Source organism: Oreochromis niloticus, linkage group LG7, assembly GCF_001858045.2.
Source record: "Oreochromis niloticus isolate F11D_XX linkage group LG7, O_niloticus_UMD_NMBU, whole genome shotgun sequence".
In the NCBI taxonomy this organism is placed as follows: domain Eukaryota; kingdom Metazoa; phylum Chordata; class Actinopteri; order Cichliformes; family Cichlidae; genus Oreochromis; species Oreochromis niloticus.
Window position 1 is genome coordinate 54,702,202 of NC_031972.2, and position 142,176 is coordinate 54,844,377.

At 41.0% G+C, this 142,176-nt stretch overlaps 9 protein-coding genes and 1 long non-coding RNA gene across 27 annotated transcripts in view; 4 read left to right on the forward strand and 6 right to left on the reverse strand.

Annotated features, from left to right (window-relative positions):
• The first annotated feature begins 1,440 nt into the window (after positions 1-1,440).
• On the forward strand, positions 1,441-10,669 carry LOC102078439 (cadherin-related family member 5). 5 transcript variants are annotated; one of them, XM_019361546.2, is made up of 17 exons: positions 1,441-2,315; positions 3,034-3,140; positions 3,247-3,461; positions 5,265-5,321; positions 5,416-5,508; positions 5,625-5,711; positions 5,801-5,911; positions 6,123-6,293; positions 6,668-6,758; positions 6,838-6,944; positions 7,048-7,248; positions 7,339-7,470; positions 7,867-7,945; positions 8,042-8,232; positions 8,332-8,352; positions 8,953-9,865; positions 9,977-10,669. In XM_019361546.2, exons 2-17 carry the CDS (start codon positions 3,065-3,067, stop codon positions 10,018-10,020), a joined length of 2,589 nt encoding a protein of 862 aa, XP_019217091.1. In that variant the 5' UTR covers positions 1,441-2,315; positions 3,034-3,064; the 3' UTR covers positions 10,021-10,669. The 5 variants fall into 5 exon arrangements, with proteins under 5 accessions (XP_019217091.1, XP_019217090.1, XP_025764276.1 ...); XM_019361545.2 differs by having other exon boundaries at positions 1,441-2,036; positions 2,195-2,315; positions 8,953-10,669; XM_005470825.4 differs by having other exon boundaries at positions 1,442-2,315; positions 8,953-9,877.
• A 2,193-nt stretch (positions 10,670-12,862) lies between these two features.
• Positions 12,863-17,071, reverse strand: calub (calumenin b). Its single transcript, XM_003440391.4, has 7 exons — positions 16,915-17,071; positions 15,581-15,823; positions 15,175-15,368; positions 14,898-15,064; positions 14,750-14,810; positions 14,381-14,580; positions 12,863-13,993 (listed from the first exon to the last, which is right to left on the reverse strand). Exons 2-7 carry the CDS (start codon positions 15,808-15,810, stop codon positions 13,889-13,891), a joined length of 957 nt encoding a protein of 318 aa, XP_003440439.1. The 5' UTR covers positions 15,811-15,823; positions 16,915-17,071; the 3' UTR covers positions 12,863-13,888.
• Positions 17,072-19,685: 2,614 nt separating this feature from the next.
• Positions 19,686-27,786, reverse strand: gtf3c6 (general transcription factor IIIC, polypeptide 6, alpha). Of its 4 annotated transcripts, none has more exons than XM_005470828.4 (10): positions 27,617-27,786; positions 23,256-23,297; positions 21,686-21,835; positions 21,436-21,582; positions 21,326-21,359; positions 20,969-21,049; positions 20,808-20,871; positions 20,489-20,533; positions 20,284-20,391; positions 19,686-20,094 (listed from the first exon to the last, which is right to left on the reverse strand). In XM_005470828.4, the coding sequence occupies exons 3-10, from the start codon at positions 21,715-21,717 to the stop codon at positions 19,967-19,969; spliced, it is 639 nt and encodes a 212-aa protein (XP_005470885.1). In that variant the 5' UTR covers positions 21,718-21,835; positions 23,256-23,297; positions 27,617-27,786; the 3' UTR covers positions 19,686-19,966. The 4 variants fall into 4 exon arrangements, with proteins under 4 accessions (XP_005470885.1, XP_005470884.1, XP_025764277.1 ...); XM_005470827.3 differs by having other exon boundaries at positions 19,686-20,097; positions 27,617-27,784; XM_025908492.1 differs by lacking the exon at positions 21,686-21,835 and having other exon boundaries at positions 19,686-20,097; positions 27,617-27,781.
• Positions 26,830-44,265, forward strand: LOC106097879 (zinc finger homeobox protein 4). The gene is made up of 11 exons (XM_013268709.3): positions 26,830-27,274; positions 29,698-31,405; positions 31,494-32,032; positions 32,202-32,415; positions 33,068-33,175; positions 33,295-33,431; positions 33,607-33,717; positions 35,270-35,432; positions 35,547-40,327; positions 40,416-41,081; positions 41,181-44,265. The coding sequence occupies exons 2-11, from the start codon at positions 29,734-29,736 to the stop codon at positions 41,295-41,297; spliced, it is 8,508 nt and encodes a 2,835-aa protein (XP_013124163.2). The 5' UTR covers positions 26,830-27,274; positions 29,698-29,733; the 3' UTR covers positions 41,298-44,265.
• Positions 44,266-51,384: 7,119 nt separating this feature from the next.
• Positions 51,385-53,829, reverse strand: LOC112847263 (uncharacterized). The gene is made up of 3 exons (XR_003220693.1): positions 53,711-53,829; positions 53,128-53,340; positions 51,385-52,536 (listed from the first exon to the last, which is right to left on the reverse strand). It is a non-coding gene; the product is annotated as an uncharacterized LOC112847263 (long non-coding RNA).
• si:ch1073-390k14.1 (deoxyribodipyrimidine photo-lyase) lies at positions 52,702-58,911 on the forward strand. The gene is made up of 9 exons (XM_005470829.4): positions 52,702-53,362; positions 55,051-55,618; positions 55,750-56,061; positions 56,168-56,340; positions 56,438-56,522; positions 56,617-56,849; positions 56,980-57,174; positions 57,293-57,518; positions 57,642-58,911. The coding sequence occupies exons 1-9, from the start codon at positions 53,141-53,143 to the stop codon at positions 58,184-58,186; spliced, it is 2,559 nt and encodes an 852-aa protein (XP_005470886.1). The 5' UTR covers positions 52,702-53,140; the 3' UTR covers positions 58,187-58,911.
• LOC100702337 (glycine cleavage system H protein, mitochondrial) lies at positions 58,633-61,933 on the reverse strand. The gene is made up of 5 exons (XM_003440389.5): positions 61,744-61,933; positions 61,520-61,599; positions 60,095-60,158; positions 59,810-59,941; positions 58,633-59,044 (listed from the first exon to the last, which is right to left on the reverse strand). The coding sequence occupies exons 1-5, from the start codon at positions 61,892-61,894 to the stop codon at positions 58,947-58,949; spliced, it is 525 nt and encodes a 174-aa protein (XP_003440437.1). The 5' UTR covers positions 61,895-61,933; the 3' UTR covers positions 58,633-58,946.
• A 1,233-nt stretch (positions 61,934-63,166) lies between these two features.
• Positions 63,167-79,093, reverse strand: fam107b (family with sequence similarity 107 member B). 2 transcript variants are annotated; one of them, XM_005470830.3, is made up of 4 exons: positions 78,882-79,093; positions 67,214-67,385; positions 64,378-64,534; positions 63,167-64,212 (listed from the first exon to the last, which is right to left on the reverse strand). In XM_005470830.3, the coding sequence occupies exons 2-4, from the start codon at positions 67,339-67,341 to the stop codon at positions 64,093-64,095; spliced, it is 405 nt and encodes a 134-aa protein (XP_005470887.1). In that variant the 5' UTR covers positions 67,342-67,385; positions 78,882-79,093; the 3' UTR covers positions 63,167-64,092. The 2 variants fall into 2 exon arrangements, with proteins under 2 accessions (XP_005470887.1, XP_003440436.1); XM_003440388.5 differs by lacking the exon at positions 78,882-79,093 and adding an exon at positions 68,422-68,633.
• A 12,341-nt stretch (positions 79,094-91,434) lies between these two features.
• On the forward strand, positions 91,435-103,761 carry elapor2a (endosome-lysosome associated apoptosis and autophagy regulator family member 2a). Its single transcript, XM_005470831.4, has 22 exons — positions 91,435-91,731; positions 93,226-93,346; positions 94,682-94,871; positions 94,952-95,099; positions 95,434-95,523; positions 96,174-96,279; positions 96,382-96,534; positions 97,925-98,013; positions 98,121-98,301; positions 98,400-98,528; positions 98,954-99,044; positions 99,164-99,266; positions 99,353-99,490; positions 100,079-100,342; positions 100,430-100,603; positions 100,697-100,880; positions 101,150-101,246; positions 101,333-101,434; positions 101,543-101,669; positions 102,069-102,247; positions 102,564-102,732; positions 102,821-103,761. Exons 1-22 carry the CDS (start codon positions 91,636-91,638, stop codon positions 102,887-102,889), a joined length of 3,000 nt encoding a protein of 999 aa, XP_005470888.1. The 5' UTR covers positions 91,435-91,635; the 3' UTR covers positions 102,890-103,761.
• Positions 103,762-107,083: 3,322 nt separating this feature from the next.
• Positions 107,084-142,176, reverse strand: part of grm3 (glutamate receptor, metabotropic 3) — a 40,552-nt gene continuing 5,459 nt past the window's right edge. For 3 of the 10 annotated variants that reach the window (XM_005470832.4, XM_005470834.4, XM_025909163.1), the window contains 12 exons: positions 137,747-137,806; positions 128,984-129,521; positions 127,843-127,986; positions 124,112-124,381; positions 123,018-123,621; positions 114,485-114,727; positions 114,191-114,380; positions 113,564-113,873; positions 113,259-113,452; positions 112,968-113,100; positions 110,939-111,116; positions 107,084-110,035 (listed from right to left, as the gene is read on the reverse strand). In XM_005470832.4, the coding sequence (XP_005470889.1) occupies positions 109,959-110,035; positions 110,939-111,116; positions 112,968-113,100; positions 113,259-113,452; positions 113,564-113,873; positions 114,191-114,380; positions 114,485-114,727; positions 123,018-123,621; positions 124,112-124,381; positions 127,843-127,986; positions 128,984-129,295 (2,655 nt within the window). In that variant the 5' untranslated portion in view covers positions 129,296-129,521; positions 137,747-137,806 and the 3' untranslated portion in view covers positions 107,084-109,958. Of the gene's footprint in view, positions 110,036-110,938; positions 111,117-112,967; positions 113,101-113,258; positions 113,453-113,563; positions 113,874-114,190; positions 114,381-114,484; positions 114,728-123,017; positions 123,622-124,111; positions 124,382-127,842; positions 127,987-128,983; positions 129,525-132,500; positions 132,553-137,746; positions 137,807-142,176 lie in introns of all 10 variants that reach the window. The other 7 variants (XM_003440577.5, XM_025909167.1, XM_025909168.1 and 4 more) reach the window with 4 other exon arrangements.

Sequence of the window (142,176 nt, forward strand, 5' to 3'; positions counted from 1 at the left end):
CAAAAAATATTTTAGATGTCCTATTTTATTGATTGATTGATTTTTACTTTTTATTTATTTATTTACTTCTTTATTTTATTGTGGACACATTGTAAACAACTGAAATTTCTGTTACAGATAGTGGAAAACACAGGAACCTTTCTGTCATTTAATTGTTCATCTATTACTTGGTGTAGTATGTTTGCTCCACAGTACTGAGGCATTACCTACCTGTGTATGATGATGACATTAACTAGAGAACAAAAGAGCATATCCAATATTTTGTCAGAGACATGTCAGCCTAACATTAGATAAACTTATTTTAATATTACAAACACTAAGACTACTATCCAGAATTTGTCTCTTACACCTCACATGTGCAGATCTGACTGGGGTCATCAGCTGGATGGAAACTGTCCCCTGGGCCATACACCGCCTTTAAATACATAATTACAATAGAAAAAAGAGTATGAACACATATACTTTATATTAAACATATGGCTTTCACTACTGGGAGAGACAGCAGAGAAACAGCATCTGAAACAAATGTTATGTGAATTCACTTACCAGCACACACTGGGCAGCAGGTGGGCACTCCATCCACACACACACATCATACACCCAGTGGAGTCTGCAAACTGGCTTCAACCCCCCATCAACACAAAAAGAGGGAAAACTGACTTATTGTCAAGCTTTTCCTTCTGTGATTATATATTTCATTATTCTATTTACCTGTACATTGAGGACGTACTGTCCTCATTGTACAGGTACAATATTAAAAGCCCTAAATCAGGGGTAGGGAACTTCAGGCCTCGAGAGTCGATGTCCTGCAGGTTTTAGATCTCACCCTGGGTCAACAGACCTAAATCAAATGATTAGTTCATTACCAGGCCTCTGAAGAAGGCCTGGTAATGAACCGGGGGGGTTCTGTTTTTTGGGGGGTTCTTTTTGGTTTTTTGCATGGGTGTGCTGAGACAAGTGTGTAAAGATATGAGGTTTAATCTTCAGAAGTTGTCTTTTTATTTATTTACCTCTATAAAGCTGTTTTGAGTCAAAAACACAATAGAATAAACTTACTTACTTACAATTTTACTATTGAGAGAATCTACAGCAACACAATTGCACAATTATAAATGGTTTATTCTTCCCTTAATCACAGCAAGTATTTAAGTCTATTACAAAAAAAATACACTCATTCTGAAAAGAAGCAAATGTTAGGGTACTTCAGCTTTGAAAGTCAACTCTCTGACTTGCCTCTTGTATTTTAACCACTTCTCTGCTGACATCCAGTGGCCATATTCAGTCATGGCTGAAGAGATAAACGCAATATAACCTTTTTTGATCTGGTTTAAGTGTTTTGTTGATATTAAATGAATATTCTAAGTTATTAAAACACACTAATACGATTGAAAGCTTCTAGGAACATTTATATGATATGAAAAATTATTGTTATATAGTGATATATAGTGCACATAAGATACAGATTAAACAGCCTTAAGCCGTTTTTTCCCCTTCTGAGGCTGTCACCAAAAACATTTCACATCAAATGATCCCAAAAGGTGTGTGTACACACTCCTTAATTTTATTGTTTAGGGGGTTCTGTTTTTTTGTTTGTTTATTTGCATGGGTGTGCTGAGACAAGTGTTAAAGACGTGGGTTAATCTTCAGAAGACGAACAGCTAATCCCTTGTCAGGGTCTATTAGTTGTCACACATTAATTGCTAATTGAACAAATCCCGCAGGGACGAGCTGTGTTGCCAAAGAAAATGTTCAGAATCTTTTAAAAAATTCTAAACTATCTCACAGCTTGAAATTGACACACCTACATATGACCATCCTGGACCTAATGTACTAAACAAAATGATGTTCTTGTTATGCTCTGTAATACAGGAACAAACTGACAGTTGAGTTTACCAGACACAATGTCTATAGAGGTGAAGAGTCTCAGCCTCAGAGTATCATACAAATCTCTTGAATTCACTTGTGACCCCAGTCGCTGACCTCATTGTCAGGTTCCTGTCATCTCTGATCTCTTTGGAGTTTTCCTCTTTGGCCAGGTAAGCCACGCCCTCAGCCTTTAGCCTCTGAGCTGGCATTTATCCCCGGACACACATAAGCTGCTGTCTGCTTTTTAATGTATGTGGGGAGGGCGGTGTCAATGTGTGTGTATGTGTGTGTTTTACCTGTTGCTGTCACTTTTTTTTATTTCTGAAAGCCTCAGTTTGTCTTTCTGAATCATGTTTGGTGGATTTTGAGACTCAGACATGCCACGTCCATCAGAAGTCAGGAGGATATGCAGACTGACCCACTAGCTGCAGAGGATTTGACAACAACAGGTCAGTCAGCCGAAGTTTAGCAAACAGTGTTGATGGCTGATCAGTCTTGATCTATAAGACAAACTCTGTTCAGATGAGTGTGTAAAGGCAGGCTTCTGTGTGTTTATTTTACTTCATATAAGCGGTAAAGTTGTTATTTCAGTGGGATGTGCTCACAGATCCAAACAGTTACTCAAGAGCATCGCAGACCCACAGTCAAAATATTTGGTGGTATAGTAAACAAGGTCAAACATCTAAACTTACATTTGTAAGGCAGAGATGCTGCTAAAGAATCAAGCTATTCCTTAAGTCTGATAGAAAATTGGGAGTTGTTAGTATTTCTGATATAAGACAATGTAATGAGAACACTGAAGAATAGTAAAAATGCATTCTTTAGAAAACCCCTGATACAAGAGGCATGTGAGTATTACCAGCACTGACAGAGTAGAGTTAAGATTACACGTCTGCAGATGAACTGGGAATAAAAGTAAGGAAAGCATGTTAGAGAATCATGGAGCTAAGAGGAATAGTAGGTTATTATTACATACAGTCTTTCTGATTGAAGAAACCACAACTGAAAACCAATTTAATTAACTTAAATGGGATTTATAGTAGAGTGTATTTGTGTTTGGGTATCATGTCACACTCTTAACTTAAAGAGAATAACTGAATGTGAAACACTAATAACAATGACTATGTTTAGTTAATTGTTTTTTGCTCGTTCTCTGCCTTGACTCAGGCAGAACTGGCTCCTAAGACCTAACCCAGGAATGGCCCTCACTGCACCAACTGCCAGGGCTCCAGTCTGCTTGCTGCTGGTTCTCTTGTATCTTCGTACAGTCACAGGTGCAACCACCTCACAGTCAAGCCAAAAGCTTAAATTACAGGTCACACTTAATGAAGCTTTAACCCCCCGTCTATGTGTTTAAGTGTGTGTTTGCGTTTGGTACAGGAATGTCAGGCTGGGGTGGATGTTTGGACGGCCAGAATGTATCTGCAGCAATCAAAGAAAACACAGTTTGGGGAGAGATTGTTGCTGAGTTAATGGCTGACACCACAATGGAGGGAGTGCAGTGGAGTCTGAAAGGAAAGGATGCTCATTGGTTTTTCTTGGATGGAAGCAACATCCGGCTCAACACGTCAGCTGACCGGGTGCTTGACAGAGAGGTAATGGCACTGATAACTGAGCTGTCTACAAGGCAGAAATATGTAGATGTGTAAATTACTTTTTGTAGTAGCCTTGAGCGACGCTAAGGAGACTGTATTTGGAACAAACACATGTTGAACCTCACTATCTCCTTCTGGCCCAAACCCAACCTCTCTTACTGTCATCCTCTTACATCATGGCAATTGTTAATGGGTCAACTAGATTATCTCCCTCTCTCTCAACCCAAGAAAGTCTTTCAATGCGCTGATCACTCATTTAAAAAGAAAAAATGAGATAAATTACTTCAGAAGAAAGAAGCTATAATATTTATAATACATATAACACCAACAATTCTGAATTTAATAAACATAAGGAAATGGGTTGATGTGTGAACAAATGACATGATAGCATCACACAGTTGCTGCAGATTTGTTGATTGTACATGTATGATATGAATCTCCTGTTACACTAAATCCTAAAGGTTCTCTGTTGGATAGAGATCTGTTCGCTGTGGAGGCCATTTGAGTGCAGTGAATGCACTTTCATATTCAGAAAACTAGTTCGAGATGATTTTAGCTTTGTGACATGGTGCATTATCCCGCTGGAATCAGCCAACAAAAATGGGTATGCTGTCGTCATAAAGGGATGGACATGGTCAGCAACAATACTCAGGTAGACTGTGACATTTAAACAATGATCTGTTGATACCGAGAAGCCGATTTTATGCCAAGAAAATATCACCCACACCATCACATCACCATCATTAGCATAAATTAATGGATCCATGGTTTCATGTTGTTTTATATCAAATTCTGAATGTCACAGCAGAAATTGATACTCATCAGATCAGACAACATTTTTCCAATCTTCTGTTGTCCAATTTGTTAAAACTGTGCAAACTGTAGTCTCCGCTGACAGATATAGGACTCAGTGTCTTCTGCTGCTGTAACCATCTGCTTCAAAATCCAGCGTGGTATGCTCGTCTACCTTGGTTACAAAGAGTACTTGTTTGAGTTACTATTGCTTTCCTATAGCTCGATGCAGTCTGCCCATCCTCCTGTGACCTCTGGCATTAATAAGGTATTTTATTTTCTTCTTTTTTATTGTTGATGCCAGACCAGCCCATCTGGCATGGACAACCATGCTGTGTTCAAAATGAATTAAATCACCTTTCTTCCCCATTCTGATGTGGTTGGCTGAGTAGTTTGTATTTACAGGCAGTACCTAACAAAGTGGTCAATGCATAAATCTCCACATATCTATGTGTTTATTTTAAATATGTAACTGCTGCAGTGAAAGAAATGTTATAATTTCATATTTTTTATAGCATTAAGTTAACCAAATGCAAGTCAAATCTAAGTTTCAGCAGGCACAACAAATAAAAATTATATAAATCATTATAGAATGGAAAGACTCTTTACATATTTATTAATCAACTCAAAAACTCAACACAAATCAGCTCAAAAAACTATGATTACAAAAAGTCTGTTCTTTTAAATTAATTTAAAATACCTTTATAAAAAATTAATGTTTCATGTTAGTAGACAGGTATCGAGTGCTCACATGACTCCTATGTCCCGTTTACTAAATAGAAATGGCCTAAATTAAGATTTGAAAAATAACCCTGAATATCAACTACTACTAACCAGGCCCAACCCTGCTTAGCTTCTCTATGAGTGCCTTTGATGGACTCTGGTTACAAAGTTTCTGATTTGGGAAGGGACTCCATTTGAAATGTGTGATTTTGACAGCTGTGTTTAACAATGTTATCAAATAAATGAATGAAAAGCTCTGCCTGTCGCCTCTTGTTTTGCATCTTTTAGGCACTGGGACCTATCCTAATAGCTGAATTGACATGTCATGAGGACGGCATCCTTCTGGTACACTTTCTCTCATCATTTCACTCATAATTCCTCTTTGTATCATTCCAGATTCCAAGCTGAATATATGTGTGTCTTTTTGCTGTTATTGTAGAGTGTTTACAGCGTCCTGGTGAAGATTCTTAATGAGAATGATAATTCACCTGTGTTTGCAGAAAACACAGTCCAGACTCTTATTATCAGTGAGGTATAGCGCTTTCAAAAATACACGCACACAAATCTCTGCATGTGTATATTACAATAAAAAATTCCACTGCTGCTGCCTCAAGTGCTTCTCTGCCTGTCTGTCTGTGTGTTTTCAAGCTGACTGCAGTGAATACTGTGGTATTTACTGTCCAGGCCACAGATGCCGATAATGACAACATCATTTACTCAATTGACCAGGCATCGGTAAGTTGTATTTTTCTACCTTTTAAATAAAAATTGGAAACATAAACAAACAATTTATCATTGTTTATGTATTTGCGTGTATTCCACAGCCTGATGCAGAATATTTCAAAATTGATCGACCGAACAGTGGAGAGGTGGTTCTGTCCAAGCCTCTAGACTATGAAACCAAAACTGTGCTTACTGTCACCATCTATGCCTCGGTATGTACATTTATTTAATTTATATTTCTTTAATTCTAATCACATGAGTAATTGTGCAAATATATACATATGTTACTAGATTGTTTTTAATATAAAAAATACGATCAAGATTTGATTCACTGGTTCTCCTGATTGTAAGACTGTAAGAAAAGCTTCACTGTATTTCATGCTTCATGACCAGTGTAATATATTTGGCTTGTCTTTATTTCAGGAAATGAACACTGCTGAGCACTACAATATCAGCACCAGTATCACCATCACTGTCCAAGATGGAGATGACCAATACCCACAGTTCCTGCCCTGCACGTGGCTTTTCCAGGAGGAGACTAATCAAATCTGCACCAGCCCTGTGTACACGGTCAACGTCACTGAGGGGGAAGAGGTCAGGTGCTAAACCCTCCCTCACAGATGGCACACACATGTCATCAGAGCAGTGCGTGGCTATCAGTCGCTCAGAGCTTGGTAAACTTAAAGCTGACAAAGTCCAAAATGTTTGTTTTAGCAGATCAATACACCCAAGATAATACTCTGAGCTTTATTTTCTTTAAAAAAAAAACAAAACAAAGGAAATTAAATCAAAAAAACGCTTCTATGTAATGCTGAATTTCCTTTATTTTTTATTTAGATTCTATCAAAATTTTTAATGTAATCTGGCATTTTTGTAATTCCCTGTTCCAGTTCAAATAACATTCAGATCCAGTGGCTGGGTTAGTATTTTATTGAAGCTGATTTGAACAAATATGTATAATATTGCAGGACATTTTGTTGGACTTTTCTCCTGGTCCCATTCATGCAGTGGATGGAGACAGCGGACTCAACTCTTCACTGAGTTACGCCATCCTGTCAGGTAAGATAACCAGCAACACAAATCAGGATTTAAAAATGTTCTGTGTTTGTATCTGTAACTGGGTTTTTCTTGGTTGCAGGAGATGATGATGAACATTTCACGATGGACAGGCTGACAGGTGAGATGAGGCTCACTCAAGGGGTGAGAGACAGGCTCATAACTCCACTGCTGCGTCTTCAGGTCATGGTAAGGCTCAAACACACTGTAAGTGGCAGCTTTAAAATATATGATGTCTCCTTTAGTACCAATCTCATTACTGTGGCTTTTTGTCTCTATGTCATTCACCCAGGCATATCAGGATAACGACCCCAGGAAGTATTCTGTTGCTACAGTGTTGGTCCGAGTTCTGGCAGCGAACCAGTTTTCTCCAGAGTTTGACAAGGCTGAATATCGTGGCTTTGTAGTGGCAGGAAGAAGTCCAGCCTCTCTGGTCGATACTTACGGCAGCAAAGCACTAGTGCTACATGTACACGACCAAGATTTTAACCAAGTATGCACTGTGACATGCACAGATACAACCATGCTGCTGATGGTCAGTGCAGTCTGTAATAGGTCACCTTTTTTCTTCAAAAACTGACAGGGTTTCAATCCCATGATCTACTTCACCTTCAATCCCACATCCAATCACACAGACACCTATCAAGTCACACAGGAGGGGCTCCTGATAGCCAAGACCAGCGAACTCAAACCAGAACAGGAATATGTTCTGGAGGTGAGCCTCGAAACTGTACAAGCTACAAACCTTACATTGTGTTACATTTAGCACTTTTTAAACAACTGTTTGAATTGAATCACACATTACAGACAATTTAAATAAAGTAGCATAAAATAGTTCATATATTTTCAATAACATTGTCTTTGTATACTAAAATTGTAGAAACACAGTAAGAACCAGTGGGGGGAAACGTAACCAATATGTAACAATGTAAAATTGATTGGCTAAAATATTACAACCAGTGTCTCCCTGTAGTTACTAATAACATAGGCGAGTTTATATTAGGTCTATGTGAATCATGTTTTCTGTGTTCCACTTGCCCTCTGTCTTCCACGAAAATCTCATAAAAGATGCATGTAAATAAGATGATGATGTCATTAAAATACTTTGCAGGTTATGGCTGTAGATCAGGAATCAGGTGATGCCACATTTGCTACCGTAGTTGTGGAGGTGTTACCTGAAGGGCAACCAAGTAAGGTGACCCATCTGCACACTTGTATACACTGCTGATTGCTAATAATCCTGCAGACTAAAACAGGCTCTTTATGTTTTACTTTGTTTGCCTCAGTCCCCTATGGTCCACTGCGAGGTGATCACGTGATCGGCTGCACAGTGGGTAAAGCGTTGTTTCTGTGCATGGTGTTTATGACTGCACTCGGATGTGTCATGTCTGTACTGATGTGGCTGAAGAAGAAACAGAAGGGAAAGAGAGGCCCATTGGAGAGAGGCTGTGTAGCACAAGGCAAACACCCCAATGTCGTAAGATAATTTATGACTAAAATATTTACTAAAATTAAAATTAACATTGTTTTATTTGTCTGAATGTGATCCAAAATATTCTTGCATTTACTCCCACAGAGCTTACGGTGGTTCCAGCTGGTGAGTGGCTTGTTTGTTTTGTTTTGTTTTGTTTTGTTTTGTTTTGTTTTGTTTTAGAGTTATCAGTATCCTCACCATAATTTTTTTCCTTTAGTAAAAACTGCTTGTCCTTTTAATGTTATTTTTATAGCATATTTATCTTCTATTCAAAACCAACTAAGAGATTTAATTACAGTTTTACATCTGAACTCTTCTAATTCTGCTAAAAGTAAATGATCAGGTTTTACAAAACTGAATAAATAATAAAATTCATGTAAATACAAGATACAACTTCCTCACTAGTTCCAAAATTTCCGACCCCATCTCATGGCCTTCATCTGCAGATTTAACTCAAACTTCCTATTACAGAATAACACACACAAAGGATGTGGTCAAGAAATGTCACATGGACCCTGTTTGTCGAATCTACTATTTCTAATGTCAAAGTTTATACAGTATTTAAATATTCAGAGTACTTTATAAGTCTGTGAGACTCGAGGGCAATCTGCATATTCAAATAATCTTGCTCAGGATGATTTGCTTGCACCGTCTTTGTGTCTCTGTGCAAAAAGTAGCTTTATTCCTCTGTGTGTTGATCTGATGAATGTAATCACTCCTCAGATGAGTCATCATAATACTATGTCACAAATGGAGGAAGTACCCTACAGCAGTGAAGAATATGGAACTTACAATCCTTCCTTCAGCTTTACTGAAAACCCAGGAATCTACACCCAACAAGGATGTACCGCCTGCCAAGAACCCACCCCACCCACAGATACAGCTGTACCTGACACCAGCTCCATCCCTATTGAAACTGTAACCTTCAACAATAATGTTTCTACACCAACCAACATATCTTGCATTTCACCCACTTTTACAGCTCCTGCAAATGTGAGCCCAACAGATAAAACTCAGGGTGCTGCTCCACCCAACGAAACCCCTGGTATCCCACCGGAATTAAACCCGGAGTCTATCGAGGAACAATCTAACATCAGCCCAAGCCCTGAAACCCATGATGCTGATACAACTCCACCTGTAACATGCCCGGATATGCAAACAGGCTCCAATGATGATCTTGTTGACCCAACAACTAGCCCCTCCTCTCAATCCAGTATTCCATTCAGTCGTACCCGAATCGCTTCAGCAGAAATTGACAAACCCTTTCGTAAATCTCGTGTGAAGACGCCCTCATATTCGCCTTTATTGTCCACATCCATCCCCAGGCAGACAAGCACACCCCCACCCACCCCAGAGGATGTCCCTTTAAAAGCCACATTGATACATATAGAGACCTCTCCCACTGAGACGCCACCAGAAACACCAGAGCGAACGGCGGTAGCTCTGAGCACAGAGGTGTACCAACCCTCTACGTCACTGGATGAACTAGAATCAGAGCGTGGCGACGGGACAGCAGACGGCAACAGTCATCCTGAGCAAAGAAGGGCATCGACAAACTCGGGAAACACCCAAGATGACCGCGGGGTGGGGGAGGATGATGATGGTTTTCTGGGAGATGAAGATGCAGACAAGAACAGTGAGTGTGAGGGTGAGTTAGAGTCAGACGAAGAAGAGCTGCTGAGAGTGATGGCTCGTTGTAATCCCATTTTTATCACATTTAGTAAGTGATGTCACTATGATATCGCAGGCGCTGAGAGTGACTGGGCGGGCGACAGAAGATGGAGCAGGTAAGACGAAGATGGAGAAACCATGGAGAAAGAAAGAAGCACTAAAGGCTGGCTCTGCTGTTCTGAAGGCATAAATGAAGACTGGGTGTATACACAGTGCACTTGAAGGGCCACGTCAAAAAAGGCCTGCATGCGTTTGCTCTAATAAGCTACAACATTAAAACCAAAGTGCAATGTTCTCCTTGGAAATCCTGAGTCCTGTTGCTTTGACGGTGCCACTCACCCAAATAGTTGCATAGCTGCAGATTAAGGAAACCTATCCAGTGAGATGGCGCTCCCCAGCAGCAGTGGGCTCCCTAAGCAGAATGATGCTCACAGAGGCTCCCACAAACATGACAAAGAGGCTAAGTTAATGACTTGGACTCTTCACATACTAATCTTACTGAACATCTTTGACGTACCGAAGACCTAGAGTCACTTTTTCTGAATAATGTTTTAGTAACACAAGAGGAGCTTCCATGATATTTTGACACATGGTTTTAAAGTTGTGGCTTATTAGTCTATATGTAAAACAACATGTAACGTGTCACATGTAGCATGAAATACACCATGCTGATTCATTCATAACACATACATTAGTCATAGTCTAAATAAGATAATAAGGATACCATGAAAATGCAATACAAATAAAGAACACAATGTTTTAAAACAAATATTTGCATAAATTGAGATTTTGTTTTCCAAATATTTCACACTAACAACAGAACCAAATATACAAGCTTATCCTGAATAACTTTGATTGTTTGTGAAATATATTTCAAAAAGGAAAATGTACACAAATCTCAGTGAAACGTGCTGCTAAAATTCCATCCAGACTGAATATGGGGGGTCGGTGGTGTTGCTGTGGGTGTACTATTAACCAGCAAAACACTTGCTTTAATATCAGAGGACTATATAAGGCTTTAACATTTAAATCCACAGGGATAAATGCAGCTGCAGTTTATGAACATGTTGTGGCAAAGAGCACAACACACACTTGATGATGATCGTTTATCAGTAATCAGAATGTTCAAAGGGATAATCACAGCAAATGTCTGATTTTCTGACCACATTCCAGTCAGTGACGTCTTTTTGCAGCTGTTAAAACCCGAGCAGCTGCCATCACATGACACGAGTACAAAATCTACATTTAAAGTCACAGTACAAAGCACAGCCACATTTGAATGGCCACTTACCCGTGCATTTAAGGTTCCACGGCATTATTATTTATGATGAGAAGAGATTTACACTTATGAATGTAACTTACAACATAAAATTAGTATAAAATATGTGTACATTCATCACGGAACATCAGCTTGAAATCAAGGAGAACAGGGGAGTACATGTTACAACAGGCATGGACACATCTGAAGGTTTAATCTCTCAGTATTTCAAACACGCAGCGCCATCAGTACCCAATCTGTTCATCTACTCTTAAAGGCTCCATTCTGATGGACCTTTTCAGATCTATGTCAACATACACTGCATGTCAGTGGGAAAAAAGCCAAGGAACTTCTGTAGATCCTTATCAAGCCACAGAACAGGAGAAACTATTTCCTGGTAGGAAAATGGCTTCATAAACTGTGATATGGGAAAAAAAGAAAAAAAATTCTACAACCACAGGGACTCTTCCTACAGTTAGCTATACTGAATGCTCTTTTAATTTAATTACAGAAGCTACTCTAGCACAGGAAGCAAGCTTTGAATTTGCCAAACAGTATTTTAAGGACTTGCTTGCTTTTTCTGATTTGACAGGACAAAACTGAACTCATTAGAAAGAACTGCAAACACAGCATCGGCCAAACACTCAAACTGGTTGATGCAATCTCTACAGTGAAAAATGCTGATGGCAGCCTCGTGCTATTGGGCTACTTCAGAAATAAAGACAGGTCAGAAGTGGCCATAGTTTAACTTTCAGCATGGTGTGGCTAAAGATATGGTTTCAGTTTTTGTCGTTATGGGCCACTGACAGATGGTTATAGACACTAGAAATCTCAAGATACAAAAGGTGAAAGGCTGTGCATACTGATTCTTCCGTTAGTAAGTTTGTCAGTGTAGCAGGCCAGCACTCAGTCTTGAGTATTCTGCAGATAAATCCTGTTCTTCTCACATTTTTATACATCAATGCAGGATAAAAAAAAATCATTTTTCTGTAAAAACTTCAAGGTTGAGGCTCCTAATGAATAGCATCAGGTAAGTGAATGTGAATCTAAAGATCACAAAGACCTCAAAAGAAAAGAGCTGCTGAATAAATTGTTAATATTCATCACACCCCATTCTGAATAGTTTGTGACTTTGCCACATTCATTAAATACTGTGTGCATTCAGCTCAGTTCTGACACTTGCATATAAAAACACCAACATTAGTATTACAGTGAGCTCAGAAGGGAAAATAGATTTGTCTGAAAAAGGTGGAAGGAAGACAACAGCCAACAACAAGCAGGTCAACATTCTAAACCGTGTTTTCCCTTCACTGTTAATACAAGTGCTGATATTTTTCAGCTTCCACTTAATATGATGAAATGTTTTATAAGATTATTTATTAGGAATGTGAAGTTTGTTGAAGACAGTAACTGAGCAATTGGTATGTTTAGCTTTCCAGAGAATAGCTGTTATACAGTGGAAAGCTTCTGACAGCTACATCAACACAAAAGAATAAAGAAGCCAAAACACTCCTTTTTTTATTTTAATTTTTATTGAGACTTTGTTCTCAATCACAAAAACTGGACCTGATTGTTAGAGTGCTCACTTTGCTGAACAACGTATTTACAGTAAAGTCACTAGTGAAAGGCTGTTGCTGCAGTGAGCTTGTAAAAAAACAAAAAGTCATATATAATACCATAAAAATTATTAACAGTGGTTATAAATGCTAGTAGTGATAGTACAAACATGACAAACATATCTGGGAAAGAAATGCTGAAACATCATTTTTTTCTAAACTAAATTGCTTACAAAACAGGACAAAGATTTTGGTTGGCACACAAATTAGTTCAGCTGAATCAAATAAAACTGTAACAATAAAAGAAAAAAAAAACAAGTCATCAAGAATACAAGTAAATATGTACACACGGATTCACATGCACGCACACGCACTCACACTAATGAGGTGATGAGATAGAAGAAAGGAGGCAGCATTGAGGACGAAGCATCCATCAGTCCCTAAATTCATCTGTATTCCTTCAGCTAACACGAAGCACCTCGGTTGGGATGTGCAGATTTTGTTAACGTGGAAGGTTTAGGCCCAGCTTAGCAAACAAAGCCTGGTCCAACTGATGATACTGTATTGCACTCGACCAAATGGTCTTCATTGCCACTGGAATTCAACATATACCTCCTTGTTACAAACAGCTGTTACTCCAGCATCACAATAATATGAATAATTGAAAAACAAAGTACAAGTAAAGTTTAGTTTGAGCCCAATTACAGAGCAACGGTACAAATTCTGCTTTATGTTTCAGTCTAATGCACTACAGAATGACATGCTGTGACAAGCTGCTCTGTAGGCTACAAACTAAAACTCTGTTCCATGAAGCATTTTGCAACAAATCAAGGCTATGCAATGAAAATGTCCTCTCAATGAAAATAATAACTGATTGACAATATTTGTCCTTTACCTGACATGGGCAAAAAAAAGGGTAGTGTATGGAAGCAGAGCAAAGGCTGGCATTATATATCCCAATCTGAGGCATTGCTTAACATGAGCTCACACTGGCCGATGGTGTGCAAGTTACTTAGAATGTTAGTGTGTGTGTGCGCAATGGGACACATTCAAGAAATCAAATAAATTATTGTCTGTGGCATTCGATTAGGCAAGCTCATCTTGTTTAAAAAACACTCCACGGCTAAAAGGTGGCACACAAGAAGAGCACACAGTCTTTGGAGGCAGGCGGATTTTAGAACTCATCGTGTCGAGTCAGCGCCTCCCCGAAGTCGGTCGCCTGGCTGCCCACAAACAGATCATACTTATCCACAATTTCAGCTTTGGTGAGACGGCCGTCCTGACAAAAGAAACACAAGAAACCATCTGCTTTAGGCATTTAGGCATGCTTTAGGCCTATATGTCTGAACTAACACAATTGTCTGCCTTTCAAGCTATTTTAAAGGCCTACAATTGAGTTTCGATTACAGATACAGCTAGTATTTTCTGAACACTGGTATGAGCTGATCATGATCTTGCTGAATGGTCTGGTCTGGACTAGTGTTTGGGATCACATTTAACAATTTACTAGGTAAAGTCAAATTTGCTACAACTTGAAAATTTCACAACCAGTGTGGGCATGAGTCCACTTTCACTTTCTCTACCTATACTCATGGTGCAGATAAAAGTAACGTCACAAGGAACAAAATGAAAGAAAGAAGTAATTCTGACATTTTACAGTACTCACTTTGTCTGCATCAGACTCATAGACCAGATGCTTGGCCTCAGCCTCAGCATGGTCATAGTCACTGGGCAGGATCCAGTCTCTTGTCTCCTCCTTGTCCATCTTCCCGTCCTTGTTTTTGTCTCTGAATTCAGTAAATTGCTCCCTCTCAGTCTTCACCCACTCAGGTTCTGAGGTGTCTCCCTCCTGGTTGTACATGTCACCTATACCACAAACAGACAGGAAGACATTGAGTGATGGAGCAAGTGCTAAAAGTGCAACGTGGCCTATAAAATATAATAAAACTTAATATGTGTGTTGGTTTGCCTCCTCAATCACCAAAAATCTTTTGGTACAAACTAATAATGGTGCTGTCAGGCTGTCAGAACTCACCTATGTACTCATCCAGATCAATTAAGCCATCGCCATTCTTGTCAATGTCTTCCATGGTTTCCTAAAAAAAAAAGAGTACATAGTGAAAGGATAAGGAAGATATCCAGTTGGTCTCAGTATGTAGCACCTTTGTGAGTGTGTCTCTCACCAGCACTACGATGTCTTTCATGTGGTCATACTCCTCAGGGTGAAGGAAAGCTGTAAACTCCTCTTTGTTAGCTTTCATGTCATTGTCCTGGTCAGCCATTTTGAATCTCCTCTCATCACGAGCCATCATCTGCCTGTAGCTGAAGCCATCTTCAGGGTCGGGATCATCTGCGAGTTAGAAGACACAGCATTTTTCAGTGTGAGTCCAAGAGTGGCAAAGTACTTTTGTCTATAAAAATAAAGGTAACATATGAAATGAAAACTATCTGCCTGTGTACCCAGAATGTATCCATAAGTGGCATTCTTGTATTCCTCCCAGGACACCACGTTATCCCCGTTGAGGTCATGACTCTTCCACTGTCGATCCACATCATCATAGATCCACCTCTTCTGTGCGTGCTTGATCCACTTCTTCATTTCCTCAACAGTCACGTAACCATCTTTATCCTCATCTATACGCTCAACCAACATACTGGAAAGAAAGAGCAGAAAAATTAGAAAAGGTTCATTTTTTTCCCCCCTAACGTTTTGTCATCTCAGATAAGCATGATCAAAATTTACCACAAGAATTACTTTTTCAACCAATTTTGGGAATCATTTGTATCAGCATAATTCCCCAAAGTATTCAGGTAATTACAAACATCCCCAATGACTTTAAAAAAAAGCAGAAGACAGTGTTGTTACCCGAGCCTCTCCTTGCTCTCTTCTGGTGTGAGCTGGTCAAAGGTCTTAGCCTCTTCCTGTCCCAGAAAGGCTTCATGGTCATAGTCAAAGTTCTCCGTATCATCGTGCTCTCGGTTGCTGAGAGGTTCATCGTGGTGCACACGGTCCTTCTTGTCTGTGGGTTTGCTGGTGGCGTAAACCACACAGAGAGCAAAACACATGATGAGTGGCCGCAGCTCCATCCTGTGCATGTACAAGCCCCGTCTAGATCAGGAGTTTGGAGGGGAGAAAAAAAGTCACCAAAAAGCCATTGCCATCCTCCTAAACCCATTTCTTTATCATTGCATGAAAGCATACAGTCATTACTAATCCTGCCTTTTGATTTCATTCATTCATTGCTGGTTGCCACTGTATGACTCAAAGGGCAGCCAAATACCACAAGTACTGCTAATCTTTCACAGGTTATGCAACCTCTTATTTGTTCTACTGCTGCCCCACTCATTGTTATTACCATCATCTACTCGACAGTTCCCAGCATATTAACACAGTCATTCCACACAATAAAGTATTAAACTAAAACATGTCAGTGGAGAATATGAAAAAAAATCTCACTGCATTTTAATGGAGGTATATGATGACCACATCATGTTAAACCGACTCATGTGAGTAAATCACCAGTAACGCTACAAACTAAAACATTATTCTCTTGAAAAATGTAATACTTACACGGTTATTGTCTTTTACTGTGCGGCGTAAAGCTTGGTATACTTAATAAACTGGCAATTGAGTACAGATTTCCCCTCAAAACATGCTGCATGATCTTTTGCTCCAAACATCCACAAATTTTAGCTTTTAAGCAAACTTATGAGGTTAACTTTTTAAAAGCTACCTGTTCACATATCTAAAAGACCTTTGCAAGTTTACCTGGCAAAAACAAACCTAATAACGGTTTTACAAAGTTGCCGGATTGCTATCTCATATATTCTAATTTTTGGTAATTTTATCATCCTGTGATCAAAAGAAGCTCACCATTATACTGGCTTTAGCGTGGCAGGTGACATAATCATTTTTGTATCTCGACAATGTAAACCTTGCCTATTTTGTATTAAAGTTAGAAGCAACAGTTTGTGACCGTTATTTCTAAGACCGTTACCATCCATACCAAGGTGAGGCATTAATAGCAGACTGGCTAACCCAGGATACCGCTAGTTTTTCCCCCTATTAGTCTTGCGATTTAAAGCGCTCGATGCAGATAAGTGAGCACCATCATAACGGACCACTTTATGTCACTGTAGGAGAAATACACTTTGCCATGTTCTTTTAGAGATTTTATCCAATTTATTTTGTGTACTCACCGGTTTCTTCTGCAAAGTTCGTCGCTGTAGCCTTACGTCCGCCCCTCGGAAACACACCCATGCACTTCCTGTGCTGGAACAAAAATCAACCAATCAGGTTACGAGAAGTCGAATGCGATGTCGCTTGTTCATTGGTCCACTTCAAGAGAGCATCGTTGATTGGATTGGCCGAGAACCGCCACGTCCTCAAAGGCGACAAAACACACTTCATTCATAAATGCCACTGTCAAAAAAACTACAAAACCATCACATTTTGCCTAAACATGTCGCTTATTATTTAAATAAATAAATACATTAATTATATATTTTTGTATAGTATTAATGTTGTTACATTTTATTGATTCCCAAAGGGAATTTCATCTGTCAAAGACAGAGGCTACAAAAATGAAGAGAAGCTTGGTTATTACATATTCAGACGCATAAAAGAAGCAGTCACATAAACAAGCACAAGTAAATAGAAGTCGTTTTTTTCTTTCTTTTTTTTTCTTTTTCTTTTCTTTTTTTTTTTTTTTTACAAAATAAACAATTTTCTAACCATGATTATAAACCTTCAATTTGTAGCCAAAAAGAAATGAAAAAGAACAAAATGCAATAAGGCCTGCAATAAAAAAAAATCTGCACTTGAAAATAAAACCCAGTGAGAGCAACTATTTTATTAAAAATATGAAACTACCGGTACTAATTTTTACCACTATATATTGTCATCAGAGTATCCAACTATCCATTTTTTCTCTACTCTTTGAAAACAGGGTTGTGGGATGCTTGAGAATATCCCAGTTTATAACGGAGGCCAGAGACTCCGTGGAGAGGTCACGAGTGCATCACAAGGTCAACACAGACAACCATTCAAACTTGCATTCAAACCTACAGTCAATTAGGATCACCTAACATACACTTTGGATGTTGGGAGAAAACCAGAGTATCTGGTTACAACCCAGGCAGAAAGATTCAAACATAGGACCTTCTTGCTGTGAAGCAACAGTGCTCTTCCAACCCCTAGTGCCATCCAAATAGTAGGTTTGATCAGAAATATGAAAGCCATTATATTTTAAGCCATATTCCCTTCTTAATTCTTTATATGTTTATGTAGCTCATTGGAGAAATAGCCATTTATACTGCTTGTTTTGTCTTCCTTTGCTCAGGAATTTTCATTATTCTAAATTCTAAGCTGAATGGGTCTGACCCAGTATCTGTATATATATGTATATATGTCCATCCTATAAAGATGTGATGAGAATTAATATACAGGTGCTGCTCATATAATTAGAATATCATGAAAAAGTTGACTTATTTCACTAATTCCATTCAAAAAGTGAAAGTTGTATAATGCATACATTCATTCCACACGGACTAATATATTTCAGGTGTTTATTTCTTTTAATTTTAATGATTATAACAGACAACTAATGAAACCCCCAAATTCAGTAACTCAGAAAATTAGAATATTACTTAAGACCAATACAAAGAAAGGATTTTCAGAAATCTTGGCCAACTGAAAAGTATAAACATGAAAAGTACATGTACAGCTCCTTTTGCTTGAATAACTGCTGCAATGTGGCGTGGCATGGATTCAATCAGTCTGTGGCACTGCTCAGGTGTTATGAGAGCCCAGGATGCTCTGATAATGGCCTTCAGCTCTTCTGCATTGTTGGGTCTGGTATCTTCCTCATCACAATATCCCTTATTTTTTATGGGGTTAAAGGTCAGGTCCATGGTCCTTAAAACAGGTACTGGTAGCTTTGGCACTGTGTGCAGGTGCCAAGTCCTGTTGCAAAATTAAATCTGCATCTCCATAAAGTTGGTTAGCAGCAGGAAGCATGACATGCCCTAAAATTTCCTGGTATATGGCTATGTTGACCATGGACCTCAGAAAACACATTGGAGCAACACTGGCAGATGACATGACACCCCAAACCATCACTGACTGTGGATACTTCATACTGGACCTCAAGCAACATGGATTCTGTGCCTCTCCTCTATTCCTCCAGACTCTGGGTCCCTGATTGCATTTGGAAATGCAAAATTTACTTTGAACAGAGAACATAACTTTGGACCACTCAGCAGCAGTCCAGTCCTTTTTGTCTTTAGCTCAGGCTAGACGCTTCTGACACTGTTGTTTAAGAGCGGCTTGACACAAGGAATGTGACAGCTGAAACCCATGTCTTCCATACGTCTGTGCATAGTGGTTCTAGAAGCACTGACCCCAGCTATAGTCCACTCTTTCTGAATCCAACCCACATTTTTGAATGTTTTTTTTTTTTCAATCCTCTCCAGGGTCCGGTTATCCCTATTGCTTGCACATTTTTTTCGACTACATCTTTTCCTTCATTTCACCTCTTTATTAATGTGCTTGGACACAGACCTCTATGAACAGCCAGCCTCTTTTGCAATGACCTTTTGTGTCTTGCCCTCCCTGTGCAAGGTATCAATGGTCGTCTTTTGGACAACTGTCAAGTCAGCAATCTTCCCCATGATTGTGTAGCCTTCAGAACTAGTCTGAGAGACCATTTAAAGGTGCTTTGAGTTAATTAGTTGATTCAGTTTTGAACCTTTTCACAATATTCTAATTTTCTGAGATACTGAATTTGAGATTTTCATTAGTTCTCAGTTCTAATCATCAAAATGAAAATAAATAAACACCTGAAATATGTCAGAGTGGAATAAATGTATACATTATACAACTTTCCCTTTTTGAATGGAATTAGTGAAATAAGTCAACTTTTTTTCATGATATTCTAATTATATGAACAGCACCTGTACATGACAACTTATGAAAAAATCAGTTTTTTATTTGGGTGTAATTTAACTACATTCATGTTGTGCATAAAATATTTAACAACTTATGCTTGATGTTTGCCGACATAGAGGCTCAGTATAAACAAGGCAACATACACATTGTGTAAAAATAACAGTAATTCAAACACGTCTCCTCGTTAGCTCTGAAGTGTAGTCTAACTGGCATGAGTTTGTTTTTCTTACAGAGTCTCTTAGAGCCATAAAAATGTAAGTGTTTTCACAATGGGAGCTTATAACACAACAAAGTCTCTATATCTCAGCCAACTGCTGAGTTATCCAAATCTGCATTGTCCCCATCTTCTTCTGTCTTGTCGCGTTGGTTAACATTTTCTCCTTGACTGGACTCACAGGTTGTGTCCATCTGTTCCCCACCATCACAGCTTCCTGCTGGGAAAACACAAACAGCCATATTTGGGTTTTTAGCATTTTATTGTCCAAAGTTGATTCTTTATCAAGCTGCAGAGAAAACCTCAGGTTGTATTGATTAACCCCTGAAAGTATACGGAGTTGTATCAACAATGTTAGAAGTGATCATCTATGTTGCACTGCACTGAATTTGGCAATCAGGCTGACCTGTGCTTGTTTCACCCTCTTTCTTCTCTGTGAGAAAGATTCGTTGCATTTTCAGTTTCTTCGCTGTGTGGCATAAGTACTTGAGATCTTGACCACTAACTCCTTTTCCTGCAGACAAAAACAAACAAATTAAAAAAACAAAAACAACCCCTCCCCACTTAAGTACTTAAGTACACCCACTGAAAAAGTTGTAGTTAAATGGTACCTTTTCCTGGTGTCTCCTCAAACAGCACACAAGTTCCCAAAGCATCTTTAAAGAGGCAAATATAACAAGAAAACAACCATTAAAAAAAAAAAAAAAAACCATTACCGAGACTCAGCCAGCGGCACCCACATGCTCATCTATTAATGGCTTATATTTCCAGACCAAACAATCTATAATAGTTCATCGCTGACAGAATATCAGGTTAGAAATGACTCTTTGGAACTAAGAAAGGACGTCAACATGAATATGTATCCTCACAGGATGCAAAGACAGCAGGTACAAGCAGTTTGAATCTTTTTCACTTTGCACGATTTCTCACCTTCATATTCTCCTGCAAAGACATACGGTCCAACTTGCATCATGGGTCTGTCGCTGTCAATGTCCTTAAACACAAAAGAGAAAAGTAGATTTCTGAAGCTACACTGGAAAGAAATAGGTTTTTCTTTTCTCAATACAACACAGAATATGCTTCAAACTCACCAGTATCTTGCATGTGCCCCCACTCTTGGTCAGAAAGTCATTGTTGATTATACCAGAGAGCTCCACCACAACAATCTGCTCCTAAACAGAGCAAAATTATTGATGCTTTAGTAAACATAAAAGTGCATTAGGAAGACAGACTCCCCAGAGAGTTATTTTTCTTTACGTGTTCGTGCTAATTATCAAATACAAAAACACAAGTCAAATTATCTGGTGTGATGATTGTCCCTTAAACCCGCACTTAGAAATGTTACGCTATCAAACGGCTCTGTATCCTCATGTGCAGTTGAGCTAATGCGTTAGCTTCAGGGGGCTATATTGAATGCGAACTACTAGTAAATTGATGGCATTTCATACCTCCTCTTCCCATTCGTCTTCCATGCTCAAATTCCTGTAATGACAAAACTTATTATAGGTTATAATTTATATTTCATTAAGAAAATATATCAAGCTAAACCGCTACTCACTGGCTTAGTAATGTTTTGACACGTTCCGCGAATGTACGGTGGCCGAGAAGAGCCTTTCCAGTGTGTTTTGCCGGGTAGTGCTCAGTTACAAGTCCGTCCATCGAGGGGCGGTGTTGCTCAGTTTTGCAGGTACATTTTAGAGCGGAGCTATTTAATGAGAATTGGAAATTTAATGATCAGGACTTAAATCTGTCTGTTTGTCTGTTTCTTCTGCCGACAGCTGAGAACTCTGAATCTAAATATTGGCTACCTGTAGGCATACTCATGACCTCCATCTGCCATTAGTGTTATTAATATCCTCCTGTTTTGAGGCCATGGTCGACATGGTGATGAGATGAGATCAGGTGAGATGAGATGGAATAAGATGATACATTTTATTGATCCCCAAGGGGAAATCCATCTGTCAAAGACAGGGGCATAAAAAAATGAAAAGAAGCTCAGATCTCACACATATTCAAAAGCATAAAAGAAACAGTCACGCAAACAAACACAGTTAAATTAAGAATAAAAGTGGAGCGATATTAAGAACTAAATGAAACTGTGTAGGTTTGTGACATCAACAAATGTTGCAACACCTCAGGAAGAACATGAGCATCTCAGGGTTTTTAGGTTACTGTGCAGAAGTGAATGGAGACAGACTAATACAAACGCTTCAGAGGCAAACATCGACCTGAAAGTGTGCTTTCCAAAATCATTTATATGATTAAGGTAAGAAATATAAAAATGCTCTGAAACTGCACATAATGGCCATATTAATTTGCAGGCTGTGCTCAGTTGGAAAAGGACAGATACTCACCAGTGGAACCACGAAGCCTGAAAGCTGAAATGTTGTTGTTTTTTTAACACATCTGCCATTCAGTTGACTCTGAATCTTTTGTATATTTTTGTCCTTAAAATGCTTAACTGGATTTAATTTTGTTGTAACATAATCATAACGGATATTATATGTATTTGATAACTACAATACATTTGACATGTCTGAAATATATAACAATATTTAATAGCCAAAAAGGGGAAAAAATGATACTCATTGATCTCTATGGGAAAATCTCTTTTTCCTGGCTACCCTCTGCTCTGGGGTCAGAGATCAGGGTCAGCTGAGGGTCAGCATTATCGATGCTGGTTGGGTTTCATTATTCCACTTAGGGCGTCTAAAGAGGACTTTTTTTTTCTCACGGAGTCCTCCGTTTTAACTGCTTATGCTGATATACTATCAAAACAGCTGAAAATAGAAAAATGTGAAATAAATTTGTGCAAATCTACTCAACTAACTATAAGTGACCAATAGCTCCTTACACACTAGCAATATTAGGTAATTATTTGGGTAAATATATTTTTGAATTTTGTTTTTCACAAATCCTCTTCCACTGAAAGCCAGGTTAACACCGACTAAGTGAAGTGTAGTAATTCTTAACTTATTTTAAGTCGGCACATCAGCTGGTGTTGGGGCATTAATAGTAGATTTAGGGAATCTTAGGAAGTCTGGGGATTAGATACTAAATTTAATCGCACAGAAACTTCACCCCAGCAAAATCCTTATTTTTAATTTTTGTTTGCATTTATCATCTATACTGATTTATTCTGGAAGAAAATGACTAAGTTTGTTCAGGTCTGCTGTAGTGATAAAAAACTAACAATTTATTGCAAGGCCTATTTTATTACTGTAACATTTTGTAGCAAAAATCTCAATCTTTGTTTTTTAAAAAATGTTGAGAAATACTGTTTTTCTCAACAATATCCATCCAAGTTTGATGAATCCGATCAAGTAACTGTTTTTAGCGAAGTTATTCACGTACCAAGTGTTTTCCGTCTATAAATACCTGTGCAACTGGAAAGGAGGCTGAAGCTGGCTGCACCTCACCCTTAGAGAGAAAAAGAAAGAAAAAGAGAGAAAAAAACAACAACATTTTGAATCAAAATCAGGCAAAGCAAATTAAAGCGGGGTGGGGGGTGCAAATCTCCCATATGCCTTCTCCCTCCCCGTTTCTGGCCTATCATCTATCTCTGGACCATGGTAGGGGTTGTCATGTCGACCGGCCTACTAGTTACTATGACAACGGCTCAAGGGGAAGCTCTTGCTAGGGAGGTTATTGCCTCCTTGGGGATGTAAGAAGGACAGGGGGAATGTGAGCGCAGACAAAGAGACACCAAAAAAGGCAGGAGTGAAAGGTGAGGTCAAGTCGGAGTGTGTTGACTGGAAGTGTGTCTGCATATGAGGCAGTTTACATTTATAATCCCACAGTACGGGACATAGTACATGAAGGACTAAATCAGTGTTGTCCCACTGAGCCTTTGGATGCAGTACAAAGTTTCCTCTCTCTTGGAAGAGGCCCGAGCCTGTCCATACATGATGCATTACACTTCCTTCTCAGTGCCATACCCTGGGGCAGAAAGGGGCGGAGGTAAGTGAGGGAGTGACATTAAGGACCCTCCAAGGTGTCAGATGGGTCCCCAGCTTCCCCCCATATTTTGTCATATAAATGTCATAAAGACAAGTTTGGAGTTGGAGAGCTTTTGCTGTTCCTTCTGCCTGGGGGGTATCACAATGGTTAATTGCCCCATTAGTACTGACAGGGTAAATTGGTGGAAGGGCTAACTATATATTACAGTGAAAACAACAAACCCCTGGCATACACCTGAGGGCATGGAAAGCTTGGTGCATTTAACATTACAGCCTGTGCATACTTGAGTGTTTAGGCAAAAGATGGGATGAGTGTGAATTTTGAATGTACAATCACACCAGCTTTAATATTGGTAAAATATTACAACTCTACGCTTATATCTATGGAAATGAACTCAGTGGCAGTCACAGAGAGCGGCTCTGCTTTCGTCTGTGCTGAATCGACGTACGTTCAAACCGATGAGGAAAAATATTCTATTCTATTTTTTTCTGTTTAAAAAACCTTTTAGATGCGGATTGCTGTTGAGGTGGATTGTGCCCAAAAGCATACAGACATGTTCTCCTCACACCGAGACAGACATCAAATGTGTTCGCCCGCCTTTCTGTTTTAATGAAAAACACTTGCAAATTCAATGCAAATGAAAATCTATATTGATAAGCAATACCAGTAATAACAAAGATCATTTGAAGGCCTTGGAGTCATTACACAAGTCTAAGGTTTGGGTAATTTGATTACATTCAAATGGGCTATATCTGAAAATACCAGGGAAACATATTTCCCTTGTATGTTTTGTTCTTACAGGTTACTCTGTTACATTTTATAAGAAACAAACATCTGACAAACTAAAATCAGTAAAAACATGAATGTGTATGAGCACACAGAAACATTTCCAAACAGCATATAGCCACATTGCAAAAGCTTCAATTAACATTTTATATTTGCTGTTATTTAAACCTTTTACACATATTCGTCTCTCTCTCTCTCTCTCTCTCTCCCTCTCTCTCTCTCTCACACACACACACACAGAGCAGACAATGTCTGGCCTAACGTTATGAAATGATAACATGGTATATTGTCACGAACAAACTGCAGAAAATCCATGTTGGCACTAAAACAACTGATCTTCCATCCATGTTCTTCCGCTTTTCCGATTTTGCTGGTGCTCATTCCAGCTGTGATAGGGTGAGAGGCGGACCTCACGCTGGACAGGTCGCCAGTCTATTCAGGGCCAACAGATAAAGACACAACAATTCACACCTGAGATCAATTTAGAATCAGTAGTTAACCTAACACGCATGTTATTAACCACGGAGACACGAGGAGAACATGCAAACCACACATAAAAAGGCCCCAGCAGGTCGGTGGATTCAAACCCAGGACCTTCACGCTGTGATGCCACGATGCACACCACCGTCCCATCCACACACAACAGATCAGTCACTGTTTTTTTTATTTCTATTTTTTATATATATTACTTTAGTCTTTCATGTGCGGCCTCTGCCACACTATCACATCTTTTGTCAGGTTTTCGAGATTTTCATAAACAATTACCAGATGTACCAAACGAAGGCCATTTTTTTTTTTTAGCAACGTCTTAATTGACCAATTAAGGTATCGTATTTATGTACTTATAGTTACATAAATACGATACAATAATCGAGGACAACCAAGAGAATCAAAAATAAAATGTCAGTGCATTTAAATCTAACACAGGTAGAAAAAATAATAATAAAAAATTAATATTCATGACTTTCTTATTCCGATATGACCTAATAGTGCGGTTGTTTCACGCAACAGTGAGCTGACAGAAACCTATATACATTTAAGCTTCTGTGGAAATTCAATCAAATATGAGAATCTACAGATTGTTTTATATATGGACTTTTTTTGCAGGAAGACTAACGTTTGTGGAAAAAAATATGTACAATTGTAAAATAAGGACGAGGTCAGCTCTGACAAACAAAGCTCAGAAAAGAAATAAAAGGGAAGAAAATAGATGCTATGGATCTTAAATTTAAATGCGGTGTTCACCTTTTAAAATATGGACGATCGACAGATTGCACATCCAGCGTGAAATTCACAATAGTATTATCATAACAATAGATTTCGGTGGCGAGGATGGACGGCCGGAGAGGAAACAAAACCCTGCTTGGCTAAAGGTCTTCTGTGATTCTGTGACAGGAATGGACACAATAATTTAGCTTTAGCCTAAATATATATATTTTTGACTTTTTTTCAGAGACTTTTTTTTCCAGTAACATCAAGCCAGTGTGCCAAACTCGAGTCCACTGCTTCGACTAACCTGATAAATCCAAAAAGAGAAAAGGATGAAATACCTTATTTCTCAGCCTATATCCAACCATATAATAGTTTTTTTTTCTTTTTTGACCTACGTATACATTTTTAGATCTCTTCAAGGCCTTCAGTTTTTCACAGTTTTTAACTTTTACGAGCCAAATGATCGCAAACAGATTTAGTAAAATAGTGCAATTTAGGTGCATGGCATTATGCATACGTTTGGGCGTCTAACCTGTGCTTTATCAGGCACAAAATGCCAACAAGATATCTCTAAAACAATCCTCGAGGGCCTTTTGGTGTGTTTGTACCAGTCTTCACAGTGAAGCATAGTGACAGCGTCGCGTTTTGCGGCAGGTTTTCCATTTTTGCACATTCGTAAAAAACGTCTGGAATAAATATTTTTTGTCGATGTGGATTTTACTTCGCCGTTTTTATACTTTACAGCATTCCGATGTGTGTTTTGGTAGAATCACAAATGTAAAAAAAATTCTGCAAAACTGTTTCCTTTCTAGATATTTAAATGGGCGGATTTGTTTCTTAGAATCCATCTAAATGGATTAGCCTATTGGAATTTCCAGCAGCGATACACTAGTATAGAATAAAATGTAATGTTTCGGCTGTAATCTCATACTTTTAAAAAAATATTTTCCTCTCCTCGTCTTCCCCTTGCGTCCCCGGCAGCCTCTCCCCCCTCCCTCCGTCCTTCCTCCCTCTCGCTTCTCTCTCGCGGAATCCTATTGATCCAAACGGGCTAATTAGCGGTGTCTGCGCAATTACGCACATGCGCACTGGGCGTAATCTCAGCCATTTTTTGAAGGAAACTAATTAGCAGGAATAAAGAGCCAAGTGTTTTTCCTCCCACAGTGATCAGAACTCATTCTACCTCTGGAGCTCGCACAAACCCCTCCGTCCCCCCATCTTCTGTTTACTACAGCCTATATGTAGCTTTAATTACACTGTTGTTTGGTAACAACTTGGACCCCGCTGCTCTCTCTCCCTCTCCCCATTTTTTTCTCCTCCTGGCTCCGTAAAAACGCAGAGGATCATTCATAAGGAATGAGTGGACTCTCTGCGCGATTGTTTTCTGGACTACTACACATTCAGCGTGCGGAGCTTTGTACCAGAGTCGCTGCAGAAATGTAAGTGTGTCATTTGTTTACGATGTTAAAGGGAGCTGGAGGGACGCGACTCGGCGGTGGGGAGGAGGGGATGTTTGGTCAGTGTAGCCTCTAATTCTCACAAATCGAGCTTTTGTGCGTTAGGTCACCTGTTACTGGTTACTGATCACTCTCGGTTTTTGATGAATCGGGCTAGGATACACTGTAAACAAAGGCTGAAGTAGTGTGGGAGCTGATGGTTGGTCAGTGGCTTGACAACACAGAGACGGGGAGTGAACTATTCAAGCCACTGCCCCTCCGGTATTCTCCCAACAGCCCGGCTACTGTGGTCCCAGATTAATGCTAAAATACCAGTGCTTTTACCTTGAGACTGCGCGGAGGTCGTTGGCTTATGGTCCACCGAGTCTTCACGTATAAAAATCAGTATTTGTCCATATCCAACTGTGTTTATCCAGGTCCCACAATGGCAAACAAAAGGCATTTTCCTAAAGTATTGCTCCACAACTCTTCTCTCTGCCTGTTTCTCTCTCCTTCTCACACCCCTGTTCTCTCTTCTCCCTTGTAACACACACAAGCACACACTCGTGCACACACCCACACCCACACACCAGTCTAGGGAATCCGGGAATACACTTTTTGTTGTATATTTGCACATGAATTTTATGTTGCAACTTCTGTTGTATCTGACAGATAATAACAAATGCGCCACTGGTATCTCAATATTTAAAAACAACTACAGCAATAGGCCTGTGCATGTTGGATTTCAGGTGTTTCATGTGTGCTTAATTGACATCACCACAATTAACAGCACAAAAAGAGGTACAGGCGTATTAACAGACAGAGATGCACACACACACACACACACACACACACTGTTAAATGATGGCTTCCCGCACTTGATCGATGAAGAGCCAGGAATGCTTGTATAAATAGTTACATTGCCGATAGACCCAGGTTATTGATTGCAGTGTAAATGAAAATCTTTATCAGATTAGAGACTGTTCTCAGCTGCTGGCAGGCCTGCTTGGCCCCTCAGCATTCTCTGGCAGGACAGTGGACAGCAGCAGTGGGCAAGGGTCTGTGGCCTGTGACATAAACACAGTACATTAAAGCACTATCAGGGTGCCGATATGAGCCATATATCTTAAAGCTGCAGAGAGGGGGAGGGGGTGGCTACAGGAGCGAGAGAGAGAAAAGGGGTGTTTAAGGAGGAGGAAGAGGGGGTTGGTTGGTTGAAGGAGAAGGTGAAAGGGTAGATTAAGGTCTCTCCTTGATTAAAAAAGGTCAGTAATGAGATTGTGGGACACACACAGGCTAACAGAGATGTATCTGTCTTAGATGGCATTCATCTGTCATTCAGAAACTGACGAGGGGAGAGAACCTATCCATTTTTAAGGAAGTATCTATAGTGATACATTGTTATATAAAGTGAATTAGATTCATTGTGAAATTTTATTGCTCTTTTTTATTTTATTAACTTATCTTAAAGTATGATAGAACGTTATAGGCCAGTGCTAGCTTTATTTCAAAGTAATAATTACAAAAGTAAAGTCTTAAATATGTAGATTTAATAAGCTGTAATAAACTGTTTGAAGTATTCATTTTTCAGACATGCCTCTGCTGTAGATTACAAATGAATAATAAAGCTTCAGTTTAATAAAAGCAGGGATTTATTATTTATTACCCTCTAGTATTTATGTGCCTGGGTATTTCTGTAGCAACAGAGCTTACAGGGGGTGGAAGCAATATAACAGACCCAGACTGTGGATAAGTCCAAATAAAATCCATGCCAATGCAACACCACAAGTAAAAACTGCTTTGAAAGTGACCACAGATTAGAATTAATACCCATGTAAAATCAGAAAAAAGAAAGAGATTCAAGTAGATATTTAGCTGTGTTCACATCTTGTTTTTGTGCTTAATGTGCAAAGTGTGTTCTCAGTGTAAAATTTGCTTGTGCGCTAAACGATGATCCCGTATCCTCATATTATTTGTGTCCTAGCGTGTGCAGCAGAAGATGCAGAGACTGATACACAGGCTTTTAAATGTGTTCTTTTATCTGCTTTTATCTAAGTGTGGCAATTTAGACGAAGCCCTTTAGCTCAGAAGCATTCAGTTCTTTATTTAATCCTATCCCCTGAGGAATATTATAGACCTCCTGCGTAGCCTTTACCCGCATTCCTCTACCTAGTTTAGCGCTTGTGCTATTGATTTTCCCATTAAGGGCTAACGCTAACCCCTGGGTAACCAGCCTCTGGATTGCGCACTGTGAAGGCTCTATCGAACAGATGCTATCCTGGGACCCTAATCAATGCGTCCACTGTTATGCAATAATATTTACATGACATATGTTGTTCATTTTCTCCTCTCTTTTTTTTATTTCACTCTTCTCTCTCTGCCTGTCCCACTCTCTTCTTCTCTTCATCTGTAACTGAAACACACAGGTGGGGTAATGATGTGTGGCAGCTGTAGCCTCTGGTATGGACAGCGGTGAGGGAGGAGGAGGGGATGGAGGGGGAGGAGAGGAGAGAGATGCTGACCTCAGTCCCCAGGCTTTATCTCTTCCTCTCCTGACCCTGGCAGTCATTCCTGAGCAGGGGTCATCCTCTCATACCTCAGCCATGGCCCCTACCAAAGAGCCCCTGACCCTGCCTCAGCAGGAGGAGGAGGGCACAGAGCGGTCCCAGGCTAGAGAAGAGACCCAGGGAGGAGAGCAGAAAGAAGGAGGCCGACATTCACGGGAAAATGGAGTGCGTCAAAGGCAGGGGATGAAGGAAGACTTCGGGGAGGGATATTTGTCAGGGCAAAACAAGGAAGAAGGGGAGGTGCTTGTAGGTATAGGAGAGGCATCAGTTACAGGGGGCCTCCCAGCAGCCCTCAACAGAAGAGGCAGAAAGGAGGAGAAGGAAGAGGAGGAGGCCATCTCAAACCAAAGCCAAACCAAATCCAAATGTTCTTTATTACCTCAACAGAGCCAGCACAGCTCTTCTTCCAGCACTGCAAAGGCCAGTGGCACACTCGACAGCAAAATAGCCGCCTCTCCAAAGCCCTCCCCCACTCCTTCCCCCTCTCCAAAGCCCTCCCCCTTTTTTCCCATTTCTCCAAAGCACTTCAGTTGTCCGTCCTCCTTTTCTGCCGTGCTGAGCGAGACAGAGGTAAAAGACATTAAGGGAAATCAGGGCTGGATTTCTGGGTTTCCTCAGAGCTTTAGATCCCAGCAGTCTTCTCTGGATTTTCCACTGGCAGGTACAGAGCCTGCCAGTACACCTGCTGAGGATGATGGTCTGGCAGGGGTTCCTCATTCTTCCATTTCCAATGGAGATGGTGCCAAAGCTCCAGAACCAAATGACAGCCAGCTAGACACCGAGGTGGACGATGAGAGAGACAAAGAAAGAGAACAGAAAGAAGCTGTCCTTAAAAACCACAACCAAGACCTCTCTCCTACTTCACTGACTGGTCACATGACTATAATGCACTCACGTAATTCCTGCAAAACCCTGAAATGCCCCAAATGTAACTGGCACTACAAGTCTCAGCATACGCTGCAAGTCCACATGAAGGAAAAACATCCAGAGACGGGAGGCCAGTGTGTGTGTGGCACATCTGAGGGAAAGTGTGTGTGTGGTGGTTCAACACGAGGTGTGTGTGTATACTGCAGGTCGGGGAAACCCCATCCGCGTTTAGCCCGGGGTGAAACCTACGCCTGCGGCTACAAACCCTACCGCTGTGAGGTGTGTGACTATGCTACCTCATCGAAAGGCAACCTCAGCATACACATGCAGTCAGACAAACACCTTAATAATGTTCAAAATGGGGGAAACTTGAACGGCCACATGCACACTTCTCATATTACTAACAGCAGCAGCTCCTCCAATGGTCCCGAAGCGGATGAGCAGCCATACAGCAAGCTGACACTCTCTATCCCCGCACCTACTACCCAGCCTGCCAAGCTCACTCCACCTGCACACTCCCACTCTCATGGTAAGCGGTGGCGATGCGACGTGTGCGACTATGAGACCAGCATTGCCCGCAACCTGCGTATACACACCACCAGCGAGAAACACACACATAACATGCTACGGCTCCAGAGAGGTTACTATCTGTCTCACTGCAGGAGCCTTGCCCCACAGCTTAAACACCTGCAAAACACAGGTGAGTGATGCGTCACAACTATCACTGTTATCCAGCATTGAAGTTTCAAAATGTGTAAATTGTAATTCGTGCTTTCTCTCTGCCGCAGGTGCCGAGCTTTCACTGAACATGCGGCTGACCAGTCAACAAGTCGCAGAGCAGCCAGTTACCCTTGGGTCTACACTGACTCCATCTCCCTCCCCTTCCCCGTCTCCCCCTCCAGCTCCATCTCTGTCCCCCACTGGACCCCTTTCCCAGGGCGTCTTCCAATGCCTTGTCTGCTCCTGCTTTTCGTCCGACAGCTTAGAGTCTGTGGAGCAGCACCTGAATGCTCCCCGTTCCTTGCCCCAGTCTGAGTGGTGCTCCCTAGTTGCCGGTGGCTGCCACTGCAGGCTGTGCGGTTACACCACCCCGCTGAGGGCTAACTTCTCCTTGCACTGTCAGACCGACAGACACCGCACCCGCTACCAGCTTGCTGCTCACCTCCAGGAGGGGGGAGACAGAGGTCAGGAGGGGGCTGCCCTCATTGCTAAGGGCAACCCCATCCAGCTGAGGTGCAACCTGTGTGACTACGTGACCAGCAGCTTGGAGAAGCTCAGAGGGCATTCCCTCAGTTCACACCACGAGGCGAGCGTCCGGGTTTACAGAGTAAGTACACAAAGCCACACCTTGTCATACTCCAAAACAAAAACCCTTGTGTCTTAGGAATGGCAAGGTACACTTTAAGTATAAAGTGTAATGTTATTAAAAAAGATTGAGGAACCTTTGCCAGATCACAATATTGTTTTGCTTTGTCTCCTTTTCACTATATTATTAGTTCCTGCAGCAGTATGATGGTGAGGTCGATGGAGGTTCGTGGCTGTTCCATTGTCTTCTATGCAACCACTCCTCCTCTTCTAAACTCCAAGTACTGAAACACAGTCAAACCCCAACCCATCAACAGCGGGAAGGGCTACTGCAGCTGCAGCCAATGGGTGGAGAGGAGCTGGCAGCCATTTTTACCATTAGGAAGAGCCCTGATGGTGTCACGGGTGAGAATATGAACTGTGTGTGGGTGTATTCTAATTCATGTTTCATGTGGTTGCTGACAATGGAGAGCGGACTCGGGATTAAGATGAAAAGAGCGAGAAAATGAGTAATGGCTTTTGCTGAGATATTGATCAAGCAAAGTGATTAGTCGATACACATCCTTGTTATATCCCCAATCACCCCTGACAACAGCTAACTAGCACCTGCTAATCAATGGACCAATACAAATCCCCAGGACGAGAACTGTGGGAGGCAGAGGCTAGCTCCTACTCTGCAGCCACATGCAAGACAAAACAATAATATGCTGTCTGGAGTGTGCACCTAAAATGACTAGTCCAACACTTTATTTGTAAATGTAATCTATCCGATGATTTGCCTCTGTGTAGATTAAGACTTATTGAGATGAACCGATGTGTTGTAAGTCCATATTACCCTTACTCCACCTCTGAGGAGAATCTAATGTAGAATCAATACTTGATCAATAGTGTATGGAGGCAAGCAAGAAGAATGAAGTGTGCCCCACTGAAATTGCTCTTTTTGAATGATGTTACCTAGCGAATAATATAAACTACAATTAGCTTGATAGTTTGCAGGAACATAAAGTATGAAGCACTGTGTTTGTAGGACATAATTACTTGTCTTGTTGTCTCCCAGGAGAGCTCAGTGAAGATATGGAAACTTCCAGCGAGTCCTGCTCTGGTCCTTTGGACACAACCAAAGACCCATGTAACTTGGGGGCAAAGAAGATTTCTGCCGAGACAGGTATCGCTGCTCGTATCAGTTCTACAACATATTAATTGTTAAACATGATGCTAGTATGACAATGTATTTTGTAGTAATTATAAATCTGGGTATATCTTCATATTCATTTTTACTTTTAGAGAAAAATAGAGTGGAGGAAGGAGAAAAGAAGGAGTCAGTGCCCTCAGTTAAGCGTCCGTCATCTGGATGCAGGGAAATGGAAAACACCATCTTAACCAAACGCCCTAGAACACACCAGCAAAATGAGAACCAGCAGGTGAGCAGTTGACACACTTTTAAATTATTCAAATATGAATAAGTGAATACAGAATGTACCGCTGGACATAACAAATTAGAAGCCCGCGCATTTCCTTGCGTGATCTGTGCCACCTTCAGATTCACACTTCTCTCGCTTCTGTATTTTTTTCTCCCTTCCCTTTCCTCTCTTTCAGACTGTCCAGTGCCCTTTGTGCCAGGTTAAACTCCCATACACCCAACTTCGACAGCATCTCACACATGTGCACAGTGTGGCGCAGGACTGTGTAGACAAGCTCATCAGCACAGTAAGTGCATGCAACTGTGTATTTGCTGTATTTGCGTTTGTCGGGAAGCAAAAAGAAAATGTGAGGGCAAGCGATGGGGGATGGGGAAGAGTGAAATGTAGGGAGACAATTCCATTAAGAAGGCACCAGAGAGAAAGGCAACGCTTTTTTTTAATGCATGTTTAAGTAGCTCCCCGCTATCATCTTTGATGCAGCCGTGCATTCTGTGTGTATGTGTATGCGCGTCTCTTAGAGTGGAAGAGAGAGGGTTTGACTGAGTGAGTGAGGGAAAAGCCAGTCTTTCTATAATGCATGTTTAAGTAGCCCTCTATTACCAGAAGTGCAGTCAAGCTAAAAAGGGGCCCCCATGCTTTTTACTGTGTCTCTCCAACTAACAATGACCGGTCATCTATCCACATCACCATCCGCCATCTCCCTGGCCTGTATGCTAAGTGGCCTTTGTCTCTTGCTCTCTTCCCTCCACTTCACTGACTGCTTTTCACCCTTTTTCCCCTCTGCTACCCTCCCTCCCTCCCCCCTCCAGCTACTCCTATCATTCCTATTCTGCAATTTCTGCCACTGCCCCTCCCTTTCTGTCTCTCCCAAGCTCTCTCTCAATTTCTTATGCGTTACCCCTCCCTCACTCACTGTCTTTCTCCAAAGCAGTTTTTTTTTTTGTTCATTGCCCCATACTTCCTCACTCCCTCTCCCTGCTCGCTCTTTTTCATATCCTACACCCCTTAGTCCCCCCCTAGTCCTCCCTCCTTCCTTCCCCTCCTACCCCTCCCTCACTCTCTCTGATAGTAATTGAGGTTCATTAATTCAGACTGAGGTGATGATGGCCATTATGTACCTTGCTTTCCAATTACGCTCTCTAGATTAAGCCTGACCTTCAGTTTTCTCTGCAGTGTGTGTGTGTGTGTGTGTGTGTGTGTGTGCGTGCGTGCGTGTGTGTGTGTGCAGTTGTTCTTCCCTTTTGCTCTTATGAAGCTGTTATGCAGAGAAAACTCTTGTCATGTAAATCTCATCTTTAGCTGTCTGTCCTTTCCTTTGGGTGGCTAGCTGTTCGGGTAGATATAGTATTTGCTCTTATTGCTTGAAGCTGTGGGGACGGAGGTTTTCTATATGAAGAATGATTTTAAATAAATTCATTATTCAGCTCAGTAAAGTTTTATTAAACCCTTGGGGCATGTTGGAGGGCGTCGCGTGAACTGAAGGGCAGACCCACATATCTCAACCATGTATACTTATTAAGAAATTGATGTGCCTTGCTGCTTAGACTGCTGTGCAGGCAGGTGCAAGATGTAACGATACACTTTAATGTTTTATGATATCAGTAAGGGGAGTGCAGGCACTCTGTGTTTATACATCTTGAGATTTGCTTGCTATTATCCTCTACAATTAAGCATGTTTTATTCATAATGTAGGATTAGGAAAACATTGGGAATACCCCAGCTTTCTTTTATTCCGAATTGGTGAAACAAACCTTAGTGAGAATACATAAAAAAAAAAGAAAAAAAGAAAAAAAAAGCAAGACCAAAACTGACAGCCCGTTACATTTTCTTTCTTCCAGGTCGCAACACCCATGGAACAACCGCAGCCTCAGCTGGAGACAGAACTACAGGCAGATTCTCTCACAGATGATATTCAGAAAAATAAAACCAGCAAGAATAGCAATGCAAATAGCTCCCATGCTGCAGATTCCTGCGCTTCAACCAATTTTCAGAAAAACAAAGGTTGGTGTAAAGTGCCAAACTGATACCAGTTTACTAATTAAAGAAGAAACAATAGCACACCATGCTACTTTTATTTGCCCTGCTCACAGCCTATTATATCTGTACATTTTATAGGCATTTCAGTGGAGAACACTGAGGGAGACGTAGCCGCACCCAAAGATGTCACAGCTCTTCTCACCCCACCCCTAGAAGACAACACCACTCACCCTTCCAGTGGCAGATTGGCTCCCCAATCCCCGACTCAGATCCCCCCCTCCTCGCCTCCCACCTCACCACCCGGTGACCCCCCTCCCCTTTCTGATCGTCATGGTTACCGGTTCCGTTGCAGCAGGTGCAGCTTGGCGTTCCCCACTCAGGAGAAGCTCCAGCTGCATTGGCAGTACCATGCCATGAGGGCGGCGACAGAGTGCCCCCTCTGTTCTAGACAATGCCGCAGTCAAGAGGCCCTGCAGAGACACATGCAGAACACACACTCACAGCTGGACAACACACAGGGACAGAATACACTCTTGCCACCTCATACTGTGCAATACATGGAGAATAACAAGAATTCAGCTCAACAAGATTTTAGTTTATCACCCCAAGTGGGTCAAGAAGCAGGAGAGGGAGAGGATGAAGACATAGATGAAGAAGCAATAAGCATGGAGAGAAAAGAGGAACAAAAAGGTGAAGTTAAAAATAAGGAGAAAGGCATGGTTTCTGAAGTGGATGGAGGTGAGGAGGATTTAACTGAGCCAGAGAAAGGGCCACATGAGGAGATCTTATTAGAACTTGGTTCTAGCTCTCTTGTCAAAAAGAGCTCTAACCCCACAATGGACCGTTATCTGGATCCATCCAGGCCCTATAAGTGCACCACATGTTCTGAATCTTTTACTCAGAAAACAATCCTTCTGGTCCATTATAACTCTGTGTCCCATCTCCACCGGGCCAGACGAGCCCTGCAGGAAACTGGAACTAGTGTTGCTGCTCCTGAGGCTCCCCGCGGCCCAGATCCTAGACCATACCGCTGCCGATTGTGTGGAGTGGGCTATAGCCAGAGTTCCACACTGGATATACATCTTCGATCAGTCCTTCATCAGACTAGAGCTCGTGCCGCTCAGAATCCCACATCGCAGACGCCTGCATCTACTGTAGCTGTTCCACAGTCTGTCTCCACTACAGCTACTCAGGCCACTACCACTAGAGAAGAAACATTGAAGAGTTTGCCTTTCACCAAGAGGCCAGATGGCGTGAGCTCGTCAAATTCTTCTCTAGCTGGTTCTGGCTTAGTAGCTGACGCTCAGCCGATCCTGTCCAACCCAACAGAGAGCCCGCAGGCTAAAAAGCGAGTGTCAGATCTTCTAGCTTCAAGAAACCAGCTAATGCTAATACAACAGCAGCAGATAGCCCAGGCACAGGTCCAAGCTCAGTTACAGCAGCACACAGCTTTGCTCCAGTCTCAAGTTATGCAGCACCTTCCCTTAGGGCCAGAGAATCTCCTTAAACAACACTTCTCCCTGACCCCAGACAATTTGCTTTCTCTTCAGCAGCAACTTCTTCTGCCCTTTTACATGTCTGGAGAAATGAAGCTCAACCCAGAGTTCATTGTTAGTAGCCCAGAATTTAGCCACTTGATATCTGCCAGCTCTATCCTGAAAGAGCAGGTTAAGACAGAGGCTAAAAGGGAGACTCAAACGGATGAGAAACAAACCCAGAAACAAAGTTCAAGTTCAGTTAATACCCAACCAAAGGATCTTTCACATAGTGAAGCAAAGGTTGATGCAGTCTGCAGTGACCCCCCTACTAACCAGACAGAAAAAGAAAACAGCAATTCTAGTTTTGAGGAAGAAAAACGAGAAATGCATGCTCCTGTTGTTAAAAATGAGAGTCGGGAGGAGGAAGCCGTTTCCTCCTCATTTCATCTTCTTGGATTGCAGTGTCCTCCTCCCAGAGTGCCCTATGCTGCTGTGAATGGGGAGCCTCTCAGAGCCCTGCTGCAGAGTTATGGCTATGAGTTAGCACTGCAGTATATACAGAGTAGACACAAGCACCAGCAGCAGACAGCCACTCAAAAAATACCAGATAAGCAAGAGTGTTCTGATATAAACAAGATGGAAGTATGCTCAGAAGAGGAAAGAGATCTATTTTGTAAACTACAGGCTGGAAGGATTGAGGGCTGTGACAAAGGAGTGGAAGGCAATGGAAACATAGAAAGGTTGACAGAAGAGAAAAGTGAGAACAGAGGCAAAGAATCGACTAATAAAGAGAAGAAGTGCTGTGAAAGAGGGAAGAAATGTAGAGACTGTGGCAAGTTCTTTTCAGATGCATTGATTTTGAAAAGCCACCAGGAGTATATTCACAGAATGCTGTTCCCCACTGCTGTCCTGGAGAGGTTTTCCAGAGAATACAGGCTTCAGTATGACCAGATGTACCCACTTACACAACCTAAATCTGAAGAGGATTCAGCTGTTTGTGCCCAAGTTCCACCTCCAGCTCCAGCTCCTGCTTCAGCTGCATGCTCAGAATCAGAACAAGCACCAGAACCAATGAAGGCTCAAGTTAAAACCCTTGAATCTTCACCAATTTCAGAACCCATGAATAAAGCGGATGCTACAGCTTCAGACCTAACAGTAACTGCCCCTTCAGCTTCTCCTGCTTCTCCTGGTCAACCTCAAGATTTTTCACAGCATGAGACACCCATCCATATCTCAACCACACCTGCTGCCACTACTTCCCAAAACACTTCCCCCTTACCTCTTCCCTTACCCAAAATACCTATGCTCCCTCTTTCCTTGCCTCAACTTCCTATACCACCACTACCCCTACCAAAGCTTTCTCTACCACCAATTCCTTTCCCCATGGAGCTACCGCTCCTCCCTCCTGTTGTGATGCAGTCTGTAGCTCTTCAGCCCCAGCCTTGGTTAGACTCGAGTGTAAACCCTGAGCTGGCAAAACTCTACCAGTCTCAACTTAACCCTGCACTGCTGGGGCAACAACCACAGCTTAGCCCAGCTTTGTTAGCTCAGCAGTCACAGCTTAGCCCAGCTTTGTTAGCTCAGCAGTCACAGCTAAGCCCAGCTTTGTTAGGTCAGCCTCCACAGCTCAATCCTGCATTGCTTGGCCAACCATCCCAACCCAGCCCCATCCAAGCAGGACAGCAAAGTCAAGCCAGCCCAACAATACCTGAACAGCAGCAGGGGAAGAGAACCCGAACACGCATCTCTGAAGAACAACTAGCTGTTCTAAAGAAACACTTCAATATTAACAGTCTCCCTAATGATGAAGAGATCAACAAGATGTCTGCTTCGTCCGGTCTGCCTCACAAAGTCATCAAACACTGGTTCCGCAACACCTTATTTAAAGAGCGCCAGCGAGACAAGGATTCTCCTTATAATTTTAATAACCCCCCAACCACAGCCCTGGAGGACTCCAGAGAGGACATAGCACAAAACCAGTCTCTGGCTCTTTCCCCATGTTCACTGTCCCCTGGGCTCCCACACAACGCTTCCCCACAGCCTCAGACAACAGACCTGCATAGAGGAGAACACCATAGGGGCCGACGCTCTTCACGAACCCGCTTTACGGAGCAGCAGCTGGAAACCCTGCAGGGGGTGTTTGAGGCCACTCCCTACCCCAGAGAGGAAGAATATGACAGGTTGTCTGCTCTGTTATCTCTCCCTAACAGGGTCATTGTTGTGTGGTTCCAAAATGCCAGGCAGAGAGCCCGCAAAAATCAAGACCGAGGCACTGATGATGGATTAGAGGTGAAGAGCCAGCTTGACAACATACACAAGCAGCAAAATGGCTGCTATCAGAATGATGATAATAATCAGGATAATAGCTGTGAGGATGAAGGACAAGGTGACTCTCAGAATGAAAACTCCATGGATCTGACATACGAGTATTACACCCAACCTGACTCACCTGCCCTTGATTCTTCCACTCACTGCACAGAAAGTGAGCATCCTGTAGCCAAAGGTGAACCGACACCTGCTCAAAAGAAACAAGAAGATAAAATAAGTTCACCTCGAACTAACATAGACACAGCTCCTGATAATACGGAAAAAAGAATTTCAGATGCAGAAATCCAGCATAAAGAAACTATTCCAGCCATGAAAACAGGGTTTTCTCTACAACCTGAGACCAAATTGCCAACAGAAGGTACTCTAGAAAGATCCCAGCCTCTTGCTACTTCCTCTTTACAGAAAACAGTACACACTACATCTCATCCAGACCAGGTGAATACACACAACCCTCCTTCAGATCAAGCTGTTGAAAAGGCTCCTGAGACATCACCCAGCCCTCCTTCTGCTCTAGAGTCTGAAACAAGTCACACTGATACTGTAGCTTGCCCATCCACTGAAACCCATCAGCAAACCCAGCTCCAAACCCAGGCTCAATTCCAGTGCAATCTCTGTCCAGCATCCCTGCCATCATTCCAGCTGTGGCAGGAACATCAGACCAGACACCTCCTAGCAGCTCAATCCCAGGTGCAACTCCTCCACTCCAGCTTCACAGACCGAACCATGCCTTACATGATGCTTCACCCCAACCATCCCTTAATGGCGAGCCAAATGCTTTCCCAGATACACTCAAATCCCACACTTCCCATGATTTCGCACTTAAACAGCCTACAAATGAAGAATACACTCTCTGATCACTCTACTAACACCCTTACACATCCCCTGACAACCATAAAGCAGGGTACAGCGCATATATCAGAGACCGGTTTTGAGGGCCAAAGGGGCAGCAGAGAGGTCGAGGAGGAGCACAGAAGAGATAAACGTCAGAGAACCACCATCACTCCAGAACAACTTGAAGTGTTGTATCAGCGCTACAGCTTGGATTCTAACCCCACCAGAGGAGTCCTCGAAAGCATTGCACGCGATGTTGGTCTGACCAGACGAGTGGTTCAGGTACTGAATAGATGAGAAGACAGAGATGATAATTTTGTGGTGTTGGTTCAGCTGAATTTTAAAGCACATGTCTTCCTTCTTTTCACAGGTTTGGTTTCAGAATACACGAGCGAGAGAGAGAAAAGGGCAGTTCCGGTCAATGGGGCCAGGATCCAGTTTCAGCTTGGGTTTGAACCACTTGCGATGCCCATTCTGCAGGGCTCTCTTCAAGGTGAAAAGTGCTCTAGATGCACACATGAGGTCACGCCACTGGGCAGAGGCTGAAAGAGCAGGCTTCAACTTAACAATGAGCAATGGATCCAGTGGGCAGTCTGGGATGAATATGTCTGTCATGGACAGACCGGGTCCATCGATATCCTCCAGCCCAATCCCAAACCACGGCCATGTCATCAGCAACCGAGAGTCAAGTATGAAGTTACCCCTAACTACTTTGCCTATAACCACTCATCTAAACAACCCCGAGGAGGATGATGACTATGAGGAAGATGATGAGGAATACCCGTGTGAGGAAGGTTCCAGTATGGCTGACCAAGGGTCTCTTAGTCCTGAAGGATCTGTGGGTCCAAGCTCAGACTGGGGTGAGACACAAACTCTGCAGCAGCACCACCATCAACAACAGCAGCGCCAAAGGACACAGATGAGCCACTTCCAGTTACTCCAGCTAAAAGACTTTTACAGAAGCCATCGCACACCCAACCGACAAGAGTGTGAGACACTGGGCCAGGAGCTGGGACTGCCTCACCGTGTGGTGCAGGTAATTGCTTTTAGGTATTTAAGATAAAAAAAGAGGAAAAATCTTTAAAATGATATTTGATGATTGTTGACATTTGTTTTGTTTAAATATTCTTTGTAGGTTTGGTTCCAAAATGCCAGAGCTAAGGAGAAGAGGGCCAGGAGCCTGAGCTCTGACTCTGCTGAGAGGGAGCATGCTGAGCTCTCGGCGGGAACAGGGGAGAGAGACAGAGCTTAGAGAGGCGGACTGCTTCCTTCAACTATGTTCGCACCAAAACCCCTCCTGCAGTTGCCATCTTCCTCCAAACAAACACCATGTCCACTTGCTGCCAACCCTCTAACACGAACGCCCCAAAGAAGCCGAGTTGCAGTGGCCCAAAGACAAACTCTCTCAGCTAAAAGTAGGAGAGAGCACAAACCACGTCCTGTCAACCACAGCTTTCCAGTCTTCATATTTTCCTTCAACTCTTGCCCAAGTCTGTTCTTTCTAAAAAGAGCTTCTCTCCTTATTCAGTCAGACACCTTACTACAACCAAACTCCACCTTGATTAAAACCAACCAGATGCCACAGAGGCCAAAGAGCATTCTCAAAGTATGTGACCTCACTGCCCAGCTAGACCTGCAGTCTACCTCTCAGTCTGCACGACAGACTCACAGTGGGCCCTCCACCAGACCAGTGCTAGATGACTAGCTGTGTAGCATGTAGTGCCAGTCTGTACAAGGCTGGAACAAAAAAAATGTCAAAGAGATTTTAGTGTAAATAGAGAGCTCCAAAAAATAAACTTGAAGAAAAAACGGTTAGAAGTGGAAGAAGAAAAAGAAGAGGAAAAAAAAAACTGAATTGTATCCTTGAAATACACAGGGATATTAGCATAGAGCTTTTGTAAAGACTGACTCAGATTCCAAAGCTCATAACCAAAATTTTACATGTCTGTGGATTTCGTTTGAACACGTTTGTTTTCAATAACAAACTGCAGAGCTGACGTCTGTACGGTGAAGGGGTGAGATCTGCAGCTGGCATAGGTAAGCCGAGTACCAATAGACTGACACGGTGCTAGAATGCAGCTTCACCCTCCAAAAGCCAATGATGAGTCTTCTGTTGTACATGTACTCCTTCTATGTTCCTTTAGTGGATAACAGCCCAAATAGCACAGAAAGTAAAGGCCAGTTTGTCCCGAAAGGGGCAAACTATTTTTTTATAGCACTCAACCATTAAACTGTATATGAAAACTTTAACCAAACTCGAATTTACGTTGTGTGTGTTTAGTCATAGTTTCTTAATATAAATCTTATGGATTGAGATAAACTGTCTTGCTTCGATATAATAGTGTCATGATTATGAAAAGATTATGACAGCTTTGATATGTTCAGGCGAGGTGACTTACTGCCTTTCCGTTCTATTTGAATATACCAATGGCTTACCAATGTTATGTGATTAATGTAAAGCTTTCTATGCTCAGGTCAACAGCTCAACATGGCTCTGCTTCAAATGTGATCTTAATACTGGACTTTTCTGTTTTTAAAACAGAAGAGACACGGTTTAACCATGGACTAAGTATTAAAGGATATCTTTAAAAAAAAAAAAGAAAAAAAACATCTCTGTATTTCAAAGATCTGAGCTTTTCACCTCTGAGTAATAGATTGTTACAAAAAAAAGAACCTTATTGAAACTAAAGTGTTTAATAGTGTGAGGGGTAAATGTACAGTATTTAGCTTTTGTATGGTTGACTCGAGACTTCATTGGATGTTTGAGACATGGCTCTCTTTTCCACTTACAGAAAGAGAGCTACTGCGCAAAGCTGAGAAAAAACTTCGGATGTTATTGATGTTATTTTTGTACACTTAATTTATTTTCCCTCCTTTTCTCCCTCCCCACCTACCCACTTTCCGCTTTTTCTCACTACCTTTCTTCCTCTGTTCATTTGCAACCAGTCCTTATTCTATCTGTAATAATGATAATATAACAATAATAGCTAAACAATAATTAATGCTTTAAGACAAAAATCCAAAGACGTGATAATACTTTAACCATATGACCTACAAAAAAATAAGCGCTACTGTTTACTTGACGATGTATTGCTGTTTTTAAAGAAGGAAGGAGTCCCTGTATCTAAGCTACTGTTTTCTGCCTCTCATAAGCACACTGGAGACTGTAACCAAAACCCCAAACTAGAGCCATGGCAGTCTGTAATATAGCGGTTGAAGAGTTTTACTTCTCTTGAGAAATGTTGCAGTTTATTTTTCTTTTATACCATAGTGTTGAACTTCAGCCCTTAAGGATGTCCAGTTTGCTGCTAATGTACTGTAGTTTCTAACGATACTGTAGAAAGATGCATGCTCTGATCGCTTTACCACTAGGCTTTAATGACTACAAACTGTAATGATACCTGTGATGCTGTTGATAAACTGCTCCTCTTTTATTATGTTCAGAAACAAATGGATATGTGGGGCTCAATTCCATCAAGTTTTTTTTTTTACAGTATCATAATAATTACCCTTTCTCAGAAAACAGAAATGGCTTTCGTAATATCAGAATTTTTTTATTTCTATTTTTTATGTTAAAGCTTCCAGTCTGAGAGAAACCCTCCGGGGGCATTTACTTCTCAATGCTTAAGGAGATACTGCAGTTATTTGAAGGAGTTCAGCCCCAAACCCTCTACTGGTTGATGTCTTTCTGTGTTGCAATGTCTCTTGTCCGTTTGTCCAGCTTAAACAGCTTTGCTAAACTCAGACTGACATCACAGCCGACTTTCCAAAGGATGTGGACTGACTAACTCTGTCATGTTTCGTTCTTAACTAACCAATGTTTACGACAATACCAATGAGCTTTCTTCTGTACAGAAATGTGCATTCCAAATACCACAAAGGCAGTTTTTTTTTTAAAATATACTGATTATTTCAGATTTAATTTCTCTCGTATTCTCTTGATCTTAGTGACTGTAAGATGTACATATTGGAGTACTCTATGGTGAAGAGACTCTGTTATCCTTACTGTAGGTAAAACAATTCTTTTCATTTTTTTTTCTGGATATGTTGTTGCCATAGTGATGACCAAAAAGATACCTGTGATGTGCACCTGTCCTTATGTCCTGCTCCAGTGGTTTAGTGTGTCTCTATACTCTCCCTACCCCAGTTGTGCTGGTGTGTGTTTCTCTTCCTTTCCCTCCCCGTACTCCACTGAGCTAAATAAAGTCTGCTTTGGTGCACGCTCTGGTCTCATCCCTTTGGTGTAGCCGAGAGAAGCCATTTTGTGAATGTTGTGGTATGCGAGGGTGTCTGCTTGTTACATGTGTGTTTCATATTCCAGGTTGTATGTTCGGCGGCGGTGTGTGTCTGGCTTGGGAGGCTTTTGATGTGCAGCCGTGTGTGCGTAACACGGCCGAGTGTGGAAGGCGTTTGGTGAATGGAGCCATGACCTCTGGGGTCACTTCATTAATTACATCTGTGACATTCAGCCAGATGAGTTTCCTTTGTGACTAAATGATATGATGAATATTAACGACCTCGGATGAATTACATTGCTGCTCCTGCTGCTGCTGATGATGATAATGTGTTTTACGACTCTGGGAGAGAGGGGAGGAAAATTGCACACTACAGCACATTTAGGACACACAGATTTTCATATGCAACATCTCAAAGACCACAGCTTAGATTGGTAGAGAAGATTTTATTATTTGCTCATTTCTTATGTAAAACTTCCCAGTGGTTGACGAGACAACTTGCTGGAGAGGGGGGAAAAAAACTTAAATGAACATGGGAATGTAGTGTTCGATCAGACACGCGCACAAGTCGAGCACAAACCTGTATCTGCTTCTTGTTCTCTCGCGGGTAGCCCTTCATTTAACTGTTACACAGAAATGCGGCAATGGAAGATGTAACCGTGAAACTCGGGGTTGTTCTGATTGGGTTTGCGGGGAGGAGACAAGCAGATACATGGCGAGAACAATAGGAAGGTAAACACAGAAAAGGGCTTGAGATAGCTTCGTAGCTCATGATAGCCATCTTAGAAAGTCATCCTGATAAAGTGATCCCCCACTATTTCTCCTTCTCCCTGTCCTCCCCCTCTTAATCAAATGAGTACTGTGCAGCTGGTGGGGTTGCGGCAAAAAAGGGGGTTCGAGTGAGTGTATGCGTGTGGAGAGTAGGTGGAGGTGGTGGGGGCTTTGAGGGATAGCGTGAAATTATTGCCTGCTGGTGTATATGTGTCACTGGGGGTAGTAGGGTAGAGTAGGGGGTTGGGCTGGGGAGTAATGTCATTGCCTGCTGGTGTATCTGTAGTGGGGGCTCATTTAGATTTAGATTGGTTATGTGAGGAGAGAGCTGAAAGGCCAGCTCATGTTTATGCATGAATCCCAAAGCATGCTGCTGTGGTGGAGCCCCGAGTTAAAGAGACAGAGCTGAAATATATTCGCACATTCAGACGCACCTCTGTTTCTTAGGATAAGGCTTGAGCTGAAGCGACGCTGCGCTATCAGATTTCAGTCAAGTGTGTGCATGTGTGTGCGTGCCTGTGCACACAGATTACACCTCAGACCAAATTAATATATTGCTTTAAATCCAAAATATTAAAAAGATGTCAGTTTTTTTTTTTTTGAGGGGGTATATTTAACTACAGCCTTGACCACCGTTTTCCTGACTGTCGAGACGAGTGCTTTGGAGTCCTCTACAGCTGATGCGGAGGCTACACTGAGTTCACGGGAGCTTCCCACATTACACTCACTCATACCCAGAGAGTAATCAGTAAATGTCTTTGAAGGAGAGTTTGTTCAGCACTTCATCAGGTATAAAGTGGTTTTTATTTGGAAATGTGGTCCCTATCCATCTTTTAAATGACTTTTTAATGGTCGTCACACCATCCTAATCAATCATGTGGCAGAGCTAGCCTGCAAGCGCAAATACACTCTATTTATAATTCCTATATTCTGCAGCAAAAACCCGACTCAGTGTGCCTCTCAGTACTGTAAACAAACAGATACAAAATCAGTGGGTTTGTCTTTCCGATTTTGTGGAGACATTGGAAAAACTTCCTTTAGCAATCTCCAGCATCCTGGTTATGAGGTACCCTGTGTAATTTGTCTTTATATTACATCAATAACTTTTTCAAAGGAAGGATAGAGTAACTTTTTTCCCCCAAGTAGTGCAGTTTATTGTTGTTCTTCTGTGTCTCTTTATTCAGGCTCACACTTCATGAAGGCCCCCCACCCACCGCCACCACTCCCCCTCCCGCCTCACTGGCGACCACAGTACTTTACATCTATAATGAGATACAAATACGCATCAGCAGGACAGTGTCTATGCCACGCGTCACTCTGTGAATATTACTCACACTTATTAGCTGGATTATGTTAATCTTTACACTTTTTGCTCACAGACAACAGACTCCCCATGATATGGGGGTGGTCACGGCAGCAAGAGTGTGTTGTCCTGTGTGTGTATTTCTGAGTGTGCGGCTGCATGTCTGTTAAAGTGATTGCCATGTTGTCAAACTGATCTGCATGAGAAAGGGTGGTCTAATTACATCACTTATGCAAATGAGAAATGCACACAGGCAAGCACATACATACACATCGCAGAGGTCAAAAAGACAGTGCAGGCTGCCCCCTTATTGACTAACACAGGGTGGCATCACCACCTGTCAGAAATAGCCCTGTGCGCACACAGTACACAGAAGTTACAGGCTGTTTCGATGCACACCACTCAGATAAATCAGAAATGGAAGTCGATTGGTCAAGCTCACATTAGACTAAAGCACTCAAAATGTTATTGGAAAATGTCCGACCGCATATCCAGTGATTAGTCTTTTTTTTTCAGACTGAAACACTGATAGTATCCCTGTTGGAATGATTGATTGAGTCTGACACATTTTAATTAAGCCCAAATTAAATGAATCGGCTGGCGGACTATAAAACATTGCAGTTTAATAACGAGCCCCTACACTTTCCTTTTTTTCCCCCCCTTCCTTCATCCAATCCCATTTTGGCTAGCCGCACCAAATAACCTCTCTCCATTTAATGATATGCAAATGAATTTTCATGAACCCCATGATCCCATGCGATGATTAAACTGAGATGACATTAGCTGCCATGCTGCTGCCGCTGTCAGTGTTTCTGTCTGCCTCTTTTCTCTCTCCCTATCTCTACCATCTTCCTTTGTATCCACGACAACAGCCAACTGGTGATATTAACAGGGTTCATTGTCAATATTCCCTTTCCTTCACCATTCCTTGAAATTTCCTTTGTGAGAAATGACATTTTGCATATCCGCTGTTATTTCAGATAAGTTTTCCCAATGCCAGCAGAGATGGCGAATCAGAGAGCTGGTTTCACTGGTTCTCACGCCTCATGTGGTAGTGTGCGCACTGCAGACATACAAGTTACAACAACTTTACTTTACTACTATTACTGTAGTAACATTACATAGACGATTTTAGTAACCTTCCACATCTCTTCATTTTCCACTTTCAGTGCTCCCCTCCCACCGTTCCGTTTTAGTCTGTATCCAGCTCCACCTCTGCTGTCGTTTATTGTACTCCATTTGCATAATGAAGCCCAGGCTTAATTAAGATCCCACTGGAGTCTGGAGCCAAGGATGAAGGAAGGAAGGATGAGGGAGGGGGAGGGAGTGAGGGAGGAATCCGGCGTTCCTTAGCTTATCCGCACGTGTCCAAATAGGAGGCACAATTTAGGGGGGGAGAAGAGCGTTGACGAGCGATTAAATCGCTAATTATGATCGGCTGTTAGAATTAGTGTGTGGCTGTTAATTAGCTGCAGATGAGATGCCCAGACAGTTGCCCGCCTCTGATGACTGCAGAACCCTCCCTGACTGGCAATAGAGAAACACAGCTTGACACCCTGGAGATGATGCCAACACATCCCTCCCTTTAAACACACACAGCAGTCTGAGGGGATATCCCTTTAAGAAGATCCCAGGTGTGCAAGTGCAGGAAAGAGGCTCTTCATCATCCCTGTCCACCCACTCCCACTGTTCTTCGTTAAGCACAAAATTCACCATTTTCCTCCTTCTGCATCCGTTATTCATTTTGCTCATTATTCCTCTCTTTCCACATAGTCTTTCTGCCCATACTGGAATGGTATGATCCCTCCTCTTAGATTTTTGTAATGGGCAGCAGCATCCTTTCAGTGTAGCAGCTGGCACTGAGCAGAGTTGGCATCACAGAAATAGTTTTTCTCAGAAACTCCCACCACGGCTACATTTGTAGTTCTGGTTGTAGTTCTTTTTTTGCCGCAGCATTTAGTACATTTTAGTGTATCTTTTGATTGTGCCCGCGAACGCCTCGCAGTTTGTGTTTGGCATGGTGCCATCTCTGTTTCCAGTCTTTCCCTTGAGGGGATGCCACCGCCAAAAACGTTCAAGGCATCCGAAATGTTTTGCTCACCGTACGGAGGTTTCTGTTTACTAATGTGTGCATTATGTTGCTTTGGCAGCGTGCCATCTTTCTCCCTGTGCCCTTGCCACCCCTGAAAAGATGCCATCACTAAATCGCTGCCAACCGTTGCCCGGGCACCTCTTCTTGGCTTTGTCCAAACAAACAAATGGTGATTAGTAGCAAATCCTCGGAGGTGAGTCCTCTTGTCTTTGACTATGACAGTTCTCCGCCATTAGCTTCGAATGCTTCGGGCATGCCACATGTACAAACTGGCATGCTGCCCGTTGGATGGCACGCTGCAGCTGGCATAGAAAGGCAGAAAAATCTAATAACGGTTACAATAATTCCAACGCTGTTTCCCATTCTGCGACCTATCGTGCATTTACAAATTTAAAGTATTGTCCATCTTTCTCCTCAACATCCTATGATTCCGTCGTTTATCGATATCCGAGTCCTCCTCTGCCTGCTGGCATCTTACTTACTTCTATGCTCCGCTATCCGCTGATATTTTTCCCATCTTCCCTTTCTCTGCCCAGTCTCTTGTTCGTTACGCCCCATTATGCCTGTGCCAAGGTGCCACCATGGTAGCAGTATGGAGGTCTGTTTCTCTTCCTCTTTCATTCTTATTCTCCTCCTCGCCCCTTTTCCCATGCCCATGCCCGCCCCTGCTCAAGTCCTGACTGGATGGCACTGTGCCAACCTGCCACCGCCATCGCTCTCATTTGTAGCTCATCCCTCCGTTGCCCTTCCCCCTGTCTCTTCATTTCCATCCCTCTCTTTTCCCCTTATTTCATTCATTTATTTTCTAACAAAAAAAAATACCGCTTCAGGTTGTATGCAACACTTTATATGTTGCACCGCTATATATGAGCAAGATTACTTCACAGACATAGAAACTTTTCATTCCTTAAAGTCACTCTGCAAATCTTTGCTGTCATTTGAAAGACTTTTTTTTGGCACCTGAAGGAATGCTCTCAGTGACTGCCCTGTAGGTAATTACAGCAGCACTCACTTATTCCACTGAGACAAGAGGAGAAGGACGAAGAGAGCCCCGAGTTTGCAGAGAGCTTGTGCTGTTTTAATTAACTTTAACCAACCCCCCATCATGTGTGTTTCCCTTCACATCTCCTAGAGCCTTGAGTAGGTTGTGCTCGTTCACACACGAACAATACAGCAATATGATTGATACGATCATCAGTAAAATTGATTGTGTACCATTGACCTCACCCACTTTACCAAGATGACCCTTGCTCCCTTGTTTTTCTTTTTTTTCTCCCACTCTTTTAATTCTCTTGAGTCAAACAAAAGCTGGCAGTGGTGGTGGTGATGCTATTAAGCAAATACTCTCATTAGAACACAAAACATAATGAATATGTAAATGGTGTGTGTAATTTATGCATGGGCTGAGAGACTTGTTGTCTATTTAGCCCTTTATTATACTCTCTATTTTTATCCCCTTTTCCTTAAAAGTTCACACTCTTATGCCAATTTACTGCTTTTCTTAGACCACATCCTGTGAATGAATCCTTGGGGGACTTCTCGAGGTCTATCTATTGTCTCCTTTATTTTGCCTTTTTTTGTCTACACTTTTCTCCTTGCCTTTAACCATGGTTTGTACTCTCTAACAGTCTTTTTTCTCTGTTTGCTTCTTTCGGCTCACATCCTGTCCTCTCCAAAAACAAACCCTGCAGTGACGCATTAAACCAACAACTGAGTGTTTGAACAAGGTCTTTCTTCCAGGAATATGAATACTGAATAATCTATCCAGTAAATCGCATCCGGACCTGATTGTGTTGTATTCTCTGTTTTCCCTTTGTCCCTCTGTGACTGTGTTGATCTTAATGTGTGGTCCAAACTGTGTGGCAAATTGAAGCGTGTCCTGATAGACGGAGAGTAGCCTTGCTCCTGTCTAGGATAAACACCTATAATACTCTGGCTCCCTTGGCAATCACCATAGCAACAAACCATGGTACCCACGTGAGTTGCATAATAAGATGTTCCCCAAGACCATGGACCATAAAGCGACAAAGTGACAAACTAGACACCCGCAGCACTGGCTGTAAGACAGAAAAATTCATTTTGAACAAAACAAAGGTTAGGTTTGACATTTGAATGGTTATTTTCTATTTGTCAATAAGCTCACGTCAGAAAACACGCACCCTTACAAACACATACACCTTTTCTGTGTCTCCAGACCTTAACAGGTGCTGATGAGCTGCAGTCAGTGATTGTAATGAGCTATCGATCACCGTGGGAAAACAGAGGGACAGAGAAGGGTGAGGGAGGCAGGGGGAACCAGAGGACACACACACAAACTGAAGGACTGCCAGAAAAAAAATAAGAAAAACTTCAGATGAACTAAATGGAGACAAGCTGCCTGAGACAGAGTATCAATACTTGCTTTAATCAAGACTTCATCTCCCATTGTTCTGCTTGAAATACAATTCATGGGACTGTGTTTTCTGTGATCCCAGGTTTAAATGGAAGTGGTCAACTCAGGGCAGTGTGTGGATGGGTTGATTTGCGAAGGATGACCATGCAGACATGCTTGCCATGACCAAGTACAGATGCCAGTGAATGGCACTGACGCAGTATCTCTATATTCCCCTCTTTTTGTGCTGTATGCATGGAGTGAAGGCAGACAGCTTTAGGGAAGGGGGAGGTGCGTTGCGTGTGTGTGTGTGTCGTGTGTTGGCTGGCGTTTCAGATAATGAAATGCAGCAGGGAACAAAGAGCTGGGGGCCCCTATTCTCTGTGCTGCAGCTTCATTTTCACTCCCGTCAGTCTATGATTCTTCTAAACCCTCTTTCTTGTGTACATGCATGCATGTGTGTGCATGTGTGTGTGCGTGCATGTTTATGTTTGTATGAACCAGTTGTTGTTATGTGCACGAGTCTCCCCTCCTCCTCCTCCCCCTGTTAGCATTCTGCATGGCAGATCCCCCTAATGTAATAACTGTGTCTGCATGTCTAATTTACAGCAGGAGAGAGTAAATAGCCTGTGGTTAATTACAGTACGTGTGTGTGCTTGTGTGTATGTGCGTGTGTGAGTCTATGCAAGTGTCTACATGCGCGTGGGTGTGTCAGAATGATTTATGAGTTGCAAATAGCTACACTAGTGGCCCGTTTCTCCTCACTTAGTTTTTAATCTGTCTTTCCATTAATTTTCCTGGAGACGTTATTATGGTTTTATAACAATGTGCACGAGGATGCACATGTGAGTACACGCGTGTGTTAATGAGACAGAGGTGTGGACATTTCGCGAGTATCAGCGCTACGTGGGCACCTGGACTGCACTTTTGCTTTTCCCCGTTCTGCTTCTCTATTTCCCTTCCTTCCTTTCCCCCTTTTTCTCTCTTTTGGTGCTTCATTCACCCTCTTCATTGAGAGCCACAATGAACACAGATCTTTATTGACAGTACACGGTAGAACATGGAAACAGCAGGTCAATCCGTTTAGCCCAAGGGCCGATACACCAATTCACCAATTTGTCAGTGTTAGTTTGAAAGAGAAAAGCAGCTAATCTCTCCTCTCTGCTCTCTATTGATCACACACTTAGACTCCACTTCTCTGTCTAAACACTATTGATTCTCTCTCTCTCTCAATCTCTTTCTCCCGCTCCCTCTCTTTCGGTCTTGCTCTATTCACATACCACAGCACTCAACACCATATTCCCTTCTTACACTCCCACCACTTTTCACATAATAGTTTTGAATAACTCAGATCGTATGTCCTTGTTTGCGAAGCCTTGAGTCGCATTTTAGACGAACACTTGAGAATATTTTTTTTGTATAAGTAAAATAAGACTTCTGAGTAATTCCTGTAATAGTATCACAAGTGGAGCTTATCAACTATACAAAGCATTTTAAAGTTTGCTCCACAAGTGTCACAAATCATTGTCCCCTGCTGTGTACTTTCAAAAGCTTATTCATGGTCTCATTAAAAAAATCAATTACTTAGCAACCCTTCAACAGTCTGAATACAGACTGTGATTAAAAAAAAAAAAAATTCACTGCTGGGTACACCGTCTCCTGTCTCCTGGCTTTGTTTTTCAGTCACATCACAGGCTGCTCTTGAAAAAGGCCACATTCCTGTCAAGATGAAGGCTATGTAAAAATTATAGAGTGATTATCCAAAGGAAGATGCCCCCCCTCCAGCATTTTAACATCACTTCAAATTGAACCAAGGATCTCTATTTGATTGGATTTTGCTTGTGGCGACCCTGGGCATGAAACATTTTAGTTGACAGGTATAGATTTGGCAGAGAAATGATTGTGCTGTGGACAGGAAGATGAAACACAGAGATCGACTCAAATCTATGTCAAAAGCAGGCGTTCATATAGCATTTATTAGGTCTATATTGTTCTGCCATAATGCCAAGTTAATGAAATGTAAACAAGGAATCCCATCTGTTACTCACAGGCTGTGAAAGGAAAAAAAAACAGCCCAACACCCATGAGCTTTACTAGCCTCCTGCATAGCTCATTTATATTAGATTTGTACACCCCCTACTGGTGCTTTTTACTCATTACAATTTACCTCAGGTTACAAAACATTTGACACATGGCTTGTGTAACTGAAAATCAGCTGTTGTTTGGTAACTGGTAGTTCAAGAGGTTGAGATGATCGTGAATACAGAGCTTAGGCTTTTAAACTTTTAAACAAACTAAAATTTCAGTCACCTTTCACTCGAAGATGCCTCCTTCAGGAGCTGATGCCCAAGCCACAGTTAAATGGTGGTTAGGGGAAGTACTGGAGGGTCGAGAGGATCCCGAGGGTTTCTTCGCCATGTGTGTGTCCATCCTGGGGCACCGAGAGACCCGCTCACAGTTTCTGTCCCTCATCGAGCCTCTGTCCACGGGTGACAGACTCCTGCACGCCAGTCTCACCTCCATCTACCAGGAATATTTCACCAAGGTCAGTAAATGTTTCAGGAATAGAATTGCATTTAGGTTGGAGAACTTGTAACACCTAGGGTTAAGTCAACAAAAATAAAATACATACAAAAAACGACACGAACAAAACACAACAAGGAAGCAGCAGAACTTAATTAAACGACTGGCGTTTTTAGAGATTAACTTTAAACTCCAGCATTTGAGGATACAAGTAACTTTAGCTAGCTAGATGTGTTAATCTTAGCATAAACGGACCAACTTAAAAGTTTTTGCTGTCACTTTTTCATTTTACCTACTAGCCTAACCTAAACTAAAGTAAATAAATACGTAAATAAATAAATGAAAACATAAATAACTATTAATGACTTACTCATGGCGGTACAGAAGCAGCTCTACACCGAAACTGCAAAGCACTGCCAAGGCTGGAGTTTCGCCCTTTTTAGAACAGGGAGTCCCTGGATCTGCGTTAATTTGTGACACTTTCTCAAGAACATCAAGATGATGTCTCCCAATTTTTTGTATTTGTAGGGATTTGTAAGGATGTTTTTTCCAAAAATGTCTAAAAGTAGCTTTGATAAAGTGTTCTAAATCATCATCATATTATAGGCCAATAAGTCATTTATAAGAACTTAAAGATGGGTACTCGTTTTGGGAAAATTGCTTTTGTTTGTTTGTTTGTTAGGCCACTTAACAGTGACCTATGAGTCAAGCACAAAAAAGCACTGAAATTTAATGCATAACAGACAAGTTAGGAAAGAACCAATTTTAAATTGTATCTGTAGGCACTCTGTATTAAAAACACATCATTTGTGTAGCTGAACTGATGAAAAATGTCAAAGATAACCCATTTGACAGACATAAATGTTTGTTTTTTTTGCATCAACAAGGTTATTTTGAAACCAGTTATCTGAAAACTTGGCATTTCCTTGGCATTTTGTGCAGCTAAACAATTTGAGGAAAGTGGACAAGTGCAGGACAAAAGAAGTGGCAGGTCTAAAGAACTATCTAAAGCAGATGAACAGTATCTGAAAGTCATGTCCAGAAGAAATAGGAGAAAAAATCCAAAAAAGACCTGACATAGGACCTGAGAGATCCATGTGATGCTGCCCATCACAGCAGGACGGAATCTCAGTGGTGATAAGGATTAGGGCATCAGGACCTCCTGGAATCTAGACATTGGTGGTGGAGATGAAGATGGAGGCTTGAATGAAGCCTGAGTGACAAGAGAGAGGCAGTGATGGGGAGAAGTTGGGTTAAAAGAAGGTGTCTGCAAGGAAGAATGACAGGTGCGCAGTGAGATTTAGAGTGTGCAGAGTGAGCTGATTGGCTTGAAGAATGCCAGAAATATGATTGGACTAGACCAGTGATGTCACAACCAAAGTTGACAGCTTGGGAAAGTGGAAGTGATGTAAAGTTTAGATTAGCCACCGACACCTGAGAAAAAGACAGATGTGTGACTACAGATCTTACATATAAGCTTCATTAGTATGTGTCCCTTATGGAGTACTTGATGAGTGTAAACCAAGCCTTGCCTGTACACACCCATCTAATTAAAAGAGATAATACATTTAAATAAATGAAACACCTTTGGTAGTTTTTGATAAAAGCTAATGTCTTGTCATTTAGAGCATAGTGTACACATTCATATTTTTAAACTACTAAAGAATAGTTTTAAAAGTAATAACAGTGGTTGTCCCGATTAAATTTTAGACTGAAGACGACGAGCTGGAACTTGCTTTGGCTCTCTCTCTACTGGATATGAAAGGTCAACCTCTGCAGTCTCCCAGCCAAGAATCCCAACCGCTGCAGTCTGGAGATGCTCAAAATCAGAGAGGATCTGTTCAGATGAATTCCATATTAAAGCCTGAAGGAAGCAACTGCACCAATCAAACTGGATCCTGGAAGAGAGAGAGTGCACCACAGACAGCCAGAGAGATGGAGTTTCAAATAAGTACGTATCCTAATAAGCAGACACTCGGGACAGATCAGACTGTGTGTGTCTCAGAACAGGAGGGAGATGTGGATCAATCACAGAAACCAAAACGCTCTAAGAATAGGCGGCAGAGGCGAAAATGTACTGGCCAGCACCTTGTAGGTTTACCCCGTTCTCCATCAGCAACACCACCAGTGTTACTGTGGTTCAGGAGGGATTTGCGGCTGTGTGACAATCCTGCTCTCGTGGCGTCACTAGAAGTGGGTGCACCTGTCATACCTGTCTTCATCTGGAGCCCTGAAGAAGAGGAGGGAACAGGCGTTACAGTGGCTATGGGAGGAGCTTGTAAGTTTGATCAAGGAATCAGTGGTTATAGCAATACTTTGTCTCAGTGTCTTCATAATAGTGCTTGACGAAATCATTGTTTGTAAGTCTCTATTCTAATTGTCTGAATGTATCTTCCCTTTTTTAAATAGGTAAATATTGGTTGCATCAGGCATTGTTGTGTTTTTGTTCATCTTTGGAGCACATCGGCAGCCATCTTGTCTTCCTCAAGGCAAATGGGGAGATGACAAGTGCTGAATCTTCTCTGAAGGCACTTAAGGAGCTGATAAAAGACACTGGGGCAAGAACAGTGCTGGCTAATGCCTTGTATGAGCCCTGGCTGAAGGAGAGAGACGATCTGGTAGTATCGACTCTGCAGAAACAAGGTGTTGAATTCAGGATGTTCCACTCTTTTTGTCTCAGAGACCCTTATTCTGTCACCACAGAGGGCGTTGGCCTTCGAGGTTAGTCAAAGTGTATTTCTATGTGCATACTGGGTTTGCTGATAATGTATACCTAAATTACAATATGGCTATTCGGATGAACTTTTATTGTTTTTCTATGATGTAGGAATAGGTTCAGTGTCTCACTTCATGAGCTGCTGTAGACAGAACCCAGGGACCGCAGTAGGGGTTCCCCTGGACCCTCCGGTATCTCTCCCTACACCTGCCCACTGGCCAAAGGGGGTCTGTTTGGATGAACTAGGCTTGGCACGCATGCCCCGCAGGAAGGATGGCACAATGGTTAGAAACCAAAGGTCTAAGGCAAAACAAAACAACTTAAAAATCATTTAAATCACGCATCTGTCAATGTTTTCTTTCTTTTCTCTTTGGCATTCAGGTTGACTGGGCAGTGAACATTAGAAAGACCTGGGATTTTAGTGAAGGAGGAGCGCAAGCCCGTCTAGAGGCCTTTCTTCATGATGGTGAGGCACCTATTGTTCAGTTGGTTATCTGTATTTGGAGCAGTCTTAACAGGCTTGGCAATGAACAACACCACATATTTATTTCTATTTCTAGGTGTGTATAGATATGAAAAAGAGTCAGGCAGGGCAGATGCTCCAAACACCAGCTGCTTGTCACCCTATCTTCATTTTGGTCAGCTCAGTCCACGCTGGTTAATGTGGGATGCCAAAGGAGCACGTTGTCGACCCCTAAAGTTCCAACGCAAATTGGCGTGGAGAGATTTGGCTTATTGGCAGCTCACGCTGTTTCCTGACCTCCCATGGGAATCCATCAGACCTCCATACAAGGTGGAAATTAGTTATAGACTACGAAGTGTACATTAACCATACCATAACATTTTTTTTGTTACCACGTCAGTTTATTAATATGTAATAAAGGCCTAAACCACATTATGGATCATTTTACATCCACTGGCAGGCTTTGCGGTGGAGCAGTGATCGGGGCCACCTCAAGGCATGGCAGCGAGGACGAACAGGGTACCCTCTGGTCGATGCAGCCATGAGGCAGCTGTGGCAGACAGGCTGGATGAACAACTACATGAGACATGTAGTGGCATCTTTTCTCATTGCATATCTTCATCTGCCTTGGCAAGAAGGCTATCGCTGGTTCCAGGTGAGATGCGTGTGCACACTGGGACTAATGCACTCACAAAGATATTGCACCAAATGCCTGACAAATATTTATAAGTACTACTCAACTTCCTGACTGTGTCCAACTCATGCATGTTTAGGACACCCTGGTGGATGCAGATGTTGCCATTGATGCAATGATGTGGCAGAATGGGGGCATGTGTGGCCTGGATCACTGGAACTTTGTCATGCACCCTGTTGACGCAGCAATGACCTGTGACCCCTATGGTACCTATGTTAGAAAATGGTGTCCTGAACTTGCAGATCTGCCTGACGAGCTTATTCACAAACCCTGGAAATGTCCTGCATCCATGCTGCGACGTGCAGGTGAGAATTTCTATTGTCCTTCACTTTTTAAATAAGATAAATTTATGGAATTATGCTTTGCATAGTTTAGTTTCAACAGTTAATATATCGATTTATTACATCGATGCTGTCCTCACGGTTTAGGTGTGGTGTTTGGCCAGTCGTATCCCGAGCGAATAATTACAGATCTCGAGGAGCGAAGGAATCAGTCTTTGCAGGATGTAGCTTTGGTGCGCAGGGAGTTTGAACAGTATGTGGACAAGCGCTCAGGCTGCGATTTGGTGCCTTTGCCCCCACGCCTGGTCTCTGAGGCTTTGGGTTTATCACATAAGGATGGGGCTGTGGTGACACAAGGAAAGCAGTTCCTGTTGCCTGTCATCACTCGCATGGAATTCAAACACCAGCAAGAAGATCCGGATGCTGATGCCACATCAAACCCCTACAACGCAGTTTTAAAAGGATACGTGAGCCGAAAGAGGGACGAGACCATTGCTTTCCTTAATGAGAGAGACTTCACTGCCAGTGTAATGCATGAGGCAATCCAAAGAAAGGAGAGGCTCAACAGCGATTATCGGAGAATGGAAGGGCTCCCACCGTCTCCTTCACCTCGAGGAAGGGCCAGACGAACTCCAACAGCCAAGGACAGGTTCTCTATAGTACCCGGTGGGGCAGTCACTTCTCTAAAGTGACCAAGACTACAAACTTTTAAGTCATTTGCCACAGAATGTAAACATATAACAAATTTATTAAGTGTAAAAATGATGCCAAAACATAGTCTGCCAACGTGGATGGGGAAAATATTTGTGGAAACAAAGTATATTGCAAGGGGGCTGGGAAATACTCTCAAAGGTTTATATTCATCTCAGGTACTGCATTAAATAATGGCAGCATATATACATACACTTCATATTAGTGCGATTTATTTTTTTATTGAAGCTGTATATAAAATAAAAAAAAATCAGAAATAAATGACAAAGAAAAGAGACTTTTTAAGGAAATGTTTAATTATTTTTTATTACACAGATCCTCTGTCCACAGTTTAACCGTCATACATGCAGTGAAGATCAAAATAATTAATACCATAAAGACAAAAGTGCTTTTTAAGTCAGACAGTGTCCTAGGACAGAATTTCAAGTCCTTCACTGAAATAATTGGTAACTATTTTATTCTAGTCTCAGTCTCTTCCATCTTTTGGTGGTTTGACGCTTCAAGAAATCAACACTGGATATTAGGTCAATGCAGTCTGGAAGGTCCCCTAAATTAAGTCTGTAAAGAAATTCTAAAGTTCACAGCTCTACAGCACTGACAGATCAGTAGTCTGGAGCTAAAGAGCTCCACTGGAGAATGCTATGTATTGCGTTTTAACGGACAGGCACATATTGTGCACCTCTCTCTGCCAGTGTTGTGAGAAAAAGGGAAGGTGCACAGCACATACAGAGAGGTGTTATGTCAGTCCTCAATAGAACGGATGTATCTCTCATATGCAGCTTCATCCATTAGACTGTCAAGCTCAGCAGGTTTGGAAATGCTCATCTTCATGAGCCAACCTATAATAGATGTGTAAAAATCAAGTTAAGTTCTGATTCGAAGACACACACTGGTTTCAGTACTTTGGAGGATTAAATGCTTCACATGAAAAAACAAAGTAACTACACAAAATATAATATATATATATATATTTTTTTTTTTGCTTGAGTAAAATAGTCCATCACAGTGAACAGCTGTGAGTGAATGTTGTAAGTGAAAGGTTATTTTAACGTTCTGCAGTGCATTACTACCAAAGGCGATAAAGTTAATTGTGATGGGTTAGTTAATTAACTTAAATAAAATGGAATGAATGCAGTCATGTAATGACAGTGAGGGAAAAGAGGTTGAAACATACAATGTCTCTGGAATGAATCAAATATTCAGATGTTAGTTAGAAAATGTGCAATGAAGGGTCATTTTAATGAAATATAATGTAATGTAACAATAGAACAGCTCCAGCTTTATGGTCTTAATGTAGTCCCTGTCTTCACTGTTATGTTGTGTTGTATTACTGCCATCTACTGTCCAGAGATTAAACTTCATATCCTACTGCCGTGTATTATACTGGGTGATAAAACAGTTAAAAAAAACATTAGGTTTTAGCAGTGATCTATATCGGAAAAAAAAATACACCAATCGAAAGAAAATACCAATGTTGTGACAAACCACAAAGAGTAATGTCATTGGTTAATTCTGTTTAAGCTCTTGCATTAATCTAAAATGTCTCATACATATATCAGAGTACCCTCCACGAACTGCACTGTGACGTTTATGTGTGTACTTACCATCTTTGTAGCAAGATTTATTGACCAGACCAGGGTTGTCTGCCAGTAGCGTGTTGACCTCTACAACTTCTCCAGTTAAAGGAGAATAAAGCTCACTGGCTGCCTTTACACTTTCCAGAGCTCCAAACTCATCTGCAGGAGTAAATTTCAGAAGGTACGTCATGAGGGACAAGAGGCCATCCACTTTCCTATGTTGTGGTGACTCTCAATCCAGCGATGACATGCATGAGATCAAGCTTTAGAGCCATCTTAATAATATTCACTATCATTCAGCAAACATCATACCTTGCTGAGCCAGCTGTGTCCCCACCTCTGGCAGTCCACAATAAACTACATCTCCCAATGCCTCCTGCAAGCGGTTAGGGAAAACATTTAGCCAGAACAAGTATGATGTTAAAAAAACAAAACAAAACAGTTATATGTGCAAAAAGTAGTGATGTAGAGTTTTATTTAAATGTTGTGGAAAGGGATTTCTGACACTGGCCACTCTGTGGTCTCCATATCCAACAATGTGTTTACATTTGAGTCACTGCTATCTGGTGTTTATTGAGTGTTGTGCACACCCAAGAGCTGTATTGACAACTGTCAGTCCCACATATACTTTCTAAACTTTTTAATAAATGTCAGTTTAAAAACTGTACTTTATATTTATGTCAGTAAATATATGTTATTTAAGTTTTTTTGGACCATGTGAGGGAGCATTGCCTTAATTAGCTTGCATAATGAAAGAGCCTTAAATCTTGGATCTGCCTTGCATGTGCACATATTTCAGCGCTGTTGTGCTAAAAAGTCATCACCTGCAAATAAATGATTGTTTTTATGTCTAATATATTTGCTTATATTGAAAAATAGGCTGTACTCAGCGTAATCTACATATGAAATAAAGAATAATATGACTATATTATTGTACTGTATTATACTGTGTGTTTTACATTATAATCAACCCAGTCTTTTCTGGCCACTTAAAATAGCTTTTAAAAAGACATTTTTAATGTTAATGAAAGACCTGAACAAATAAAGGACACATAAAAGTCACTCAGCCAAAAACTGAGTGCAGTTTTTACTGGTACTGTGACTGGACTGTTTATTTCAAAACACCTTGATAACATTTAAGAGAAATATGTTTCACATATTGTAAGCCAACAAATCATTTATAACAGTTTTAATCTGTGTTGTCTCAAAAAGGATTTTCAGTGATTTACCAAAACATTGTCAGCCTAGACATGAAACATATGTCAACCATATCTCTAAAGAATGATATAAACCAGTTTGTGTCAAAGTGACTTTTACATAGCATTTACTTCTCCAGCTAAAAAGTCTCTTGACATACAAAAATGTCAATTTTTCAAGAGAGAGATCTGGCCAAGCAGCATCAAATATAACACTATTATAAAGATATTTTGTGGCAAAAAAAAAGGACTGGATTGATTATAATATAGATACAATAATGCAGAGTCATACAGACACTCGCGAAACAGATCATTTCGTTATTTTTCATATATAACCCCTTTATAAATCCTGATGAAGTCTATTTAGCAATACAATTAAAAACATTACACATAAAAATCTGAAATCAAATATCAGTTGATCATTTATTAAGTCAACACCAGCAATCATCTTTTTTTTTTTCCCTTCTTCTTCTGGTAAATTTCGGAAATCACATTTTGGCACCGGTCTGTGAAGTGCACGCGCAAAGGTGGAAATACTCACTTGTGCAAAGCTGCTGATTCCGACCGTCCCGATTCCGTCTTCCACACGAATCCATTCGTGTTTGTCTGTGAATTTAAGCGCTGCAAGATAACACAACATACTCAGAACTCAGCGAGGATTTTGAAGTCCTCGGCGAAAATGACAGAAACACTCAAACACGCTGCAGCTATCGTGTCCTTTCTCTCGCTAATGTTATCTAATACAAGACATGCATAGTCGAATACCTGCTGACAACCGGCTAGAAGACGCTAGCGTTCTCCCAAAATAAGGCTTAGATGCCAGCTGCAATGGAGAAAGCGACGCTGAACGAGCGAGTAAAGGCAAAACTGTAGAAAAGTTGGAAGAGAGGGAACGGAGTAGCCAACAGGCAGCCATGTTTGTCGCTCACTGATGAGAGCATGTTTCTTCTTCATTGATATGAGAGGTATTAGTGGCGCTTTACTGCCCTCCACCGATCATCGTTATCGATCCTCTTGAGCGCTCAGTTTGCTATTATAAAAACTATTATTATAATTTAACTATCAATAAATTACTTAAAAAATTAAAAAAATACCAAACTCAAGCCCAAAGTAAAATACTTCTACCCCTGTTGATTTTTTTAAAAGTTGCCACAGATGGAAATGGAAACTGACTTAGAATCGATGCTGCATTATTTTAAAATAAATTTCTTGGCATTTTGAAAGTTTTATACCATTTAAGACACGTTTTAGCTTCAAAGATCATCTAATATTAAAAAAGGAAAAAAAACACTTTGTTTCTGAGTTGTTTTTTCCCATGTGGCTACATAAGTAAAATAAAGTCTAACATTACCTTGGTGATAAAGTGGAAGGTGTACTACTTTTTATATTTCCAACTATTTTAGTTGATCTTTCCAGTACAACGCCGAAGTTACTGTCAGCAAAGCCAAGGGAAGTTACTGATACCGTTTTAAAAATCTAAAATATAATAAAATACACATACACCATTACTTCACAGTGACTCAAATAATGGATTGTAGGTTATGTCACAATACTTTTTATATACTTTGCTGCTCTAACAATGCTCAAGATTTAGACAGTAATTAAAGTTTAAGTTAAATAAACATTCAAATCGGTGACTTAAAGATCTAGACCTTTTAATATGAGACTGTACTAAGACATGCCTTGCTATTTCTTCACCACGTTTCACTTGGAAACAGAAAACAAAAGCCCACATATTCAGCAGCAACAAATTAAAATATAAAAAAATATTAAAAGAATGTTTTAGAGAGAAACACTAGGATATACTGGCAAATATCTGCTTCTTTCTGTGAGAGTCTCACCAGGATTTCGGACTCAGAATAATACTGTGTGTAAATTTCTATGCCCAAAGTAGGGTTGTTTTTTGTTTTGTTTTGTTTTTTTGAACACACCCAACTAATTTAGCATATCTAATATCTATGGTTTCGCTGATAAGGATAAGCTTCCAAGAAGTTTATCAGGAGTTATTTCAGAAGCCGTGCTGATATTCAGACCTGTTTATGATGGGTGGTTTATGTGTAAACACATTCAAGTTTATGTCCTGGCTTCATCCAAACTTTTGTTTAAAAACAAGTGCACACGCACACACACACACACACACACACACGCACACACACACACAGCTCAGGGCTTATTCTGATTGACCAGCTTCACAAAACTTAAATTATTTATTAAGTAACACTTTTATTCATACAAAAAAAACAAAAACAAAAACAACAGAATATATAAAGAAAAGTCACTCTCACGCCTGGGAGTTTTACTATTGCTCAAAATTGCATTAGCTGAGGAAATGGCATGTGTACAATTTAAAAAAATAAAGCGAATTCGAGTGTTTCACAGAACCACGCACTCCCTTTGTCCTGTTCTGGCATCATATACTATGCAGTAAAACAAACTTAAAAAAAAAAAAAAAAAAAAAGAACCCCAAAACAAAACAGAATGACTAAAAGTGTCCTCCCCTATACCAGCGCTAAAAGCTACAAACATAAATAATAAAAGCACATTTGTTTGGCTTTTACATTACACAGCTTCAAGAGTCCATCCAGTGTCCGCTTTTCCTTTTTTTTGATTCTGAATGTGAGAACAAACAAACAAAAAAAACAACAACAATAACAATGACAACATCAATAACAGTAAAGAGAAATGAGAGCTTGCTGTGGAGAAAGGAGTGAAAAACATAGGGACGAATACTCCTGTGTGTGTGGGTGTGGGTGTGTGTGTGTGTTTGGTCGCATCTCCCTCAGAGCTCTTTGAAAGCTTGCTCGCCCTTGTGGAAAAAAGCATGTAACATGTCTGTGTTAGGTCCTCCTGTGGGGGGTGCTGTGTGCTGCTGGGTGGGTATGGGTACTGGCGGTCCATTGCAGGCAGACCGAGGGGGGGTCTTTATTCTTTAAAGTCTCTCTCCTCACTGCACGAAGGAACAGCTAGGTTGGGAAAGCCAGGTCCAAGATCATGGTCACCACCGTGTACCACAGACACAACACACTCTCTCTCCTTTGTACACACACTCCTGTTGCCTCTGTGCTCACAAACATGTGCACAGTCAGCCAGACCCAGCCACCCCTGATGTTTTTTTTAGGTGGTTCGTTCCTCCCCGTCGGTCTCCTGCTTGGTCCTGCGCAGGTTGCTTTTCATCTTCACAAACTCGGGGGTGTTCTCCTGTTCCTCCTCAATTTTCTGTTGCTCCAGTTCAAGCTGCAGGAATAAAAACATGAAATTCACATTTGCATTTACACGAAACTCAAGTTTTTCCAAAACACATGCAGACAGCTTAGCAACTCAGATAAAGTTTTGAAAAAGCCATTGTACACGTTGGGATTTATGAGTGTGTAAATGACACAATGTCTATCAATCATTTACCTGCTCTAGTTTCTGTTGTCTTTTCATGAGCTCTATCTCCAAGTCACTCCTCTTCTTGTGGGCTTCTTGCTCCTCCTTCTGTTGCTTGAGAACTTGGTCCCTTTTTCTCTTTTCCAGAACCTTCTGGAGCTCAGGCTTGTTCTGAGGAGCCAGACCCCTGTGCAGAATCCATCAATGAAACAGCATGTCAGCTTCAATCAACACATGCTGATGTCACTGCAAAGCCTCATTCAGAAGGAGACTGGCATGCAAATTCATGCGTAACATATGACCTTATTCTGTTTTGACATGCAGATTAGTATTAGACTTTCGGATTAAACACGGCAATCATGTTACAGGAAAGTTCTGATTTCCAGCAAATCGCAGATTGCTCTGCATCAAAAAGAATTGCATAAGATGATTTTTGCCAGCACAGGAAATGACTTTGAAAGAGTGGGCTGAAACCATGGGTGAGAACTTGGCTGTTTATTTCTTTCCCAGTTGCCTTTTTTTTTTGTCTTTTAGTATCAAGAATGATTGCAGGGAAGCATACTCCACACACGGAAAAAGTCTTAAGTCACTGCAAAACCAGTGGGACTGTTACACAACTCAGTGAAAATAGGATAGAGACATCTCAGTAAAGTGAAAGCCTGAGGAGCAAAGACGCAAAATATTATGTAATCTGCTAAACTCTTCCAAAATCATGACAGGAAAAAAAACAGGTTGTTTGGGGGGGAGGGGGGTAACAACAAGTTTGGGAGAGGGACATTTAAGAAAAAGAGGAACAGATGGATTGAAGTCATCTATAAACAGGCAAAAACTAATAAAGAGCAAAGGATTAAGGGCAAATAAAGTGGCACAGAAGAAGGAAAAAAAAAATACTGTGCCTGGTCAAAAATCCAATCTCCATGCCCTTTACTGATTTAATTTTTAAACCCTTTAATGCAGATTACCTAACACTCCAACTGACTTTTCTTTCACTATGACAGCCTGAATCTACACAGACCACAGATGGTCTTCAAAGAAAACACAGCGTGCCTTACCTGGATACATTTTAGCAACAGCACTGCCTTAATTAAATGCATTATTAAATCAAGGCGATTACATAACTGAGCTCACGGTGTTCCAAGAAGCAGTGGGAGTTAATTTACAACAAGGGTCTGTTTTATCAAGAGTCACTGCTTCAGTTAAATACCCTGTTTTGCGTCAGTAAGGGTCTTAGAAAGCTTTTAGTGAGCTGAAGCAGGGCAGAAGGTCCAAGATGTGACTGGGTGGGCTGATTTTAAGTACCCTCACGCAGAAGGGGTGGACGACAAGGTCGGCGACAGCAGCAAGACAGGCTACAGTACAAAGATGCTGACTTCATTCTTCTCTCACCGTGGGCGGTGTTTACATAAGAACTAACCTATGCACACCCCCCACCACCAAATGCATGCCCTCAGGCAGACTGAGAGGAATGCGTGTTCAAAATCCCACACATCACTACCTCCATCTGATCGAATGCCTGGCCAGTCGTGGTGGCTGAATTTCTCAAATTCCTTTGTTTGTGTAGGAAGGTGCCATTACAGTTAAGGTAGCCAAGGCAGAGAAAGGCCCTCAGCTAGAGACAGTTTTGTAATCTCTATTACATAACATATTTTTTTCCTCTCCGTTACAAGCATCCATCCAACCATCCCACTTTCATCACTGTGACTAATCCACTTTGCAGGCCAGCCTTCTATACCTCAGCACACGATAAAAGCACAATCATTAAAGTTTATTCCCCCTTAAAGCTGGTTGATGCTTGTCAAAATCCTCTGTCTAGACTATTAGAAGCAATATTCTGCAGTGGTTTGAGCTGAAAATTTTTATTTCTATTTTTTTACAATTTCATTTCTCTTTGGCCCGTTTCCTCCTGATTCTTAAATGCCCTGCTTTAATCATTACACTCTGGTTTAAGACAGACCGGAGAACTGCTGCTGTGATGTAACAGCTGTCACCAGCATGAGTGTTTACAGAGCTATTTATAGTTCAGGCACAAAGCTGCTGGCACTGTATGGTGTGATAAAATACAAACATTGAGTTTGAAAGGGCAATCATGGGCCCCAGTATGTATGTGCATTTAAACATGCTAAGATATAAACGTATGCATACACTGATTGATGCTCAGAGACTTACAGACCCATAATATCCTCCTTTGTTTCATGTAATATCAGTAGCCACGGCAGGATTTTCCTCCATGGCATACATCGCTGACTTTTACATAACCAATATTTGCCAGAGGTTTTTATATAATAGCTTCTATGAAATTTTTTATATCCCAAGCCTCACATTACACTGCTGCTGGGAACTAGAGGGACCAGTGAAGTCAACCACACTGACAGCAGTAGCATACGGTAGCATCAGTGTTGTTGACATGGATACAAAAAGGAATTAGCAGAAAGTGGCAGGGTTACTGGATTCACTCATCCTCCATTAGTGAAGATAAAACTAAATTATCCTGAATGTGGAACCCGAACCATTCCTTCTTATCATAAGTTTATGTTACACCCAGAAACAAACGGGGATGTTTTATTGTAGTACCAGAAACTATTGGACTTCAATGGCCTCTCACCATAAAGTATTATCTATCTCGATACTAGCAGTATTCAGCATAAGTAAATCCCAAATATTGCTTTATGGCTATGACTATTAAAGGCATAGGGGTGCAGCTATCTTTGTTTAACACTTAACTGCGGTTATAAAATATAATCTTGCTGTTGGTATCAACAAAAGGGAGGTAAATAATCTCCTCTCTGAAAATAATTTGGGATTTACCACATGTGGTCACCGAGTGACAGCTAGGAGTGAGATTCAAGGTATTTTTCTGTCTGCTGACCTCTTCTGGTTCATGAGCAACTCTCTGTGCAAGTCCTGGTGATTACGGGAGCTTTTCACTGGGTTGATCAGTTTCTTCGGCTTGATGAGCTCATCACAGTCTTCGTCCATATAGTCCGGTTCCGCCATGACACTCCTCCCTGCTGACAGCGACAAACCAGGATCACAGGGATCTAAATCAACAGGGGGAAAAAAAAAGAGAGAGAAAAAAGAGAGACTCTGATTTAAATGCAGTATGAGAAATCTCTGTGTCACAAAGGCAATCATTTCACTTCTTGCAAATCAGGATATGAGCATCTGCCAGATCCTCTGGCATGAGCTCAGGGTTTTTCACTGGTCTCTATAGTGATGAAGGGACTCAGCACTGGAATTACGTAAGTGTTCCACACTAAGTGAAGAGGAACATTTCATCCCCTTGATGGATGATAGAAGAAACATATGCATATTAATGAAGGGACAGTAATGGGGACAGCCTTTAAAAGCCTAATATCTTTCTGACACACAGTGTCATGTAAATATTCCAGAAACGACTAAAGCACAGAATTAGCCCAGAGAATCATCCTACAGCTGTCTGTGGGCTTGAAATAAAACCAAGTCACATCTGTGAACTCCTCCAGATCTGAACAGATGTTTGCTTTGGTCAACTTTACAGAAGGAGCAGAAACCATAAAGTAGACATTTCTAGCAACAGTTGCGAATGGAGTATTCACCTATTTTCATACACATAATCAACATGTGGAAAACCCTCATTATAAACCATTATAAACTACAGAAATGGCAGGGGGTACTCAGGGTCAGCACAGTGCATATTTTTACTTATTTCTTCATTTAGCAGTGCTCTAATTATAGCTGTGATTTACTACAAGTTTGATCAATATCTCTCACCAGTTGCAACGTATGCATGTAACACCATACCTTTTATAGCAGTTACTGTTATCCATCTACCTATCTGAACTCATGGCTCACATGCTCCACTTCAAAGAATGACTAATCAGGAACTTCGGAACGATGCGCATAAAAATCCCAGGATCCAACCGCATGACAAACATACAACAAATGCACTGAGTGATACTTATGTTTCTTTAAAACACTGACTCTGCAAGCTAAAATAAAAAGGACTCACTACTTCACTGTTGAGCTACTGTTTGAATTAAAGCAAAAAAAAAATAAAAAAAAATACATAAATTAAAAATGAAATGATAAACTCACCCTGCAGATGAGGAAAGACGGGGTATCTGAACATTGTAGCCATCTCTGTTATTTTGATTTGGAATGTATTCTCCAAGAAAAGCTATTAAAACACGCTGTCCTCTCTCCCTCTCTCCCTCTGGCTCTCTTTTTTAATTAGTATCTCGTAAAGCCTCGTGCAGGAGTCGTGCTTTGTTCTGCACAGCTGTCTGCTACTGAGCTGGTTGGAGTTCAAAGTCTGTTTTACAGCTAAGCTCACACAAACCCTCCCTCCCTTGCTCACTCACCCTCTCTCTCGCTCTCCCTCTCTCTCTGCCCCCTCCCTTACCTTCATTGTTCCATTCACTTTTAATACACACCTCTGGCAGTTTATGACTATGTTTTCACTTCTAACAAAAAAAACAGATCATACGCACAATGTCTCACTTATCAAATTTCATGGTACCTTTATCTTGTTAATACAAAATATGTATTTACGACCTCTGTTAGCTTTAAAACTATAAAGTTATTAATTACTCCACTACTAAATGATTGTCTGAATATACCATTCAATAAAGTCATGGCTTCCCCAGTCTGACGAATGGCTCAAACTCACAGTCAGGTGTTTCTTCGACTGATAAGAATGAGCTGATAAGGACTAAAGAATGCTGCTTTTGATCTTACAGCCAATCACAGTTACTTGTTCCAAAGACGCATCACACTGCATGTGCCAGACACAATGGCAGTGGGAGTGTGTCCTCACAAATCAAAACATGCATTCAAAAGCATTGACGCAATGAGTTACAGTCACCACTAGAGGTCGATATGTTTGCATCCCCAGGAGCTAAATGATGTCAGTTACATAACAAAGAAGCCTGGGATAAACACCTAGTGTGTGGCTGCACAGGGTGCAGAACAAAGAGAGAGAGAAATGATACAGAAACATCCTTGAAGAATATAATACGATATGCTGGTAATAGTACAGTTTTCCCGCCTGGTTGTCATGGTTGTAAACAATTCCTTCTAATCTCAGATGAGTAACCCTGTGTTTACCAACCCATGTAGCCATCACAAACCTATGCGTACAACTAATTTAGAAAAGCAGCATAAACAACACTGGTCACTAGTTTAGTTTACCACTACTTTTACAGACATCACTGACTCTAATATTGTGAGCAACCTTGCAGTCACAGTGCATTTGTTTTTGACACAGGAAATAGTGATAGTGATTGCAAATGTGAGAAGGGGAAGAACTGCTTGACGCTGTAATCAGGAGCTGCGTGAACCCGCACATGATGGGCACATCAAAGTGTGGCTTCTGTTAATGCTGAGTTGGACGGGTACAGGAACTTACAGACTGGCAGTGTTGTCACAGTGTCCGTTTAACACATCTGCTCCTGCTTCCTCTCTGCCCCCAGGGAGAGGGGAAGTAACATAAGGAGTTCAAAAGGGACCTACAACCTCAAATTCGAGGACTGCTTAAAGCCAGCTTGATAACTGGTGGTTTTGCATGTTTATTTGCCCCCTCTGGCTTCTTTTAAAAAAAAAAAGCTACATGTTGCAGTTGCACTCCTAAAACCTAAGATGGGTACAGACAGGCAAGTTAACATGTTGTCCCTTAAGATCCCTCTGACTGCAGCTGCTTTGCCCATTGGTGGGGTTAAGCATGAAATGATACTGCCACTAAAACATATGTAGTAGATTGCACGTGTTAATATGTGCACCTCCAACTCGACCACATCTCAAGATAACGATAATAATAATAATAATAATAATAATAATAATGATAATAATACTACTAACAACAACAACACACAGTTTAAAAAAAAAAAAAAAGCACTTTCTGCTTTTTCAAGAATCCCATTAAACCCCACTGTGTTTATTGGTTTTGGAGACACACCCTTACTGCTGAGACAACAGGCGTACACACACACATATACACACACACACACACACACACACACACACACACACACACACACACACACACACAGATAATGAGTCTCCATTCCCCAAGATGTCCAGGAGAGAGCGAGCAGTATTAATATGATTCAAAATATCTGAGCATCGTGCAATAAAATGAGAAAGAAAAAAAAAAGTTGGTGAAAACAATGGAAACTAGAGAAGAAACAGAAAACTGGGTCAGAACAGAGTCTTGGAAAGGAGAACAGCAAAAGCGGAAAAAGAAACTTCTTTCTCCCAGCTGTCCTCATGAGCTGTTCTTGTGTTGGAGGTAATCACACTTCTGGATTAAGTAACAGGGAATATCTGATTGATTAAGTGAGGAAAAATGCCAACAAAGTTAAAACCACGAGGAGGCTTAAACACACACACTTCAAATATATCACTCACATCTTGCTGACACAAGTGCGTTCTTCTCACTGTATAAAAGCGATACTTGAGCTGCAGTTTTTTATGTTTTGCTTTTGTTGTCGTTTTATTTTTTTTAAAAAGAGGAAGCAATTCAATGTGTTTGCACTGTGTGAGAAAGTGTACTCCACAGTGGCAGGCTGCATTAGAGCTGATAGAACGACTAGAGTGCCAGCATTGTGCCAAGGAATTGCATCATCATGGCCAGCTTTGCTATATGAGCTAACACGCACACAGACTTACATTCATTATATGGACTCATTTCTCAACAGCCTCTAAGTTGCCATGGTGATCCGCCACCACCCACAATTTAGTGACACAGCACTGTGATGCAGGACTTGTGAAGACGCTAGAACATTAAAATAGTTTTAGCACTGAATTAAAGTCTTAAAAACAATGTTAATGTGGCTTAAACTGTTAGCTTTGGGAAAACAATGGGAAAAAACTGCATCCTGTAAAAATGTGTCATTTACAACAAAAGCCATTACAGACTCGAGTTATGTTCAGAAATAGCTTCTTTCAGTTCATTGCTTTTAATTTAGAGCCTACATATTCACCCTTAGTCCTTACCTTATGCACATATGTGCATCCATTAAAAGAATAAAAACAAAACAGAGCACAGTAATGAGCATGGAAGGGGAAGTTAAGCTGGCCGGGAAAACAATACCGTGGATACTCTAAGAAAAACAAACAAACAAACAAACAAAAAAGACAGACAAATGAAGGGGATTGTTAGTGATGTGAACATGATTAAGGAGTAAAGAGAAAGTAGATGACTATCGGCATGACTAACAAGATAGGGCATGCAAAGACATTGACAGCCAAATACTGAATGATGACATGGTTTAGCTTTTCATGAGTCACAAACGGCCCTCTTCCTGGTGCAGCCTTTGAGATACAGAAAATGAAGGCAAGGAGAGCAGCTGGTGGCCTGCGTTGCCATCTGACCCCACCGTTCTCCTTCTAGGACACAGGCACAGACCATCCAGAGATCTGCACACCACAGGGTGGGGTTGGGCAATCAACTGTCATTGGTGGTGAACACATAGCTGACCACACCCACTACAGCATGTGTGAGCCAAGGTCCCCCCCTTGCAATTTCCAGTACAAAGGTACACAGGGGTCAGGCTTAAGAAAAGCACTGATCTGAGATTTAGCATCCAATTTTTGATGTAGGCTTTAGCAGCTTATGTAAAAAAAAAAAAAAAGAAAAAAAAGAAAGGGATCTAATTTTTGGAGGAGCCAAGCCTGTGCATTGTTTGACTTTGTGTTTCTTGGTTAAATACGATTACGAATCTCAACAGTAATTGCTATTCAGGCCCTATATTCATATATACTGACATATTTTGACTATAAATTCATATGAGCTAAAGAAAAAAAGCACATTAACATTTAATAAGATGCATATGATTGTGGCCATAAAAAAATTAACATTTAATCTTATACATCTTGCTTCCTTGTCCCATATAGTCTTTTACTTTGGACAGATCCTCTGTATTCCACTCACAGATGGGAGGTCCACCCCTCAGGGGAAATTACGTCATCAATACCCCCGAAGCAACCCCCACACCCCATTCTCTCTCTCTTACACACACAGACACACACAGACTCTCTCGCCTTGCTGTGTGTCACAAGCTGTACAGATCCGGATGTGAATCTCCTAGCCTCTCTGTTAATGAAGCGGCCATTCAGCCATAAATAGGGGAGGCCCTAATTAAAACGCAGAGATAGATGGGCTTTTAACGGACAGCTGAGGGAAGATGGGGGTGGGATAGCATGGCCCTGTGTGTGAGAGTGTGTGTGTGTGAAGAGAAAGTGACTGAAAAAGTGAATCAGAGTTGACAGTCTACCAGTGACAATGAGATCATTTCCCGTATGGGCTCCCTGTACATACGTGATAATTCACAGGACTACCACATGACAAGGAATAAGTCATTGTGGCACGTGTGGTCACTCTCCTGCACCTACAAACACATTCAAGCTGTCATCTAGAAACACATACCACATACCCACATTTATTTTGTGTGTGTTTTGTTGGGTATTTGCATTTGTAGGCAAAATAATTTGAGTACAAATGACTATCTAGGTAGTGCTCGTCATATTGAAAAGGAGCCGGTAAGATAAGACAAAAGACAATGGAAAAGATGGCCGCTGGCATGATTTTGTCTGAGCTCAATGCAAATACCACTCTTGCCACCCGCATCAAGAGTTTCAGTTTAGACCAACTACTCTGGGTATGTCAGAATGGGTGCCACACAATGGCTACCGAGAGAGCCGAGTGGTGAAGATGCGGCAACTTTGGAGCGATTATATATTTAGCCAAGTATGACTCAAGTATGAAAGAGAAATAAAGAAACATACAGTGAGAATGAAAAGGGCTCCTCAAATGTATTCTGAGTTTGGGGGTTGAGATCTGTTTTGTGTTTCCTGCCTTGGGGTGGGGGTCTATAGCAGGGGAATTCAGGGGCCTCATCATGTACTGACCTCCAAAAGCACCCAGACCGCTCCCACAGTACAATGATGTCACTTGGGAGATGCAGGGGTATGGGAATTTACAATCTGGGTTTTAGGGTTCATAAACCACAGATGTGCAAACATGGAGAAAACACCCACACAAGGGAAGGATAATGTGCATCATGTGACAAAGGCGTGAGCTGTGCTATGCAGTATGCGTCTGTGCATGTCTCTGGATGCTTGAAAAACAAAATAAAACACTGGAGTCATCAAGTCAGTACCAGGCTGTTACAATGACAACAATAATCACCAATACCCCTCCCAGCCAAAGGGTTCAACCAGGGCATCTGAGTTACTGTTACTCTCTTTGGCAACCTGATACTTACTGTAAAAACATTATTTTTGTTTGGCTTCTACTGCAGTTTACAAAATATCGATAGCTTCTTTGTATTGGTCTGGTAAATCTTCCACTTGATACAACAGCTTATATGGGCTTACTGCAAACAAACTAGAGTTAGAAAGCATATTTATACAATAATCTACAACAGAGCCACGAATATTTCGGTTTTATCTCAACAAAAAAAATAATAAGCGCCTTAGGAGATACTGTATCCTGGCTATAATTCTTTAAAAAAAATTTAAGAGCTTTGCATGTTTAAAATTAAACCTTATTTATCTTATATTGCTCTAAGGGCTTACAACTGGGCCTTGGTGCTGCCCCCTAGTTAAGCCACTGTTGTAAATACACCCTTTAGGCAGCTCCCTCTTTACACATTGTTCTTGCTCCCAGAAAGAACTATGTGTCTGAAATGACCACAATAAAAGAGAATAATAGCCCCTCTCTGTGACTTAATACAGATTTAAGAGTAGCAGTCTGAAGCCTGAGCTTTTGGCTTGTAAGGATCATTTGCAAACAGGACATCGTTATCTAAAAGAAAATGGCCATGTTGAAAAAAAAAACAAAACATCAACTATTGCATCAGTACACATAAGGTCAAAAATCAGGAAAGGCATAATAGGTTTATTTATTATATATAAAAAAATATATCTCATAATTGGCTATGTGTGTTTGTCAAACCCTCTCATTATAATTATAAACATTTGAAAGAACTCTCTTCAGAAATCAGGCTTTAATACTGACTCTAAATGAGGAAGTAAACCATTCCTTTCCACCAATGCATTCGTTTTATATCAGACAATTTCAACTATCGGAACAGAACAAAGTAGAGGAACATGCATAATGTTACTTCTCCTGTCTGGTTCTAGTTCTCGATTAAAAACAAACAAACAAAACTGGCATACCCAGTGCACACTTTGGCAATAACTGTATGTGCAATTGTTAATGTAGTTTTGGGGCTGTGTTGTAAGCTGCACTTGAAAATGGTTGTCTCTTGTGGCTGTAATTCTTTTATCTGTCGGTGTTATCTTCCACTCCTTTTTGTGTCTCAAAAGCACAGCAGCTGCAATTTGTCTTGCCTGATGATAACAAGCCTCACTGCCTCCATCTCTTAAGAGTATCCTGATCTTTCAAATGTGTCTTGACATGATCAGATGAAGCAGGTACTGGTGAAACATTATGTATTAGTTGTTAAGATGCTACTTAAAAATGTAATTATGCTTAGCTATGACCTTTCTTTCGTTGAACTGAAACATGCCGAGTTAGACAGTTTCTGTTAAGCACAGAACTGAAATTGTTCCATGCTGTGGCTCCTGTTGCTGCACGGTTTGAGCCCCCGGGGTGAGGCAGATTACAGGATGAATGGGATGGATTGAAAAGGCACAGACACCACTTTGAGTCACGCTGTGGGAATGTGATGAAACTGCACACTGATTATCGCCTTGGACGCACAACAGCAAATCCACGTATGGACACAGAGACCTAAATATATTCAAACACTGACATATTTGAGCGACAAACATTTGGGTGTTTTCTTCCTTCAAAAGGTTAAAATTAAACTGCTGACAACCGCATTTAGGGCATATTTCAGGAAGGGATACAATTTGAGGTCACACCTGTTAGTCAAATACAAAAGGCTCGCCTATATGCTCACAACTGGCACTGACACATGTTCTTGTATGTATATGTACAGACCTGATGGGAACAGGTGGAGAGATGAAGAGCACAACACATGCACAAGATCCAGACTTATATACCACAGGCACAGCTGAGACATACGCACATTTCATGTAGGTCCTCCTTACTGAGACATAAGGAAGATCCACATATACTTTACACACACACACACACACACACACACACACACACACACACTTTAAAATACATTTCCAATATCTGTCTTAATACTGGTGTGCAGACAAGCAGGAGAATAAAAAATATATAATTGTTTTGTCTGGCTAAGAAATGAGAGGTCTTTGTTATGGCTCTGTTGTAGCTCCAGATTCAAAGCTTTGTGCTTTACTGCTGTTTTCCTCATATGGAGCAGGCACGCCCATCCTCATCGACTACTGGCGGAGCCCATCTGGGATCTCACATCTCATTGGCTGGAGGGCACACCAGGGAGCATTTGGGAGGTTCTCCTTTGTTTACATGCCAGTAAAGAAAACCCCAAAAACAACTGTTACCTTGAGCGACCAGACAATCTTTACTTAGCCAGACAGACACACAGGGGTGCAAGCTGACAGTGCGGGCACACGCATATAGAAACAATAGGGATCCCAGGTATCCAAAAAAATAGGCTAAATGAGGAGCTTTGTTCTCTCTGATTCAATTAAGTGTGCTCGTCATGACAGAAAATATACATGTCCTGAGTAAAATGTGCCTGTATAAATAGATTTATACAGGCACATTTTACAGACAGAAGTCTTGATTTTGTGCTTTTGTTGCCTGATGAAACTTCCAAAACCAAGTATACGCACCTTGAAATCGCAGTCATTTTCAAGTATTAGTAGAATGGGGATCTCTTCTACTGTGGAAGTGTAGCTATGTTCCTGTTTGTGTTAAAGAAAGGACCATATATCTTGATACGGGCTTACAATGAGCTTAATCCAATACATTGAACTCAGACTCCCAATCGCGATATAGCCGCAAGGAGGAAAGCATTTAGAGTCAGCGTGCATGCCATCCATTCTCCAAGGCTATGCAAAGTGGTCAGCACAGTAATGGTGCTTTATTGTGATTGAAGCTCTGGCGTAACAGCAAGAAAATCAATGGGATTCTTTGAGAGGCGGAATCGCTGTAGGTGTGTGCACTCGTCTCTGCTTCAGTCTTTCCTTTCCAAATCAGTCTTGAGCATGCTTAAACAAGTCTCTCCATGTCTGAGTTTCCACAGGCCCCCCCACACAGATGTGCATGGTACACAAGCGGTATATCAAGATACTCGGCACCTGAACCGTGACACAGCCAACTGTAAAACCGCTGCGACAAAACTACAGCCGAGTGAAAGATCCTTCGTCGATCCTGCTTTTGGATTGCATCACTTGTGTTTATGTTGCATCATAATATTTCATTCAGCCTTTACGGGCGCAAATTGTGTGTGAAAAACTGTAAAGCCAGATTAAAATGCTAACCAGCTCTCTAAAACAGTTGTAGAAAACATATTTTAAGAAAGCAGGCTTAAGGAGTCCTATAATGCAAACCAAACATTTTGGTATTTTATATAATGACACTGAACTAACTTAATTATTAAACCTGAGGAGTACACTAGAATAAGTACAACTATTTTGGCTTTAAGCCTGGAAACTATTTAGCAAATGTTTAATGCCATTTAATCATTGCAGTTAGTAGATGATGGCTGATTGAATACACTGTCCTTACACTTGCTGATATTCTTTAATACTTGCTTAGGAAAGGACAAAACCAAAAAACCCAAACAAATTACTCTAGCAAACATCTTGAAAAACAAAGTATTCCCATGACATAAGCATCAAAACAGGAGCACTGTGGCACATTTGAAAAGCTTTAAACAATATTGAAACATACGTTAAAAGTGGCACTGGACAGAGTGAAGTGGTGTTTGGTAAAAATGCTTGAAGACTTCACTAGACATCCTCTGAAATCTTTCTTAGTTTACAGGCTAATTACAGGGGGAAATGCTTAAAAACATTTGGTACAAGGTAGTCTTTCACCAACACGGCCTGAGCTTGAGCTTTCCTGACTCAAACACCTTTATTTTCCTGAGGTCAGTTTGACTCCTTGACATGGTCTCTAACTCTGTAATGATATATCTGAGAAATGCACCAAACCACTAATGGACACTTGCTATTATAGAATGGAAACTCAGATATTTCATTCACATATTTAAATTCCTTTGAGTGCAATGATAATGAAGCAGGCAGCTTTTCAGTTATAACACCCACCACACACACACACACACACACACACACACACACACACACACACACACAGTGACGGCATCAGCTCTTACGGGAAGACAGCAAAGACAGACCTAGTAAGAGAAACAGGAGAGAGAGAGAGAGAGAGAGAGAAGAAGGAAGGAGGGGGTTCAAAGATCAGAAAACAGATGTAAATCGTTTCGCAAACTCTCCTCCAAATGACTAACACATGTGCAAAACTTTCCCCTCCCTTTAGCACAAACACCCACTACCACACTCTTAGAAGCCATTCACCTAAACGGCAACAAACTCACTCAAACCACCTGCTTTTATCGCCTCTCTTCTCACTAAAACATCAGATGGCCAGAGTTAAACTACCTCACCTTAAGTCTACTCTGCACTATTTACCGAGCTGCTAGTTTGCCTCCACCCAGCAATCACACACACACTCAACCCTCTAGCTCCAGATGGGGTTTGCCCTGTTTGCTTACTGTTGTTAAAATTTAACAGAAACATAAATCACTATCAAAAAGAAATGCCTCAAGTTTTAGACTTGCAGACCTGTTGCCACTTTAAAAATAGACACTCTCACACTCACATGACAGTTGTTCTGCCTGATGACAGCACAGACCAGTTTGTCAGTTCTGAATGAAGCCATGTGCTTAGACATAACCACTCCTGTCCCATTCCACGCAGAGTCTGACTCACTGATTCAGTCACCCATAAAATGTGGTCTCTTCGCATGTCATTTGTCTCTCCGATTGATCTCCTTTCAACAGTAAATACTGAACTGCTATGTACAGGTTATGGTAGCTGATAAGAAAAATAGAACAATGAGAAAAAAAAACGTCTGGTGGTACAAACTGTAAACACAAAATACCTGGTTTTGGGGTAAAGGATTATGAACTGGCTTAAAAGCAGGAGTACCATATGTAGCCTTTGCATTGGTTGCATTTTAAGCCCTCACAGGTTCACACAGATACAGAAGGGGAACTATAATAAAGGCTTTTCCCCTCTGCTGTTTCCTCAAAGTATTAAGTGCCATAAACGCTACCTGCTCTAAGAAAACCAAACTGTTGTCCGTGCGTGTGGAAACAACAACCTCAACGTGTTTGTTCCTCACTGTCCCGTCGGCTACAGTCATGCGCCGCAACAAAAGGAGACAATGAAACAAGAGTTTGTATTTCTGCAATCTCATTCTCTCTCTTCTCCGGGTTGCTCGTTTGCCCTTAGACACTTTCTAGTTTCGAAACCCCAAACCGGCCGCTTAGCTATACCCGCGCCGCTTTTTTTGTTAGTGCACTTGTGAAGCAAGCTCAGGAGAAAAACAGCACGAGCTCCAGCCACGCACGCACGCACGCGCGCGCATATACACACACACCTACCTAAAAGTCGAAGCCGACGCGACTTGTCCAACTCGGGTTGTTTAATATTTAAAGTGACAAAGTGGTTTGAGCCACATCGGTGCGTCTCCGGGTCACTTCTTGGGGTTGAGGTGTGTCTCCCTGTGGCATCTGTTAGCTCCGGCTCCACATACACTCAGTCAGGACCCATAGAAAATGTAAATTTAAACGGGGTGGGAGGGATGGTGTGACGTCACGCAGGGGCTCCTCCTCCTCCTCTTTCTTCATCTGCTCCGGAGAGAAGATGAGTGGGGACTCCTCGAGCTCAGGGCGGGGCGTGCACGAAGTGAACGTTACCAGGTTTCTTACTGAAAACTGGGCTATAGGTGACATGTGTTATCTAAAGCCTTACAGTGGCCTTGTAAAAATTATGTAACGCGTGGAGGGGCCAGGCATCAACAAATAACGCTGAAATCTTCATAAATCATGTGACACACAACATGTATGTATGTAAACAGAAATTTTCCAGCCTCATAAAAGCATAAATTGAAACTATAATTTCTTTTCGGGAAGTTCTGATATGCAATCTTTTTTTTTTTGTGCACTTTTACATCCTCTTTATCTTTTGCAATAACTGCTTTCTGTTATTACAGCTGCTAATCACTCTGGCGATCACCCATGTGAATACATTGCTCGATAGCACACTTCTATTTTGTTTTTAAGGACAAGTTTTCATATGTATTGACTTGCATATGATCTAACTGAGATGTTGGAGAATATGTAAGAACATAATCCACATTATATATCTGGTATTCTATAACAGACTTATTGTGTATTAAGCTGGCCCAATTACATCTGTAACTGTAAATATCTGTTTGTTTCTTTACCTCAAAGTTGCAACCATTTTCACTTTGAGTGAAAAAGGTCCCATACCTTTTCTTAAGAACGTCCTTATGACCTTTACGACACTCCGTTCTGTGACATAGCTTCTCTTTCATTGCAACACATCACCCTGCTGCCTGTTATTTTTTTCTGCAGACAGAGTATGCTGAGCATTATTTGTGATAAAGAGTAATCTGCTTACTGATAAAGGGCCTGTGGATCTTCTTATCCCCCCACCCTTGTCCTTCTGTTAAATCGGCTCACTGAAACCCCTAGTTTCATGGTGATCTGTCACTTTACATTGCCTTGCTTATTTCAGGGGAAAACTCTATGTTTTTCTTGGCTGCCTCTCAGTGTGTTGGATCTCTATTTGATAAAGCTCTAAATTCTTGTACAACTACCAGAGCAGGCTTACTGGAAATCACACAGACACACACAAAAAAAGCGCAAAATGGCCCAAGGGTCTGGTTTGAAACCTAAACACGTGGGAGGAGGGGGGTCCAGAGAAGCAAAACATTCTTACAAAGCTTGTCATAACTTAAGACAGAGGTGACTAAGAGTTTTCTGCTGAACAATGGGGTGAATCACGAGAAGGGTCGTCACTGGCAGAAAGGACACTCCCTCCAGAGACCACCACACTTACAGCAGAAAGCATGCAGGAAGCAGATGTGCGTGAGTGTGTGCATGCGGTTGCGTGTAAGAGAATAAAAGCTCTATGAAAAATCAAAAGTTGGAGCAACGACTGTCAAAGAGTTTTATAAGCTAACCTCAGCATGCTGTTTCAGATGAATTCCTCCTGCTTAAAGTGACAGTTTTGACATTCTGGAAAATATTCACTGTGTTGCGCATAGAAGAGAGGAAACTCTACACAAGAGACTGTGGTGGGTGTTTTTGGAAACTATCATACTATGATAGGTCTAGTGAAGTTAAGACTTTGATCTTTCGATTCTGACAAACCTCTCTTAAAGGAAAAGTACAAAATGTCTCAAAATATTCACCCATACTCACTTAAAACTTAACTTAAAACTTAACTGAGCCTTAATTTCAAAAATATAGCCGACATTAAATAATCTATGGTTTATATAAATAAAAAAACAAGCAAATTTTAACTTTGAGGTTTAGTCTTTGCCCCAAGGGAGGAAGAAGGTACTTCCTCACTGCTACGGTGACAAACCAAACTACTTTGTCACTATAGGAAAACTAGATCAGAAAAGATATCACATCTGTCATCAGATCCGTTTTTGGTGGCTATAGATTGGTTTCAGCAAAGGTTTGGGGAAGTTTTTTTTAACTTCCAAACCACACTATGATAAACAGATTTAGTGTAGCAGTTACTGCTGGGATATACCCAAATAGTGGTTTGAATATGTAAAAAAATCCCCTTTCTCTATTTAATAAAGGACAGACATTTCCATCATAACCCCTTTTACTGTTAACCAGAAGCTTTCTGTGATGTCAGGACTGTTGTTATCGCATGCACATTGACAGATTTGTGTGGACACATTTGAGCATATAGACACAATCCATAATGTTGCATGTGACTAGCTAATGTGGACAGTTTTGGACAGCGAAAGTCAAGCTGTAGCTTTTTCCTGGAAAAGATCATCCTTACTCTTCTTCTCTCACAATTTCACACCGCTGCTGTCTGAAGTCTAACTTCCAGGAGAGATGTTTCTGTTTATGTTCCAGGTTTTCACATGGTGCTTGTTTATCCTCGTGTCTATGTAGATTTGCAGAGATTTGTGAGGCCCTTTGATTTTTTTCTTTTTCAGGCCTCCGAGGGCCTCCACTTTAAACAGGATATAGCAGTTATCTGAAAACCATGGCAACAGAGATGCCTTCCTGAAAGTGTGGGCAGGTCTTAAAAACTGATCTCTTTTGTGTATAATTTGTGTGCGTGCTTGTTGCTCCGTGGACCAAGTGATGAAAATGTGCAAAGAGCAAAAGAGGGTGAAGCCATACTGAATTTTGCACCAGTATAGGAGAGGAGTTGATGTAAATAATTGCATCTAATTGCAGTGTACATAAACTCCACCCCCTACATGTTTGACCTACTTCTGAGTGACTGGGGGTTCATACCAGCAGCACACCCACCATATGCTGAGACAGTGTCTGTTCAAGAGAACTTGGTCAACTTAGTAAAACACCATTTTCTTCTGTGTTGTACTCACACCAACAGACAAAATGCATTCTTTCCACAGTTTTATCCCTCATGTCTGACACAACTACAATTTAGGGCACATAACCTCACTGCACTGCTGGAGAAAACCACAAATAAGACTCTGTTCTTAAGTGATATTCCACTTTCATGATTTGTGTTTTGGAAGAATTTTCCAATTAGTTCACTATTTTCAGTTGTTTGGGTTTTTTTTGTTCCCCAATTTGTGTGCATTAAAAAGAGGATGTGTTTGGGCTATTTTGTAACTTATAAACCAGGGTGCCTTTTTTTTTTTTTCTGGGCGACACTCCCACTGTCAGCCTGTCTGTCTCTGAGATGTTTTCGCCAGTTGTTCGGGTAACGTAATGCATTCAGCTTTTGCTGCCTTTCCTTCTTTTCCCTGTGAGTGTTCAGCCAAAGTTCAGCTAATTCAATCACTGATGGATGACTCACACCAGTGTCCCTTTGTGCACAGACACACAAGGGCCAAGCGTACGCGTACACATGCACAACGATGCTTGCCTGGATGAGGTGTGTGAGGTCAGTGCTGCGTCAGCCTCTTGGTACGCTTGTGAAATAATCGTTTCTCGCACAGCTTCACGAGCCGGCTGATGTGCCGTGATGCTGTTATATATATTTCCTGTTTCATGTTGTCTGTCTGGAAACAAACCCAGTTCTTTCACTCTCTCAAATGGAGAAATTAAAACACAATTGATAGCAGTGATCTAATTTTGACGAAGTAGGATATTTTTTGTAACTTAAAACTAATTATCAGTTTTTTCTTAATTATTTATTACAATTATTTTGGCTCTTTATTATCACACTAGATCGTCACACATTCATTTAAGTGGATAAGATGACACATTCATTACTTTCAAAGAAAAAACAAGTGTAACTCAAGCATAACAAGTGAGCAAATTAGAGACTACATGTCATTTCCCGCATGCCTGCTTGTGTGTCACTGTTTGCATACATTTGAATGTGATGCAAGGAAGCTCATGCAAAGATCCAGATACAGTTATTTAACTGCGGCCCTTGAATGTTGTCACAGAGGCCATTATTAATGGCTGAGCCAGCCAGATTTATTGAGCTTTAGTGTAGAGTTTTCCTCTTTAGCTTAATGACTGCCAAAAGGAATGAGAGCAGATGGCTTCCTTACAGTAAGAGCAATATAGCCACAGAGTTGGACAAAAGTACCCACTAATTATAATGTCTATTTTATCACACAGACCATAGACACACTACATTTATATGTCTTTGGGATATAAATCTCACCCACATATACAGTATAAACATGTGCTAACTGATAGGAAATTTGACAACTTGCATACTTTTACATATACAATTTCAACACACTCTACAAACAAACTCAAATATTCTTTCACAGCACTGACAGAACAGTTCATGTAGATCACTGAAAGGCCTCAATAACTTACAAATCATACAGGTGCAGAAACAAGACTGACAAAGTTCAACTCAACGGTGGGAGCTCAGCAAGTCTGAGTGAGAGAACCCGTATTTGTGCTTCCCATGTGTCCGTGCACTCATCTGTCTGTGTTTGTGTGAAAAAGCTGAATAAGCAGGATTTACAACATAGAGAGCAAGGCCCTTCCAACAACACACACACACAAAGAGTGCAGGAAATCAAGGTCAGTGTGACAATTGTGTGCATGTGTGTGTATCAGAAAGAGACAGAGGAGGTTCTGTACTTACATTACCCCCTGGTGCACCATAATCTCTCCCATTTTATCCTTAGAGGGTGGGGGGGTGGGGGGCAAAAGTGTGCTTGTATTGTTTCAGTTTCTCTCACTGGAATAAAAAACCCCCAGTTGTTATAGACTTACATGGTACATTGTGTTAACATAGCAACTCTTAGAAAGCCATGTGTAGCAGATGGTCTTTCTTTGTGTGTGTGTGTACGTGTGCTTGTGGCACAGTTAAAGATGTTAATCCTTTAAAAGCATCTAAATCACTGTTCTGGGTTAGTAAAGCACTAAGACCACTAGTGTAGTTTGTTTAATATATTATTACTGCTCTTTACCCTCTGTGCTGGAGAGCTGATTATTTACACATAACCCCAGTGAAATGATGAGCCTATTGCATTATGTAAGCAAGTACTATAAATGCCACTTTAAACTTTCAAAGGTTTGTTTTTGTACTGTTTCTGGAACTTTTATACCGGACTGCATTGTTTTGCGATATATCTTCCAATTCCTGTTCCCAAAACTCCATTCTCTTCCACTCATCCAGTTCACGGGGGAGGGCTGGAGCTTATCCTAGCTGTCATAGGGCAAGAGACAGAGTACATTCTGGACAGGTTACCAATCTGTCCAGGATGGGCACAGGGTTATGATAAATTTAGAATCACCAGTTAACCTAACCTAACCCCATGCATGTCTTTGGACTGTGGGAGGAAGCTGGAGTTCCACACAGGAAGGCCCCAAGTGGGATTTGAACCCAGGACCTGCTTTCTGTGATTTGACAGTGCTAAATGTCACACCACCGTGCAGCCCGGAGCGCTGTTCCTTGAAAGAATATCAATTGGTTGTAGACAAAAAAAGACAAGAGACTGACTGCAGATGGGGCGGCCTTGGTTTGTGCATGCCAAGGCTTTGATACACACTGCAGGTCCACTGGCACGCACTCAAATTCACACTAACATTACAGCAGTTGTATGTAGGCACACAACATACACACTCAATCACATTATTACTTAGCCACTTAACTCCATCCTTTTACCTATTTGTAACCCTCCACCCCTCCCAAAGCTTTGCCCAGGGCCCATCGTCAAGGTAACCGCCAGCACTCAACTCTTCCCAGACATCCTGGCAAGGTGAGTGGACACACACACACACACACACACATGCATTCAGAATATCTGCTCTTTATCAGTATTTACTGCAAACAGACAAAGAGAAGTCTCCCTGGTCATTCTGTAACAAACATATTAGGAAACACAAATACTTCCATAATAACACGCTGACGCATTGGGGCCACAATTGTGTGAACCAGATCATTTCCTCACACGCAATAGTAACTCTTTTCACGTATATGCCGTTTCTTTGCCATTCAAAGTTGTTTTTTCCATCAGCAGATGATAGCTCAAGGTAGATACCCCCCTCCCAAATCTGTGCCCAAAAAAATCAGCAGGGATGATGTGGAGGTGGAGAAGGGAATCAGGAGTAAAAAAGGAGGAAGCTTGTGTTATTTTCCGTACCTGATAACCCTCCATCCTCTGCCTCTCTGTAGTCTGACCTGTCAGACGCTGTTTCCTGGAATTCTGATTCCTGAGGGGAGTGTTTGGAAAAGGGAACACAAAGGGATACTGTCAGTCATTGTCAGGTCTTCACTGAATAACAAACATATTAATCTAATCCACATGGCTACTTTTGGCTGCTCCCTTATTGACAAGGGTTCACCACAGAGGGTAGCTCCAAATGTTAGATTTGGCAAGTACAACAGATACCCTTTCTGACGCAATGCTTATATGTGGCTTGCTATTCTGGCTCAAACTGGTGATCTCTCTCTTGTTAGTCAAATGTGTAAACTAATGCATTATGGAGCTTCTACTCACATGGCCATTAGTACAGGCCTTTAAGGGGCTGACTAAAGTAAAGTGTAGCTGTGCCACAACAAATAAAAATGAATCCAAGATTTTAATGCAATTTGCACACAATAAAGGCAAAATGGGGACTGCAGTTATGCTTATTAACATACTAAACCCTATTTTTAATAGTTGTTTATAGAAAGAACAGTGTGCCAAGCATTTTTGTCATAAAAATTTCAGGCAAACGTAATAGTTATGTGGTTCAAGGAGACTATTTAGAGGCTTTAAGTTTAATCTTATCAGCTTTATTTCTGTGACAACAAAACAAGAAATGCCTGTCTGATATTGCACATGTAAGTTTACTTTCTTTGGCTGTTTGCAGTGGTGTATTGTGAGATCTTTTATGTTCTTTGTTCTCTATTGTCCTCTTCAAACTAACCTCACTATTTGCCTACTAACACCATTCAGTAAACCTTTACTGTAAAGTGTAGTTCTGGATGTATGTGAGTGGTTGTGTGGTAGAGGGTGATACAGAAGAGTTTGCGTGATTGTTTAAAGTGGAAACAAATTTTTTATGAACCATCTAATCATTCTTCCTGTGTGTGTTCATGCACGCACGCGCATGTGTCTGTGTGTGTGTGTATTGTGCAGAATGTGCAGATATGATAGCAGTCGGCTCTGGATAAAGGAAGTGTTCCATAAACATGTCCGGCTTCGCAGGAGGGGTCAGAGATAAATGCTATGACGGATTTATCTCTCACTGATATGGGTCCACACAGACACACAGATGAAGCCTTTTGCTCCAAGAGATCAAAAGCTGCATCTGTTACACTGGAAGTCTTAACAGAAACATTAATGACTAAGTCCAGAGAATTACACTGTGGAATGACTCTACTGGGTGATCACAGTTATTCAAAAGTCACCTTCTGTTGTTCACACACTCCTACTCATTTCTCTTACTTGGTATACTGCACAGTATTCTCATTGCAGTCATAAAAGGTCATATTGTCACATTCCACTCGTTGAACTCTACAACAATGGGGACTTTATTTCATACCTTGATGGTAGGAGTCAGAAAGGCTTCTTGGTGTAAGTAGTTAGTTGTTAACTGATGGAGTAATATAGTACAATAGTGGTGCACATGATCAGATCATACCTATGGTCCGGTGAGCATGAATCTGTTGTCAAGATGAGGAAGTAAGGTGGGTGTTATGCAGACTTGTGAAAGTAAATATTGTGTAACCGCTTTCCTTTTGCCACACAGAATGAGAAATACATGCCGAAATAAAAAAGCTTTCTAATTCTCACTCTGATTCACCATACCATAGTGTATATCAACAATAGGGATTCCTGTGTGCATTCACAACCTTCAAATCCAAACATGCATTGTACTTTTGGCTAGTGTGCAGTTCTACTACAGCTGAATTTCGAGGATATACAAAATCAAAAAGTGCTTTTATATGATCTGGTGAATAAGGGTGATAGTCAACTCAGCGCTTTAGTGTCGAAAAGAGAAGATTCCCAGCCTTTTGTATCACAATAACTTGCCATGAGATTTGTTTAACATAACTTAAACTTAATAGAAATAACGGCAAAAATGATCTTCAAAGACTGACAGACAGGCCATGCAGTTGGCAGTTTGCGTTTCAGGATCCTTATTAATACACCACCCCTCTTCCTTCTGGAGTTTCCATTGCTATTTGGCATTATTGATCAGAGCCTAAGGCCACAGCTTACATAATTTGCCCTCCTCCTCTTGGAACAAGATGGAAAACCTCGTGCAGTAAGTCTAAACACTGTATAAATAGCAGTTTTAAAAATGCAAAAACATGCATGTACATACACACACACACTCATAGCACGGCACAGATATATGTGTTTGAGGAGCTCAAGATACAGAGATCATGTTGAAAATTAGCTTCGGACACGTTTCACTGACACATTATCTACAGCTGGTGATGGCTCTGGTGGCAAAATACGTGTGTGTGCATGCATGTGTGTGTGGGGGTGGGGGTGTTTGTGTGTGTGTTGTGGTGGGGAGGGTAATTTTTTTAATCTGATTAATAAAAACTGAAACTTTCGTTTCTCCTGATAAGAAAGGCGTTAGTTTGATTGAGCTAGATTACTCTTTGCAAATCCCACACGGGATGAATGAACAGTTTTATTTGAGTTCTATGCCCCCTTGTGGTTATATAATTGATTACATCGATGCAATGCCCCAGCATGAAGGAAAATGAAGCAAGCAGCACGTATTTCAAATATCAAACAGTCAAAGTCTTAATTATGAACTGTGACAGTGTGGCTAGTATTATTTTTCTGTGAGAATGTGTGTGTGTGTGTGTGTGTGTGTGTGTGTGTGTGTCATCATGGAAAAATATGATCCTGGTGACACCTGTAGCAGAAGATACCACAAAGACGGCTTCAAGTACTTCTTCAAGTACTTATGTGTGTGAATGTGTGCGTGGTTATATATTTTTAACATGAGAGGTTTAAGCCTACATGCATGGTCTGACCTATGAGTAATGAGGTGTTTGTGAGGGTGGCTATCTTATTCGCCACTAAATTCTTACCTCACTATGTCTGATAACAATGGAGGGTCTGGGAATGTGAGTATATTTGAGCTCCAGCTCTGGACTACACTCAGACTCCAGGTTGTCAATGTCCGAGTGCTCAGACAGGCAACGGGACAGTGGAGGTGACTCAAAGTATGGGTCATCATCTTTATCCTGCGTGTGGCAGACAGAGTTTGAGTTGGTACCATTTATTTTTCTGGTCCTGGAGTAACGGGCAGAGGTACAGCTGCCAGCCCTCTGAAGGTGTTTGTGCTCAAGTTCCTGTGGGCTGTCTGGTAGGGCTTCTGGCTGGGATATAACTGGATCTGCTGCTGGAAGTTCATGGTTATTACTGCTTTGCCTGGAGTTGTTTGCCTCCATAGACGGTGCAGGGTCAGTGTTAACATCAGCTGGATTACCAAAACAATGACCGAGAGATGAGCAAGGTAGTCCATGCATGCCGGCAGATTCAGAAATGACCAAGAGAATAAATAAAATAAATCCTGAAGGCTCTAACATCACCAGATATGTAGTTTCCTAACACAGCAATAAATGTGTAGTACTTTCTTGTGGATCATCCAGCACTGGAGTCTGAGCTATTGCCATTTAGGTATTCATATCATTTAAAGGCACAAGAACAAGCCAAGTTACCAAGTTGTGATGTGATGTGTGAAAAAAATCTTCATATCCAGGAAAGGCTTTTGGTTGCATCCATAACAATTATTTCATCAATGCAATAGTGGTCCACTTTTCCTGAAGCAACCAGATCAACAGCTTATCCGAGGCTCGTCTTTAAAAATCCATATTGTGTCAGCCATCTTGGTGAATTGATCAATTTGTTAACACATTATTCTCTCATTGAAAAAAACAAACAAAAAAAGGGGAACCCCCCCCCCAAGCAAACCACAAGCAGTTTTTGACTATAAAGCAATTATTCCTTCTTCTCTTATCTGCCACCCTGACAACCAGCATGAGTACAACTGTCTCAGGGTTTTATGTGCATATGTGAGTGCCTTGGTGTCTCATTACTCGATCAGGTAGTCCCTGGCTTGTTGTGAATTTGGAGGCTGGGGTTGGTCCACCTTGTTCCAGCTGGACTCTGGTTACCATCTGACTTAGGGTCAGTTACTAATACACTTGCCCTACACTTCACCACTATTAATTAATGAACTCATCTGATCACAGAGCAGCAGCTCAGGGTGTAAAGGTTATTGCAGCGTTACAGATGGTTGAATATGAGAGTTCAGGTTACAGGCAAACACCGTAAGTGATAGGCCTCAGATGAAAAAGAGAAAGGGGGAAAAAAGAGAGAGCTTGAGAGAGATGGATGGATAGATAGACAAATGCACAGAGAGAGAGAGAGAGAGAGAGAGAGAGAGGGAGAGAAAGAGAGAGGGTGGAGGCTGGCATCAGTCCTCACAGAAAAAGTGAGACGGTAGAAAGCCAGCTGCCTTTAGGTGACAGCTACTTTAATATCCATATAATCCCACGAAGAAAAGCTAGCTCAATAGTTTTGTTGGTTAATGATTTTTCATAGGAGATATCAATTTTAGCACTGTGACCCAACACAGGAAGTGTGTGATGTAAGCTTTATAGGCTCAGATTTCATACTCATATTTTAGACCACAAATATGTTGCATATGCCAATACAATATTTCTTATCGTCTAGTTGTAATTCTGATTAAAGATAAGCTATAGTCTTCAGTTGGTGCCAGCTGTATAGTTTTCTTAGTTGAAACCAAAATACTCTATACACAGGAAAAAAGAATTTATTGCTAAGTTTCCTGCAGCAGAATTAAATGTCAGAAAGGGTATATTCTGTCAAGCGAGGTAAAATTTCAACCCACGCGAATTTAACAGCAGGAGTCCTGACTCTCAGTGTGTGAACAAAGGGAAGTCCTAGCACTGTGGACAAGCCTTGTGACTCAGTTTAATGCAGCATGTCATAAATTATCCACGTGAGTGCCACAGGAAAGCAAGTTGATTACACAGCCTGCCAGGCATTTTTTCCCCTCTTGAAGCTATTATTATTTTATATGTTTTCTCACATGCTGTAAATTGGGGGGACAGGTTCAGTCTCATGGGAAAGATGGGTCATTTCTAAGTTTCAAGTTCTTGGTGGCATTTTGGTCCTAAGTCGGTTGCACTGTTGACTGTAGGAGAAACACCAGACACAACAAATAAACTATTATGTCACCGACATGTTTACCATTTCCAAAGAAAGATTAATGTCTGATGACCAGTCAGTGGAGGTCATAACAATTTTACACACATTTTATATTTTAAACACAATGCTTTGCTTAGATGATTAAACACATTTCAAATTTCTGTCTATTAAATAGAAAATTAATAAGAAAACTGGTTAAAAAAAGAGAGAAGAGACTCATAATGTGCATTTCTGTTACACCTACAGGCACAGAGTTGTTCTGTCAGTCTGCTCTCCCGTGTTTTTTAATGCGGTTTGGTGCTATGGGTGTAATGCACACCCTGACAAATTGAGCCAGGGTGTTATTATGAAACATGCATGAGCTTTTTTGTGTAGGGATGTAAACAGAGATATACAGGCTTAGAGGGACTTTATAGCCAAGAATAAAAACATGCAACTAACTTATATCCATTCCATTTTGAGGTTGACATTATTTGGAAGCTTTAGAAATCTTCTCTCTGTTAGGCCTCCAGTAGTAACCCGAGTCTGGCAAACTCACACATGTGTTCAAAACCAAAAAAATGAGCACAAACCAGTTTTTCCATGTCAGACAGATCAGCTGGAAGTGCTACACTTACTATGTTAGACTTTCAGAGTTGTTTCTCACTTCAGACACAAAATAAAAAATAGAAATTTTATTGTTATTGCTCAGGCAGTAGATAACATAACACAGCTAACCAGAGCCGTCCCCACAGTAATGTTGCATAGCTTTGTTTCCCTCTGGTGGTCAGTTATGTGCATGACAGTCACTAGTGTTTAATATGAACATCGAATTGAAGCTGCTCGCAAGATCGTGAAAAAATCCTCTCAAAATGTTGTGTGCCCAAAAAATTGCTGCTTGTTTGCCTTTAGCCACCAGTATTATAATTAATATGCTACTAAACATTTCGCTATATTTTGTATATTTAAATGTTTTTATGATAGCCAGATTTTTTAAATTAAAAAACAATTCTTTATTTTATGTAAGCAACACTTCAGGAGGACCAGGAGGTTAAAAGCATGAATCAAAGCAGAAGAAAGAAAATACAAAAATACAACGACAGCAACAGAAGGCAGCATTACTTCGCCTTCAAATTAAAGGAAAACTGGGGGCTTAACTTCTGCAGTCAATATTTATGCGTTCCTAAACACATCCATATCACAAAAATGACATCATACAAAATGATGCATTTCATTAATCACTACCATCACAAATCATCAACCGTACGCACCAATCTTTATTTTGAAAACCTTAACCGGAAGCCCCATTTTTTTTTTAATCCTACACTGCTTGAATCTGATGAGGCATCCCTGGAGCGCGCAGCGTAATTGCAGGTGGAAAGGCTGGGAAGCAAGAGGCGATACAAGCAGGTGTCAAGCCGGGTTCGGGTTCATGATACGTTCCTTTTTTCTCCTGGATTTCGGTTGTTTTTGTGTGTTTGTGTCCCCCCCGCCACCTTCGATGATCTACAATGCAGACCTCAGCTTGGCTCGTCGGTCGTTGCGCTCTCATCCTCTGCGCGCTCCAGCTGATGGACGGGGCGAAAGGACAGAAGCAGTGTACTGAGGTGAGGCTACAGTCAATCAGTCTGAGCTGTTTATCGCTATATCAAAATAACTGACAGTTTATATAGAAAAGAAAGAAAAGGCAGCTGCTGTGTCTGCGCACGCTTGAGCGAGTTTTTAATCTAGTGATCGAACAGTAAACACGATTAAACATTGATGTCACATTTCCGGGTCGATTTACGGTGTAGGATTGGAGTCCCACTATATAATTTGCAGCATGTGTGAAGACGCACACCTTAGCACTGCTTTCTGTTTAAATAACGCGAACAACATGGAGGAGTATGGATCACTCTTCAGGTCTGCTGTTTGTTGAACTTCACCAGTCTGTGCTATTAAGTTATCAGTTTCCTGCATAAACTGGCTTTTCCTTCCCTCTGGTCTGGCTCAGCTCAACACATCCTGACACTAGGCTGGCAGCACAACACACACACACACACACACACACACACAAAGGTGTCCCAAGATAGAGGAGCAACATTCCTCTAAGTCATTCAATGTTTTCACACTGACAAAGAGATTACTGCGGGCCTCCAGTTTGTTCCTATATGGTGGTTAATTCATTGTGCAGCTTTAGCTCTTCTGGGGAGGGTGAGAGTTACCAGAGCTGATATTTACGCTGAAAGAAATTTATTCTGAAGAGGACTTTGCTGAGTCATGGTGTGAGATGAATATTGAACAGCTGCCACATCAGTGATTGACCACAGCTCTTATGGAAGTCGCAAGAGATAACGAGGGTTTAGTGTTGCACAGTTCACAATCCTGTATTATTTTTTTAATCACTACAGCAGAAAAAGCAGTTTGTGTACTAATATGCTTGATTTAGCCTCATTTCTTGTGACCTTTATCAGAAAGCGTCACTGAGCTCTACCCTTAGACCCGCTTAAAACCAGGAAAAAAATCACTCCGCACACAACAGCTTGCATGTGCCGGGGTGTCAAAATCTGGTTTGGCTCAAGGAATAGCATTATGTAAACTGTCAGAAATTAGGCCACCCGCCTCTGTAGACACAAGATGAGGAGAAGCTCAGTGGAATCAAGAACACTGGGCCAGTGCTTTTCACTCATGGGCCACAGATTAAAACAATTACATGCAATAATCGAATGTCTAAGTGAGCCTACTTGAAATGTTAAAAGCTGCTGGTAAAATGACTCAGCCTCTTTCACCAGCAGCCCACTGCTGCCATCTCCCCTACTCCTATCACCATGGAGATGGTTTGTTGTGACCAGGGGCAGAAGAATGGTTTTAGCTTTAGAGATTACACTGTGACTGGCACTCATGTTTTTCAACCAGTAGCAGCTGGATACTGTAGTAATTCTTTGTTAGTAGCAAGCAGTCTGCTTTGATTTGCTGGTGATTCTTATCTGGAAGAGATGATTCTGTGCTTTGGTTTGGGTGGAGATGTTTGCTGACCTGCCTCTGGCCTATGTTTACTCAAGTTTTATGTCTAAGCCTGCTATGTTGACTGACTTCTTATGTTTTGTGTGTCTCCCTGGCAGACCGATTACTACTTTGAGTACACGGAATGTGACAGCACAGGATCTCGGTGGAGAGTGGCCATCCCACAGATCCCTGGGGCCTGTACTGGACTACCAGCGCCAGTGCAAGGCACAGAATGCAGTGAGTTAAGTGTGCGTGTGAAAAATGACTGAAGCTGATGTGTGTATGTCACCTTCTTATCAGTAGCTGGAATTTTCACCACCACAACCTGACTGAGTGTGTTTGGACGTCGACCAACCATAGCGTGAAGCTACAGGCCAATAACCTTGGAGCAAAAACGATGTTACATAATATCTTTCTGTGCTTGCTACGAAACAAGGCACATAATTGATGGCACGTGTTGAGGCCTTCAGTTAGTGGTTGTTTAATGTGAAGTGAAAGGACAGGGAGATGTTAGTGTAACTCCAAGAATGCACAGGTGCTCACTGACAAACACGTATCCTTGAGGATGTCAACTCAAGCGCGTTTGGCGCTTTTCATTGGGCCGTGTAACTAACCTTTCCAGTCGATACTAATGTATTTTTTTTTTTCTTAAGTAAAACTGTGAGTCATAGGGAGTGTTACTTTTTTTTTTTGTAGTTTTTGTTTGACACTCTTATCATAATGGCGCCTAGATGACACCGTTTCATTACATGATGGAATGCTCATGTTGGTGGTCATACAAGTTTGTTCCTTATCATTCACCTGTACAGGTTTGCCCAGTGCTTTTATTCAACACCACCTCACTAATGGATCAAATTCAACTATAGGGTTCATGGATGCTTTCTTTTCTTTTACTGTTTTCAAGCCTCCATGTGTTATGTATGCATAAATTGTTTGGAAAAAATGATTTTATTTATTATTTTAATAATAATAGTGCAGTGAATTTGAATGCACTGAAGACTGAACTAACAAAATGCTTTCCATATCAGCATTGTTTGTCATCTTTTGTTATTTTAAAAACATTTTTTGTTTCCTTCTTCCTCCTCAGACCAGTATTTATATACACTTGTGTTCTCATAGGTTCGTCATCTAATTCTAACTCGCATATGATATTTCAGTGTCATTCACTGTATTGAAATACAGCACAGCGCCCACTTACTGAGCTTATCTGTCACCAGTTGTTATGTGTAAGTATCAAAGTGCATGCCAGAGCAAACTATTTTTAAATCTAGCCTTGAAGCAGTTGCATGCTCTCACATTTAGCATAGAGAAGCATCACAATGCCATTAGACCAGAACAGGTATGAGGAAGAACTCTCCTCATACCTGTTCTGGAGAAATGCAGAGACACAATGGCTCAGTGAGGGGAAAACAAGTACAAAGAAACTGTGTAACAGATGTAAGAGTGAAGTTTTTCAATCACTGGGGTTACATTACATGTAATGGCTGATGCGACCATGCTTTTTGCTGTAGAATGTGAAGAAGGTTGGTAAATTCAATAACTGTTTTCTTTCTCTTTCGCTGTGTCCACTAGCCTTCTCGTGTAAGGCTGGAGAGTTCCTGGAGATGTCAGCTCAGGAGTGCACTCAGTGTGCAGCAGGAAGCTACTCCCTCGGTAGCGGTATCCGCTTCGACCAATGGGATTACATGCCTATAGGTTTTAGTAGCCTAGCAACCTCCCTGGAGAACAGCCTACCGGGTTATAACAGCCTCACCTGTAACAGGTAATTGAGTAAGACATTAAAAAAGTGAAAAAGTTGGGGAAAATACTATGCTGGATTTATTTTTTTTTTTTTTCTTGTAGCTCTTCCTGGGTTCCTCAGGGAAACTATCTGGAGTCCAACAGGGATGAATGCACAGTCTCTCTCATCTATGCTGTGCATCTGAAGAAACAAGGCTCAGTTAGCTTTGAGTACCAGTATCCTGACAGTAACCTGCTATTTGAGTTCTTTGTGAGTATCTGTTGCCTTTCAGTGCTGCCATCAGTTCATTATTATTAGTTGTATATACATCTATCTATGCTATTTTATTTGTAAGGAGCCTGCAAGAGCTAATTAAAAAGTATTATAGATTGTGCTCAAGCTAAAGCATAGTAACATAGTTTTCTTGCAGTTAATTCTAGTACTTCTGTTTTTTGTATTTTCCCCATTACACTTATCCTAACACAGCATTAATGTAGGTATGCATGTGTATGCATGATCATGCACAATGTTGTAATTGAAAATTACTGTGAAGAAAGGGGGAAGGTTTTGATCTGATGGGCACTTTCTGCTTGTGTGTGTTTAGATCCAGAATGACCAGTGTCAAGAAATGGATCAGTCTGATGACAAGAAGTGGCTCAAGCTCACCAAGCATGGCGAATGGGCAACTCATACGGTAAATGTCTCACAGAGCAAGATGCCGAGTAGACAGAAAGGGCAGGTTTTTGGCCTTGTTCTCCCAAAACAAATGTATTGTGTAACATCCACCCAGCGGATAGAAGCAGGAAGCGTGTACACAGAAAGGAGCTGGCATCATTTTATACTGTCTCCAGTAATTTTCCACTCATGCTGAAAATGAGCCTTTGCACGTACATATTTTGGTTTCTGCACTGTGAATTAAAAAATACAATTAAATGTAATATATGGATCTTCGTGAGATAGATTTCTAGTGGTGGTACTGCTCCTTGCTTCTTTTCGCAGGTTAGATTAGACTTGTTTGGTTCAAGAAAATGTTCCACATTGTTCTGCTATTTTAATTCCTTAATAAGAAAAAAAAAATATATGAATTTACTTGCATGGCATTATATGCTCTGAAAACAAAACAAACAATTTGTATAAAGTTACGGTTGTCCTGCATACTTTGTAGTTTATGTTTTCTGAACTTGTGCTGTTAAGCTTTATACTTCATAGGTAGATCGCTATAGAGTTACAGCTTAGCTGCTGCAATTAAGCTGATCGCATATAATGACCTTTCTTAATTTTCAGATGGCAAATATTATTAATATTTAAACCCAAACTGATGATGCATTGACATGTCTATTCTAGGTGAACCTGAAATCTGGCACCAACATCCTTTACTGGAGGACCGGAGGTGTTACGATGGGAAAGAAAGTGGTGAATCCTGCACTGCTGAAAAATATTCATATTGAAGGTTGGTGGTTACTTTTGCTTTTTTCTTTTTCTCTTTATAAACAATGACTAAAAAATAGATCAAACAATCACTTCTTCTTTCTATCTTTTCTGCTCCGCTCAGGTGTTGCCTACACATCAGAGTGTTTTCCGTGTAAGCCGGGATCTTTCAGTCGAGTCCCTGGCTCCTCCTCATGTGAACCCTGTCCTCGGGACACCTATTCTGGCCATGGTGCCAGTTCCTGCACTCCCTGTAACACCAGCACTCAGTATGCAGGTATGAATAAAAAGCTAGATTTGCCATTTCAAATCTGTTTTGAATCCTAATTGCTATCACTGCTATTCACAGAAGCACATCTAAAGGATATAGATAGAGCTTGTCCTATTTTTATGTCACAGTTGTCAAACTTTAGAAAAAGAAACACAGTGTGCCCGTGTGATCGCAAGGGAATAGCAGGTTTTGGCAACTGGGGCAGCAAAAGTAATGCTTGATCTTTATGTTAGTATATTTGCTAACATATGTAATATGATAGGAAGGCAGCCAATGCACTAGAATCTTGAACTAGAAGTTTTGATTTTTTTTCCCAGGGGGTATGAACGAGGACTTTTCAGTTAAAGTATTGTGGTTATTTTATTTGTATGATGTATCTTGTAACATACTTTTACATACTGCTACATAATGTTAACATACTTTTTGAAAATGTATTTATTTGGATCTTTCTACTCAAGTGATTTAAAAAAAAAAAAAAAAACATTATTCACTTTTTTTTTTAAAATTGGCCTGTACCATATTAAATAGGCACATCTCAGGATAAACATTAAGGACTGCCAATAAGTTGCACCCCTTTGGATTATGAACTAAACATGACACAACCTACTCCTTGCCTGGGACAATGATTGGCCATTTCTTGTAGGTGCACTGTTGACCGATATGTATTTTGATGTTATTTTTTTAATATTTTCTAATTGAGCTGTTCTCAGTGATGTGTTTTATGAAGACCAAAAGGCAAAACCAGCTGATATGGCAATACAGCTCTTCTGTGTACTTCAAACGAGTTGTTCAGACTGTTTAACCATCTAATAAAATTAAAGTTGTAAGCTGAACGAACAGACAATTCCAGAGTCTTTACTGAGGTAAACTTTGCCTTGATAAAGAATCATATAATGCATTTAATTAATTTTCTGTTTAGTAAAGTAATTTAAAAGTGACTGGATACAGCTAGATACGGTAGAGAATTAGGGCCACCGGGGAAAAAAAGTGGGCACGTCTTTTTTTTCTTCTTTTCCAGAATTCTGAGAAAAAAAGTCAGAATTCTGAGAAAAAATAATTCTGAGGAAAAAGTCAGAATTCCGAGTTTAATCTCAGAATTCTTTCTTTTTCTCAGAATTCTGGAAAAGAAGACACATGCCCATTTTTTTTTTTTTTTTTTTTTTCCCCCAGTGGCCCTAGTCCTCTTCCATAGCTAGATCATTCAGGGAATAAACATATTTAATTTAGTACAGCTGCTTTTAGATATTGTGCGACTGCTGGTTTACTAGTGTTGTATCCATATAAAAGGAAATGGGGGGGGGGGAATCAATTCTCCTTAAAATTGTTCCTGTTTTTAAATAATTGTATTTGCATCTCCTATGCTAATATTAATACAATTTATCCCCACTTTTCCAAGCTGAGGGATCTTCCTCATGTAAGGACAGACCTCCCTGTTCCATGAAGGATTATTTCCAGATCCACACAGCTTGTGACCAAGAGCGCAAGGTGAGAGAAAGGAGGCTACCTCTTTACTAAAGAGCCTGTTGAGACTCACTCTATAATCACAGTTTGTCCTTTTTATTCCAACTCACACCTTTTCTATCTGATTTCAGACACAGGTCATATACAAGTGGGTTGAACCTAAGATCTGTCTTGAGAATGTGACTGGAGCTGTGACATTGCCTCCAAGTGGAGAACGAGAGCCCTGCCCCCCCTGTAACCCTGGTTTCTATAACAATGACACGGCCACATGCTCACAATGTCCACCTGGAACCTTTTCCGATGGCATGAAACGTACTGAAAACTTTCTATCTTACAGTCCTCATTTGTCTTTCACTTAGCTTTTGTTTCATGCGGTTTCCCAATTGTATTTTTTACTGTTTGTTCCCCAGCATGTCAGCAGTGTCCTGCAGGCTCTGAGCCCACCTTGGGGTATGAGTACAAATGGTGGAATGTTCTTCCTTCTAACATGAAGACTTCCTGTTTTAATGTCGGCAATTCCAAGTGTGACAGTATGAATGGTAGGTGTTTATGGCAAGATATGCTCACTTTTGCTCTTTCTCTCAATTCTGGTCTATTTTGTCACTGTATTGTGTGATGAATCCGATGAAATGACTCAAAAAGCATGGCAAATATTTGGCTACCATTAGCAACACAACACTAACCGCAACACCCTCACGACACTAACCGCAACACTGACATGACATTAACTGCAACGCTGACACCAACGCACCCCCCCCAACAACAAAAACATCACCTCCTATGACAACAATGATGCCAACAGCTCTTCCTCCTCCTCCAACAAACTAGCTTATTTTGCTCATGGGGGGAAGGGGGACGGTTTATCTTTATTTTAAGCAAATACACCAGAGTTTATGCAGTTTCCTAAATGTCTATACATTATTATACTATATTTATTTATTTATTTATTTATTTTCGTTTTCAGGTTGGGAGGTTGCAGGTAATCACATCCAGACTGGAGCCGGAAGCTCTGATAATGATTACCTCATCCTCAACCTCCATGTTCCTGGATTCAAGTAAGGATAGTTGCTTTGAGTTTTTTTAGCCTCCATCACTTTTGCCACTGAGCTATTTCTTTCAGTTGTGACTAATTCCCTTCTTCTGTCTTCATATGCTTCTGTTTATTTGCCATCAGGCTTCCTACTTCAGTGTCGAGTCATTCAGGGGAAGAATTTGGTCGCATTACATTTGAATTTGAAACTTCTTGCACAGCTGACTGTGAGCTCTACTTCATGATGGTGAGAAGAGTTCCTGACATGATTGTTGCTCTGAAAAATGCTACCATAGATTTTCAAACCAGAAATTTGTCTAATGAATCTTTTAGGATGTAAACAGGAAGAGTACAAAAATAGTGGAGTCTTGGGAGAAAAATAAAACAAGGCAAACCTACACACACATCATGACAAAGAATGCTTCAGTTTCCTACACATGGGCCTTCCAGAGGACTAACCAAGCTTCGGATGTGAGTAGAAGTACACAATTACACACAGATATGAACTAATTTAAACTATATTCACTTCAAAGCTGTCAATGAATGATGTTCATTAATACTTTCCATCCATCCATTCATTTCCTTCCACTTATCTGGGGCTGGGTCATTAGGGCAGCAACCTAAGCAGAGAAGCCCAGACCTCCCACTCCCTGGCCACCTCCTCCAGCTCCCACTCCCACTAAATTATAGTTATATATAAATATATAACTCTAATTTAATTTACCTCAAATGTTTTAGTTATCTCATATCATTGCAAACCTTATTACATATCATAAAGTGCAAAACTGTAAGAGTAACAGTAACTTTTGCTTCTTCCTTTTGGTTTTGAACTTGCTTTAGTTGTTGTTGTCATTGTGTTGTAATTTGTGCAATAGCTAATAAAATCTGAAATGACTGAGTTCTTGAGGTCCGACCACTTTAGGTACACAAAGTACTCCCTTCTTTTTGGTTCTAAAGATAAATTCGGAAGTGTCATTCAGTGTCTTGCACAATATATCAACACTGGAGATTTTATTTCATGTCATCTAGCTGATGTGTATTTATCTCTCTCTACCTAAGATACGTCAGTATGTCAAAGATGTGGCGCGAATCTACTCCATCACCGTGAGTAACGCGGTTGATGGAGCGTCCTCTGGGTGTCGGGTTTGTGCCCTCGGTGCACAACCGTCCAGCTCCGCGTGTGTGCCGTGCCCACCTGGGCATTACATAGACGCAAGTACGAGCCAGTGCACAGAGTGTCCACCTAACACGTACCTGATGCCTCACGCTGCACCAGGCCCTGATGCCTGCAAATCCTGTGGACCTTCCAGCAAAAGTGATAAGGTTTGTTGGTAAGATTGAGAAAGAAATTAAGAAAATTCTTGTTATCAGTAAGACAGTACACCAGATACCTGTGTATTTGTTTTCCAGGAGCACAGCTTATGCTATAGTGACTGTCACTTCACCTACACAGAAGGCAATGCCACTCTGACTTTTGACTTCAGCTCACTTGGGCCAGTGGGGTCACTGATGAATGGCCCAAGCTTTACCTCAAAAGGAACCAAGTACTTCCATCACTTCAATATCAGTATCTGTGGAGGAAAGGTGCGCAAAGATGAAAATGCGCAGAAAATCCTGCAATTTTAAAGGTGTTGTGCACAAATTGAATGTCATTGCAATTTTCTCTTTTTCTTTAAGGGTCAGTTGGCAGTATGTACAGACAATGTAACAGACCTATCCATCACCGACTCCCAGAGAGAAAAAGAAGGGCCCAATGCTATCACGACCTTCATCTGTCAATCAACAATAATCCCAGCTAGTGGACGAGGATTCCACACAGCCCTCTCCTCGCAGTCCATTAACCTGGCTGACACATTTGTTGGTTAGTGAGCATCAAACACAGAAGGTGGCAGTGAAGAGAATTGAATTTAGGATTTCTTTTTTATACCCCTATTTTTATTTTAAAAGAATAAAATAATTAATATGTGATGATAAGTAAAAGGTCCTTTTTTTTGGTGGGGATCATTACTCGTATAATATAAAAGGTCTTTTTTGCTGGTCTTTAAATGTTAGACTCCTGTCATAGAAAAGATTAAAGACAAATTAAAAGTAGACATATTATTAAGTCATACTTTCTATAAATATTAACAGGGGCGACTGTGGATGACAACCTTGAAGGAATAAGTGTAACACCAGATCTGTTTCCCAAGACCTCCAAGAAAGTCCCTGATGTCAACTTTTACTACAGGTGCCTATCATTACAGGCATTATTTATAGAGTGAAAAAAAAAATCAGTGCTTTAAGCTTCTTGCTTTCTGTGCTTTGTGGTGTAAGGTCTTTGGACACAACTTCATCTTGCGAGTTGGGTCGGAGCGTGGTGGTGAGACTTCGCTGTAACCCAGACAAGAGCACTACGGGGGAGCTCTCAGTACCCAGGTCTTTCTTATCTACGTCTCTCTAATTTTCATGTGTTGCATCACAGTTTGTAACTGTTCTGTACTGTGGTCCAGCTTACTGAACAAATTGTGCCTTTGGCTATTTCAGTCAGTGCCCTGCTGGAACGTGTGATGGTTGCACCTTTCAATTCTTATGGGAGAGCTCAGGGGCTTGTCCTACATGCACAGAAAGAGACTACCATCAGATAGAGGGAGTCTGCAAGGGAGGAAATCAGGTGTGTTTGTGGACATATACTTGTCTATGAGTACTAGATTTTTTTTAAAGGCACGTTTAATGTGAATTAAAACAGACTGTTTACTGCAGCTTTCATTTGAAGTGGTTTATATTCACCTCAGATTTTAAAATTCTTATCCAATTTTACAGCCAGTCAAGCAGCCAAACGGGTTATAATTCCACAACTGTTCATGCTAACAAGCCTAAAGGTTGTTAGCATCCAAAATATCCATGTATGTAGAAAAATCCCCCAAAGCTTAAAGTCAGCACTATAACAGTCTTTGTTTCACTTAAAATGCAGGTCGCTGGAATGAAGACAAACCTATTAAACACTTCAAATTTCTATTTACACTTACCAGTGTATGCTCTGTCCCATTCATATGTGTATATCCACCCTTAGGACTTGTTGTATGTGTGGAATGAACCAAAGCTGTGCATGGGTGGTGTGACCTTGCCTGCTAAGAAAACACAGGCCTGTGAGGGCATTGAGTTCTGGATCCAGCTTGGTGCAGGACTGGGAGCTTTCACTGCAGTTTTGCTCGTTTTCCTGACCTGCTATTTCTGGAAGAAGAACAAACGGTATCTTTAGCTTCTTGTTCTTTAACTTCCCACATCATTATTTAATTAAATTTTTTCCTCCTTTTTCCCCTTAACTCCCCTTAATAGTCTCCCCTTCTCCCTTTCTGACCTTCTTCCTCATCACTGCTGTAAGATTTTAGCTTTGCATGTTTTGTTTTTCTCCTTTTTTCTTTCCTTAACTTTGTCTCTTCTTCTCCATTATTACCGAATCCCATCTCTTGCCATTCTCTCTGTCACATCACAGTATTTATGTGGAGATTCTTCTTCTTCTTGTAAATTTCTGCAGTATTGATTCTGTCACTTGTCTCTGTGCAAGGTTGGAGTATAAGTACTCCCGGCTGGTGATGTCTGCTAATAAGGAATGTGAAATGCCAGTGGCTGACAGCTGTGCTGTGATGGAGGGAGAGAATGAGGCAGACATGGAGGATGAAGTTGTATACACAAAACCTTCTCTATTTGGAAAACTCAAAGCCATAGCATCCAAGGTGAGAGACACAGTATCACTATACTTTTACATATACTTTTAAAACCACATACTGTTGCCATATAATTCTCTTTTCATTTTCATTTTAGAGAAATGGAGATAACTATGAAAATGTGCAGCTAAACTCGGCTCATTCCAAAACATTGGTGTGGAGCTAGAGTGGAAGTACAGTGAAAGGGGCTGAGGGGAGAAATCAGACCCTCAAGAGACTTTTCCCACTTTGTGACCCCTAGCTAACCACCCCCTTTATAAGCTTTGATACCTGGAACACCAACTGTTTGTATGTGCACACACATATAGACACAACATCAGAGCCATGTTCAGACGAGTCACACTAACCTGGTGGCCTTAAAGCTTGGTACGATGGAGCTGTCCAGTTAAAGACTGTGAAGCAGGTGTGTGACTGACACTTCCTGATAATTGTCTGATTCTAATTTATTTCAGGAAAAAATTGATAGAAGAGCTCAGGGTAAGACAAAGACCTATTTAAGATGTCCTGTTTTGCAATTTTTCTCTCTTCAGTTTGTGTATCGTCCAATATTTCGTTGATGCCTGTGGTATAGTTCATCTTCAGGAAAGCTATGATTTGCCTTTCCGTATCCCACAGATGTTAACACAGATTGGTTTATTCTTTTCATGTACAATCATTATCTTCTCATGTTTTTGTTGTTGTTTTTTATTTGAAATTATATAATGAGGAGAACTACTGATCAGTTGAAATTTGAATTTGCCATATTCTGTTTGGGTTGTGGTGTGGACTGTCCATGTACATCAAATAAATCATGATGTATTTATGTATAACCTGAATCAGTTTGATTATCTCATTAAAAAAGCTGCTGAGAAATTAAGCAATAACTACATGTGACTTGAGGTCAAGTCAAATGTATTTGTTCAATACTATTTAGACTCAAAGTACTTTTGCATGCTTTGCAGACTGAAAAGAGGAATACAAAGAGACATTTAAAACATCTGTAAACATATGTATATAAGCTTGCACAAACAGTCATTATTAAAATATGAAGACATTTCACAGATGTCCAGTTATATAGATCTGGTGCACTTGCTTCTATTTAAATGGGATCATCACCAAAAATTCAAGTTGTTTCTAATACAGCCTTAGTAAAAGCTATGTCAAATCGTCAGTAACACTATGGGGGGGATCCATAAAAAATAGAACTGCCAAACAATAATGTAACTCATGAAGAAATATGCACTCATCAACTACTTTGTTAGGGGATCCTATTGACATGGTCAAGATGACCTGCTGAAGTTCAAACTGAGCATTAAAATAAAGAAAAGAGATCTAAGTGACTTTGAATGTGGCGTGGTTGTTGGTACCTGACAGGCTGGTCTGGTTCACACACAACCATCCTCAAGGTTTACATTTCCCCACAGAGGCAGTGCTTTGTGGGGAAATGCCTTGTTGATGTAAGAGAAGAATGGCCAGACTACTTTGACCTGATAGGATAATGAGAGTAACTCAAATAACCACTTATTAAAACCAAGATATGTAGAAGAGCACCTCTGAATGCACAACATGTCACAGCTTAGAACAGATAAGCTGCAGTAGCAGAAGGCCACGTTGGATGTCGCTGTTTTCTTTATCATGACGGTGAGTTCAATGTACTCATTTGGCCTCCACAGTTACCAGATCTAAATCCAATAGAGCACCTTTGAGATTTGTGCAATGCCAGATGCAGGAGATAGTGCTACATTGCAGTGGTGATGTGTTTCAAATAAGGTCATTTTGAATTTGATGGGAGCAACATATCTCCAAAAAACTTGGGACGTTAACAGCAGCTCATAAATGTGAGCAAAGGAGACCATATGCTGGAATTTTGGGAGAGGTGATAATGGACTCACTAGCTGCTCACCAGTCCTGGTCTTCTTTTTTGTATTTTTGGTTTTCTGGTGTGAGAAATATTTGACCCATGTTATCCTAAAAAAGAATTTCAAATTTAAAACAATCAAACCACAAATGGGGATTTCTGTTTTCTTAGTCCAGTTTAAATGAGCCTTGACCCAGAGAAGACACGTGTTTCTGGATTATGCTTGCAGTGATTTCTGGAAGTGTTCTCAAGCCCATGCAGTGATTTCCATTACAGAATCATATCTGTCTGTTAATGGAGAGCTACCTGATGGCCCAAAGATCACGAACAATCAGTACTTATTTTTGGCCTTCTGCCTCGCTCAACGAGATTTCTCCAGATTCTCATTATCTTTTGATGCACTGTAGATGAGGAGTTATTGAACATCTTACATTAAGGAAAATTATTCTGAAATTGTTCCACAATTTGTAGATGCAGATTAGTGAACCTCTGCCTAGCTAAGATGCTTTTTTTTTTTTAAAACAAAAAATACAGAATCTTACTCACCTGTTGCACAATTAATTTGGCACAATTGCAAAATGTTCCTCCAGATGTTTCTTTTTAGTAATACTTACATTTCCAGCCTTTTGCTGTTGAAATGTGTGGCTGCTATCAATTTCAAACTAAGCAAATATTGTTCAGGAAATAGTTAAATGTCTCAGTTTAATGTTTATGAGATTTGCAAATGATTGCATTATGTTTTAATTAAATTTTACAAAGTGCCCAACTAGTCATCACAAAACAAGTTTACAAATAGGGCAGAACTTCATTCCCTGGTTTTGGTATTAGGTTGTTAGAGTGGAATGAATGGCATTCATCAATCAGAAGATTTATATCGTGGCCTGAAAGCATTCAGTATTTCCAAACCCCTCTGGCACTTGGCTTCAAAAGTAATATGATATCCTACCAACGGAGGGCACAATATTACCTTAAAATGATATATTACTTTTTAAAGTTACCATTGCACAAATCATCATGCTGGCTCAGAAGTGGCTACCTTTGACTTACTGATATACAAAAATCCCCCTCGTGGTTAGAAATAATACATTTGATGAGACAATTTTTTCCCACTTTTTTCCTTAGCAACTCACCCAGGTCTTCACTGGCATTCACTATATCGTCCTGCAGAGGTCAGTCAAACATTAAGATTTTAAAAGGGAAACTCATGTCGTTTAATTTAACGTACTCTCTGATTTTTTTCCGGGTTTTTGCTTCCCTACAAACATAATTTTTCAGTACAAGTTTCTGAAAATTTACCTGTACACGATTCTCGAGTGTTTAATGCGGCTGGAAAACTCCTTACTGTAAACCGCAACACACTAGGGTATGGTGGGCTTAAGTGTAATTACAGAAGCTAACCACTGGAGGGCGACCCCCACTAGTATACAAAAGAAGAGTCCAAATCCTGTTTTACAGAACAGATAACGATAATGTAATCTTGTAAAAAATAATAAAGTAAAATAAGATAAAATGAATAAAATATTAGAAGATTTTCATTTCAACAGTTTGACATGTCCCTGACTTTTCTGAAAGCAAAACAAAACAGCTTCTCTAACGTACGTTGTGTCAAACTACAAGCTACTGACTGCAGTGTAGAATGGAAAATTACCAAAAGACTGCTTCATCTTTATCTCTCTTTTTTTTTATACACACTTTTAAAGTCTTACTTTCAGAGACTGAACCTTCACACTGCATTTACCAAAAACACTGGGCTCTCTGGTAGATGGTTTAACAAGAGTGCCTTCATTGGGGAACAGATGAGGCAGAGTGTTAGAGCCATCTTTCAACATTTGGCAACACACACGTTGAATAGAGCCCATGTGGATATGAAAGTGATGTTGAGAGGCTGTTAGTGTTGCTGGAGAGACGAATGTATCTGCACTTCGTCACACATTTTAGCTGCATTTATTGATATTTTTCTGAGATGAACAGAGAGAAGGATGAGCGGACAAAACCAGCATTTTTTCCTTGTTATTTTATTATGATGTCATCACAGCCTTATTATTGCACATACCATAAACACGGAACTATTGCTTTTGTGGTTGACCAGTTCCAGAGTCCCTTAAACCTCAGCTTCATTTTGCCTGCAGAGATCTCATCTTGTTTCAAAGAGGCCAAGGACACATTCTGCTATATAGCGGGGGCTATAGCACAGAGATCTTTGTGGAGCACACAGCAGTTGGCAGAGGCTGAATAGAGGAACAATGTTTATAATGGATGGCTGCTTGTAAAGGACATTCATGAGTAAAGCCAATTAAAGACGCTTCCCGAGTGAGTTACTTGGTGCATGACATGGTAAAACTCGGAAAGGTGAGGCATTTCAAAGTAAAGCGTTTCCTCTACGTCTCAGTTCCAACAGATTTTCCCATACACCCGTTAAACCCTTTTCAAACCTCCTTATGCCTCGACAGCATGCCTGCAATGGGCTCCCAGATCTAAATGCTTCAGTTCAAGTATGGCCTAGCAGCCTGCTGGTCTTGCTTAGGTGGTCTTGGCTGAGACCCACCATGTAGCAAGTTTCACACATCGAGTGGAGATGAGGTGGACAAATGTGGCGAGGGAAAGGTTGAAGGGGTGAGGCAGACTGTGAGAGACGGGGTCAAAAGAAGAGTGTGAGATTGTTGTCAGAGACTGGTCCCCGGACTAAATGAGTGGAGAACAGGGTTAAGTGCTCTATTTGTGCAACTATTAAAAGCTGGGAGTAGGGTACAGGGACTCGCAGAGCCAAATCTCATCAGTCACTGCCAATTTGAATCAGAACCAGCAACTCGTTTTTCTTTTCCTCCTTTTTCGGCAACTCCTCACCCCTCCTCTTCATGCGGACAAACAGACATTCCAGCAGCGGATGTGATGGTGGTTGTCCATAGCAACGTGCCATGCTGGGTGTATCTTGTGGGAGCAGGACCACTGAGTGAATGGCTAAGCCTTCTTCTAACAAAGACTGCGAATCTCTGAGATGCTTTGAGCTTCCATAGAAGCACTGTGACTTCTGGGCTGTGGGAGTGCTTTACATAATCCAGCAGCAGCTTCCCTCTGCTCTGCCACAGCGCTCTCTCCTGCTGCTCTCTGCACCTAACACACACGCCCCAATGTAGGTCGGCTCATCTTGGCGCATCCTCTGAAATTCTTTCAATCTATCATTCAGTGTGATAATCACAGGGTGCTCTTGGAGACAGGCAGCGCAAAGGTGTAGACCAGTCACGAGATGAATGTTCAACAGTTCTACCCACATCTGCTGTATGAAATTTGAGAGAATAGTTTGAAAATGCTCGACCGGAGGGGAGAAATGAGTGATTCCGATCACATATTTTGCTGGAAACATCAAATATAACAGTCACACTTTATTCTAGACAGCATATTATATGTAAACATTTAAGATCAATTTATTAATAATTTACTACCACCTTAAATGCAATAAATTATTGCATGAGTCACTTGTTTAAAAAGAAAATATGCTAAATTACTCTGCTAATATTTAGATTTTCTCGCAACATTCATTTATTCCACCACCTCAGAACTGTCACCCAGCAGCGAGTCTGCAACATTTCCAGCTTGAAACAGACAGTTTGATGTGTGTGGATGTTTTGATAAATTTGATATACTTTATGGATATGAGTTCTTCTCTAACATCCTTTTGTTAGCTGGGATCAGCCAGCAGCTGACATTGTGTGCTCTGCTTCCTTTCGTGAGCCTCTCTGGGACTGCCAAAGCCAGCTGCTCCTCTGTGCCTCTCAACATCAACACATTTAACACAGATATGTAAACTGCACACTTCAATAACTCAGTGAGTCAAAGACTCAATCTTAATGGTATATGAGCTCCTCTCCCCCTCCCTCATTTTATTGGAGATGCTATGCTGTAAAAATATATGGGTATATATATCAGAAATACCCTTTCCCTTTTAATAACAGACTGGGAAAGATATGGGTGGTAGGGAAAGCCATTTTAACCCAGGGATTCCTCCGAGTCGCCGTTTTAGTAATTCAGGTACACAATCAGTGGCAGAAGGCTTGCTAGGAAATAAAACTATCTGCATGTTCTCTATAGTTAGCCCACTTTTCCAGTCACCAAACAGGGATTTGCAGCTGGTAATGTAAAATTGATCTTTTACAACTTCTACCTGGAGAACTATCAAACATTACATTAAGGCACATAGCCATATTCAAAACATCACCACATACTGTATCTATGGGGCACAGAAACATCAGCTACCATTCCCCTCTAGCTGGAGAAATTCAGCATGTATTCATGAAAGCAGACCATTTTCCTCCATTAGCGTTTGAGTCATTTGAGTACATAAAGTTCATAATTACAGGGTAAGACACCAGTTTGCTTTTGCCGACACAACTATTGCTGCACTGTCTGTGTTGACAGTTTTGAGGCAGAAAAAAAAGGTGTTTGTTGTACTGTATCTTTTCAGCCCTGCTATTAGTTATTATTAGCAATCCATTACAGAAATCCTCCATAGAAGCAGCAGTTTAAGAGTGGGAGTAAAATACTGTTGCTTTGGTGAACACATGTCTGGAACTATGGCCATTAAGATAAAGGGATTCTATGATTAGAAATAGAAAAATGAACATTTGTATCAAAAGCAAAACATACCTTCCCGCAAAAAACAACCACATTAGGTTCTTAAATAGATCTAGGATGCAAAGCACATCTATAAAAAGATGTGAACGGATGAATTCTCAAACTGAAAGTTGATGAATTTGAGAGATTTTTTTTATGCATGTCCATTCCAGCTGTTCTAACCAGTCCAGGTTATGCTTTAGTCCACATTCACTCTAGGGTTGTAAGACCATCAACATTGTGCTGTTTGAACCATCAGTAGCATAATATACAAATGTACAGATACACAATAGAAATACATACATAATTTGTTATTACAATGAGACCTACAAAAAAGCATGAGAATAAAAAGTCTGTGGGGTATTGCAGGTGAGGCAAGCAGAGCCACAAATGTGCATCCAGACTGAGGGACACAGCCCCTCCTACCATGAGTAAGCGCATGTCTATTTACACTGCATCATAACAAAGCTATCAAAAACAAAGGCTCCAAAAATTCCTCCTAAAAACTTTTTTTGTTCTTTTGTTTCTCTACATACAACAATTTTTGATTTCCATGTATATACATCCCTAGAAAATAATTTCCATATAGTTACACACTTTCTACATATGTGAAACGATACAGTTCTAGTCCACAAGGAAGGTGTCTGCTTGTTTGTGCGTGTATGTGCACATATGTGAATGTTTATCTGTGAGCGTTGTGTGTGTGTGTGAGGCGGGCAAAGAAGAGGATAATGTTCATCAACTGGCTAACAGTCGCAGGGGGCAGATTTGGAGAGTAGACTGGATGTGGTCACAGAGAGGAAGTAGTGGAGTCTACAATTTCTCTCCCGTTGCACACAGTGGGAACATAGTGGGCGCTGACAGAAGCTAGAAAAGGAAAAAGGAACAAGGGGGTTAAAAGGGAAAATACAACTACACAGATAGAAAAAAGCATAGTTAAATATTCAATTTTGTTGGTGTCAAACTAGTAAAAGAAAAAAAAAATGTTTGTCATACAGAATGACAAGATACATAAATATTCATATTTTGCAGTAGAAATGACCCTGCAGCAATAAAAAAAACCCCCCACATTTAACATATTTTACATTTTTACTAAGTCTTGAATTACTCACAGGAACTTACTGACATTAGGAGTTGTCAGGTGAAAACAATTCTCCCTGTGGAAACACTCACCAACCAGGGTGATCTGGAAATAAGCTAATTGGTTTGGGTATCTACAATTCAAGGGAGTCTATAAATACAAGTTCTTTTAGTTTTAGTTTCCACTATCCAAAATACCATTAAGCAACGTGAGTTTACAGAAACTGTGGAAATCAAGACAGCATCTGAGAGAAAATGTTCAGATAAAACTGCAGGTCTGCTGGGCAGGAAGTCTAATCAAAACCACCCACTACAAAACAGTTGCTGGAAGCTTTAGCTAAAATAGGCGTGGTGGTGCGCTGTTCCACTGTGCAGCACTAATGCACAAACTGGGTCCCTACATCAAAGAGTCATCAGGAATAAAACATTACCTATGACCTCATCACTAAAATCAGTGTCTGATGTTTGCAAAGCAACATCTGGATAGGTCAGAGATGAAGCTTTTTTGGCCACAATCACCAGGGATTTTTCACCAGGGGGAAAAAGAAGCACTATTTCATGAAAACATGCCAATGGCTGCCAACTGTTAAGTAAGTAAGGAGGTTGGGAATATTATAAATAGCAATAGACAGGAAAATATTGGACTTTTTGTTGAGTACAGAATGTTGCGCATATAACCAAATGACCTACCATGAGATGCATATGAGGTGGCAGCCCCGCTGACACTGAAGCGATTAAGGTTAAGCCTGTGGCTGGTTACATTCTTTTGGGGCTGAAACATGATGATGTGGACCTTGGGGGCAAACATGCAACCCAGCACCACAAAGCCACTCAAGCTGACTGAGATACACATGGTAGTAGTCTGAACCTGCAGAGGAAACAGAAGAAGACAGTAATTAGTAGCCAGGTTAGCACAAGACCTATCAGTTGCCCATCCATCCATGCATCCATCGATCTAGCTATCAGCCACACTGTGAGCAGTTTGCAAGTCTATCACTGTCACATGGAGTAAATCGTTTTTGCTAACATTTGCAGCTGAGACTTGCCAGTTATCCTAACATGCATGCTTTTGCACTGTTTCAGTTGCTATTACAAGCTAATTTAATGATAACAATCTATAATAATGAAAATACTTCAAAGGCACATTTGAGTGCTTATGACAAAGTGCTTTGAATAGAATTAGAAATGAAAGCAAATGCTGCTAAAGACACTAAAGAAATGGATCCCTGTGTCTGCACACGCTGCAGATAATCATGCATGTAAAGTGAGAGTCTTTGTTAGCATACTTTGTTAGCTTATAACACTTACTAGAATCTATCAATAAAAGACTTAATCAACAGAGACCACAGTGGCCAAACTGAAGTCTCTCACTGGAGGGAAGCTTTAATTTTATTCTCTGTGAAATCAATGCCAAGTAAGTACACTCTTATTCTCTCTTGATTCCTGATCTCCAGCATGCAGCAGTGCGCACTATAAGTTGCTGTATCCCGCCATAATCGTTATCATAAGTGTTACAGATGTTTGAATAACAGCAATTCCCAGTGAGATCACAGTACATTTGAGCATATTAGCAATAAACCCTTCAACGTCTCCTCTGAGTATGTATGTACATACTTATGTGAGTGGGCGGGTATGCATATTGGAGATGTTTTTCCCATATCTGTCTAATCTTACAGTAACATTACGTCAAAAAATACATATTTAGAGGGGTGGAGAGGAGAGATAGAGAGAGTATGAGAGTGAGCGAAAGATGGTCATTTATTTGACATTTTACGGGGATCAAATGAGCAGCCCTGGCATCAGCACTCTATCAGCACTCCTCTCTTGCGCCCTTTGATACAACGTGTGCATTTGTGGAGTGTGTATATAAGGTGTGTGTGTGTATGCCTAAGATTTGTATGGCTCAGGTGAACATTCACTCCCATTTGCTGTTAAATCTGAACATGTGTCAGCAGTTTGACAGAGCTCGTCTAAGTGTCACTCCCAGTACTGCACAGCTGGGACATCTGCCAATAGGATTAGGAATTGTTTAAGTTGTGACTACACCTATGTGATTCCTGCTTTGTTAGCTGTGACTCTTTAAAAAAAATCATGTTGAGAAGATAAAAACTGCTCACATAACCGCATTACATACTTGAAACACCAAATTGAGTCAGTTGCCATAGACTCCCATGGCTCTGTCAGTGCGCCCCAGGGTGGCTGTGGCTACAACGTAGCTTGCCATCACCAGTGTGTGAATGTGTGCGTGAATGGGTGAATGACTGGATATGTAAAGCGCTTTGGGGTCCTTAGGGACTAGTAAAGCGCTATATAAATACAGGCCATTTACCATTTACCATGGTAAAACGCTCATCTTTATCACAGAAATAAAAAACTTTTAAGGTGGAACATGAAACAGCTTTCTACTCTAACTGAGCACTCAAAGCTCTTTATACAACATATAACATCAAAATGTCTACATATAACTTTTGCAGTCTATGGGAAAAAAACAGTAAATATGAAACTGCCAATGGTTAATTTAGCACAAACAGCCCAGAGTATTTAATTCTGCTTTTTATTTGGACCATAAGCATACCATCACGAGTGTGATATCAGTTGTGCTGCTGCTAGATAGTTTTTAAGGTTAGGCTTGCATCTTGTTGGGCTAGAGTCAGTTCAGTGTCCTCCTTAAATACAGAAACACGCACTCGTGCATGCATGTGTATGTTCAAAACCATACCCTGTAGTCACTGGATGTAACATAGAAGATAGGAAGAAAGGCCAGCCAAATTATACAGGTGGTGTACATGGTGAATCCAATAAATTTGGCCTCATTGAAGTTCTCAGGGCACTTCCTGGTCTTAAAGGCATACCTAGAGGAGAAGAGAATCACATTTTTAAGTTGACGAAATACTTTTTCATTTCAGCAGTTCCTGATTTGATGTGCTGTAGAACATAAACTACTTTATATTTTATATAGTGCCTTTTGGGTAATAATCAATGTCTGTGAGTTTAGCTGTGACACACTTACACAGTACACAAGATGACCAGGAGCACATCATATCCCAGTGACAGCAGCATGCTGGAGTCACGTACATTACACTTCAAGATGACGGTCTGTCGTCGCTCCGGCAATGTAAACCGACGCGTGCCGGGGACTTCCAGCAGCAGCCATACTGACACCATTACTAACTGGACAGAGATTAGACTCAGACAGATGAACACCTGGAAAAAAAAGGGAAAAGAGGAAGTAAGGTCATCGAGATCTACTGTTTGTCTATCCATCCATCCATCTGACTGATGCAGATGGATAGACATGATGCTGCAATCACTCACCTGAGAGGATGGGCTAATGAAGCGTGGCCTCACGGCTCCCGCTCCGTCTTTCACACCATTGAAAATCCTGGCGATTCTGTTGGTTTTGGTGAGAAGGGCGGAGTAGCAGACAGCAAATGATGTGCCCAGGCCAAGGCGGCGCAGGGCACAGATGGCAGGAGAGGGTTTGGCCAAAAAGAGGAAAGTCATGGCGTAGGACATGAAGACTCCTAAGAGGAGGATATAACACAGTTCTCTACCTGATGCTTTCACCAGTGGTGTGTTGTTGTGTCTGATGAACACCCAAATCACCAGGCCGGTGCACATGAATCTGGGGACAGGGAGGAAGTTGCAGCCAGACAGACAATCAGTGTCATGAAGTCACTGCTTATATGCTGTCACACACATAAAGCATGGCTATAAATATCAAAATTTACTTAAACAATCAACAAAATATTCTGATATCAGTATATGCTCATGTCATTGTCTGTGCATAGCTATGAAAAATTTCTGTATCTGTATGACGCTGAGCCTCGGCTGACCATATGCTAAGTTCTTCCCCACTTACTTATTGTTGTGAGCTACTTCTGTCCAGTTTTCTGTGTTTGCAACAGCGATTCGTAGATTTTCAAAATCCCTGTCACTTACCCTACACATGCAATGGTAATTGGGCCAATAGCCCAGGCATCTTCCCACATAATATAGTCCTCGGGAAGGTCATAACAGGATGTCAGGTCGTCAGTGGGCCACTGGCCAGGAGCGCAAGGCGAGCAGGTAAACTCATCAGCCAGGTATTCATGAGGCTCACAGGCTGTACAAATCCAGCAGCAGTACTCACCTGGGAAACAGGAATACGAACAGTTTGTGGCAGATTTTCCAAAGGTGCTGCTACCTTGACTGTCACTACAACAAAGACGAAATTAATGAAATTCACCGTCCTACCTGCCTGCATTTTCTTCATCTCATTGCGCTCACAGGGGTCGCTGCACTGCGACGTGGGCACTACTTCTCTGGGCCAGCGAATTAAATCACTGCTCAGACTTAAACTCTCTGCCCATTCACCTACTGGCACGTAACCATAACGATCGCCAGAGTGCTGGTAGCTGAAGATGTTGTATCGGCCCATGCCATCCCCCTGGGTGTCAAACTTCACTACTGTCTCGCTGCCTGAAGGAGAAAATGGGGCTGAAGAGAGAACACAGAGACAAAGAGTGGAAAAAAGGCGATAAACCCAGTGGGAAAGGAGATCAAAGCTTAACAATCACAAACAATCACCTTATTGAGGTCTCATTGATGTCTTTTAAAAGCAGCAGTGAAGAGAGGGACAATAAGCAATGGTCAGTAAGCCTTAGGAGTCCAAAACAGATAGTGAAAGGCACTACAAAAGTGTTTTCATTACTGAAGACCAGCCAGTCACAAAAGTGTTTTCTAAGAGGCTATAAATGCCCAGTATGCTTGGTGATGTGTGTGTCGCTGGCCTCCCACCTGTCCATAAGGTCACCTAGGGACAAAATTGCTGTTCTAAAATCAGATCTGACAAAGTTTATTACCAGATGCATCATTAACAAGCTGCCCATAAAGCCATATAGGCATGGAAGCAGAGAATTGAATCCCTTGGTAATGCTATAGCTACCCACACAATGATAGATTTAGCCTCTGGGTCTCTTCTGTGAGTGAGGTACACTGCTGAAACTGCCAAATTGGTTTGTATACATGTTGTTATGAAAGGATTACCATCTACCCTGAGGATGTGGGAACAGAAGAGATTGTAAAATTGGCAGGATGTGCGGTCACCATTAAAAAAACAAATAGAAAAGGGCTATGGACTGGGAAAACAGTAAGTTATTGATGCTTTGCAGGCAGCGCCGGACCTGACAGTGCTGAAACTTGGTTGTTTTGACACAGACAAAGTGTATGCCACTCCTACGGTGCCATCGCTGTCCTTTACAGCAGAGCAGTCAGCTCTGTATTGCTGACACACAGGCTTGCGTGTTATACGGTGGTGCCTTGTCGAAAGATGATGTGACTAGAGAAATCACAGTGTATGCTGGGTTTATAAAGCACCGTTCTTCAATTTGTAACAAGGCTCTCGGTCCTCACCGTGCAGCATGCTTTGATGATGCTATGCCGCCTTCCTCATATCTCTTTGTCTTTGGGTAACTGAATAAATCGTGGGCCAAATTCATTCTCCATACATACAGCCTGGGATCAGTAGAGTGAATCAGGATACAGATTGCGAATAAGCTGTTGGGCTGAAAAGTTTGCATGTGTGTACGGGTAAGGATGTGCACACAAGATTGAAGCTCGATTAGGTTTTGCTTTACAGTTTGATGGCTAAGGTATTGCTCTGAGCGCTGTGGGAGGCAGTGCTGACAGAACCAAAGCTCTGACCCTGCTGTTAGCTGTGTGTGTGTGCGAATGTGTACGTATGTGCACGCAGCACTGACAGGGGCTAAAGCTGTGCTATTGTTGTGATAGTTCAGTGTGCTCAGAAAAGAATGGCGTGTCAGATGGCAGCAGAGGGGGTTAGGGTTTATGAAATCCATAAATCACAGAGACAGCACAACTCTCTATCTTTCTCCTCTCTCATCTCCCTCTGTCACAGGAAATTCTAACTGTCAAGTCTTCTTTGGATTTTGCAGCTAAATGTTTAGGTGACAGCTAAATGAAAATGATTTCAATAAGAAGGTGCTGATAATATCTTGAGATAAAGGAGATATATGAATCCATTATGCTGCACGTCGCCAGATAATAAAGTCTGCTAATATCAGCAAGCAATAAGGCAAGCTGGGCCCTCCTCCTTTTAAACACCCATACACACTGACAGAACACGTTGCCAATGGCTAATTATCATAACTGCACCTTATTAGGACCTTAGATATGTGCTGAGGCCTAATTAGCTGCATGTGGTAATTACGTGTAATACAGACAAAAGAGATAAGAGTATTGGCCTACAGAGCCATTTGAAGGTGCTGTTTTTGTCCTTGACTTCCCGCTAACACATCGCATTCAGGCAGCAATAGACTCAGAGGACTGGTGATTCCTCCTTATTTCCAACATCAGTGACCTCGCTGACATGACAGAATGGCTTATCAAGAAAGTGGATGAGGGTGCAAGTTAGAGCTACCGAAGGCCACCAAGACTCAACTGACTGCAGAGAGCGGAGACACGCAGCTCAGGTTATTGACTGATGGACAAAATTCTCTCTCTTCATCACTGTCCTGGACTGAACTAAAAAAAAAACTAAAACTAAAACAACAACAACAACAAAAGGTTTTTGTTTTGACAGGACTAAGCATCTATGGCCATAGACTCACTGAATCAAGCTTCTGAGCATGCTGAAATTTTGAGACTGGCCATTTAAATAGTAGCTAAAACGATTAATAAATATTTGTCAGTCCACATCTGCAGTCTGTTTTGTTGAATTTTTTTGGAAATATATTTAGGATTTCCTGATTTCCCAAATAGTTACAATTATCTCTCTCTCTATATATACTGATCATGTAATTCACTTGCTGGGCCCACGTCCTCATTTGAGGTTTGACAGCATTTTAGTAGATAAAGGTGAATGGCTTGGACATGAATTGAGCCGCGGTTTGGGGAAGGCCTCGAAGGGGACTGGCGGCGGCTCCTGGGCCTGGCAGATCCCCATGCACTAAATAGAAGTGAAAAAATTAAAGAATTGAAAAGGGTAGGTATGGTGGGGCGCATAAACGAGAACAAATAGCTTGTAGAACTGGGGGAACATATATAGATGAGAACCGGAAGGAGCGTGTTTGGAGGCGTAGTCCTGAGCTTGAAATTCAGATACTTTATCTCCAATTACAGCAAGTTAGGGCACCACAAATGTGGTTTTACTATCAACAGGTTTGCCATATTATACCAACTAATAGTAGCCATGTCCTTTAAATATAGTCTTGGTAAACATCAACACATGCAACTCTAACGTCAGCGATACTCATTGAGATCTGTTTATCTTATGAAGATGCACGTATTAAATTCAGTTGCACTGATGGACCGAACAGGGAACCAGTCTCTGCCCAGTCTGGTGATGGGCCATATGTCCAATTATGAGCCGGTCTGTTTCATGCATGCGCAACACATGCTACACGCACAGCGGGGCAAGCAAATAGTGCACACTCATAACCACACATTAACATATTGTTAGCATGGAAGCTCTTTAGAGCGCAGTCGTCCCTTTGTCTTCAAAGTTTGCCAAAGTAAACCATGTGTGGACAAGTACGAAAACATTTGTAACAACAAACCTAATCAGGCACTTAAATTACCCTCACCCAGCTGAATACAAACATTTTAAGCCACCAAAGTGGCTAAAGCTAAAGCTATCCAGTGCACAGAGTCAGCCACACGCCTGCAGCCTCTATATGAGCCTCGGTATGAGCAACAGATCAAAGCACTTATGAGGAAAATTATGGAGACAAATGAAAAAGTGGTTGATGTCCTGTTATCTGTTAAAGTTATAAACACACTGGAAAATGATTCAAACACCTTAAATTAACATTGTTGTATGAGTCTGTTACACCCAAATGCCAGCTGAAGATGGGTGTACATCAACTCATTTTCAGTTAATTATTTGTATCTCTTTCGGGTAGTAGAGCACTTATTTTTCAGTTATTTAAATCAGACAAGGTCCTGTAAGTTACTGCAGTTTTGGGGGAAGCATAAAGTTTAATTTGATCATTTCTGTATAATTTATTTTATTATAAAATAATATTTTGCAATGAAAAAATGTAATTTTTATTTGCTGTCAGTTATTGTTCTTAGAAAGAAAATCAGAACTGGGAAAATCAGCATAGGCAAGTCACATTTAGGAAAAAAATCTGAATTTACAAAGAAAACTGAAATCTCTAATATCAAATAAAGTTAGACTCATTTAACAAGCTGGAAACCACAACAAAACCTCAGCCTCTTTATAGTAAAGCTGAAGCACTGTGACAGGTCTTTGTGTTCAAGTCTGGCAAACATGCAAATGATCTTTTTTGACCTGCAGTGTTTATGAAACAGTGCTGCTTATAAAATGCTTTTTAAAAGCCTGTTCATATTATTTCCTATGTGCACAAAAGCCTGTTTAACCTGCTTAAAAAAATAGGGTATTGGGGTATCCCGTTAGATGACATCTGATTTATTTGGACAGTGTGAAAGTGTGACTCTGAAGATGAGCCAAAAAGTTAAAGGGATTTAGATTTCCCAACCCTGAACTGTACCACACTAAGTTACTGTGATTCATCTTCATGAGAATATGAATGTTTGTATGAGATTTCATGGCAAATCACTTAATAGTTGTTGAGATATTGCACTTAGGACCAAACTGTACACTCACAGACAGGCTGACAGACTGACACTGCCATTTGCTAGTGTGGTTGTAACCATAAGTGAGCAGTGTGGCTAAAAGGAACTTGATCTGTCAGCTACTTTTCAACAACATGTTTCTGTTACATCAGAGCAACATGCTGAACAATAAACTGACGGAATGATTTGTAGCGATGCTTCCTAACGGCGGCTCTTAGGTTTCCATGTGTAACGGATCTTTTAACGCAACCTAATGCAGTGTTATAGGTGATTCTGTGTCACCTCATCCACACTCCAGGTGACTTTTCATGTCTGTGAAGTGTCATCAGCAAACAAAAGACCAAGCCTCACTCGCTGACATCCAGCAATACTGTCAGCCAATTCATGTTTCATGTGGTACACTACAAGTACACTAGAAACTGTGGCTCACAGGTTGAGCGAAACATAGGGCATGCTTTGTCCCGACCAAATCTAAATATACAACTATCTTACTGCATCGGCAACAAACTCTTTCATTTTTGTAATTGCACTTGATTAGACAGCTGGGAGAAATGAAAATTAAACAGAAAAAATACAAAAAAAGAGGGAAAAAAAGAAAAAGCAAATCAACTTAAGCAAGACAAACTGTAGTTATAAGGCAGGCTAACCAGAACCCTAATTTTTGCGAAACACTTAGCATTCCCACTAACTTGAGAAACACCTTATTATTCTAGCTTAATTAGAAGCATGGTGAAAACAGGCTTTTCATTCAGAAGCTGAGAAATTAATTATGTTCTCGGCCATGTCGGGCTAAAGCAAAGCCCAAGGGGGATTGTGGGTATTAAAGGCAGGGGGAGAGAGCGAGAGGAGGCAAAGGCGGCTTGGGATGAATAAATAGGAATAAGTCATCTAAAAGCGGTGAAAGTGAAGTGTACAGATTCATGTGGAGAGGGTAAATCTTTTTTTTGTTTTTGCTTACGTGACTTCACACATACATGCACTCATATCCCCTCAGTACATACGGATATGTATGCAGGTATTCACTCACATGTCACAAATTCACACACAGAGGGAGCACATTAGTTATATTTGTTCTCCCTGTGGATTTGGTCCTAGGGGATGGAGGCGCTGACTGGGTCACAGAACAACAGGCCACAGGGGAACAGAGGACAGATAGGGTAGAGAAAAGGGAGTCTAGAGTAAGGGACAGAAATGTATAGGAGGTAAAATGTAGCGGAAGAGAGCTGAGGCTTGACTGAAAGAAAGGTGGTGAGATAGAGGAGACAAAAGAAAGAAATGGCAAGAGAAAAACAGAAGGTGCTGGGATGGAGGATGAGCCAAGAGACAAGATAAGGGCAAAGAAAGGAGGGAAGTGACAAGCGAGTAGAGGGAGAAGAATACAAGAGAAAGAGAAAGGAGATAGCAAAAGTGAAAAGCAAGAAACTGATGTCATGGTAGCTGAGATACAGGTGGATGGAAAGGAGAGCCTTTAGAGAGAGGAATCAACAGAGAATAGGTGAAGGCTGGATGGACAGATGAGCAAAGTGAGGGAGAGGAGTGGAGAAGCAGACTGGCGCAGAGAGGCAGTGGAGGCAGGAGAGCAACCTTGTGAAGTCTGAGTGGGATGTGCTGTTTTTGAATGTAGGAGAGAGTAGGACACTTTCCGGGTGAGAAAAAGAAAGGGGACAAGCATCTAGAAAAGACGGAGTGATGAGGTGGGAGGGAAAGAGTGACGGAAAGACAGACAGCGACAAAGACAGAGAGACAGGAAAAGAGACTGAGGGAAAAACGAGGGAGAGAAAATGAGTGAAGGTTGTTCTCTAGCATCTAAACGTTGCAGCAAGCTCAATATGGCCCTGAAGGCACACCGCCTCTGCTAACACAGACATATCACACACACACACACACACACACACACACATAGAGAGAAAGAGAGAAGGGGGAATATCACATCTATCACCACTATTTGAACAGAAGACTGCATGCATGTGTGTATATACTGATCTGTTTGCTGCAGATCGGGGAGGTGGGTGGGTGGGAGTTGAATGATGGCTTTGAGAAGTGTGTGGGTTGGGGGTGTCTGCAATTTCATGCTGGTAGAAAAACAAGCATTTCAAGCCACCTCATTGTAAAAAAGACTGTTAGGAAGGTGTTTATGTGCCTCTTGTGTGTATGTATGTCTACGTTTTGCGTATGAAGCATGTTGTAAGGCCTCATAAAAATGCATAAAAAAACGCCTCTGTGTCTGTTACTAGTTGGTAAGGAGCAGTTCCCATGATCTAGCGGATCACTTCAACAATTGGCAATAGTGTCGGCTTCATTACCATAGCAACTAGCAAGACGAGATTAGATGAAGAGAGCCGCATATGAAAACACTGCTTTTAACACAGCATAGTGCATTAGGGCACCACATACAATGTCAGTAAAAGCTAATAAAACAACAGTCTTATTACATTTAAGAACACAGTCCTATGGGACAGTGGGAAGCTATAAGGAAGCTCCGATTTTGATGCAATGCAAAGACTGTGCAATAAACCTGCATGTGTGTATAAGAGAAGGCGAAAGGAGGGAGACGGAGAGCACTGAAGAGCGTTGGTTTTCCGTCTGCTACAGTTCAGACTGAGAGCACTGCGGATGGTGATGCTGCAGTATTCATACCCCACATTCAACCTCAACTCACCTCAGCTTCTTCCTTACATACTGTAGTCGGAAGGATGTATATGTACAGCAGAGAGCGAGAGTGAGTCATTCTGGGCGAACCAATACCTCAAAACAAACACTGCCGCAAGTTCCCAGTTTAACTGTACCGTCTTCCACGTAGTTTGAGCTCTTATCAGCACAGTTTCTCTGAATGGATTTTTACCAATACAGCTGCTTGTCATTCTGTCAGCACTGTCACTGTAAAAGGACTCGGGTTGTTTGTATTTGCTGTTCTTTCTTACCAGCTGAAGAATAAAAACATGCAATTCGCAGACATACATCAGTTAGAGGGAGTGTATTATCAGACATAGAGATGTAGGAAAGTCACAGAGGGATTCACACCTTCTCTCTCATCTGCTGTCCTCTGCTTTTCCCTGCTTTTCTCTCCTCTGCCCCAAAACCCACTCCAGAGCATTTGTCAGCTTCCCGTGTGTGTAAATCTGCATATCTTTCCCATCTCTCACTGTATGTACTCTATAATGGAGTGGGATCATCGGTGCCAAGTGGAGGATGCAACTGCAATTGCTTTGACTGTTTCTTCACTCTCTATCTTATACTCGCTCTTCTTCTCAGACAGAAATGCTCCACTTTGATTTGTAGCAGAAATGAAGATGGGGAATTTCAAAGAGAATTCTCTTCTTCTGCTGACGCATGCCGTCCCACTCCGGAATTGCCTCGGTGCTCACTTGTTCTCTCCCTCCTTCTTTCCCTATCTCTTTTTCTGTCTTACGCTCTCTTACCTTACCCCAAACTCTCTTTTCTCATTTTAGTCTGCCTGTCACTCTTATCTGTAAGCTCCCTCCCCCCCTCCCCTCATAGGTGATGCCATTTTCTCATCCTCCATCCATCCTTGCTGCTCTCTCTCCCCAGCGTCCCATGGCAAATCTGCCGTGTTAGTGTTGTTTGTCTGGCTGTTTTGATGTCTGCTCCTGGTCACGGTTGGTGGAGGAATAAGCACCTCTAAACCTGTGTCAGTCCCTGAGACACAGCAGTTTATTTATAACGCTTCCTTTGTACGCCATCTGTCAGTCAAGCCAATCCTCTGTCTCTTCACTCCCAACTCTACAGAGACTGACAGACAGACAGGCAGCCTGCTATAGGAGCTATTATAACACACACAATCTTATTAGTGCAAGAGAGAAGAATATGGCTGACGGATTAACTGAAGCTCTCATTCCTCAAAGCAACTTTCAAGTGTCGTATCAATTACGCATGGGTAATAGGTGTCAATGGCAAGCTGGCTCTGACAATACATAGCAATTAAGTGGATTTGTTTCAGTACTTTTTATGTTCGCGGCTGCTTTGGCTGAGGAGAAGGACAACATCCCTGTATTGTTTCACAGAGGACTGTTAACTAGGGACTGAAAATTCCCATCGATGTCCTGCTGTCTTTCCACCAGCTTCCTCTCCAACATTTACTTCTTATTCTTCATAAAACTTCAACACCTTGTCGCTCTTCATTCTGTTTGCCGTGCTATAGCTCTCTTACCTGCAAAGCTGACATTAAGGATGTAATCCCTGTAGAGTCTGCGCCCATCCAAGGCCTTCATGCTGTCACACAGCTTGGTGGTGTTAAAGCACAAGCTACGTTGCATGTTATGTAGGGCGTAAGCCATTGCATACACGGCATTCACCACAAACATGATCTTGGACTCGGGTTCAAAGTTATTCTTGTCCATCGCCAAGTCCTTGTCACATGGTGGGGGAGGTGTCTCTCCCAAGCCCACTCCGCCTCCTCCCCCAAAAGAGCACTGAAACCGCTGCTCCCAGAACTCCTTGAACCAGGGATTACGATGATTTTTGACAGGGTTCAGACTAAGGAAGTAGCGGTTGAATTCTGGTATGGGATTGGCTGCCAATTCAAGCGTGATGGCTCCTTCAGCTGTGACCTCATTTCCCTTGACAATGCTTTCCTGCGCACCCCAGCCGTCGCTGGCCACCCATATGAAGGAGGTGTTGAGCCTGGCAGCAGCTGCCAGCAGCTCTCTGGCATCGTCACTTCGCAGGAAAAGAACAGCCACGCGGGCGTTTGGCTTCTGGAGGAGCTGACGGATCACAGCTTCATAGGACTTCTTTGCATTAGACCGTCCCACCTGGACAAAGAGGAGACATGCTGCAATTTAATGAGAGACATACTGTACATGCTCCTCCTGCTTATGTTCCCTATTCGTAATTATTTATCACATAAATCATAGGCGGAAACGTGACAAAAAAAGATATATTTCACAGTCTCATACCAACATGCATTTCTGTAGCAAATTAGATGAAAAATGTGACTGTGAAAGCACCCGGAATGAGTTCTTGGAGATAAGCTTTCATTTTCTGGTTCACGACTGATAACACCAGTGTGATATTAAACCCTATTTGGTGTAGGATGAGATAAAACGTAAAGACAAACTTTTATAAGCGGACAAATTTAGCACTTTGCTTATTGTTGCTGGTGCAGCCGTAGGCCATACATCAGGGTGACATTCCACATGGAAGTTTTGGCTTTGTTTGTTTTGTTTAGCTTTTCTTTCTGTTTGCTTCTTATAGCCATGTCGATTTGACAACAGAAATGTGCAAATGAATTCTTTTTCCTACCTTCTCTGAAGTGGCAATACAGATGTTTCTCATGCGTGCCTCTTGTTCAAAAGCCTCGATACCAGTTTCCCCGTAATCACCCTCGGATGCGACGGTGGACACATAGGTCCAGTTGAAGAACCGCAGGATCTCAGCCATGGCTTTGGCCTGGTAGAAATCAGGGGGCACAGTGCGGGCAAAGTAATCGTACCGCGTCTTGTCGCTGAGTTTGGCACTCGTTGAAGCGTAGCTTATCTGAGGGATCTGGAAGAGCCTGAGAAGATTGGCAACCTGAGGGAACACATAAATCAGGTGGAATAATTCTGAGCCTGCTGTTGTAAAATTAAGCTATCGCAACTGCTTTAAAATTAGAATCTTGACATTGATTGATTGATATCTTTTTTTTTTTGTTGGATTTTCATAGCCCATGCTATGCCCATGATGAAATATATTTTAATATTTTAACTTTAATATTTTGCTGCAGATAACACTGTAAAGTTATTGAGAAGAACCAGGGATAAATGAGCAAAAGGAGATTTCCCATAATTTTTTGTAAATTATATTTTTAATGTTATGTATCCAGAGCTGAATTAGAATTGACTGATTATACTCTTATGGATCAGTGTGAATACAATCTAATAACTCTGAATTTTATTAAAATATTTTCTATGAACTTGATGATTTTTTTTCAGGTGATAGTATAAAAAGTATTTTCTTTAGGAATGATTTGACACTTAGACTGAACGTAGTCAATGTCTGAAAGGTAGAGTAAAAAAATTAAGAGCTAAAACATGTAAAACTTAACATTTATAGTAACTTTTATTATTTTCTGTCATGAATATATATATGTGAAAAAAAATCTAGGCAGCACAATCCCATTATTCAAGAACTTGTAGAACCACCTCTAGCACTAATAACGTGAAGTAATCATTTTCGGTTTGACTTCATCAGTCTCTCACACTGTTGTGGAGGAACTCTGGCAAACCTCTTTACAAAGGTGCTTCAGTTCACTGAGGTTTGTGGGCATTCATTCATGCACAGCTCTCTTGAGGTCCCACCAAAGCAATCAGGTTGCAGTTTCAACTTTGACTGGGCCAACGCAGCACATTGATTCTTTCCTTTCAGTCATTCTGTTGTGGATTTGCTGCTGTAGTTGGACTCAATGTCCTGTTGCACGACCCAGTTCCAGTCAAGCTGTCAGTCAGATGGCCTCAAATTTGTCTTTTGAGTATTCTAGTATACAGAGGACCTCATGTTCTACTCAGTGACTATGAGGTGTCCAGGTCCTGTGGCTGTAAAAAAAAAGCCCAAATCATCACTCCTCCACCACCGTGCTTGACAGTTGGTATGAGGATTTTATGCTGATGTGCTGTGTTTGTTTTTTCCAGATGTAATTTAGCAAACCTCAGCTGTGTTGCCATATTCATTTTAGAAAGAAGAGGCATAGATTACAGATGTGGTTACATTTGCTGGTGCTCAGTTAATCAGGTGTATTTAATAAGCACCACTAGGCTGCTACTTACACGTTTAATTCGTATGGAAGCAGAACTTCCACAGGAAGTTGTGTTTCGCTTTTCACAGGACAAACAGCGGATAAAATGAAGGGCTGTACCAAGGCTTGGCAGAAGAAAGAGAATGGTAAAGTTAAAACAAAGTGGAACTAAAAAGGAACATAATAGGCAAGTTCCCTTTAGGGTTGAAATATATAGAAACAACAGCATCAGTTTGAAACTGCTAAAGCTTCTTGCTCTTAGTTATTTAAAGTTGGTGTAAGTGTTTATCTGTTGCAAGTGATCTTTAACCTTTGACTGCAAGGCACTTAATCAAATATTTTTAATAAAAGCTGAGAAAAGAATTTTTTTTCCATAAGGAAAATGGCAACATCTACTGAAGATCTCTGCTTGTAGAAGTTACTTCTTGCGTAACATGAAGATAAAAGAAAACACAGCAAGTACGTATGCACATGGTGAATCATTTATTAGTGACGGGTGCCTGATCTCTAGTAGCGTCTATATCGCATTCCCTTTTACTATTGATTGGGCTATGGTCATGTTCTGTTTATTGCAGTTTCAATCACAGGTGTCACACAAACAGTAGAGATACGACTGGAAGACATCCTCGCGCTCACGAAGACATGTAAACATACACAATCAAACATGCACAGGCACCCACAAATAAACACAAACTACACAGCCATTCTGTTCCCGCCTCAGTTTAATCCTTTTAGAGCGCATCAGTCTGTGCTTTTCTATATTTCATTCATAGCTCAGCTGATGAGCTGTTTTGACAACATGTCAGAATCTCATTAGACTAATAATGCAGAAGATTAGAGCACATGCTCAAATACATACACCGATGTGCGACGGAACAGGCCGACACTTACGCCAACACCTGCGCTGACATACACTAGCACGCACACACACGCACTGATGGCTGCTTATAGTTCTTCAGGCAGGTTTTATGGGTTTAAGATGGCACTTGACTTAAATGTCACGGAAGGTCATGCTGCAAAATGTAACCGCATTGCTCCATTACCTGCCACTGAACAATGACCAGCTACCTAAGAGGGCTGTGTGTAGGGACACGGAGAGTTTACTCTGTTAGCGAAAGCTGCCTTCTTCCCTTGTGAGAGAGAGAGGGAAGGGAGAAATGCATAGGAATGGGCTGAATGTGGATATGGAAAGAAATGAAAGTAAAGGACGGAAAAATGGTGCAGAGGAGGGGTTCTGTGCATTTTCTCCTTGGAATGCAAGTCACACACATGCACACACAGAGACACACACACATGCGCATGCAGAGACATATACAGAGACATGAATGAGTAGAGGGGAGGAATCATGCTCGCTAAGTAAATGCCTTCAAGGCACTGGAGTTTAGTTGTGCATGGTTAAACATAAAATAATTCCCTATTACTTCATTTGGAAGCCACAGACAGACTGGCCAAGTACAAAGGCATGAAGGAGTAGCTGGATTAGCTTCACTGGCATTAGATCACAAAACAGCACACAGTTCAGGTCTTGTAAACACGGTTGCTGTTTAGATAAAAAAAAACCCCAAAACAAAACGATAAAAAAACCCAGCAACAAAGGCCAACAAAAATGAGCCGCAAGAAAACAAAGCATAATTATGTCTGATGAAGGACAAGAGGCAGTGCAGATGTGTTAACAATGGCTGCCCCAGGAAGGAGGAGGAGGAAAAGAAGGGGGCTGAGGTCAGCATACACTGAGATCTCCCCAAATAGCCGGGAGGGATGCCTCAGAATGCATATAAATATGGAGGGGAAAAAAAGGGAAGCAGGAAGTTATGAGAAGTGAGCGAGCAAAGATTTAGAGGAGAGAAAAAAAGCAATATATAAAATGGAAGACAGAGAAAAAGACAGGGCAGGGTGAGAAAGAGAAGACAGAGAGACAGTTTCAGAGATTAGGGATTTAAGGACTGATAGGAGGAGGCTTTTGTGCAGTCACAGAGGAGTAAGGGAGAAGGAGGTTTTATGCTAAACTATGCAAATTACATAGTTCTATGACAAGAGCTACAAGGGCTGGGAAAACACACAAGAGCGCACCGATGGAGCTTGATTCTAAGAAATAGACATACACATATATACACAGTCACATAAATATGAAAACAGCAGAAACGGAAAATGTCACTTTAACCCTTGGTCATGGGAGAATAAGCAAAAAGTTAACGAGAAAGTTAAAAGTAGATGATCACAGTGATTGTTGTTTGTACAACTACTTCTGTACTTTTGTTACCTGTATAGAGACGCTGCTAAAGGATCCTCCTATGACTCCTGCGATTGCAAGCGGGCTGTCGTCCTGCAAAGCATATGATCCATCGGGACAGATGAACTCTGTGTCGTCCACCTTGGTGAGTGAGGCTCTTACGAACTCCAGAGCCTGGGCAACATAGAATTATTTTTGCTGTAATGAATGTGCTACATAAATAAAAGTTGAATACTTTGAGGTTATTTTTTAATGCTAAGTTTCTCTCTTTTTGAATGGACAATAAAAATCTATTGCTTCACACATGAGGTTGATTCATTTCAGTACAGGGTCCAAATTGTAAATTAACTCATACGAGACCAAGGCAGATTATACTGTATTTAAACTGCTGTGGAAAACAAGCTATAAATCCACAACCTGTTTAGAGAAACCAGATGTCAACAATTCAAGGTTTATGCAATCAGTCACAGAGCTCATTGCGTAAGATCACTAGATGCATCATACCTAAATAGCTCAGCAATAAGAAGATTTTTTTTGAAGATAACAATCCTTGAGGGGAAAGTGCCATCCTTTCTTTTTATCTGGCTCATTTCCCCCATCGAAAATAGCTTCAATCTATCTTTCTCATCACGGATTTGCTGTTATCATTCGAGGCAATATCCTTTTTCCTTTGTGAATAAAATAGAATTTTGAGGTACATTTACTTCACCTGAATATTACCTTTTAATGAGAGCCTATAGTTTTACTCAATTTAAAATGGAAACGTTGCACATTTAACTTCTGAGGCCACAAATTACTTAGATGAGCAACTTTTTAAAGACAAAATATAGCAAAAGTTCAAGTCGCCCAGGAGCACAAAACAACTAATTAGATTTTAACTGTGCTGTACCTAAAAAGTTACATCAGCATTCACATGGATTATCCCGATATTTCACCAATGTGCTTTTGTGGGGATTTGATCACTTTCAGTGCTGTCATGTGTTTACTTTAAATGTCCTTTAAACTGAGTTTGACTTACATTTGTAAGATATGATTATGATGCGATCTGATTTTGTGGTAGTGAGACTAAATTTTAGGTGTGCAGGGAAACTACCATATGGCAGAAAATTAAATTTGTACACTGTCTAGATTCATCATCTCCCACTGATGCACAATGGCAATCTCCACCCACCTGTTCAAGTGCATAGGTATCTCTGGAGCAGGTATCAAGAATGTGGACCCCAAGGGAGACCCCTGGTAGCAAAGCTTTGTCCGTGTTGATTCTGTCTATGGCAAACAGCATGGCCTCCAGCCTCTGGATCCCTCTGTCCTCATTCACACGGCCACATTCCTCCATGCCAGCTCCTTTTTCATGCACTGGAAACAGGCCGCCGAGCACCAGGTCACCCTCGATGCGGATCTCCCGACGTGACTGAGGTGGGTCTGAGAGCAAAACGCCTTGACACATCATGACCAAAACAAGAAAGGGAATGCGGGCCACCATGTTGTGCTCAGGGAGGATTGTCAGAACGCAAGAACAGGCGTGACAGAGAGCGAGACGGAGGGAAGCGAAGGGCTAAGGGTTAAGGTTAGGGGTGAGGGGTTACGAGTGAAGTGGACAGTGCTCAGTGGGGTTGAGTCAGGCAGCGGCCGTGGATTCTTGGGTTGTTTTGTGGCCCATGAAACGGTCAGGGAGAACTGAACTGGACCACACCATCTGGGCATCAGTTCTGCTTGCAGAAGAAGGGAGAGGAGAAGAGAGGAGGAGAGAAGAGAGAAGGGAAGAAGAGTAGGATATAAGTTTGTCAGTCCACATGCCACAGGGCAAATCTAAAAGCTGAAATACTTTTTGTGGTACAGTGAAGTAGAAAGACAGCAAAGTAGACATTTTAGTGGAGTTTGGGGACACTGCTAACAAGGGCTCAGTCATTTCTGCTTTACAGGCAAAGCAAGGCCATGACTAACAGGGATATGGAATTGTTTGGAGATTTTACCCCACTCTTCTCCAACCTCCTCCTCCCTGACATCACCCGGTAAACTTTCTTATTGTAAGTGTGCACATGTGTGCACGCGTATGTATGTGTGTGTGTGGTGTCTGCCCCTGGTTGTATCAGGATAAGCCAGCTTAGATGGCTGGTTGATACACGAGCCAAGTCTTCTCATGCCACAGATCAGAAAAGCTTCTCTAATCTCATCTCTGTTCCAACAATTCTCCGCTTGTCCATGAGTTTATACCCCTAAGTATATGTGTGCATGTGTGTGTGCGTGTGTGTGTTATCAGATTTATTGCTCCCCCTCTCCCTTGCATAATTACAGAGTGAGGGCTGAATGCATTTTACCATGAAAGAAGCTGTCTGACAACAATGAGGCCAACAACAGCTGATGCTACTTACTCATCTTACGACTCAATTAAAGCTGTGTTTTGACTGTTTTCTTCACTAATGTGCTCCACCTCAATTTTTTGTCAAAGTCAGCCTAAAATATATGAAATATATGAGCTAAATGTTAAAGATGTACTCTTCAGATTTTGCAGTTTACTTGTTTGGACAGCACAACTTAGAGTATAAAGGTAAGATTTATACAAGAGCTTCTGTAGCTCTGGAGGGGGTTGTGTCCTGTAAAAATGCTTTAGCTTTAGCAGAATCCATGCATTGCAAGCTGAAGTGCAGAGCTGTGGGCATTTGCAAGGGAAATATTCTGTTGAGGGTCATTAAGGTTAGTGTACTGAGATCAGTATTTGAACGAGTTAAGACAAGGCACCTTGATACATTATGTGTACTATTATTATTACAATGCATCACTATGGCCTTTGCATTTAGATAAGGTATCTCGTCATCTTAAATCTTAGTATATAATAATGTATGCCAAGTGTGCTGTAATAGAGCAAGTCAGCTTCCCTACAGCCAGGCAATGTCTCTAGCTTTTTTTAGGGATAATCAGAATATTTGGAGTTAGGGAGCTGACAATTAAGGAACTCTTCATTCCACAATAAAAAACACTGTTTATAACTCATCATCAATTTTTGCTAACCAACCTCCCTCGGGTGTGTGGGAAAGCAATTTTTTTCCAGCAAATGTCCAAAACAACATATTTTATGTTTCAAGATCAAGTGAAAAAGCTCATACAGTAGCCATAGTGATAGGAAAAACAGCAGGTGGTACTGACTTGGTGGGTCAGCAAAACATTTACCACAGTTTGCAGTTAGTTAATAGTCAGTGTTGTTTCTTTTAACCACAACCAACCACATTAAGTTGCTGATAAATTGCTTTTGTTTCTAAATCTTTATGGCAGACGTTGTCACATGTCACCAGTACAAAATACTGTATAATATCAGAAGTATAGAGAACACTGAATACTATCAACACTGAAAGGCCTTTACAATTATTGGATGGATTTCCCTAGTGCTAGTAGTAATTAACTGGTGCTGCTACCTTTGAGGTTGACATATTTGGAAAATGAATAGTCTGAACTAGCAGATTAATTGATATAAAATTTCACAATTTAATGTTCTTTTTTATTTTTTCCAGAGGAAGCACTATAATACCTTTGATTAGTATTTAATCTACTTAACAAATGTTCATATGACAAACACTAAAAATTAACTTGTTTAGTATGGTATAGAACTCCTAAACATCAGCATGCTGGTTTTATAATAACAGCACACAGCCGTGCTGCTGGAGGAATCCAACAGGGTGGGAGGAGGTTGTGGGATGCTCTCACTCACTTGTTTTCATTTCATATGTCACTGCTATTCCACAAAACGAATGGCTGATTTCATGTCAACATCCAGTGCTCAAGGAAAAAGGGGACTGAACCTCACGTCTGAACCACCTCTCAAAGGATACAAAGAGCCGTTGTATGTTGTGTTCTGTTCTGGGTTCTTTACTGACAGGTCAATGTCTGCTTATTTTAACTAGTCTTGTACTATGGCCTCCCACTTCTGAAACAGCTAAAGAAAAAGGAGCAGGTTATTCCACCTCTAAGATAATGCCCTGTGTGAGATGTTGCTGCAGAGGCACTGAATGATCTGTATGGAGCCATTAGCACACAGGAGATATTCTGACTTCTGTAACTTAAAATCTGTGCTACCAAAACTTTTTCTGCATTTCACCTGCATAACCAGAGGCAAAAACCTCACCTTACTTTGGGAAATCCAACTACCTGTCAGTGCTCTTGCTTCATGCCTACAAGCAGAAAGTGAAATGCTTGCAGCCGACTGTGAGGACAATACAGCCAAGGCCACATTAAAGCAGCATGGGCCCCAGGGCTACAATTTTTTTCAAGGTTAGTGAAATGGTCAGTGACTATCTTAAATTCTTTGTGAATATCCATATTCCAGTGCTACTCATTCTTACCCAACAACAACATTTAATGCATGTGCAAATGTGTGTGTTTGTGTGTGTGTGCTTATTTGCACAGAATGTACCACTAATTTTAAATCAAGAAATAAGTAACATTACCAAATATCTAGGTCTATCAAAACCTAGTGTAGCTATCAACATCTGTGCCTCTCTCCCAGATGAGTTTAGCAATTTTTATACTAGCTTTGAAACTCACAACTTAGAGCCAGTGGCAGCACCCCAGAGCCCACCCAATGAGACTGGTCTACAGGTGACAGAGACGGATCTTAAAACTGTTCAAAGAATTAGGACTCATAGATTTGTTTGCATTCCCGCTATCCTCCACACATTATTTATTATATTATTTACCTACTGTTCCAGGTGATGCTATATCATTTCCTTGCACGCTGCTTTAGTGTACCTTGAAATCAAAAATACATAAATTACATTTTTGTTTATTGATTACAGATTTGCTTTCAATGCAATTTTCTGGGAAGCAGTTCCTAGACTGTGAGAATAGGTAAACCATTCTCATCTACAATGCATGCCTTAGGGCTGCTCTCTCAGTCCTCTAGAGTATAGTCTGTTTACACAGAACTGTGTTGCCAAATATGACAACAACAGAATCATAAAATTTGCAGATGACACCACAGAGATGAGACTAATAAGCAACAGTGGTGAGAGGCACTATAGAGAGCAAGTGGAAGACCTAACCATATGGCGCAAAGAGAAAAACCTCTCCCCAAATATCAATAAAACAAAAGAAATCATTTAGAAAGATCAAAGAAAATCATATTCTTATTTCCATCTGTTGGTCATTGCTTGTGGACAGTTTTAGATTTCTAGGTTTACACATCACAGAAACCCTCACATTGTTGCTCAACATTAACTGCATTCAATAAGGCACAGCAGAGATTGTATTCTGAGGGTTTCAATAATTTTGGCATGAGTACCAAAGTCTTGTGTACTTTTAACGCAGTGCCATCGGGAGTGTCTTGACAGGCTTATTCGTAGTGTAGCAAGAATGGTTTGGTCTAACTTCATAATGATTAAACCAAACAAGAAAAGACCCAAACTTTACCACCAGCAGTGCATTTTACATTTTTGTACTATCTTGCCCATTGTATATATAGCCTCTGTCCTTTGCCTTAAGGGAGTCAGGCCATAAAAATGTGATTGTATGACTAATTTGAATGAAAATAATGTTGAACTTGATCTTTATAACAGATTGAAATGATAATGTTTAGCTATCTCGCTACGATGCTATTTAGATGTCCCAGAATTCCAAGTTTCATCTGTAAGATGAATAGTTCTTATGCTAGTGCCAAATATTTCGGCCAATCCTTAAACATCATGAACAAGAAACATGATTAATTCACAAACCAATTTTATTTAGACGATCAAACATACCCTGGGAGTGGGTATCGGTTTGTGTAGTGCCGTAGCATCCAAGTACAGTTGCTCCACTGCAGCCTTCTTTTCCCATGGATAACACGCATTCTACGGGCATTGCATTTAATAAGTGTTCAACTGTCAGACTGTCATGGCAGCAGGAACAGTAAAGGATTACAGCGAAGGTGTTTACAAAATGACGCTAGCAAATTTAGACCGTATCTAAATGATGGAGGTAGCTTCTTTCTAATATCCAGTCTCGGGGGATATTACAAATCTGTGCTAGTGACAGCGCCTGTATATCTGAAGTCCACTGGTTTATTGATTAATGTTAGTTAAGCAAGCAGTAACTCCTGTGTTATCATATGCTGGTGCATTCTGATAGGTTCTAACAGTATAGGCACATGGGAACAAGGTCACTGGAAATGTTAGCTGCTCTATTTATTAAGACCTAGCCTGTGTAAGTTAGCAATAATGTATGCAAGAGTAGGCTAATGAGACAAAACTTGTCCTGCTTTTAGAAGGCTGGTCTAGCGGCTTGTGTTTTATTTCAGATATTTTTTTAACTTCAATAAATTACACTCACCTGCCACTTTATTAGGTACACTGAATGAGGCGGTAGGTGCTATTATCAGGTTGGACGCCCTTTTGCCTTTAGAACTGTCCTAAGTCTTCTTGGCATAGATTCAACAAGGTGCTGGAAACATTTTTAGGTCCATATTGACATGACAGCTTTATGAAGTTGCAGTATATTTGTCAGCCACACATCAGTGATGCGAATCGCCTGCTCTACAGCATCCAAAGGTGCTCTGTTGGTTTGAGATCTGGTGACTGTAGAGGTCCTTTGAGTATCTCACTGTCTTGTTTAGGAAACCAGTCTGAGATGGTCTGGGCTTTGTCACATGGGAGGTTGTCCTGCTGGAAGCAGCCATTAGGATAACACTGTGGTCATAAAGGTCATAATGAACATTGGTCGGCAACGATCAAGTGGACTGTGTCATTTAAATCAAGCTCAGTGGGTAGTAAAGGTCGCAAAGCGTGTCAAGACAATATCCCCTGCACCATTACATTTGCAGGTGCAAATTATAGCCTCATATTCCTGTTGTCAGCTAACAGAAGTGGCACCCGGTGTGGTCTTTTGGTGCTGCTGGTTACCTAACAGCTCAGGGCAGTCTGGCCATTGTCCTCTGACCTCTGGTACAACAAGGAATTTTAAACCTAAGAACTGCTGCTTAATGGATATTTTCTCTTCTTCTGATAATTCTTTGTAAAGCCTGGAGATGCTTGAATGGAAGAATCCCAGTAAATCACTAGTTTTTGAAGTACTAAGACCATGTCTAGTTCAAAGACACTAAAATCACCTTTCTTCCCCATTTTAATACTTGGTTTGAACTTGTGGAGGTCCTCAAGATTTTAATACACTGGGTTGCTGCCATTGATTAATAAGCTATTTATGGTAACAAGCAGTGGGACAGGTGTACCTAATGCAGTGGCCATGAGTGTAGAGCATTTGTTTATTTGTTCAACTTATACACTCTCATCAGCCTGTTGCTTTGCTGACTTGTCAAAGTGCCAGAGTGTATCGCTGATGTCTATTTTGTCCAGAGCAATTGTTTTGAAGGTACAATTAAAAGATATATAAGATCTAATGCTTTTTTTCTTCAAATGCAGTGAAATTACCCATCAGTAAATGAACAAATACAAGCAAGCAAACAGAATTTTGTGTGCACACACACACCTTGACCCCATCACCAGGATGTCTGATCTTAGCCAGAAATGTTGTCAACCCCAAGAAGCAATCCCTCTCTGTGTTGTTGAGTTTGCATTTGGCTACTAAAAAGTCACTCATAAGGCTCGAGTAAGACATAGCTCGCTTCTTTTAAATTCTGCCACTCGTGCCTCTCCTGCAATCCTCGGGAGAGATAAGACAGAAGCTGGAGGTTGACGTTGTGACTAGAAAAATCAATCTAGACCAAGGAGCAAGCTCATGGTAAAATTTCTCTTGATTGCTACTTTATCTGTGTGTGTTTATGTGCGTGTGTGTGCGCGCGCACATGTGTAAGAGAAAGCGAGAGAGTAAGTCTCCCCTCTTTAGTGGGCAGGTAGGAGGATGAAAGCTTCTCTTAGATGCAGGCAGCTCAAATTTTTCTTCAGGCGGCTGCCATACCTTTACTACTCTGCTCTGTAATATCACACACATACAGACGAACGCACACACCCAGACAAACACCCACCCACACACGTGCACACACACATGCACAAACACACACCTCTGCTTCTCTGAGGGGTTGACCTAAAAGCAGACTATTTCTATGTTTTAGCTTCCTTCTGCATCAACCAACAGAGATCTGAATGAGTGTGGTCAGGAAGCACGTAAAGGACACACAAAATCAGGTTACATGATACAAAATAAATGCTTACTGTAGGCAAGGCAGGAGTACTAATACATAATTTGAACTGTAAAATTGATATCATTTATGTGGGCATATATTATTTATATAACTGTGATGTTCCTGTCAAATTCTGACAGGAGATTACCTGACATGGATATTTAATTCCACTTAATTTCTATATTTTGGAGGGACATGGGGGATGACATTGATGGTATCAATGAAAGATTTATATCAATTCTCAAAGCCGTCACACATCCTTGATGTGTGTCTTTATTGGAGAAAAAAATAGATCCTCCTTGAATGATTTCCAGTATTCCCCTGAAAAAGCTGGAGTCCCTATAAATATAGCCTCCAAAAATTAAAATTGATAATACTACTACTACTAATAATAATAATGAGAAGAAGAAGAAGAAGAATCAGAATATCATTATTAGTAATTATATTATTGAGTCTAAAAAAAAAAGAGAACACTGTCACGAGATTAGTTTTGAGGACAACACTGCAAGAAGGCTGCAGATGTGGCTATGTGTTTGTTTTGAGGGTGTCTTGGTGTAAGCGCATGCTTATGGATGTGTGTTGTTGAGTTTAAAATTGTATATTTATGGAGCTAGAACTATAAGAGTTCCTCCAATGCACTCCTTTGAAACCATGCTTTGCTATAATTGGCAGCTCTTGAGGTCAACTTCCCAGAAATGTGCCAAATAATATCTCCCAGCACTTTTACACTCTCTCATGGAGTCCGCTGAAATTGAATGTTTGCTTCATTATAACCTCTTGGAAAGTTCCCAAACCCAGCTTCCTTTCTCAAGAGCAACTGTGCAAGTGGAGCACACACTGTGTAACAGAAAATCTTTTTGTCCCTTTTTTCATTACTGAAAATGTTTCCAAGGAGGTTAAAGTACAGGACAAGAAGCCTTGGGTTTTTAATGCAGAGCAGTGACAGAGGCTGTATTAAAAATACTTATTTAAAATGCTGAGTAGTTTTGACCTCAGCTTGTTTTATTGGGGGGGGCAGGAAAACACAAACTGGTACTAATCTTTATAGAGAATGAAATAACTCTCACCACCACTACATCACAAAACACACCCTTTGCCACATTAGTGGTTAACAGCTTTTTTCCTTTCTTTCTTTTTTACTGCATGGTGCCGTTCTTTTGATTGATCTTTGGTCCTCGCTACTCTACAAGTTGAATAAACACTCTTACTAGGGAATGTAACATTTCTCCAAAGACACACTTTGACATTTGATGATTGACAATTATTGTAAAGTAAAAGTGAAATCCAATCAGTTGTACATCCAGCGTGCCCTTCGCCAGGATGGAATGTCATGAAATTGGCACATCGAAATGTGACGAAGACCGTTGATTAAATTTTTGTTTCTGAATGATTAAACCCCTAATTAGGCCCATGAAAGTGCACATCAAAATGCTGTCTGTCCCATCTGCTCCATATTTAAGCATGACCAAACAAAACAAACAAGCAAAAGTATCCTTTGCCACCAAACTAAGTCCAAGGTAACAAACTTGCCAAACTACTACCAACACACATTTTACTTGTTTATTCTTGAGAAATAAGATGCACCCGTACACTATTTAAAGCAAACATTTTTTTGGTTTGTTGTGGTTTGTTGCTATGTGCACTATGTGCTGTGACTTTAAGCAAGGGAGACAAGAAGTCTTTGCATCTGCCCAAACAAACAAACAAACAAAAATAAACAGGATATGTGCTCCCTGTAAAACCACAACCTCTTTTTTACAGTTAATTCACAGACTGACATGCAGACATCTACCTTTGCATTACATAGGCACACATAGCTATTAACTGCCTTACCTGAATTGAAAAGGATGGGAGAAGACACCAGCTGGCACATAGCAACATCATCAAAGAGCCCTATTAGAGAGATATGGGGGGGGATACATGAGGTGAGTAAAGAACAGGCAGAAAAATAACAGCACTGTTAAAAAGAGAGAGCAGGAAGACTACTGACCCTTCTCCCTGGGAGCTATGATGCAGAGTAACATCTGACAGACAACCCTATTTCACCCCTGACCCTGCTCAAGTCAAACCACACTCCTCTTTTGCTTCTCATGTTACATCCTCTGGTTGCTCCAAAGCAGCTTCCCTGCATCCCTTCCTCCACCCCCCTCCTTTGCTGGTACTCCACTCTTCCCATTTATTTCCACCTCCCTTACACCCACCGCAGCCCTCACTCTCTCCCTAACAGGCAGGGCTGCTGTGGATGACACGTATCCAGCTGAGAGCAGCCATGCAGGGTCGATGGACCACGGTACGCTGAGAGGAGAGATAGCCCCACAACCTGTGTGTTTCCACTGACTGTGTGTGTGTGTGTATGTGCCTGTTTATCTGACTATTACAGATCTGACAGAACTGAAAGCTGCTCCAATGACATGAATCTCACAGTATGAGAAGACACTGTATGTATGTGTGTGTGTGTGAGTGAGGTCTTTCTTTCTTTCCTTTTTAAGAGAAAGAGAATGGATGTAGCATCAGAAGCTTTGCTGCTGTGTGCTGAACAACAGACCCCTTAGAAGACGCCGCACACTGTCAGAGCGTTATCAGTTAATTCATCAGTGGCTTTGTGTGTTTCAGCCTCCTTCCATCTCTTTCTCCTTTCTCATTCTTATCTTTTACAGCCAAGTAAGAACAGTGGTACTTACTACTGTTAAGTGAATGTGAATTCAAGGTGTATGAATTGTTAAAGTCGGGGTGTGGCGTAGCCTTCTCAAATTGTGTGAAAAGTGTACTTTTTATTTTTCCACTCACAAAACAATGACCTGTGTGTGTGTGTGTATGTGTGCGCGCGCGTACATATGAGTGTAGAACTGGTGTCCTAGACTTCTGACAGTGTAACGGGTGCAATGGGCTGTGACCATTAATTATTTACAAAGTGCGTTTTAGGCAGGAAAGACTGATGATCCATAAATAGGACAGAAACATCTCACAAAATACAACAACCAAACAACGAGCAAGACATGATGCACAACCCTCCAACCCTTTAGTATTAGCGCATAAATCTACATGGTTTTAAATAAAAGTCTTATAAATAAGTTTAAATTAACTAAATTTTACCTGCATTTTATAGCTCTGCTTAGTATGCCATCTTTTATTACCATTTACCAGTTAAAATCAATAATCAGGTACTCAACTCGGCCTTCCTGTATTGATCAATCGGTATATTTCTGACCTCCATTAGGCTCCAAGGTTAAAGGTCGTATCATGTTAGACATGACATAGAAATGGACCTTAGAGATAACTTGAATTGCAAATATTAACCACACAGCCTCTGAACTCTGGTTTTTCATAATAGAATGCACAATCCTCCTTCTGTTACATACTTGGAAGTAAATTTATAATGAAAATAGGTTTAACCCGTATAGAGCACTTTAGAGCTACACAGGCTAGACTTTGCTCTCATGTGCAGTGGGTACTCCAAAAGGATCCTCCACTAAAAGAGCTTTTAACCTTCGAGCACCACAAAAAGTCTGCAGTGGGAGTGCTTAGCGCTCTGTTTTTTGTAAGTTGCGGTACAGCGAGACCTCCAAAATGGTTTGAACTTAACCATGAAAATGCATTAAGTGACAGAAATTGTATTAATTAGTTTTAATTTCATTTCAACTCCGCTTCGCTCGAGTCTCGTGTAAAGTTACAATGTTAAACAAGGTGTTCAAACATTTAAAATATGCACATTTCTCTATGTTTTTTCTCTTTTTTATCACTGTAACTCCAATATGTTTGAGTTTTTGATAGCTGATTGCAAAGAAAGAGCAACGTCACCCAACATCTGAGAAACTTTTACATTTAATTGACAAAAATAAAACAAAAAGAATTGAGAAATTATTCTACATTGTGTTGAAAATCGATTAATATTTTATCCTTTCCCACTAAGTTTCAATCAGATGTCTCTGTATGTGTGCATTCCCTGGGTTTTGTGATCTCCAGCACGTCTGACTGCATGATTTAAACATTAAAGAATGTCTGTTCAACCTAAAAACAGAAAAGGGTGGGGAAATGTGTGAAAGCATCCATCAGACCTGCAGTTTATCACTATAAAAGGCAGTGGACCTGTCAGAAGTAGAATTACTCCTCAGTGGATTGCATCTATCAACTTAACTGTCATGTAATGACCCTGTGAGACATCATGACGCATCAGTCTAACTCACCATGGCACAGATCTTGTGGTACCCTACTTAATTCATGTTCACACAGCTTGCCGCTCTGTCGTCAGCATGGTCGATACATGAGGTGCACAGAGCTTTAATAGACAGGTAGAGAGTAATGGAGTGTTGACCACAGTATAAGCTATCTGAGGCTGTTAGAAGAGCACATTTAATTGAGTTGGACAGAGACAAAAGCCTTTCAGATAGGAGCAAATGTTGGTTGGCTTTGCTTGATTTCGGTTAGGTGGTTATGTGCAAAAACCAATTACCGCCGACATTCCTCACTAATTATTAGAATTTAAATGATGTACTAAGTTTATGATTTGCCCTCCCACATTAGCCCTGGAATCCTCATCATTGTAATTGTAAAATTCATTGTTCCCACATCAGCACAAAAAGTTCAGTCGACTGAATTTAAACAGGAACTCTTTATTTAACTATATTAAAAAGCTCCGTTTCGTCTTTCAGACTTGTGAATATTATATTAATTTTTATGTTTTAAAGCAAGGGAGGATTTTATTTTTACTTTTTTACTATGAGTGACTATCAATATCAAACAACACCCCCCCCCAAAATGCATACCCACTAAAAGCGTATATGCACAAATGTATATAAATAAGACCTGAAGGGAGAATTTTTAAGTACTCAGTGCAACATTAAGTGTATTGGGTCATATGTGAGAAATTATAAAAGCTCAAAAACAAGCTGACTTTTAGGCAACAACCATAAAGCATATGCACACAGACCACTTAAGGTACACCTTGCTCCTTGTGGTCTTGGATCCCCTTTGGCCTGCAAAACTGCCTTAATTTGGTGCTTGAAACATTCCTCGCAGATTTTCTCCCAGCAGAGATCAAGACTCATCATATCAGGCAACATTTTTTATTTAATTTTGGTGCACCTATGCAAATTAAAGTCTCAGTTCTTAGCTGACAGGAGCGGTATCCGGCGAAGTCTTCTGCTGCTGTAGCTCATCTGCTTTAAGGATCGATACGTTGTGTGGTCAGAGACGCATTTCTGTGTAGTTGGTTTCAGCTAGAGGTTACATGAGTTGCTGTTGCTGTCCTATCACCTCAGCATAGTCTGGCCATTCTCCTCTGACCTCTAGCATCAACAAGGCATTTTCATCATGAGAACTGCTGCTCACTGGATAGTCTTTCTTTTCTTTGTAAACCCTAGAGATGGTTATGTGGGACAATCCCAGTAGATCAGCATTTTCTGAAATACTCAGATCTGGCACCGACAACCATGCCTCATTCAACTCACTTAACTCACTTTTCTTTCCCATGCTGACGCTTGGTTTGAACTTCATTATGTCATCTTGACTAAGCCCGCATGCCTAAATGCTTTGCATTGCTGCCATGTTATTGCCTGATTGGATACTGTATCTGCATTCATGAGTGGCTGAAGAGGTGTACCTAATGAAGTGGCTGTCACTGTTGTAATACTAGTTTTCAGTTGTTGTGCTTTGCAGAAGACATTTATGCAATATATTTAAAATTAAATCTAAATTCACAATTGTCCAAACTACAGTTTCAACTTATGGCACTATGCTGCACCTACTGTTATTTATTGATTACTTCACAATGACATTCACAGCTCTCATGCAGTTCCCAGGTGTGTGCCAGATGCCCGCACAGCGGTGAGCAAGGAAACGCTGAGTGGTCGGATAGAGAGAGTTTGACTTGTGCAATATGGGTGAATACTGTACGAACAATGTAGTTACTATACCTGATGCAACAGGGGAGGAAAGGTTACTATGACTGTAATGTGACCAAGACCTGAGAAAGAGACGCTTTACAGTACTGGACGATTCTGTGTGTGACTGGAAGTTTTGCCTGGTTATGACATACAAATGAAAGCAGAACTACTCGGTATTTCACGCAGTAGTCATTTACCTATCCCAGTTGATAAAACACTGCTGACCAGTGACATGAGATAAAGAAGAAAACTGACACTGTGTGTGCTCCTCACAGGTTTAATTAAAACAGTGATAAAGCCATTAGCTGAATGCCCTCCATTTTAAATCACATATTCACAGACAGAAGTAATAAAAAACTCAGTTGCATGCCACTATCACAC

Excerpts from the sequence above, each read along its gene's own strand:
- LOC102078439 (XM_025908491.1), top strand. The coding sequence starts at position 3,065 with ATGGCCCTCACTGCACCAACTGCCAGGGCTCCAGTCTGCTTGCTGCTG. Across the intron at positions 6,294-6,667 it reads ACGTCACTGAGGGGGAAGAG|GACATTTTGTTGGACTTTTC; the intron begins GTCAGGTGCTAA and ends ATAATATTGCAG. Across the intron at positions 6,945-7,047 it reads TGCTGCGTCTTCAGGTCATG|GCATATCAGGATAACGACCC; the intron begins GTAAGGCTCAAA and ends TCATTCACCCAG.
- calub (XM_003440391.4), bottom strand. The coding sequence starts at position 15,810 with ATGCACAGGATGGAGCTGCGGCCACTCATCATGTGTTTTGCTCTCTGT. Across the intron at positions 15,369-15,580 it reads GAGAGCAAGGAGAGGCTCGG|TATGTTGGTTGAGCGTATAG; the intron begins GTAACAACACTG and ends CTTTCTTTCCAG. Across the intron at positions 14,811-14,897 it reads TGAAAGACATCGTAGTGCTG|GAAACCATGGAAGACATTGA; the intron begins GTGAGAGACACA and ends TTTTTTTTTTAG.
- gtf3c6 (XM_005470827.3), bottom strand. The coding sequence starts at position 21,717 with ATGGCAGATGGAGGTCATGAGTATGCCTACAG. Across the intron at positions 20,872-20,968 it reads GGGGCACATGCAAGATACTG|GACATTGACAGCGACAGACC; the intron begins GTGAGTTTGAAG and ends TTTGTGTTTAAG. Across the intron at positions 20,392-20,488 it reads TGAGGAGACACCAGGAAAAG|GAAAAGGAGTTAGTGGTCAA; the intron begins GTACCATTTAAC and ends TTTTGTCTGCAG.
- LOC106097879 (XM_013268709.3), top strand. The coding sequence starts at position 29,734 with ATGGACAGCGGTGAGGGAGGAGGAGGGGATGGAGGGGGAGGAGAGGAG. Across the intron at positions 32,033-32,201 it reads CGAGCGTCCGGGTTTACAGA|TTCCTGCAGCAGTATGATGG; the intron begins GTAAGTACACAA and ends CTATATTATTAG. Across the intron at positions 32,416-33,067 it reads GAGCCCTGATGGTGTCACGG|GAGAGCTCAGTGAAGATATG; the intron begins GTGAGAATATGA and ends GTTGTCTCCCAG.
- si:ch1073-390k14.1 (XM_005470829.4), top strand. The coding sequence starts at position 53,141 with ATGCCTCCTTCAGGAGCTGATGCCCAAGCCACAGTTAAATGGTGGTTA. Across the intron at positions 53,363-55,050 it reads ACCAGGAATATTTCACCAAG|ACTGAAGACGACGAGCTGGA; the intron begins GTCAGTAAATGT and ends ATTAAATTTTAG. Across the intron at positions 57,175-57,292 it reads AAGGCTATCGCTGGTTCCAG|GACACCCTGGTGGATGCAGA; the intron begins GTGAGATGCGTG and ends ATGCATGTTTAG.
- LOC100702337 (XM_003440389.5), bottom strand. The coding sequence starts at position 61,894 with ATGGCTGCCTGTTGGCTACTCCGTTCCCTCTCTTCCAACTTTTCTACA. Across the intron at positions 61,600-61,743 it reads TTCTAGCCGGTTGTCAGCAG|CGCTTAAATTCACAGACAAA; the intron begins GTATTCGACTAT and ends GTTATCTTGCAG. Across the intron at positions 59,045-59,809 it reads TAAATCTTGCTACAAAGATG|GTTGGCTCATGAAGATGAGC; the intron begins GTAAGTACACAC and ends CATCTATTATAG.
- fam107b (XM_003440388.5), bottom strand. The coding sequence starts at position 68,464 with ATGGCTACAATGTTCAGATACCCCGTCTTTCCTCATCTGCAGG. Across the intron at positions 67,386-68,421 it reads CGTCTTTCCTCATCTGCAGG|ATCCCTGTGATCCTGGTTTG; the intron begins GTGAGTTTATCA and ends CTGTTGATTTAG. Across the intron at positions 64,213-64,377 it reads GACAACAGAAACTAGAGCAG|CTTGAACTGGAGCAACAGAA; the intron begins GTAAATGATTGA and ends TTATTCCTGCAG.
- elapor2a (XM_005470831.4), top strand. The coding sequence starts at position 91,636 with ATGCAGACCTCAGCTTGGCTCGTCGGTCGTTGCGCTCTCATCCTCTGC. Across the intron at positions 96,280-96,381 it reads GAAAAATATTCATATTGAAG|GTGTTGCCTACACATCAGAG; the intron begins GTTGGTGGTTAC and ends TGCTCCGCTCAG. Across the intron at positions 99,491-100,078 it reads GGACTAACCAAGCTTCGGAT|ATACGTCAGTATGTCAAAGA; the intron begins GTGAGTAGAAGT and ends TCTCTACCTAAG.